This window comes from Falco rusticolus, chromosome 3, assembly GCF_015220075.1.
Source record: "Falco rusticolus isolate bFalRus1 chromosome 3, bFalRus1.pri, whole genome shotgun sequence".
Lineage (NCBI taxonomy): Eukaryota > Metazoa > Chordata > Aves > Falconiformes > Falconidae > Falco > Falco rusticolus.
The window spans coordinates 33376127-33520305 of record NC_051189.1 but is presented as its reverse complement, the minus strand read 5'-3'; positions in this window follow the sequence as shown (position 1 = coordinate 33520305).

Sequence of the window (144179 nt, the reverse complement as noted above, 5' to 3'; positions counted from 1 at the left end):
TTTGGCTTAGCTTGAAAAAAATTTCTACCCCAGTTTGTAGAGTATAATGCTACAAAATAGAGCTGCTCTACTCAGCAGACTGTGGATCTTACATGTACAGAAAACAGTCATGACTTTAATTGTGTAATTAAATTTCAAGAAAGAGCCCGTTACAAGTGAGAAACAAATATTTCTAACACCCAGACTGTCACTGCTGCTAGCAGCTTTTTTTGTTTGCCTATTAGTGACAGCTTCCAAATGTCGATTCTTGCGCTCACTGACTTATCCCTGTTTACCCACTCTCTCACCTTTCCCATCTTTCACATATCAAGTATTTTACTTTCTAATGAAAAGGAGATGAAACAATTGCAATACAGAGGTAAGATCATTGCCAGGCAGTTTGTTGTGTGTGTTTATTTTATGAATGGCATGCATGGTTACTGTGTAGAGGCTACTATTGATTCTCTGGCTTCCTCCTTGTTATTCTTTCTGCTCTGATTTTTTCCTGCTATTGGTAGCCACATGTCTTCCAGTTTTGTCAGATTTATAGTTAAGTGTTGATGACACTTGGAGCAAACTGCTGTGAGAAGAAAGGAGGTGCAATACACCTTTGTAGGAGTTGCCAGCACACTGTTTTGACAGCTAGAATAACCGTATCCTGAGGAATGTCTCTTGGCTATCTGTGTGACCCTAGTTTCAACCATGTGCAGTTGGTGCTAACCTCACGCCTGCCAAGGCACACTGTGACTGACTGTCATACTTAACCTGAGGTGTTTTGGAAAGGGAAGTGCAAACCTTGCTCCACAAACCTGACTACAGTCAGACAGGAAGAAATGCAAGGCCATTTTTGAAATCTGCTATCCTTGTACATGGGCAAGGTGAAGGAAACCCAAAGTCTAATTCAGTATAATTTTTGTAGATGAAAAATTGGGCATGAGCTGACAATGTGTGCTTGTAGCCTGGAAAGCCAACCATATCCTGGGCTGCATCAAAGGAAGTGGGGCCAGCAGGTCAAGGGAGGTGATTCTCCTCCTCTACTCTGCTCTTATGAGACCTACCTGGTATGCTGCCTCCAGCTCTGGGGTCCCCAGTACAGTAAAGGCATTGACTTGTCAGATTGGGTCCAGAGGAGGGCCACAGGTCAGAAGGCTGAACATCTCTCCTGTGAGGAAAGGCTGAGAGAGTTGGGTTGTTCAGTCTGGAGAAGAGAAGGCTCCTGGGAACGCCTTATTGTGGGGTTTCAGTACTTGAAGGGGGCTGGTAGGAAAGACTGGAACATACTTTTTAGTAGTGCCTGTTGTGATAGGAAAAGGAGTAATGATTTTAAACTAAAAAAGGGTTGATTCAGACTAGATATAAGGAAGATTGTTTTTTCGAGAGTGGTGAAACATTAGAACACGTTTCCTGGAGAGGTGGTAGATGCCCCATCCCTGGAAGTGTTCAAGATTACATTGGACAGGGCTCTGAGAAACCTGATCTAGCTGAGGATGTCCCTGCTCATTGCAGGGGGGTTGGACTACATTACCTTTAAAGGTCCCTTCCAACCTAAGCCATTTTGTGTTTCTTCTATGATTCTAATTAAATTGGCAAGGTTTGCTATTTGTCCGTCTGAATTGCTCCCATCCAGACTCTCCAAATTAAAATGCTGTTTTTCATCCAGCCACCCTTTTCAAAAAATTCGTGCCAATCAGTTGTGGAGCAGCAGCACTACCATGTGATATAGACAAAACCATTCTTCTAAGAATTAAATGCAACTCTGTATTACTTCATGTTTTCCTTGATGTCCTGGTTTCAGCTGGGATAGAGTTAATTTTCTTCTTAGTAGATAGTACAGTGCTGTGTTTTGGATTTGGTGTGAGAACAATGCTGACAGCACGTGGATGGGTTTGGTTGTTGCTGGATGATGTTTATACCAAGTCAAGGACTTTTCAGTTTCTTGGGCCCTGCCAGCGAGAGGGCTGGAGGGGCATGGGGCACTGGGAAGGGACACAGCTGGGACAGGTGACCTAAACTAGCCAAAGAGATATTCCATGCCATGGGACGTCACGCTGAATATATAAGCTGGGGGGGCAAGAAGGAACTGGTGAACATGCAGCATTATGGTGTTTGTCTTCCCAAGTAACTGTTATGCATGATGGAGCCTGGCTTTCCTGGGGATGGCTGAACACCTGTCCGCTGAAGGGAAGCAGTGAATGAATTCCTTGTTTTGCTTTGCTTGTGGGCACGGCTTTTGCTTTACTTATTAAATTGTTCTTATCTCAACCCTGGAGTTTTACATTCCTTTCTGATTCTCCTCCCCATCCCTCTGGGTGAGGGGGAGTGGGGGATCATCTGCGTGGTGCTTGGTTACCAGCTGGGGTTAAACCACGACACGTGATGTGAACAAATCATATGTATTCTGCCAGTTTTGTAATGTGTGCACACAAACTACCTTTTTCTGAACAATGTGCCATTTTTTTAAGAAGTCTGTCCATTGACAACTTAAAACCAGAAGTATGATTTGAATTTAATGAATGTATATTGCTAGAAATACTCAGGGCTACTACCTCACCACTGTCTCACTTCTTTATTGATACCGTTTATTATTATTATTACTATGTTTTCAGCTCCTGTTTTCTTCAGTGTCTTTGACTACAGTAATGAAATAAAGATTTCATAACTGTTTAACATAGTCACACAGATTGCATTAATCTTTTGAATATCTCAAAACTTCCTTATACAGATGCAAGAAAGACTAGTACTCTATAGTAGGAGAATCTCATTTGAATCCGATTGTACTAAATAGTTTGGTAGATGGCATTGTCAGAACTTTTTCCATATGTACAAAATGCATTGCAAAGCAATTATAACTCTGTACTAACAATATAACTAAACTAGTTTCTATTGAAAAAGAGCACTGATTTCTGCTATACTTTAAACATTATTTTTGGAATTATTTGGTAATTTTGGAGCAATTTGAAAATTGGAGTCTAAGAAAAAATAAGGTGTTGTAAAACCAAAATAAGTGTTGACATGGGAAGCGTATTGCTATATTTGTATAAGTACTATTGGCAGATATTTTCTTATTAAGAATCACAAATCTCTGATGAGGAAGCTATATTGAAGGCTAAATTAAATCCTGATATGGTTATAACATCAATAGATGAAAACTTCCCTATCATCAATGACTTTGTGTCATGTTCTAATTTAACCGGTATCTTAAAAATAGTGAAGACTCTTCTTGGGGCTTGTATAACTTCTGTTCAGCCTGCTGCAATCTTTTTTCCCCGTGTAGTTATTTCATTTGTCATGTATGTGCAAATAGCTTGCTCTGGTGTATCTATATCAAGTGAAACTCAAATTGTACTGGCACCACTGGGCTTAATTAATCTTCTTTCTTCTCTTTTAAAGAAGATGAAGAGCAGTAATATGGGAAATAAATATTGTGGAAGCAGATTTATTTCCCAAGTGAGAGAAAATAGACTAGCTATCTCTAAGGGAGGAGTTAAGTCTGTGGTCTGTAAAACTTGCAAGCGAGGTGATGGCCATGGACAAAATAAAAACAAGGTACAGGAGGAAAAATAGAAAAGCCAGGCTCAGTATAAAAATACTTAATTATACTTCTTTACTCCTGCCTAGTCAGAGCCTCTTTTTATAGTCATCAGTTTAATACAGGATGCAGAAGTGACAGTTATGCCAAGCAAGCAGAAAAAAGCAGAAAGGGGTGGAATCTTAACAAAATCCACATAGGTTGGATTGACTGAAGGGAAACCTGAAATGTGCTTTAGAATGTTACACTGTCCTAGGCAGCCTGTAGGAACTAGTAAGAGGAAAAACAATAGATAAAAGTTGCACCATGGTCACTGCAGGGCTTGAATGAGAATCCATCACTTTGGGGTCATAGTGTCTTGCTTGTTTGGCATTCTGCTAGCCAGAACTTTATCATTTTAATCTATTCTAAACTAGTAGAGAAAGGAACTTCTCTGCAAACTTCTATATGATAGTTTTAGATTGTCTTGGGTTTGTATTTTAGATTTAATCAGAAGTCCACATTTTATAATAACTTCCTTATGTCTGTTGCTCTAATTTGCTGTTTCCTATGGGCAAGTGAAAAAACCATAGTTTTAATTTCCCTCTTTTAAAAATTAAGATTTAATGAAGCATATATTGTTAGTACTATAAAACTATACATGATGAAATTTTATTAGCTCATATGGTAATGCCCAGATTTTTTACCTTTTTTATAGAAAAGTATATATTTTTATGTATGTTGAAGGTTATACACTGGGTTAAAGGAGGAAGTGAAAGGTTGTTTCAAACAAAAAGGAAACATTTAGGTATTATGTATTTTGTGTGTAGGAGAATGGTAAAATGTGCTGGTAACACTTGAAAAGAATGAAATTCACATGTCATTATATCATCCAATGGATTCTAATGACAACAGAAAATGCACTCGTTGTGGGTTAACCCCAGCAGGGAGCCAAACCTCACCCAGCTGCTTGCTCAACACCACTGCAAACAGCAGCATGGGGGTGTGAATCGGAAGGGTGAAAGTGTGAAAACTCATAGGTTGAGAAAAAAGACACTTTAATAGGGAAAGAAAAAGCTCTGTGCACAAGCAAAGCAAAATAAGGAATTCATTCACTACTTCCCATGGGCAAGCAGGTGTTCAGCCATTTCCAGGAAAGCAGGGCTCCATCATGGGTAGCTTTTACTTGGGAAGACAAATGCTGTAACTCCAAATGTCCTGCCTACCTTTTTCTTCCCTGTGGCTTTTATTGTTGAGCATGATGTCATATGGTGTGGGATGTCCCTTAGGTCAGTTGTGTTCAGCTGTCCCAGCTGTGTCAACTTCCAGCTTCTTGTGTACCCCCAGCCTCCACACACCCCACTACTACTGGTGGGGTGGGGTGAGAAGCGGGAGGGCTTTGATGGTGTGCAAGCACTGCTCAGCTGTAACTAGAACATCAGTGTGTTAACAACACTGTTTTGGTTGTAAATCCAAAACAAAGCACCACACTATGAAGAAAACTAATGCTGTTCCAGCCAAACACACTACAACACTTCTGTGTATTTTTCTTTTCACAGTTCTGGCAAATGTTATGCATTCAGGTCTTCAAGCTACATACCCTGCGCTTTGATAGTGCACTGAAAATGGATCCTAAATGAGACCTTTAGGCCTCACCTAAATATGGGTATTGAATAGCAGTGATAAATTATAAAACTGAGGAGCCCACTTTGATTTGCAGGCAGTTATTAATACTTGTATGTAAATAGGAAAAGAACAAAAATCTGAGGAACAAAGCTTCTGTCGTCTGGAGGATCTGGTATGCCCAAGAACTTTTCATGGATGTGATTTGTTGAGTAGCCACAGACAATTACAACCACAAAGGACTTGGCTCAAAGTCATTTTATGTAAATGTGGGTGGGTGGGTGCTGAGGCTGGGGTTTTTTCTCTTTTTTTTCCCCTAGAGGCTTCTATCATCAGTTGCACAGTGCAAACTGGATGAAGGATGCTGCCCTGGGGACACGCTGCACTAAGTTTGTCCAGCACAGTAACCAGGGTGATGTAGAATCAGACCTGCATACCTCAATGAGCAGAGTCTAAATCTGAAGATTAATGAACTTTGGCATTTACTATGGAAGCTTACAACTTTTCTCTGCTTCCTGTAATAGGCTGAATTAGAAGTGTGTATCCATGTAGCTAGAAGTGTTAGGGAAATTTCATTTCAGACCTGAATTTTACAGTTAAGTGTTATCCGTAATGTATGTGTCACAAGGTTCTCAGTGTCCAGTAAGCCCACATGTTCATAAATCTTCAGAACAATTCAGAACTGATCCCTTTTAGCCATCTTTGCTTTAATGAATCCTTAGGCTGTGAAATTCACCTAAATTGTGAGGACTAAGTTTATTTAAGAAGCTTTTTTAGTTTCTCCCCAGCAAACAAAATGTGATTAAAGTTTTTTAAAAGCTTTCCAAGACACTTCTCTAAGGGGCACATAGGAGAAGAAAAAAAAAATACCAAAAGTGAACTAAGTACACACTTGAAGTATTTTAGTGCCTAAAAATATATAAAATGGATATACTGTTCTCCACCAAGAATGGTTTTCAGGCTGCCTGATTGGTGGACTGTTCTGGTAGTGGAAATGGTTGATGTCTTGTATTCAGGATGCCTGAAGGGATATCTTGAAATTAGAGCTGATGCAGCCCTGAATAGCCAAGGATCTGTGAGGTCCACTGTGAAGCAAGACATATGATCCAAATATAGCTTAAAGCCAAGTCTATTATTTTACCACACAGTGTCAAAAGGAAAAAAAATAAAACCACAAAGAAAATGATCGTAGTCATGTAAAAATTAAAACAGATGTATCGTTTTGTTCTAGTGACCCAAGGAGAGTACTAATGAGGCAAACTCTGAATAAGAATCACCAATAAAAACCTTTTTATAAGGTGATTGATTTAATTTGCCTATAGAACTTAGCTAGTAACCACACTATTAACACTTGAAATTCAAATTGTTCAACAAAATTTTTAAGCCCATACATGAGCTGCATGGCATTCTGAGGGACAAAGCTTGCCTGTAAGCTGCTTCTGGAATAGAAAAAGGTGAAAGCAGTTTTGGGCAAATATTGAATGGTTTTGTTCCATTGCTATTCTCACTGAAGAGAGAATCTTTGCTTGAATTCCAAGTTGCTGGTTAGTTAAAAAAATATGATTTCTTCCCAAATTCAGACAACATTTTTAAGTATACAGCTTTTTCTTTCACTAATGATATTTTCATTTTTTTTACTATTAGAATTACTTACACATTTTAAATAGTTAAAGAGGACCTTTAGCAGCCTAAATTGTGTACAGCTGTATTATTTTAGGTGCATGAGACACATGTCTTATAAAACTGTCTCTTATGTCTTAGGGCACCAAAATAGTCTGGTCAACTAGTACATGTAAATTTATGATATAGGTACTTACCTTAAGAAGATCAGAGATGTTGAAAAGCTGAAAATGAGCCTATTTAGGAAAAGGACCATATGAACATCTTAATAAGAATACTCAATAAACTGTAAGTATTATGATGAATATTAATTTTTGCCATTGATATTAAAGGGAGAAAAAGAACTTTAAATGGATTTAAGGGGAAATTCCAAATGAAAGAAAAACATACTAGTAAAGTGTGGAATATGACCTGTAATCTTCAGTGGTCATCCACATTGCTTTCCTTTTTGACAGTCCTTCCTCTTGCTTCTGCTTTGTTTTTATGCTGCAAACTCTTTAGAAAGAGGAATCTTAAGTTCACACCTGTCTCTATTTCTGCCACTGTATTTAAACAAAAAAAAAAAAAAAGAAAAGAAAAAGGAAAAACTGATATTAAGTTGCAATGCAAGTATGTATTTTATTATCTGAAGTGATTACTACCTTTAGAAGAAGGACTTATGTTACTAGAGAAACCAAAAGTTTAAGGCTGATTTTTTTTGAAGACAACATTATTGAATTTCTCTGTGCTGAGGAACTGATCCATTAATCACTACTGTTAGTACATCATCTTTTTTTATAATAGTAATTCTACTGACTCAAATTAAGTATTTTGGGTATGCTGTTCTTGTACTGGAAACTTAGAGTGAGCCTGTTCCTTTATTTATCTGTTTATTGTCCCCCTTGCAGTGGACCAAAATTTTTCTAGACTGTGTAGGCATAAGACATTTGCTACCCTACTGTAGTGGGAAATTTAACTGGCGATTCTATCAGTTTAAGTAGGTATTACATTTGAAATATTCTTCCTTTAAATAACCAAATTATTCCAATTTTCATGCTTATAGTCATGTTGTACTGTTTGATTTCAAGATGTTAATTAATCTGTCAGAAATGTCAGACAGTGCTGCTGCCACCATTGTTTGCCAGCCTGTGTCTGTGCTGGGCTGCACGAATGCATGATTTGTAAGGAGGTGGGAGTTGTGGGGGAAGGTAGCGTGACTGCTTTGTGCATTGTGAATGGGACTTGTAATTTGTAATGTCAACTAATTTAATATTTGTAGATTTGACTCAGCAACTGATGAGGAGAGTGACTTGAAAGACAAATAATGGTGTTTACGTTCTTGTAGCTTCAACATTGCCGTCAGAGTCCCATGAGTTCAAACGTATAGGATTATCTAACCTCAGAAGCTGGACTTCTTAACTATGTCAGTAAAAAAGAAGCGGTACAACCTCTCATTCATTTAAGAAGTGTTTAAAAAGGTGTTTTGTGTTTGCACAGCTTTGGTAATACAAGTTACCTTCAGGATAAATGAATGATTCTGTTGGAACTAAAAGCAAATGGGATCAAAGATGCCCTTTGCCTGCTTCCTCTTGCCATTTCTGTAACTCTTGCGGGGGTTTCTATTCCCACACTTCTGCTGATGTATCTACATATTGCATTGCTTATTGAAATGAATTTGTGAAATGAAATGATATGTGTAGAAAGCAACAAGTATTTAGGTGGGGTTTTTTTAAACAGTTTTTGTTTCCCTTAACCTAGATCATTTCACAGATCTGGCTTAGGGAAGGGTTATACAGTTGTGTCAGTGTAACTGGCAGGAGAGAAGTGCAGGAACAAACAGTTGACAGTGGGTGAGAGGTGGTAATGATTTAAACCAGACCTGCTGCTGAGAAGTCTCTAATGTAAGTCCTTGATGTAACCAGACTGCTGTATTCCAAAGAAGGGAAAATAAAAAATTTTGGAGATGATGTCAGTATTCAATAAAACTAGAATTTCATATTTATACAAGCTCAGTAGCAAACTGAGTTTAGTTAGCCTGAAATCCACTGAAGTCAATTGTATGGAGTAGTCAATAGATACTTTCTGCCTTTTTAGTATCAGATACTACATTATACCTTATGTGGTGTAAATGTGAACTGTGTTAAAGGACACTACCTCCCTTCTTCCACTCCTGCCTTTTGGCTGCATCTGCATGTCCATGTATTTCCCTTGAGTCAGATTCAGTTACAGAAATCTAGCCCACCACTAAAAGTATAAACCCAAACCAAAAAAACCCTACTTTTCCATTAGACTGAGTTGCTCAAGTGACTCATCCTGCAGCTGTGGATTATTATGGATGTTACATCTGATGCAAGGGACTGAAACAGCATCTGAGGCTGGGAAAGAGACCACCCTGGTCAGTGACAGCTCATGGTTTCTCCAAACTTGTCATGTTCTCCAAGAAGCCGTCTCACTCTCCTGCCCACTTCCCTCCCCTCCTGTCAGCATGAACATCTCTGCATGGCAATAATGTGGAGCTAAAGAACTGACCAGTGGTATTACTAGCCTGGATCAAGTTTACTAAATAGTGATTCAAACCCAGATATTGCCATAAGGGAAAGAATAGTGCAAAACAGGGTTTAGTGGCCAGGACTAAAGTGAGACTGCTTTTAACAACAGGGATGTTTGCTTAAAGTACGTGCAAAGCTTTGCATTTAGGATATGCTCTAAGGCATCTTAATCTAATCTCAAACACGCCTTGTGTACTCATGCTGCATCTTCCATTTCTGTCCTTTACATCTGGGGCATTATTCTTGTCATGTGATGATGGCAATCAAGTTCAGAGAAGTACTTGGTCAAAAACTAAATCCATGTTAAAAATGTCTTTTTTTGACCATATGACTTCTCAAATCACCTTGTTGCTTGATCAGGTGAATAGCAATGGAAACAGAAGAAACTCTGGTTGTGGTAGCCCTGATTTTAGACAGCTACTGTATTTCATCCTTAAACGTAGCTACCGTGGGCTGATGCAAGTAAGAAGCAATGCAAATCTGGTGCTTCCCTGATGTCCCAAGTGAGAACAACCCTATGATGTTAGTACTTTCATTAGGGAGAGAAAGAAAGTCTTGACTAGTTTTTTCCCTTTTAGTATTTCTCTTTTTTAGACACAATTTTAGTCCTGTATTGCTGATAGGTGATAATAAAACTGGAACAATGTTAATCATCCTTGTGCTATTTCCAAGACTAACACGGTGGAAAAAAATCAGTGATCAGAATCTACATTAGTGGAAGAAATATTTTTTCTTCCTGGTATGATTTCTTTCTGCAGCCAAGGATAGGGCATAGAAATGGGTTTCCTGATAACAAAGACGATCAAAAGAATGATTCTATTGTAATTGCAGCTGTGAAAAGCTAGTTGTCTATTACAAAAAGGAGGCTTTGTGTTTCTTAATTGTTTGAATTATTTCTGGATAAATTTGTGCAACTCATTTTGGAGGGTAGATGAACTTGTAAATTGGCTGTGAAAATATTCAGTTTGAGCTTGCAGCATGCCACGTGCTTATAAATTCTCCTGCCTTTTCGATCTGCCAAAAAGTTTCAGACCCTCTGAGAGAAAAAAAAATGCATATATATAAAAATATAATTCCTTTTACTACCACCAATTAAAGACTTTTTGTATCAGGACAATGAATCTGAAGATCCTTACCTTTCTGTATCATGATGATGCAAGGCTTTTTCAAGGAAAAGCCTCCAAAGAATGAGGAGTTCAGACTCTGGGCCTGGCGGCCACAGCCAAAAGGATAGTTCATACTCTGGTTCAGAAATTCTTGGTGGCTGAGAAAGATGGTAGTGTGTTGTCTTTGGTGGAATATATGACTGTGGCTGGTAGGTGTTGCTAACAGTCCCAGAGGGCTGAGGAAGGCTTCCCCTTAGCCAGCAGATCATCATTTTGCTGTCTGTAGGCTGATGCATTTCATTGCCTTTCCTTTTCTCTCTCTTAATGCTTCTCCTGAGATTTTCCTGTCCTATTTTTACAGAAGGCAGAAATACACAACCGAGTTTGGTGAGAATGGACCATGTGCATGTTGCAGTTCGAAGGCTGAGGTGGCATTGCAGATTGGATTCAGGGTCAAGGGCAAATTAGAAGTAGAAAAGAGCTCCCTATTTAAGAAAATACCATTTACCCCCAGAGCTCCAAGGCAAGGCTGTTTTAACAGTGCTAGGGACCCTGACAGGGATCAGTTTTTCCCACGACATGTACCTTGACGTGTCCTGCACTGGTCTAGCTGCACACTGACTGATCGGCCTGGGCAATACTTTCAAACCTGGGGTTAGAGAGTGTGAATGTTTTTTTTCAGAGAAACATCAAAAATAACAAGTTGTATTTAAAAACCTCTACTTGAAATTCTTCCTTTGATCCAAACTGACACATTTTGTTTTGTAGGTATAAGATCGCATTTTAACCTGTATTTTAAATTTCTTTCCTATTTTAAACAAAAATGACTCTTTGAAGCAAAACATGTAAGAATGTGTTTTTATTTGAAATTGCACTCATTCAGAAAATTTTGATAGTAAAAATGTTATACCTATATTTAATTTTTTCCCCCACTGAAACTGTTGCCTAAAATAAATCCAAGTTAATGATTAATTTGAGGTCTCTGAAGCTCTGTTTTTTCAGCAAAATTCATGATTTTCTGCAATTCTCTATACTGTTCCTTAGGTAATTCATGTAGCACAAATATGTAATTGTAGAAAAGCAGGCTGGTCTCCAGTGTGTTTCATCCTTGTTCCAGGAAGAAATGTTTGTGTAGGCATTTGTGGGAATGTAGCTGGGAAACTTCTCCCCCGGTTTCTTTCCTAAGTGATCTTGTGACCGGTTTTTCTTTATGGAGTGGTGAAAATAGGTTTTGTATGTGCAATCGTTAAAATAACAAAACTAAAACTTTCTTCTATGATTTGATGAATTGATTCACAATCAGTATAATGTGCAAGTAAAAATGTATTATGCTGATCTATCTTATAAGTTTATACATTTCTCTCACTGAGAGTTCTAGTCTTCATATTTTACTTTCTTCTGTTATAATCTAAACCAAACATTTTCAAAATATGAAAAATCTCCAATGCCTTTTTGGTGCTCTTTTAGTTACAGAATTGAATTGCATACTAATTTTACTGTCTGCTCCTGGACCTTCACTCAACAAACTCTGGTATCGCATTCCCAAATCTAGGATGTGAATAGATCTATTGAAGTTAATGGCAAGGAGTTTTTCAGAGTTGTTCGTTGTTGACCTGCCTTTGCTCCTGTACTAATTTCAGCTGAAGCAAAGTGAAACTATGCTAAGCATTTTTGGCAATCCTTCCTCTCAGAGGAAGCAAATAGGTAGGTTGAGATAGTAGTGTTTTCATAAAATTGCACATTAAAAAAAAAAAAAAACCCTCATCTGCAAATTCTACTGAATATTTGGTTTTGTGACTCACCTGAATGGAAGGATGAATAATAACTTCAGGATTTCGCCCTGTGTATTTTTTTTCTTTGATCTTACATTATTACATTCTGGTGATATTTATCCTTTTTTATTTTGGCTTCCTTTGGTAAATGAATATATCTGGAGCTTTTAAAAATTGCTTCAGTGGAGCTAGTAGAAAGGGAATTACACAAAACCATTCTCTCTCCCAAATAACAAACCCCATGAAAGAGCTAATTATTGTCATGATTGTGGGCATCCTCTGCATTAAGACTTTTCTGAACTCCCACGGTTCTAGACTGTCTTGGTTTCGGACCTCCCAAGTAAAAAATCTAGTGGAAATGCAATGTCAAAACACTTTTCCTTGATCTTTCTGAAAAGGACCTTTCTTGTTATAGTTTCAAGTTCCTCAATTGCAAATCTATTAATTACAAAACAGATAATTAGGTCTATATAAAAGCTACTAAAAAACCCAGACTTTGAAATCACCTCAAAACAGCAACAGACACTAGATCTCTTTGTATATTCACTAATGCTAGTAAAGAATTGTTACAAAGTATTCAAGCATAGTATTTATTTTTATCTGGAAAATAAAAAAAAGTATAATTCTATATATTGTCTTTTGGACACTTCGTAGTGGCAGAAAGAATTTCTTTTTCTTTTTCTTTTTCTTTTTCTTTTTCTTTTTCTTTTTCTTTTTCTTTTTCTTTTTCTTTTTCTTTTTCTTTTTCTTTTTCTTTTTCTTTTTCTTTTTCTTTTTCTTTTTCTTTTTCTTTTTCTTTTTCTTTTTCTTTTTGGGGAGGGGGTTGTTGTCTAAAATTGTAAGGACAGATTTTAAAAATTCCCAGAATGGCTGAAAATACCGCTGAAAAGAGGCTGCCTCTGTCTGTTGTACACCCTTCCCTTCAGGTGTTTGTACACATAGATGAGATCTGCCCTGAACCTTCTGCTCTCAGCTCTAAGCTTTCTCAGTCTTTTCTCACAGGACAGATACGCAATCATCTTCATGGCCCTTTGTGGGACTCCCTCCAGTATGTCCATGTCTCTCATACTGGGGAGCCCAGAACTGGACACAGGACTTCCAATGTGGCCTCACCATCTCCCTTCACCTGCTGCTGATACTTTGGTTAATGCAGCCCAGGACATCACTTGCCTTTTCTGCCACAGGGGATAATTGGTGGCTCACGTTCAACTTGGTGTCCACCAGGACTCCCAGGTCCTTTTCTCCAAGCTGCTTTCCAGATGGGTGGCCCTCTGCACACATTGGTACACAAGGTTGTTCCCCCCAAAAGAGTAAGACTTTGCGCTTCTCCTTGTTGAAATTAATGAGGTTCCTGTCAGCCCATTTCTCCAGAAGTTAAGGTCATCCAGCTTTGCATGGCTAATATGATCATTTTGCTCCTCCTCACCTAGTATAATATAAATGATGAGATTATGTTTGCTTCTCTTGAAGCCTGTCTCCAAATCAGAGTATATTTGTTCAGTCAGGATGAGTCTATTGGTCTGTAACCATGTATTTCTTTTTCTTAAGTCAGCTGTGGATATTTAAAGTAAAAAGTAGGTCTTGAGTTCTAATCCTTCTAATTCTAGGATATTTTGTATATTTATTGAAACTACGTATATATAACAGTTTGCAAAGGCAAATTGGCCTACTTTTGCTATGTCTAATATCTTTCTGTCTAATACATTCAATGTCATTAAATGTAAAACTCCATAAGAATAAGCAATAATGATTTTAAACAATCTCTTTCTGGGCAAATACTGGACTAATATCTAAATGATTGTATTCTAGATTACCATAAAGCCATGTGTGTCAGAACAAAGATAAAACCCTATTTCTGTTTTAAAATGGGAACAGTTTATCAGTGTTATGTGATAAATATTATAAGCCTCATTTATTGTATTTCCATGGCTCAACAAATTACATTACTTTTCTTATCCTGTTTTAACAGTCATTTTGAGAATAGGTGTAGTCATTTGCAGAACTAATAAAGGAATTAATTTTTCTGAAAGGCTTTGGTAAGAGTGTCTATTTCAAAACCTTGTATGGGGCTGTTTTGAAAATGTTCCTTCAATAATTTTATTCTGAAACGAAGTCCTAGACTTCTAAATTCACCTTAGTAATTGTGATAAAATAGTACTAAGCGGGCTTTTTAACCTTTGCTTCTAAGGTACATGAAATGCTGGCTTATGGTTGAACATAAATAATGTTATTAGGAATTTATAGTAGTTACCACTGCTGGTGATACTGAAGTGAAAGTTTTTTTAACGCTGCAGTCTTTAACATGGCTAGACCACCACGACCCTCTGACCCCTCCTGTACAATCTTTAACCTTGCCAGAGGCCTAATATACTCAATAAAATTCCAAATAATGTAAGGAAAATGAAGTAATGAAAGTCTTTTCAATGGCTATCAACTCCTCTGTTCTTCTGTCTTACTCAGAGTTCACCTGTGTTAGTTTTTCCCCTGAACCCTGTTCCCAGACACTGTCAGGTGCTTCACTCCCTGTAAGAATCCTGTCTTATACATTACAACATGGAGAATAATTCTTCAGTACATCAACACAGATAGATTATTTTTCCTCCTCTTCCCCCCCCCCCTTTTTTTTTGTTTTTGTCTTAAATGGATGTGATTTTCTACAGGATTTTGATTTTTGACTAACATTTCTGCCCATATTTCCAAGCTTTTATACCCATGAATCTGTATGTATAGTCACTGAGTTATTAATATCTATTTTTCTAAAACGTTGGAAAATAGCTATTTTCTCTCTAAAAAAACCAAACAACCCACCCCAAAAAACAACACCCAAACCCCCAAACCCCCAAAAATCGGGGCGGGGGGGGGGGGACACACACGCGGACGGATGGGGACACGAACGACGACACACAACCCAGCTTCTTTATGAGTAGAGCAAAAACCGATATTTTGAATTGTTATTCTGGATGAGCTTAATAGCTTGAGACACCAGAATGTTCAGTATGGAGTTGTTCTGAAGAGTGCCATCCAAGAATCACAGCCGTTCCCACAGCCCAGGCGGTAGTCAGCTGTTCCCACAGGGTGTATTAGCAAAACCTTTCCATGGCAGGGACGTCTGTAGATCAGATTTCAGTCCTCCAAAAGTTATCTGACACCATGGCTGCAAAACATCTTACATAACTGAGAGTGCATTTGCACGTATAGGGCTGTAATTTGTGTTTTCAGGAAAAGTACATAAAATCTCAATGCACAAAAACAACACACAGTGGCAAAAAAAATAGATGTATCTGAAAGGGGAACACCTTCCTGTGGCTTTCCTCTATCAAAATAAGGCTAAATCTAAACCGACCATGCAAAGATATGTAGTGTTTATGTGAGGATCCAGAATATCAGTTGGTGCAGTTCTCACGGGTATGTACTGGCACCACAAGAACTGAAGGGTGGCTGGGGGGAGGATGAAGGCACTCTGGGCTATCTAAGAAAAAAGTTCTGGAAATAACACCAACACCTTCTCCTCCAGTTTTATATCAAACTTGCTGATCACAACTTATATCCTGTAGAATTTTAAAAAAGCTTTTCCTTGTTCAAATCTGGCTTCTTAACAATGCGTGATGTGTGACTCCAGTGACTATGACAAGCCAATTTCTGAATGGAGGTGAAAGGTAGTCATCTATCTGCTTTTGTAATGTACTTGTGTTGCCTAAACTCCTGAATTATTGAACTCTGATTTAGTGTTTAACTATATGTTAAACAAGCATGTGCACAAAGTTTAGGTCAAGCTGACACACCTTCCCAATTCATCAAAACTGGTGAATGAAAGGACTTCCAATCAAGGGACTCAACACTGGGAAACTGGCAATGAAAAGAAACACCCTTATCTAAACTATGCAGAAAGAAGCTTCCAAGTAAGAAAGTTCTGACCATAAGAGGAGACAAGCTGATAAGGTGTTGCAATCCACAGAAAATTAGTTGAAAGTAGGACAAAGTTAATTGTGGTAATGGGAGATCATGACCTCCAACTCAAACAGCCTCTGCCCTGAAAGAGGGCAAAACCCCTCTCGGGGAGCATGTGTACCTAGTAAAAATCTTCAGTAGTGCTGTCTGAGGATGAGCACTAATTTGCATTGAAAGTGAGAAACTTGTAACCAATTCTGTGTGTGAATGAAAATGAGTATGTAATGTATTATGAATATGCAGGTACTCTGCTGTAAATAACGCACCTCAAGTAGCTGGGTGTACATGTTAGGAGGAAAGATCCCCCATGCACACAACACTGCAAGAAACCAATGTTGGCTTTCTAAACTGTCAGTTGTTAAATTTATTAATTTCTCAGAATTTATACACAAATTAGGTATGCTGTTTGTTTTTTTTTTATCTAATGTAAGTCAAAGGAAGTCCATCAAATTAAACTAAAGTCTTACTTTTTTAAAGACTAAAGCCTTTATTAAAGTGAAGGCTTACTTATTTATCTTCACAGTCCTGTCCAAAATATATATTGCCTCCTGCATGCTTAGCTCATTAAAAAAAAAAAAAGTATTAAGTAAAATTTATAACACATTACTAGACAAATTCTGTATCATGTCTGCATATTCTGCAGAATGCAGTATGAATTTGTCTTTATTTGTAAATGAGTTTCCACTCTGATATTACCTAAGTTCTCGGGGAATTTGTGTCACCTTGTAACTTGCCATTCCTTGTATCACATTGGTTTTTTTACTGCTGTTTGTTTTTCATTTTCAGTTTAAACATCACTTATGGTAGGGAAGTGAAATGAAACATTCAGATCTGATAATTCAACAGACTTTGGGTCTGGATATATTAGGCTTGACACAAACCTAAAGCTTTATGTATTCCATAGTATGTCTAGGTCTGCCTTTGTTGTAAATGCCTGTCTGTAGAAGAATGAAGCTGTGTTAATTAGCATTGATAACATACAGCTGTGGTTGGCTTCAGAGGCAGCAGGTTGGCCAATGTAGATAAGGTGCAGGTGTGGCTGGTTCTGTTAAGGGGTTGAGAGCCAGTGAAGGGAGAGCAGCCGAGGAAGAAGAGGTGAGAGAGCAAGAAAAGGGAGAGTGTGCCCTGAATGAGGCGAGATGAGGAGAAGGCAGCAGAGGGGCTGGTATGAAGAGTATGTTGGTATGAGATGGGAAAAGAACTTGTTGCAGCTTGATAGTTTGGAGAGTGCTGTGACACCTGTCTTCCAGACATTTAATAATTTTGGACTGCAAGTGCTCTTCTGAAAATACAAAACAGTGAAAATGAAAATATGAACCACCATTACTACAGCAGTAGTAATTTGCAAAAAAATACACTGAAACAGTAAGTGTGAGTGGTATCCATTTCTGTATTGTGCTGTTGTTCTGAAACTTTGCAACAGCAAGAGAAATGTCCATCTTGCTTACAGTTTCTGTTCCAAATGTTTGAGCAGAAGATTCCAGCTAGCATGCTTATCTATCAGTTGCAAGCTGTTTTCCCTGCTTTTTCAGGTGCCAAAATTTCCAGCTGCCCAATATCCTATGGTGAAAATCTTCAACTTCCCCTGGCAGCTTTTATGAAACGGCGAACATTATCGTTATAAAAACCTTATAGCAGATCTTAAGCTGAAAATGCTGGAGACAATCTAAATCAACTGAATAAAAACTTAGGGGATGGCTGCTGGTTTGAGTATTCATGTTCTTTCTCATTTAAGGAGAATTCTTTTTTTTCCTTAAAAGATCTGTGGTGGGTTTTTGGTTTTTTTTTCCAGAGTTGGTAGAATTGCGAAGCCTCAATTGCACTGAGGATGTTTCACTTCAACGGCCCCAGGCTTGGCTGTAAGTATTTGTCTTTAGGAAAAGCGACAACAGAACCCAATGTGGTGTTGTTGGCTTCAGGAATGTTAGGAATTGGGGAATTTACCAAATTTCTCAACTCTAATAATAATAATGTAAACAACACCTGTAAAGACAAGGATACAAAATATGCATGGAGGGGTTGTTTGTTTCCTGTTTGGTTGGTTTCTGTTATTTCTAGGCTGCTTGCACAGGGGATTTCTCTCCAGTGGCTGAGCTCATCAGGTTTCTATGCACACAGAACTCCAATTCTGAGTCATTTATGAGCTATTTGAACTAAATAGAAATTGTTTTTTATTACTGACCAAGCAGAACTGTTTCCATTGTCAAATATGCAACATCTAATTGCAGAAAAGCTCTTTGTACTATGCTGTTTATGTGCTTAAACCCCGGCATTTTATTTTATTCTCTGTTACTCACTCTCTCACTTTGATTCTCAAATAACATTTTGAAACACATGAACTTTGGACATATGATGGCACTGTTGTGCCTAAACTAACTCTGATGATTACATGCCCCTTGCCACGTGTGGTTTTAAGAAAACCCCAAAAAGGAGTCTTTATAGATTTTTAAAGACAAGTTTTCCCAATAGTTCTTCTATTTTCACATCATCGATGACTTCCAACCTCATTTATCAACAAATGGCTTGATCTCTTAATTTTTTAATATTTTCATTCATTTCAGGCACTGCTTTTTCTTATCTGTGTTTTCGAAAGTGTAGGATGAAGTATTTGATATATTTTTTCTTGTTTTTAATTGTTTGCTCTCAGCATAACTTATTTCTGATGACTCATGGAGGCCGATTCCAAAGCCAATATTCCTAAATTTGTTTTAGCAGAACTGTGGGCCTGCAAGTTTGTGTGTACAACCCAGTGAGTCTTTTGTAGCCCCTGGGGGCCCATAAAATTTTCAGTCCATCACTCAAGAACGATAATAGAGGTATATCCTGCAGGAAGCCAGATAGAAGGTTTCCTGCCTCCTATACCGGATCAGTAAATGGGATGCAAAAGGTCAGGGGATCTGGGAAGGACAAGCGAAAGGAAGCTGTGCCTTTTCATTTTCTAGCTAGCTGAAGCTGGAAGAGTTTGAATGGATTGTTTTTGCTTCACAGTCCTTGTTTGAAAATAAAAGCCAGCTTAAAATAAAAAAGTTTGAGGATTAATGGCTCTCAGAAACTTTTGCTCGGTTCTTTGAGTCAGTTCATATGACTTCTGGTTTGCAGAGTCAATGGCAGTAACAGGCAGAGATGACTCAGTTTGCAGCAGTTTGCTGTTTGTTTTGCTCCGGAGAAACAAGAGGCAAGTATAAATAGTGCTTCTTTCCTCTTTAGTTCCTCATTAACTTCATGTAAAACTCTTTTTTTTATATTATTATTTTTCTACTCATGGAATACCCATCATCCTCTAGAAGCTTATCCTAGTGTTTTAGACATCTATAACTTTCCTGTGTTCCTCCTGTCCCTCCCTCATCACATGTAAAATTGCAGTATATGCCTACCTGGTAGGTTGTTGTGGAAAGTCCAGATCACTAGGATAATTTATATCTGTAACCACTGGAGTGTCATTGTCTGGCCAATGTGTTTTATCTGGTATCACATTGCTTGGCTGTAATATGACACAAACGATTACTCTTATAAAACTATCATGGAATTACAGAATGAGCCAGATATGAGTAACAGCTTCTCAGGAAGCAGTTAAAGTTACAGAGGACTACAAAGCAAACAAGAGTCAGCAATCTCATGATTCTGAAAGATGCCAGAGAACAGGAAGCATAAGTAGAAAAATGGCTTATAAGTGATCCTTCCACTCTTCCGAGCCAAGATACTGTGTCCATGTTTGAGAGCTGTGGTTAAAGGAAGGGAGACCAGCTGCAGGGTATCTAGATAAAAGGCACAGAAGTGATCACAGAGGAGGGATCACTTGTATTGAGTACAAAACAAAAATCTTTGCAGTTGTTTAGCAAAGGCTTACAGAAAAATATAAAAAACCCCAGATTCTAGAAAAAGGAAAAGCTCTACATGTTTGGTTTCTGTGGTAGATTATAAACCAATTGGAAATATGGCACTCCCCTCTTGTCACCTGTAGTTTTTTGGTTGTGTCTGTATTCAGCCACTGCTGCCTGCTTGGCCCTCCAATTCTGGTTTCAACCAGGAATGACTGAAGTAGCTGTACATGTGTGATTCTCTGAGAAAAAGACCTGAAATGGAGGGAAAATTGCGTATCACCATCTTAACAACTGTGTCAACAATTCTCAATGAAGAACAAGGACTGATGCTTTTCAGAAACTGTTGTGACGAAAGACAGACAGTCCCCAACACACAATCCATTCAAGCAGGAGCTTGTGCTGGTCACTTTTATTCTGCAGCTGAGTGAAAAGAAGCAAAGGCAGCACACCTCAGTTGTTCCATCTGGAACATGGTGGAAAGTTCAGTTCCATCAAGTATAGTAATTCTTCCTATGTGTGAATCCATTTTCCACTTTCTTTCATTTTCTGTTTTACTTTTTCTTTTTATCCTCTAATATAGTGCAGTGTTTTAGGTAACCATGACCTTTATTAAAAGAGTAGTGTGGCCTCTGTATGGCAGAGATCTGCTTTAATCTTTACTCCCTGAAATATTTTATTACAACAATGACTTCTATTTTGGATAGGAAATTCCCACCCTACAAAACAAAAACACAAAACACCTGTTGTTGAATTACACCACTTTCCTTGAGAATTTTTTTCTTTGTCATCTGTACATGTGCTGTTTCAGTGTGGTGTTAGATTTGCATATCTGTATTGTGGACAGGTTGTAGTCTTTATTTTAAGACTGTGTCTAAGCAGGGTGCACTAGATTCGTTTCTCAGAGATGTGCTGGCAACATTCCTAAATGCATTTCATTTGATATTTAATCTCCTGCAGTTCCTGTGAAATTGAAAGATTTTTGCTCTCTCCACTTATTTTCTTAGTGATATGAGTACCTTTTTCAATATGCTTCAAGCTTTTAGATTTCACTACGTGCAAAGAAGCTATTTTAGTATCCTGTTTAACCTCCTCTATGGAGGATAGCCCTTGCTTCTTAACACAGCCATATCGGTTTTAAGAGCAGCTTTTCTCACTTCTCCAGTTTTGCTTCAATTAACAAGCAATTTAATGGTGCAGAAATGGAAAAGTTAACTCTTCATTAAAGTTAACGCTCATCAAGTGAATTTCTTTTCCTAGGCTTCCCAGCCATGTCAGGTCAAGAGCTCCTCTGTAATACTTATTTTGATTTGACTTGTTTCCTTGTATTGTGTCTGAGCTCTGAGTAAGGCTTCAAAGTCACATTCACAGTATTTCTTTCCATTCAGGTTAAGCTCTGTGATAATCATTCTTAAATGTGTGGAAATGTAACTTTATCTCTCTGCAATGTTTTCTACTTACATGGTGAAAAAGAACACTAACGAGTTTCCTGTAGCTTTCAGAGATTAGTTATCATCTCAAAGCTTATCACTGGATACAAAGTGCCCAAACAATCTTGGCACAGTAGCCTCTATCTCTTTTTCTCAACAACCCAGAATTTCACAAAAAATGTAGTAGTGCAGTAAGAATTGTGAGGCTTTGGCCAAACAATATGAAAAAAAGGCCTTTTCTAATTCTTCCTAAACACGCTGGGATGCCAAGCCAGTATGGAACTGCTCAGTTCATTAAAAAGTCTGAAGGAAAATATACCTGTAAGTATCAAGTTATTAAATCTTGTAGCCAAATATTTTTTTCCATTTGGGACCATCACATTGTACTATAACTGAGCTGTGTGGTTTTATTTTCAGCCTGGTTTCCCAAAGAACCAGTGCTTACGGGAATGAACTCTGTGCCTTTTGGTTCTTCATGCTAAGTTTTAAATCTGTTGGCCAATCTTAGGTAATTTATTAGGCAGGTAGTGAGAAAGACATGACATTTCTGCATTGCTATTTTTCGTCTCTGGTACCCCCTTTGGTTGCCATAACACATATCAGAAAATGCAATTTTTTTTATTTTTTTTTTTTTTGGTGGTGGGGGGAAGTATCTGTTCATTTATTTGGTATACTACCTGATCTTTTGCTCACTTGACAGAGAAATAATGACTACAATGTTCTATAATGACCATAACATTCCAAAGATAAGATTTTAGGCAAACAATGAGTTATTTTGGGGTGTCTGCACTAAAACAGACTTTTGAAAATCACAGTGTTCAGAGGGAACTGAATATCAGCCTTCTGATAGCCAGTCCTCAATAAATGTAACATTTAGAATTGCTAGAAACAATCTAAAAGTCTTAGCCAATGTTTGTAGAATATAATGCTGTAGAAATGTATAGAATTGATCCTTGTAACATTTTGCAAGCCTTTTTATAAAACAAGACTTCAGTGTTTTCAGTATTGCCAGAGCTGTTACCAGGCAGGAGTTCTCTCAGGCTTATTCTATACCTTTCCTGTTTGCACTGTTAAATTGCTGACCCCGAGATATGAATGATTACAAAATTTTAGGATGGGTTTTGATTATTAATTTTAAGGACCTGTTCTGTCTTAAGTATCTTTCGTGAATGTTTTAGGCAATGCAAATAAGAGCAATAGGATTTAACATTGACTTACCTCTTACTACTTGACGATAGGAAATACTAGGGAATTATTCACAGCAGAATTAGCTCTTTAAAATTCCTAATTAGAGCCTTCTGAGTAAATTTGTAGTCTTTTTATATCTGATCAGTATCCATAATTTTATTCTGTAATTGTGAGGCTAGTTCTAAGATATACATTTTTAATGCAACTACTCTCCTTGTGCTAGATACTTAGTTAAATGTTTTACAAAGACTCAGAAAGGTGACTGGTTTTGATAATTTTTTTCAGGTTTTATACCTATAGTATTTTTTTCTAAATGCTATTTTTCTAGGTTTGTATAATGTAAAGAAATGAGTAGAAATCTCATGCATATTGCAAATTCTAATTTAAAAAGTGTCTTTTAACGAGTTTTGTAATCAGAGAGATAAAAGAAGAACCTCAAAATGCCATATTAATGTATTGCTCAGTAGTAGTCTTGCCTGTTTCAGTAAAAGAATAAAAATACTGCCTATTTTTCAATTAAGAGTGATTAGCTAAATAATATTAAAAGAATGGCTTAAATAATGGACAAAATGAATAATTTCTGCTGAAGTAGCTGAAGCTTGAATAAAAAGTCAGGCTAGTTGCAGTAGAGGACTTCTGACTAACATCTTGGTATTGTATCTGACACTTGCACGTAATTATCCTGGAAACTCAACAATGTCACTGCACTAAATGAAATTTATAAACTGCAGAGTAGATATAGGTCTATGATCTGATAAGTTCATGGAGGTTTGGGGATTTAGTCTTTAAGGGACACCCAAAAAAGTATTGTGAAAACAACAATGAAACAAAGTGCAAGGCACTCTTAATGTTCAGTTAGAGATGCAGTCTGATGATAAATCTGACAGCTCCTGAAAGATGTGGAAGTATAATGGTTTAGTTTTGAGAGCTGAAATGACCGGAATGTGGTATTTAATAATGTTTCCTTAAAATTTGGCTCAAGCAATAAAAAAATTCTTTCCTATTAAACATTTGTTTGTTTTTTGGTTTTGTTTTCTTTTTTTAATTTATGTTAATGTCATGTTCTAGAGCTTTGAGAACTTTGATCCACAGCACTGCTCTCTTTACCTCCACATTACTAGTCAGTCCTCCTCTTTGGATGGCATATCCAAGTCTGTAGTTTGAAGGCTACTTGTTTTGTCTTAGTATGATACTTTTTTGATTTTGTATTAGTAGTGTTCTCCAACTCTACTTCTTCCATGACTTGGCGAATGTCTTTATTGGCACTGTACACTCAGGGATTTTTTTTCTTAATATTGTTCATGTTGTGTTTTTCATATATTTCTCTATGCATGACATTTTTGCATTTTAATTATGAACTTGAGTGTTGAATGTTTTTTCTTGACTTACATTTTCAAATAATCTACTTAAATAGTACAGAACACACATTTTGTAAAAAACCAGACAAAATCCCAAACAACATTTTATTTTTCTTTTTGAAGTAAAATATGCTACTACATTGTTACAGATCTGCTAATAAGTTGGGATTAACTTCATTTGATTTTATAAAATCATTTTAATAGACATATAGAGGAATAAGAAATATATTTTAATGAAACTAGTAGTTGCACGACAAAAGCTGCAATGAAATCCTCTATACAGCCCTGCATCAAGGCTAAAAGAATAGGTCAGGATCACCTAGTAGGAATAATTAGAACTTGGACAATAGACTCAAGATTCAAGATAATTGGATACAGTATTTACAGGTAGACTGGGAGACGACATTGAAATGTCAGAATGTAGAATTAATGGGAACTGGGGAGAGTCAACTGGAACAACTTATAGTTACCTGCCAAGAAACCGTGAACTTTAGTAAAAGGTAATTCCGGCAGGGGGAGATTGCGACCACCGACTCATATACCACCTACCCAAATTGTACCCCAGACCCATTTATAGACTTTTCTAACCTTTACTGCACAGAATCGGATATGGGAGGAGGATATGTTAATGATTTTCGGGGAATATTATTATTATGCATGAATATTTAATGAATATGAATAAGTTCTATATATGGTATATGATTTTGAAGCTTGGTGTGCGTTGATCGTGAGAGGACTCACTCTCGCACCCGGCCGTCAATAAAGAAGTGTCTGCTTATCTGCATCACATTGGTGTCGATAAGTTCTTCATTCCGAGATTTCGGTAACAACATTACATAGTGTGAACTACTGAAAACACATTTAAACCTAATTTTTGGCTTAGTCCTTTCTTAATAAGCAAAACTAACAGACATCTTCCAGTAAATTAATCCAGCCTCCCTAAACCAGGGTCCCTGCTTCAGCAGAATTCTCAAGTGTCTGCCTAATTCTAAGTGCTGACAATTCACATGTCCTCAGTTATACATCTTGTTATAGACCTACCTGGGTGAGGGGCCAGCTGAGGTCTTGCTGTCGAGTTTTGTCTAGTCTGTTAAAGGCAACAGAAGGGACTACAGTATATGGTTTCTTGAGAAGGAAAAATTCAAGTACCGGCTTGTTCCCCATACAGCATTGGCCAATTTACAGGCTTATGCATCAGAAAGATTTCTGCTTAGTCTTCTGCTTTGGATGATATGATATAAATATGCATTTTTAAATAAGCTGATAACAGTAATTTTGTGACTGAAGTGAACTGAAAAAAATTATGTTTACTTGGTTTAAGGTAATTTTGTAATTGATTATTATATGTTAAAATATTGTATTCCACTCTGCCACATTCACAAATTCTGTCGTTAAAACCTCTTGCAATTATTTATGCAAATATTTTAATAAAAAAAGTAAATTTTGTTAGTCAAATTGTTATTCAAGAACCACATTACCATTTTAACAATCATTTGTTACAGTCATGAATAACAAGCAGTTTAATCATATGGTGAGTTGGAATACTTACCTACTGTCTTACTTAGTGAACGTGTTTTGTTAGTGTTACTTGATATCTGATACTCCTCAGAAAAAATCAAAGCAAATCAAACTTCTGATTCTATTCTTTGTAAATTATTTGCCTTTCTGCTTCAAGCTAGCTAGCTCTATTCTTAATCTCAGAGTAACTACTGCATAAAAAAAAATAAACCACGAGGAGTCAATATGCTTTGTTGCATATTTGTGGTCACTCTCAAAATAATTTCTTGCAGAAGCATAACCATAATGAAATCCTACGCAATTGCTTACTAATGACTTCCCAGTAAAAACTTCTGGGAAGATCATAAGTGTAAAGGTTATTTCCAGCAAGTATTTCTTTATTTAAAGTTGACATAAGAGACTATTTTTCTTGTTTCCATCCTGCCTTTTTGGTGCATTTTGTTTGTTTGTTTTAACATGTTCTCTGGCTAAGAAAAAATGTTATAATTTTACAGACTGCAAGAAATTCATTTCAATGTGTAAAAGGGCCAGAAGGCCTACTATATATGTCTTAAGCCACACTTTTGTCTTCCTGTGAGTGATTAATGAGGCAGTGAGAGGTAGACTTTCTGCCCTAGCTCCTATGTACAGTGTATTCACCATTAGCAGGTGATTCTATGTAAACAAATCAATGGTTGTTGCAGTATTTACCTAGTCTTGTCCCTAAGCAGTTGAAAAGAGGGCTGAGCATGTAGTTTCTGTTGTTTTCTGTGTTAGCCTGTTTCAGAATGATAGAAAAGTAAGCCAGGGAAGGACATTAAGAGGTCATGTAGTTCATGCCAGATGGCAGGATTAAGTATACTTAGGTCATACCACAGTATGTATAACCTTTTGCTAAAAAACTCAAAGAGAGATTTCGTAGTGCCTCTAGAATACCTATTGCTACATTTCAGGGAGGGAAAAATTCTCCATGCTATCTAACATAAATCTTTTTTATTAATAATTATGCTGATTCCTTCTCATTCTACTTCCAGGTACTTGGAAAACAATTGATTGTCCTTCTCTTAATGACAGCCACTTAGAAGATTGTTATCAATGTCCTTCCTTCCTCAGTCTTTTCTTTGATAGACTAAACAAAGTCCTTCAACTTCCTTAGAGGTCATTTTTCTAAAAGTCTAACTGTTCTTCTAATGTCTTCCATGGAATCTTTCCAATTTGCTCTTCTTTGTATTAAAATCCCAAATCTGGAATATAGACCTCAGTTGTTCTCTATAGCCCTATTACTTTACTACCAATTCTCAATTTTATTTTTGTCTGGTTTATTTCTTCTTATTTTTAAGTAAACAGAATTACTTAATTTCAATCAATTTGTGAATTTCATATTCTAAAAGATTAGTATTATTCTATTAGCATACTTCCAGACTCTAAACTTGTTCCTCAAAGTGTTCTCTTTCTTTTGGTTTAGTAATCTCTTGACTTTGTTAGAACTGCAGCCGCGATTGACTACTAATTTTAAGACAAAATCTCCACTCTGTCTATGTGTATTTTTTAGTGAAGAAAGAAAAGGGAGAGAGTTACAGCTCTCTGAACTGCACAAAGTTGAACGTGGTGAACATCAAAGCAGCTGATAAGCTTTGTATGTCATGTTTGGAGGGTAAAGAGAGCAAAGATCTGTTTTGTAATTTTACTTTTGTGCTTCTGGTGTGTTAATAGTATTTAACTCATCCCATTTTCAATCCTAAGAGGAGTCTTGAGAAATGAAGATCGGGGTCCACAATATTCATATCTTCCATAATTTTATAAAGAATTTATTTTTATTTGGTTTTGCCAATATGAGTCTGAAAGCATAATTTTCAATATGTAAAGCATCCAGACCGAAAATTTTGACTTGAAAGATGAAAACTCATCTTTGTTCCATATTTAAATGACAGTGTAGGGCTGTGTTAAGTTTGGGGTTTTTGCTGCTTGGTATATACTTTTTCCTGCTTTTTAAAAGTTTTAATGTTTGTACACTTATCTTTCAGAGCACTGCTTTTGTTCACTAATTTTTTTGCTCTTAGTACTCATGGTGCAAAAGGTTAGACTATCAGAGCACACTGTTATACAAATTCTGGTGTCTAACTATAAAATCTAATATTATTTAATTAACTTAAAATCAGAGTACTGAAATAATTTTCTCATGATCTGATCTCTGAGACTGATGAAGTACCATCATATTTGCATGAGATGTCACAGTTATCTTATGCAGCAGAGCTTTGTGGTATTTTACTTTCCTAACGTGGACTTTTCTGTGTCCTTCTCTGCCATATTGGCATATAGTAAACAAGTCAAGATCTGCTGAATGTATGTTCCCCTTTTTATTGGTAGATTTTCCATTACATTTATATTTCATATTTGGATTAATTTATTGTACTTAATGTTAGTTGCTTAGTGCTCACATCTGCATGTGAGCTAGTCCCTCCGGGCTAGATTTATAGTATCTGTAGAGAGTGGAGTGTTTGGCTGAGTCGAAGTAATTTGTCTAATCCTAAAGCAAATACCCAGAATGGGTTAAATGTCCAAACCTTAAAACTGCCCATCTTTCAAAATTAAGTGGGGTGAACCCTAACCATTTTTGGGTTTTGTATCTCTGGATTCACGTCATGTCATCTAATAGCTTATTTGTTGCATAGTCAGTGAATATATGTTCAGATTTCTCATTACAAGGGAAGAAATAACATGAGCCATATTCTGAAAACTAGTCCAAGGAAGGATTGTCACTATACCTGTCAAAGAGAAGGAACTCCCCTTTATCTTGTTGCTTTAAGGGGAATAGGAGAAGAAAGGGAAAGGGTAACAGGGAGATAAGCCTTAGTGAAAATCCCTTTACATTTTGACCCTGTTTTCCTCAGGCAAGGAAATATTGAAATTTGCATTTATACTGATTAATCAAATTATTCCACGTAAATCCCTGTTTAACCTCAAAGAATCCGTAGTGCTCTAAAGAAGTGCTGACACAAGCTGATTATAAGTAGTTTCTCAATATGTTGTCAAAGTAATTTTTGTATAGATATATCATCAAGACAATTTTTCCCAGCTTCCTTGCAACATCAGACAAATGTTTTTAAAATCATAGAATCATAAAATCATTTAGGTTGGAAAAGACCTTTGAGATCATCAAGCCCAACCATTAACCCAGCACTGCCAAGTCCATCGCTAAACCATGTCTTTAAGCACCACATCTATGTGTTTTTTAAACACCTCCAGGGATGGTGATTAAAGGCAAGGTAATCCTGCCTTGTTAGCATGTATCTTGCCTTGATAAAAGGGGTCCTGATAAACACTAGATATGTGATCACAACTATTTCTTCCATAAAGATTAGGTTTGTTTAATATGATTGTTCTTGGCAAATCAGTGGTTTTTGTTGTTCATCTCTTTTTAAAATTAATATGTTTAGGGGAATATGAGGCATACATTAGGGAATCTGGTTTTCTGGAATTGTTGTCAAGATTTGCATTATCATTCATTAGGCAGGCACTTGTTTACAGAGGCCTATAGCGAGCTGACTGCTCTACTGAATCTCCGCTCAACAATTAAAGTTTGGACTGAAGGTTCAACTGTCCAGACTGATTTCTTGTAGCAGTCTTATTGCCTAGCCCAATTGCTTCTTTTCACAGAGTAGCCAGTCATGCTGTCTTACACTGTTCAAGGAATGGGTGTTGGCTGAGCCTCTTTTTTTCTCTTCTTATTTAAATTATTCACAAGTATAATTTTTGGAATGTTAAGAGCAGAGTGAATTCTGGAGGACACCAGTTAATGGTCCTTTGTTATATGTAGATGTTGTAGAAAAACATGGTGTTAGCTTAAGTTTGACAAAGATAGCTTTTTGCATCCTGGGTGCACTCTACAGTGATCTCCAGGAGAGAAAAGCCCTTTTGGATTTCCCAGATGTTGGGAAAGCCCTGTAAACTTCAGGGTTGTATTTTGAAATATATGCTATAAGAAGAACTTTTAAATATGAAATATGTAACAATTATTCCATAATTATTATTAAAAAATATTTCCAAGATAACGCACCTGTTGCAATCTCCTTAAATCTCTTCAGTGGGGAAAAAATAGCATACGCATATTGTGGTAAAAATATATTCACTGATGTGCCTTCTACTTTACCAATAAAATAAATATCTGGAAAAAAATGAGATCCCAGAATTGATAAATTAATCAAACATAAAAACAGTATGATAAGACAAGTGTTTCAGCCATAAATTGGAGAATTCACTGGAATCCCTGTGGAAAGATGTCTTTTCTCTCAAACTTGTGCAATACAAATTTAAAACCTTTCTACTGATATTTCACCCTCTTGAAAAAACTTACTAGGGGAAGGGATGCAAGTTATTAACTGGTAAACAATAGAATATGTAAACATTCTTAGTAATTTCTAAAAGCAATAGGATTCCAGGAAGGGAACATTAGCATCTGCTATATCAGTCTTATTGGTACATTAAACAAGTGGTTTTTTGCCCTTGGCTACTTAAAGCAAAACTGCCCAATTTTGTCAACTGCAAAATGAAATTGTCTATTTTTTTATTGATTCAGAAATTTAACAAAACTATGTATGCTTTTTAAAACTATCACAGACATCACAACTGTGTATTGAAATTTCACACATTACTTTTACATGACGATCTTCAGAGTTATGATTTATGATGTTTAACTTAGATGAAGTTTGCCGTGATTATTTCAGTAACCCCACTTTGTAGTCCAGCAAACTTGTTACTCAAGCTGTACCCAAGAGAAAGATTTCCGAGCAAAATGTAAAATGCTTGGAGGATTTGCTAGTGATTTCCCCCCCTATGTGGTCAGGTACTGTTTCCCTGAGAAAAGGACACAAGTCCACTATATGGAAGGTGTTGTTCAGTTTTGATTTATTTCTGAGGAGATTTGGACCATCCTTTTGCTCAGAAGAGAGCCCATGCCGTCAGGCTACAGACTCTTTGGGGGCCGTGAAGAAAGAAGAGGCATGGAAGTGATACAAAGAATGCCTCTTGGTTTCCACAGCTGCTGTTGCTCTATTTTTATATGAATAATAAAACTCTCAGGAACATAAAATGTCATTCTCCCTGCTGAGAAAATGTTTTAACTATAAAACTGAATTGATATACTTTGTCTTAGGCTCACAATATTTAGGGAGTCTTTCCTGTAAAATAGGACTCAAAGGAAGGGAACAAAAGGAGATTTTCTTTCAGTCTAACGTCATACACCTGGTAAATGAAAGAAAATCCAAACGGTAAGTTTGAGTCAGCAGAGGATGCTTTTGAAACAGTATCTGATACTGTTATCCTAATTTCCCTGCCAGTAGAATGTGTTTTATTCAGTCTGACCTTTTCACTTTCTATGAATTTTTTGCATTTCACTGAGCTAGATATCAAAAATATGGAGACTCACTGCTTGGTATGAGGGAGCCCTGGAATCTAGTCCTGTGGTACCAACTGCTTGGTGGTTTATTCAAAGCAAAATAGAATCGTGCAGGGAAATTGATCTCCTAACAACAGTCTAAAGGCCTAATGACATGATGACTAGAGAACTCTCCTGGCATGTTGAAATTGTAGGTTTAAATGATTTGATGGACAAGTGGCACGAACACAGAAAACCAAACCTTCTTCTTGGTGAGCATCTTTCTTCTTAAGAGTGCAGAGGATCAAAATGCTGTCTCATATCGGATCAAACCATTCAGTAGGGAGAGTTCAAAATGTCAAATTCAGAACCAAACAATTTCAGAACAGGAAAATAGAACAGAAAAATATTCAGGTCTCATTACCCTGCTACAAGGCAGCACAGATTGACCTGAAGTGCACCTTGCTTTTTCATAAGACTCAGAATAGTGACAGACCCACTTTCAGTCAGTCTGACTCAATCAGCTTTATTGTAAAATATTTTTCCCAAACATGAGGACAGGTCATGGAGGAAAACAAATGAACGTTAGAGAGAGATTTGGCCTCTTTATTTTGAATGCCACATGTTGTTCTAGCATTATTAATTATTTACTTCTCTGATTATAAAACTTCCTTTCTTCATGCCCACTGACGCATCTCTCCATCCAGAAAGAAACCTGTCAGTATTTCAACAAACAAGAAATATTACATTTAAATACCTTCAGCTGTACAAGACATAGCCCAGCAGCCAGAAATAATGTATTGTTTCTATAATATACGTTACTTTTTGTGTCTTAAGGAGGAAAAATTAAGAAAGGATTATTACAGACACACTTTTCAACTCTAGTAAAAGGACCCTTTTAAGGGTTTATAAGATAACAAAAGGGAAGTAGCCTCTTCTCTGTTATTTGAAATATCTGTTACTGTTTGTTTGCTACTTAAATACTCACCCTTCCATGGAAAATTGTCCTCCTTTTCAGCAGTTTGCAGCCAGTATTCAGTCATCCAATTTCTATTAATGTCTCAAAAATGGAAATATTTTCAAGGTAGCTTTTTATACTGAATTAAAAGAATTAATACACAAATAGTATCATATAATGGTTTAGGTTGGGAAGGACCTTTGAAGATCTTTTAGTCCAACCCCCCTGGCAGAGACATCTTTCACTAGATCAGGTTGCTTAAAGCCCCATCCAATTCCAATGAAAATCTGAAAGTACTGCCTATTAGTGCATCCTAAGCCTGAGGGTGTGAGATGTTGACCACCTGCAACCTACCAGTTCTTCTGCCTTTTTCCTACCTGCTTGGGTCTGACTTCTGATCTGATAAACTATTAATAAGCAGGAACCAATCTGTTTCACTTTACTGGTGTCCACACTCTGAAACCTCTCTACTTTTGTTAATGGAAGCCTTAATTTGTTGAAAGTTGCACGGTTTTAGTGGCAATATGCTTCTCTGGGAGTTCAGAGATTGCTGTCTGGTAGTTTGAATGGGAAAGGAACCCACAGCTGCTGGCTGCTCCTTCCTGGCCTAAAGACGAGGTATGTCCCATGCATTCCTTACAAATGCACGTGGCATGACTTCCTTTCTGGGTGGAAGACAGCTCGGAAAGGATAGATACTCAATTATCACTAAAAAGGGTGTGACTGAACAAAAATTCTGATGTGCACTGAAAAAAATCCTCACTTTTCTCTCCAAACTAAATTGTGCAGTTTACTCTCTCCTTTGGGAGAGCAGCCAGAGAAAAGGGAGGTGTATCTCCCCCTCAGTCTTATCTCCCCGAAAGCCTTACCTTTTTTCACCCTTTCCCATTCCTCTTTCAGTTACTATTCCTGGCCATGGAAGAGGCAGAAGGAGAAAAGGCTTTTTGTGGGGAAGGCAAAAGATCAAGAAATAGGGAGGAGGAATATAAATCATGGGTGTAATTGTTCTGGGGATGGTGTTGAACTGTAGTGTGTGTACATTTTTTAATTCTTCCTCTCTGACCTACAACATTTTTCTTTACTGTCACCCATAAACTCAAGACAGATGTTTGAGTGTATATGCTCAAACAAGAAAATATGTACTTGATTCATTCTTATGACCTGCCCATGGACACTGATTAATATGAAATGGTATCTTATAATGAAATACAGCTGCAAAAGAAGTGTAAATAAGTAATGATAAATTAATATTTTCAATGTCTTTTTTTACTGTCTGCCTCTAAAAAAGTCAGATTCAAGACTGTAAAATGTGAACTAGTGAGTGATGAGAAAGAATGAAGAATTACTGGGAAGGCCATGCCATCAAAAGTTTCAGCTAACCAGCTTCAGAGGCAGAAATGTGTAAGAGCTGATCTCTGAAGACAATTGCATTTAATATTTGTGAAGCATATATCTAATACATATATTATGGTAATCCTTTAAAAATTGGTAATTCCATACTTATTGCAGAATGTGGATGGTATGTGTTGTAAACAACACATGGATCATCACTGAATGGTAATAAACCGAAGCGTTTCCAGCAGCATGCCTACTAGGTACTGAATGAAATGAAAGGTCCTGCGAGAAATAATGTTATACTATAAATGAAAGTCTTCAATTGCATGACATTAATTACCTTTAAGCTATGTTTTGCATAGAAAAGCTTGAATCAAGGCTGCCTGGGAAGCCTGAATTTTTGTTTTCTAATGTTTTGATGCTTGAATTGCCTTGAATATGTTGCAAGAATGCAAATACGTTTCATTACACTTACTAAAAAATTTAATCTGTAACTATGCTAACATCAGAGTTAAGGCTGTCACATGGAAATTGCTACCTCAGATTTATAAATGGGTTCTCCACGGAAGAGCGTACAAAAATAAAAGTAATTTCCAAATTAATCTTAACTCAGTGTTTTTGCTTAAGAATGGCTGTAGAAGCTACATATCTAGCTGTGTAAGTATTCTGATTACATATTAGTTTTAAATAATGTTTTGGGCTATAACTTTATAGGAAAACTAGAAGCCTGAATATTCACTGCTTATGTATGAAAAGGGGACAGGAACAGAAGCAAAGCAGCTAAAATTGGTAGTCACTGTGGTCTGTAGTCAGTGTCTCCTGTGGTGTGAATTGCCAGTACGATTTGGTTTACAGCAGAGGAAATAGGATAAGCAATGGTATTCAGTCAGAGATAGTTCTGCTATGCTAAGGTAGTGATTTGCTCACTGGGGAGAGATGAGAAGATTACAGCAGCAAGTGGAATTGGGGATTTATATTAATGTAGAATCCATACTGCACTACAAACTCAAAATTCATTGGACTGAGAATTGAGCATTTTCTCAAATTTTAGGAATTACCTCTTGTAAACAGTTTGCCTATGAAGTATTTTGATTATATTTAATGCTCTTGGTCTACTGAACCATGCCATCATATAAAATCAGTGTGACATACTGTGTAGCATCATTATAATACTGTCTAAGGCAGCTCAGATCTATCTTTGATAAAAAGCTACAATTATCATCCTGCTCAGCAACACCAGTGGTTGTAGTGGGTAATGTGAGAGCAAGAACACCTGATACTACAATTGTATTCACAAGAGTGGACCCTTGAGCAAATTGCTAACCCTGCAGTTTTTAAATCTTCACCAGAATAGATTTTACTGCATATTTGAGGCTACAACATACAAAGGGCTTGCAATCCATCTGTATACAGGCAGTACTGCAGTAAACTGCAAATATTTGTTTATTGTTATTTATTCTTAAGCTCTTTACAGCTCAGCTTCATTATAAAGTATCAGTTTGTTTGACCCGATACCCGCAGCAAGCCTATAATCTAAGCGGCACATTTTCTTTCAAAAGATTTCTTTCAAGATCTTCTAATCTAGCGTGGCAGCTTTTGGTACAGCCAGAATCCTGTGTTTAGATTGAGTATGTTTGCAGATAAAGTATTTTCTCAGCTTCTTAGTTTTCTATAATCAGGCTATTAGATGAACTCATTTGCTTAGTGTTGGAATATTAAATATTTCTACATCTGTTGTTCATATGTGCACATGAAGCCTTTTTTCTGTTATGGAAAGTAGCCATGAGTTCTCCCTTTCTCTTATGCTTTCTCTCCCTCCCCTCACTTTACATATGTTATGTATGTGAATATTTGGCAGAATGAGCCTAAAAACCATGTCAATGGAAAAAAGTGTTCCATTCCAAAGATATACAAAGTAGTACTATTATTTCGCAGGGAGGAAAACTTGAGGCTTCCTTCAGAAAAGAACCGTGAGTGCCTTACACAGCAGGAAGACTTATTTATTCTCACTGCTTTGCATTTAGAGACAGGTAATGGCTCCAGGTAAAACCTGTGACCCATCATTATAATATTTTTCCAGTTCTACAGTTGTTGCAAGGAGTTTTATTAATTCATATTATATATAAAACCATGCCTTTATCCTTGTGCCTCTCCCCTCCTTATATTTTCTATTTTGCTGGATTCTGTACATTAATTCTGCAGAAAGCCCTAGTTGTCAGTGCTTCTAGGGGCAGAGGGGCAACTGTATGATATCAGTACTTAAAAATACCCAACAAAACAAACAGAAGAACCTGTAACATTTTCAGAAACAGAGGTGGAAAGGATCCTTTGGGTGACTTGTGCTACTTAGCCAAACAGCAAACTATGGATTGAAACATGAATGTGGTCTAGATCCTAATTAGACAGTTCCTCCTATACTTGCTCTCTAGAAAATGAGCAATAAAATCAATACAGTAGTTTGAACACTATTTGTTTCTATATTACATTTGTTTTACCCCTCAAAAACAATAAATCTATCTTTCCAGCTTTTAGCATGCCACCAAGTTTTGACACAACTGAACTGAGCTGACTGGAAAGCAAACATTTTAATGCATGACAGGGGGGCTTACATAAAACTAAGATATTTGACTGCTATGCATGTGTTACTGGTTTGTTGGAGGTGATTGAAAACAGAGACTCTTTAAATGTCAAGAGTCAAAGGCTTTACATATTACAGTTAGCAGCCCAGTCAGATGACAGGGATGCTTTTCATCTGACAGGTCTCTAGACAGGAATGTTCTGTCACCCACAGTTACAAGCAGGTGAGTGCTGGAGGGTATAGATGATCTGCAGCCTTTGATACAGAAGGACTTGCTGATATGACTAGTCAGAAGCCATGAAAAATTAGCAGCAGGATACTTTATAGAAAACTCTGTTACAGAGTTTTCTGTTTCATCTATGGCCCAGGCTCTGGGCCTAAACGTGCACTTGCAAATGTGAGATCAAGTTATAGTATTACTTTTTTGCACTTGTAGGATCATGGACTGACACAAAAACTAGGAGAGTTATCTGTGGCTGGTGGTAATGGACACTATGTAGGGTAAGGATTGTAAAAGGAGCAAGTTCAGCTGTGAATGGTGTACTCAGTGCAAGTAGTTGAGGTCTCCAGTAGCAGAGGAACCTAGTCTCATTCATTGCTGCTCATATCTGCTTTTCATTCTGTACACACATCAAATAACAAAAAAAATCCCTCCTTATGTGGCAACTTATAATGCCTAGAGAACCCATTTATGTCTTGGTGACTGACTGAGATGCTCTTCAAGATGTTAGCTTTGATGTACTGTCTTTTGCAAATGAGTATTCTGGAGTGGAGTGCATGGCAGAGTCTATGAGTAATGGGGATAGGTTTTAGTGTCTCTGTGTGTCTTCTAATCCTTATTATTGTAGTACTCAAATATTTTATGATCAGGAAATGGCCTAAAATCTGTGGCCCTTCAGCCTGACAAAAGTGTTCCCTCAGAGCACGCATTCCTGCTTAGACCTGCTAGATGTCCTGCTGTGGAAGATGCTGGCTATGTCCACACCATTAAACAAAAAAGAGGACCATGAGCTAATTTCTGATGCTTATTAGCTCTTACCCTGATAACTGGTAGCTGTAGCAAAATTTTATTGGAAATTGTTGCCTGAAGTAGTCCAGAGTAGGGTCAGGGGTGGGTTAACTACTAAGCCATATGGGTGGTAAGGGGATCAGTGTCTGAGCTTGTTCCCTGAGCCTTTATCTAGAAATGTAGGTATGTCCCTGGATTCTGTCAGGGGATATTGACAAGGATACTAGAACCTGACCTGATCTGACCTGTACATGCATATGAATGCTTTTTTGTTGCTTTTGTTTTCTTTTGTTTTACCATTTTCATGTTTTTAACTTTTAATAACTCAAGCCAAATGTAGGTAGCCAGCAAGCTATTACACATTCTTTCCACTTTTTTTGCTTTTAGACACAAATGTGCTTCCAGTATGAGCTAATACATTTAAAGTTTATGTATTCCTAAAATGAATATTTTTTCAATTATAAATTTGGCAAATATTGTCTAAAATATTTTTTAAATGGTGTGTACTGCAATATTCAAAATATTCAAAAAGATGAGCAATTTTTATGTTACCAGCAACTCATTTTGTAGCAGGAATAGCCTTGGTTTTGTTTGATTTTCGCTTGGCAAATATTTGGCAAGAAAGATGCATCTGGATACAGTCAGTTTGAAATTAACCCTTAGTAGCTGTATGGCCTAAGCATATCCCTATGAAACTTCCTATGAGATCTTTCTGGATGTTGACAAAAGGTAATAAAAAATTCCTGTACTGTATGTTACCCCTAAATCTTCATAGGAATACACGACACTATGAGAAACTTAAAGATATAATTAGAATATGAAATTAGATAAGAACATTAAAAGATAAAAATTTAATACAAGAAAAAGCACAAAGGCAAAGGATTAAGAAATCTTTTCACAAGTGCCTTCATGTTTTTCCTGTCCATGAATATATGGGAAAGGTAATACTCAAGAAAATGTGATTACTCAGATAAGAGAAGTTCTCTCCTTCAGCTCTAAACGTGGGATTACTACTTCAAGTCTAGATATAAACCATACTAATAATAATGTAACTATGATCAATTTATAACACAGCTTTCCACTGAAGTTGTAAAAACAAACCCAAAAGCACTAAGAACTTTTGTCTGCTCTGCTTTGTCATTCTCAAAGTTCTAAAACTCTCAGAAATCATTTTAAATTTAAGAGTCAAAAAGATAATTTTGGCTTGTCTTTTAAAAAAAATTACTTCTGTTTCAGCACATTTTTTTGTTTATGTTGCATCTGTAATCTCTTCACTGACACTGGTGAACTGTTTTTTTGTGTTTATCCTTTTGAACTGAAAACTCAAACTCATTCACTTGCCTTCCAAGAGCTGAGCTTTTACCTATATATGGCAAAAGGTGTTAAACTATCGATGAAAGACTAAGAGTTAATAACATCTGGAAATAGAAATTTGAGTATTATCAATGCTGTTTATGAAGGTACGAAGTGGACCAAATTGGAAATTCAGAAGTCAACTCGTAAAAGTATAGAATTCCAGTATGAAACCTAATTAACTGACTTGCAGCTTGCTTCAGAAAAAAAAAAAGTCTGTATGCATGTTTGATCTTCTGGCAAGTGCTGCAGTATTAGATTGCTTTGACCACTGTATGGAACTGGGGTAGCTGCATATAGCTATGTATAGGTACAAACACACCTGTATAGAAAGCTAAATGGAAAATTATCGCATCTCCATTAAAATAAATATTGGGGTTAGTTACTTTTCATAAAGATGAAGTTGTGTTCTGACATGACATTCAGATGTTAGAAGCAAAATCCAGGTCAGCTAGATAAATGCTGGAGTGCATGCCTTTTTTTTTTGTTGTTGTTGTTGTTGTTAAAAGTTTGACTAAAACAACCAATATATTTTGGGTTTTGAAACTCAGAGAAGAACTGATTTGATTCAAAGCCTGCTGTTTTCAATAGCAATGTCTCCAGTGAGCCCTATGGCTTGAAAGATGATTTGATATAAAAGTCCAGCTGAAGGAATTTTTACCAATATCAGGATAACACACAAAAAATATTTACTATTTCTTTCCAAAGCATTTTTTTGCATGTAAGACTTGATGGTATTCTTTAGGCAAGATTTTTATAAAAATAAGGAAATTGTTGGAACTTCATCCATTGCCTTTGTAGAACTAATCTTGAAGCTTATGTTGCCTTCTGTCAAGTTAACTTAGCAATGCTAAAGGTATTTCACATGCAAGAAATACTGGAAAGCAGACTAGCAGGAATGTTCTCTCTCTCGTGAAATTTACCTGCAGAAGTTTTGTTTCCTACCTACTGTATTACAAAGTTAATCCGGGATTCATTTGTATTTAAATCAGTGTACCTAGCTCAAATCAGACAGAAAAAACAAGACCTTCCACAGCTTCTAGGCTACCTCTGAGATTTCTGTTCCATGGGTGCTGAACACAAATCCTAGATACTTGGTCTGATAGTCACAATTTACAACCAACAGGCTCTCATCTCTTCTGGTTCAAATCCAGTGTGACTTTATGGGTACAGCACCTGACCATTCATGTTCAGGAAAGCTGCTTTCTGCCACCAGCTCTGATGCTGTCTTACTTGGTGACTACAGCCAGCTGTGTGCTGTAGTATTCCCACCTATAGAAGAGAAATAAAAATACTTAATTCCAAAGTGAAATAATTTCCTGCTACTATGTTTTTAGCTAAAAATGAACAGAATATTCTTTATTTTGGAAGCTTTCTTCCATAATTACAAGCGATAATTTTCAATAGCTGATGTAGATGTACCACTTCAGTTACTGAACATCTGTTTGAAACCTACAGGATTTAGTGGTTACTGAGGGGAATGGAAAATAAATATAGACACTTGTGTATTAACAAAGCATGTGTAAAGTATTATAAAGTATATATAAATTTTTGCAGTCAAGTTTTCATTGACTCTGAACTGTTCCTCATACACATTTGGAAATGCAGGATGGTGCTTTTGAAAGTACTGAATACTCCACAGAAAAAAAATAATTTGCAGGATAGTAAATTATCATATTCACAAACTTCTTATTTCAGGAGGAAAACAGACAGTTTTCCAGAATTCTTTTGATAAAATCAAATATGCGTTTTGAAACAGGTTTTGCGTAATTTCAAATGGCCCTATGGGTAATACAGGTTAGCTATCACAAAAACATGAAAACTTCCTCTCAGTCTCCCCTTCTTCACCTTCCCTTCTTTCGCCCCTGCTTCCAAGAAGATTCACTTTCTGTGTTAGATTACAGTAAAAATTGTAGAATATGTAGAATCATAGAATGCTTTGGGTTGGAAGGGCTTTTAAAGATAATTTAGTTCCAACACCCTGCTATGGGCAGGGACACCTTCCATCATACCAGGCTCCTCAAAGGCCCATCCAGTCTGGCCTTGAACATTTTCAGGGATTGGGCATCCACAACTTCTCTGGGCACTCTGTTCCAGTGTCTCTTCACCTTCACCGTAAGGAAATTCTTCCTAATATCTAATCTAAATCTGCCCTCTTTTAGTTTAAGACCATTGTCCCTTGCCCTATCACTGCACACACTTGTAAAAAGTCCCTCTCCAGGTTTCTTGCAGACCCCCGTTATGTAGCAGGGGCTGCTGTAAGGTCTCCTCAGAGACTTCTCCAGGCTGAACAACCCCAGCTCTCTCAGTCTGTCTTCATAGGAGAGGTGCTCCAGACCTCTGATCATTTCTGAGGCCCTCCTCTGGACCCAATCTAACAGGTCCATGTGTTTATTGTACTGGGGACCCCAGAGCTGGAGACAGCATGCAAGGTGGGGTCTTACCAGAGCAGAGGGGGAGAATCACCTCCCTTGAGCTGCCAGCCACGCTTCCTCTTTTGCAGCCCAGGAGACAGTTGGCTTTCTGGGCTGCAAGCACACATTGTAGGGCCATATTGACCTTTTTGTCCACCAACACCCTGAAGTCCTTCTCCTCAGGGCTGCTTTCAATCCATTCTCTGCCCAGCCTGTATTGGGGGTTGCCCTAACGCAGGTGCAGGGCTTTGTGTTTGGCCTTGTTGAACTTTACAAGCTTTGCTCCGGCACAGCTCTCAAGCCTGTCAAGGTCCCTCTGGATGGCTTTCCTTCCCTTCAATGTGTTGACTGCACCACACAGCTTGATGTTGTCGGCAAACTTGCTGAGGGTGCACTCGATTCCCACTGTCCATGTCATCAACAAAGATGTTGAGCAGCACTGGTGCCAGTATATACATTGATCTGTTGACCACAACTCTTTGAGTGTAACCATCCAGTCATCTCCTTATCCACTAAGTGGTCCACCTGTCAAATCCATGTCTCCACTTTGGAGACATCCACAAGGATGTCATGCAGGACAGTGTCAAAAGCTTTGCACAATTCCATGTAGATGAAGTCAGTCACTCTTCCCTTATCCATCAATGCCGTAACCTCTCCATAGAAGGCCTCAAATTTTTCAGGCATGACTTGCCCTTAGTAAAGACTTGTTAACTATCACCAATCACTTATTTCCCACGTGCCTTAGCATAGTTTCCAGAGGATCTGCTCCATGATCTTGCTGGGCCCTGAGGTGAGACAGACTGACTGGCTGGTAGTTTCCTCAGTCTTCCTTTTTTCCCTTTTTAAAATGGGAGTTACTTTTCCCAAAATAAGGGTTGCACTTCCCCCATACAGAGGCTAAATGTGCATTTGTTTAACTATCTTATTTTTCCCAAGATTTAGGTTTTATCCACCAATGTGTTGACTGTGTGATGTATGGCTCTTAAAGTACAAGAGCATTATATGTTAGTATTAATGGTTTTCCTCTCAATGGAAAATACAAAGCAACTTTAGGAGCAGTAAGAACAGATGCAACACAAAAGGAAAGATTTTTAATTGTTTAAAGAGAAATTTAAATATGGTTTTAACTAAGGTTTTACATGAAGTTCTAAAAGTGTACAGGAACGTACTTTCTCATAACAGAAGGTAAATTGGTATGCCCATACCTATACCTGTAAATAGCTAGATAGCTCTTTTATTCATTTGATAGTAATGAATCTTCCATGTATGTCACAATTTTCCTTAGTGTGTTATTAGATATTTCATTAGGACAAATATTTCAACTAATTTGATTTTCTTAGAAGCAAAATTTTTGCAAGGGACTGTCACCATGTCTCAGAGTAGAGTCTATTGGATATAATTGAATGAGACCTACTTTTCTGCAAGCTTTGACAAGAACTGCCATGATATCAAATAATTATAGTCAATCACAGACACATCCATAAACTCTCTATTTGCCCCTGCTAAGCTCCAGTTCTAAGTGTACTCTTTGAGCTGAGATTATATGCAACCCCGCACTAGTATGATTCAAGACCAAGATTTTCTGCAGAAAAACTGAGAGAGTAAGCATCCAGGTTAAAAAAAAAAATATATGAAAAAAAAGCTGCTCGATGGAAAGGATGGCATTGAACAGAGCAGAATAATTTGAGACTTTACAGACTAGAAGAATAAAAGGCACTAAGTCCTAGAAAACTGGACGCCCTACAGTGTATTTCTTTTTAACTGTATGAAGATCTGAAATGCTTCTCTAAGAAGTTTGGAAAATTTCATTTTTCCTGGACTGAAACCTTGGGTGGGGAGACATATGACATGACAACGGGGCAACCTCATCTTCTTGCTCTTTTGCCCTCTACCAGTATCAGCTTCCCTTACCAGCCTTAACAGTAACAATATTTTATTATTCTAGACAAATTTCCTATCTAGGTACATCCAAATACAGATGTACATGTCTCATTTTGTTTAGTACATTAATGATCTAACTAGTGGACGAAATTCTTTAAATCCCAGTTGTCACTATATTTGCTAGAGAGACCACTGAGAACTAGTATGTTTGCGAAGTAGAACGCAAAGTAGATTTTAACAAGCCTGTGGAGGTATCAAAGCAGTCCAGTTTTTATGTCACAGAGCTCACTACAAGCTATCTTGAGCATCCACACACCACAGTGCAGACGTGCCCTTAACTAATGTTTGTATGTATAATATACTTTGTTAACACATGTTGTGCTGTATGCCATAGCTAGAGCAATTCCATTTCATAACAACATTAATATCTGTTTTCATTCCACCTTGGAACATGACCAAAACCTTTTGGAACACTGCAGTAGACACAGATTTATCTGAATCAATGTTTATGTGTCAAAATGTGGCTGTCATTAGGGAATTGGCCTGACATGGGGAAACCCAGCTTCGATTACACTGTTCCGTATGAACCAGGATAGACCGTTTTCTTGCTAGAACATGCTGGATCAGGCAGACTAAGGATCTGAACCTCTAGTTCCTTTAATAATCAGTATAATCCTCCCTCTTTCATTAAACTTGCTATTTCTTTGCAAAGCATTTTCTCTTGACTAAAAAGCTCATTTGATGAAATGTCATACAGTGAAAATGTGTTCCAGCTAAAATTACTCACCATACTCATAGCTTAGCTTGCAAATATGGCAGCTTCCACTTTACAAATACAGAAATTCATTGTCAGGTGTCAGGTGATATGCACAGAATCATGATAAAACTCGGTGACAAAAGCTGGTTTAGGACTGAGATTTGCTTGTGCTTTATATACTAGACCACAGTGTTATACGGATGAGCTATGTACTTATTCAGACCTTCTGTTTTTCCATTTTGTAAGACATTAACAATGGAATGCATGAAATATGAAAACAATCAATACAAATAATAGAAATTATTACTTTAACTTCCCATATCAGAGGTATTATCATGATCACACGGAATGGGGTTGCTCACATAAGCCAAGGAACTCAAAAGCATGTGTGCCTCTCTCCTAAAGTAAGCCCTGAATTATATTTGGCAGTAAAAGTCTTTCCTGAAGTTTGGATTCTTGGCCCAAAACCCACTCCTAGATTCAAGTGCCCAAGCTGTCCTTCTTATATAATAGACTACAATCACTCTTCAGTTGGAAAGAGAAAAAAGACAGAGTAGGGATTAGGGATTTAGTAGGGATTAGATTTGTGGCTTGAGCACTCACTGAAAAAACAAGAACACCTTTATTGTATTCAGACTGGAGAGGTCTGGACCACAGTTCCCAGATCCCCAGTAAACCCAGAAACCACCAACCTGGAAGAGATACTAGGGGAATGCTGTCTTCATTTTCTCTGTTGATTGATACTGGACCACTACAGAAAGAAAATAATTGTTATGAAAGAGTAAGCAAGGAAAATGGAAAGGATGGCTTGCTTAAGTAAGAGAGGGTAGGAATTGGCAGTGTGAAAAATCCTGGGTTCTGCCTAAGCTTCTAATCATCTTTATTTAATTATAATTTTTTTAGTGCCTTGCTGCTGCAACAGGCTGTTAACCAATACAATTAACTTTTCTTCAGGAAAAAACATTAAATAAAAGTTTAGTTGATTAAATACGCTTTCTCAATTATTGTGAAGAACAGATTTTTATTTTTTATCCCCAATACACTTTCCTGAAAAGAGTTCATCTTGCAGTGAAATATACCAGGAAGATGATCAGTTTGTTGTGCTTGGTTGCCCTACAGAGACCTCTGGGTCCTTTCAGCTGCTGTGAAAGTGCATAGTAACTGCTGGTCTTTTCTTGTTGGTATCTTCAGTCACACATAGAACCCAGCTTGGAGGAATTCTGAAATGGTACGTTGGATGATTTGCAAATGAGAACATTGACTTGCTGGTGGGGGGGAAAAAAAAAAAAAAAGAAAAGGAGTTTAATGAATGTTAGAAAACAGCTATATATTAGAAGGGTGAAATCTGCTTTGTTACGCCGGGTCAACTAGGGTCAGATATGTTACATATTTGGTAACTTTGGTCAGGACTAGATATCTCATTTAACCATTAGTGACACATTTCATCACACAAAAGCTGAGGTCTCTGATCTTTCTTAAACTGATCAAAGGGGTTCCATGTATAGGTACAAGTCTGGAAATGCATTTATTGTTGTTGATGCTTGCTTTCGTTATTTCAAAAGGAGGAACAAATTTCTTTATAAATACATATATTTATATGTATTTATAAATATATATATACACACATATAAATAAATAAAAATAGAGACTTCTGATAAATAACTCACAGCTTCCTAAAGAGTTCATTAGAGGCAGTTATTCCTTAATCTAATTGATCGCAGCTTTAAAGATGTGGCTAATTTTGCTTCAGCAGCCTCTCTAAATGTAAGAAAATCAGGCTTGGTCTTGGTTTTGTCTGAGATATTTTTCTAAGTCTATGACACAGCACTAACAAAATGACGATAACTATCAGGTAAATTCCCGTGTGCTGGAGGACTACTGCTGCATAATGCTGGGTGACAGTGGTGGTGCAGATGCAGGGGTGCTGCATCAGCAGCCAAGGGGCCATTTGTTCAACTTGCCCAAGCTTGCCTTATACACAATAGTATATATAATACTCAGTTCAGAAGTGCATGCCAGTCTTGCTGCAAATGCATGGTAAGGAGGCAGATGCCAAATGACACAATTCTGATGCTGGGGAAGGCGACTTATGTGCAAGACAAACTGGGTACGTAAAAGCCTAGAGCCAAAGGATTGAGACAACTCCTATGTGCAGTGATTTCTGAATGGGGTTCTACATGTTATTTATCAAAATCATCTGCAATGTCAGAATAAATTACCCTCATCATAAGAAAGCTTACAATCCACAAGTGAAGTGGATATAAGCTTGGAAAAGGAGGTTACCTTCCTTGGTGTGAATGAATGTGTTTATAAATGATGGTTAATGGTAGTTTTCCTCATTTACCTGCATATAGGCAGGTTTAATCGTCTGCTTCTTTGTTGTTTAGGCTTTTTGATCCCGACACTCTTTGTGTGTTTTCTTCTGGATACATACAAAAAGCTATTCTGTCCCCTGCTAATGGGCAGATAAGATTTTGGGTGGCATACCATCTTAGGCAAAAAAGGCTGGAATCTTATATGATGATTATAGTTACATTAACTACTATAATAACAATAATTACTTTACTTCAGGTGAAAATCTGTTCATGGACTTTTTGAAGATGGATTCCTTGAAAAATTGTTTGAAAACATTCTTTAAAATCGTAGTCTTCAGATTTGTTTCAATATTTTATTTTTATTTATCTTTCTTTTTCTTTTTGACAATTTATCTTTTTATTGTGTGTCTTCCATTAGTAGAATTGCAACACTGTGTTGTGTGTTGGTCTGAAAAGTCGTCCTAGGTAACATCAGCTTATTCATATTGGTGTTACATATTAATTTTTTACTACTGTCACAAATGCATTTTCTCTTAATATACGTAAATTTCCTTGTTTGGTAGAAATTTTACCCATTCACAGAATATCAGAAAGATAAAGCTTTTTCTTAGGCTATTTTCTGAACAGAATCTATAAGCATTGTTGAATTTGTTTCTTTTCATTGTTTAGTAATGAAATGGGTCTTTAATAATTCATAGGAGATTTTCAGGTACTATGTGCTGAGTAAAAATAAAAAATGTTGTGTACATACGTGTGCACAGTAATGCATGAGTTACACTCAGGTTTTTCCTTCAGAACTTAGAGAGTACACCCTGATGAGAAAGTGGAGGAAAAAAATCCATGTACTTAATGAATTTTTGAGTGAATATTTTTTAATTGTTCTTGTTTGTATTACAAATAGTTACATTTTTCAAACAGTGATTCCAAATGAGTAAGGCTTTTGATCCTTCCTCCCATGACATCCTCCTTGGCAAACTGATGAATTGTGGGCTAGACAAATCAACAGTGATGTAGAACAAAAACTGACTGAACTGCTGGGCTTAAAGTCTGAGATTTCTTGAGAGAAATCAACTCCTGCAAGTCCGCGGGATCTGATGATCTGCTTAATCTCTTTACCAGTATTCTCTAGGAGAAGGAAAGAGAATGCACACCTGTCAAAATGCAGCTGAGGCCACACTGGGGGAATGTGGCCAATACACTTGAGGGCAGGGCCACCATTCAGTGGACTGTGACGAGCTAGCAGAATGGGACAATGGTAATCTGATTAAATTCTGCAATGACAGATGAAGTCCTGTGTCCAAGAAAGACAACTTTAGCCCCAATCAAGTTTGGAATCCACTTTTGGCCTCTGCAATATACAAAAAGGATGTTGATCAACTGAATTTATAACTAATGGAAGCATTCTTTAGTGGCTTTTCCACGGACAGATACAGTTGGGGGCAAACAAAAAAAATAATATTTAGTTTTACTTATCATTAAAACACATTATAACATGAAGCTTACAGATAAAACAGAGACGTCTTAATTTATCTCAGTAGAATCCACAGTGAATAATATTAATTAATGAATTTATTAAATTCTTATGTATTTTATATATATGGAAATAATTTTCATACAGACAGTTCAAACACTTAGGTAAAGGCATCATTCCATATATCAGGACAATGGAAATGTATAGCCAGTGAATTCCTAAAAATGTTTTAATGAATCATTATCAAATATAATGAATCTTATCAAATAGGACACATTGGATCATTCTTGATCATTGAGAAACTTTCCATAGATTATTTTTACTGAAAGTCAGTTAAGTTTACAACATGACTTCCCAAATTGTTATATTGGCAAGTAAGGCAGTGAATGCTGTGACAGGTGCCAGAGCAAGTGGCTTGGGAGGAGGAGCTTCTCCTCATGTGATAACTCCTGTTCCCAGGAGCTACAAGAAAGGATCAGTTTTAGAGTACAGGATCTCAAGATCCATCTAAGCCGAGACTGAAGCCAGTTGTGTTGAATTACTCAAGCGAAGTACTTTTTCATGTCAGCCTGTCTCAGTGCATTTTCTGTTGAACGTATGATTTAGGGTTTCCTTTGGATGAATGTCCTTGGAATGATGTTTTCTCCCTAGTGGACTCAGCAAGCCTTCAAATTTAGATGACTGTGGGTGAACATACGGATATAATGGAACTGTGCCCTGTCCCAGAAAGGGACAGTTATTTCTTTGCTAAATAAGAATTTAAGTGCTTTATAATATGTAATTTCAGCACTGTTTTATAACCGTACACAGCTGAACAATAAATGTGGCCCTTTACTAACTTCAAATAAAGACCAGGCATGAAAGTAATAGATCAACCTTAGGAAAGTAGCATTTTAATCACTGACTTCTAACCGTGAGCTATGATTTAGACGTGACACCAGCTTAACCTAAGATATTAGAAGCAAGAAACATTACTTTCTTGTGAAAGGAAAGCGAAGTTTAATTTAATGGCAGTACATTTAAATTAACAATTCTCATTTAGGTGTCAAATTCCATTGTAAATATTCATTTTCTGGTGCTAGGCAATAGCAGCACTTTTATTTACTGTACACAATACTCAGTGCTGTACGATATTTAGTCTGATGTGTTTACATTCTCATAATGTGCCCCACTGATTTTCCAATAAATGGGAAATATCACCATCATGCAGCAGTCTCAGGAATAGACCTGCTCTAGAACTGACCTTCTGGATAGTCTACGTGCTGCTTAGAAGTGAATGTTTTCAGTTTTATAACTGTATTTTACTATAGCATTAGCAGGCTGTGGTAAGTATAGGTATTATCTGGATTGTTCTATTGGCTCAGCTTTGAAATGTAAATCCAATATTGTTTTGTGAGGTTTAATTTTCTTTTTCTCAATTAACTTAATTTTCCATTTTCTCTAGATGTGTTTTATTACAGAGTATTTCAATATTGTAGTAAATATACTTGCCTTTCCCTAGTGGAACTAGTAACCTTGAGACAGTTGTGTCCAGGTTAGTCAGGCTAGACTAGTCAGTTAAGTGTCTGTAAATCAACTATGGGAGGAACTTTTATTAGTGTTAGTGCTACATACTTCAGCAGCAAAGCTGGTTTAAAAAGCTCTGTCTGGGGCAATTTGTAACCTTGTGACAAGGATTGACCGTCTCCATCAGTAGGTCTGAGATACTTGGTTTGGGTGCCAGATAAACTAGATTCAGAAATGATTCAGAGGAATTGGATTTTTTAAAATATTATCAAGAGAACAGGATTTGTTTATCCTTTAGAAAAGAATACTGGAAACACACATGATAGGTCTTAAAATACATAAACCAGAACTTCATAGATGAAGGAAACAATTCTCCACAACCATAGTTCATAGAATAAGATATAATGAGCTTTAATTGTAGCAAGAGTGTATTAAATTGCACATTATGGAAAAAATTTAAACTGACAGAAGAGGAAGCACACATTGTTCTGTGGAGACTGCGGAAATTCCACCTCTGAATTTTTCAAGCAACTAGTTCAGACAAACATTTACCAAAGAAAGTTGACGTTTTGAAGAAAACTGCCTTCGGCAGAGATTTGGATTAAATGGCCTCTGTAAGATTTTCTTTAGCTTTTTTTTTGTTTGTTTGTTGTGTCCCCCCTGCCCTGCCCCTTTACAGTTCTGTGAGGATTCTGATACCGTGGTGGAGATTATTGTCACACTCAGAATTAATGTTCTGCCTCCTACCGTTTAACTGCTTTCCTAATATTTCATGAAAGCCTTTCCTGCTCAATGAATTAACATTAGGAATAACTGCATACCGATCTATTCCAAATAAATGGAATTTATTTGGATACCAACCGTATTGGTATATAGTTATACCAATACGAAAGACTAGTATACAGTTACACATATACAAAAAAGACATGACAGAATATATAATCTTGGTAATTAAAAAGCACATACTCAGAACATCTCCTTTCCTTTCCATGTCCGTCTTTTCCTATGTACTTACTATGTTTTATTTAAGATCTTTACTGAAAGCTCAGAATGAAAATTTCTTAGCTTATGAAATTTGGGGGTGGGGGAACAGTGTTGGTTTTCTGCTTTCTAAGCAGGATGAAATATCATGAAGTATAAATTAAACTTTACATGGTGTATATGAAAAAAAAATCCCACACCTCTGAAGTGTTTCAATCTGATTTATTGCTGTAGTGCTTAATAATAATGCCCAAAAGTGAAATTTACAAATGGAAGCAAAATGATTTGTGAGAACTGTAACATCCTAAATAAACTAAAATTCTTTTAATTAATATCATCCTACAACTTCAAAACTATCAATTTCCTATATTTTGCCCATCTCCTCCTCCTGGAAAGAGAAATTACTTGACACACAGACAAAGATAAGCAGTTCTTTGTCAACTTTCGCACAATGCTGTTGTGGTTTGTTAACATCAGAGGTACCTCCTTTGCCTCTTGGAGACCTCAAAACACTTTGTTAATGATGACAGTTAAATCCAGGATTGTTTATATCAGGATGATAAATTTACTCTCTATCTTTCAGAAATTATGCCTTGTCTACTACAGCTCTTACACAAAATATTCAAACATATTCTCCCTCCCTTGTATAAGAGGGAAAAGGAGCGTGATTTAGAGGAACCTTGTTTTGGGTATAACTAAAACTGTTCATATGGATTTTTCCAAATATGACTGATTTTTCAGTTCACAGAGTTTTGTTTTGTGAGATCTGGTCAAGTACTGAGTATGAACTCTGTATTGGAGACAGCTATTTTCATCAAGTGTGTGTGTATTGTTCTCTTGCTCTTTTTTAAGTAGTTGAGTTGTTTTTCCTTTCTTTTTTGTCTTTTGTACTCCTCAGTTTCAGCCTCCACTCCTTTCACTTAATCTACCTAGGTTTGGAGGCTTTTTTTAGCTACAAAAAAAGCTCAAGCTGTTGTAGCATACAGAACACACCTCATTAGCAACAAAGACTGATGTGAACACTCTACTTTGTGGCTGTGTTGGCTTCCTGCTCACTTCAAAGCAGTGTTCAAAGCCCTGATCCTAATAAAAGCACTAATGGCAAGATTGCAGAAGTGTTCAGTGCACTCAGCAAAGGCCAGTTTTTTTAACACACTCTATTCCCATTTAGGTGACAGATAAGTAGATAAATTCTCAGAGGGGCTCACTGTGTCAGCTAGTAAGCTGTTGAAAATCTGGAGATTAATGCCACTGGATCCTGAGCAATTCTGAGTACCTGACATTTATTCAGGGGTCTGTATGGGAGCTGAAACCTTGTGAAAATTGAATCCCTTCTTATAATTTTACCAGGTAATCTCTCAAGGCCCTTTCAGACCCACTTTCTATTATTTCTATGGTGTGTGGAAATCTAGTTTGGAAATGAAAATTGGTCTAAACTGATTGGAATCTGCTTGGATTTATGATTTTTTTTTTTTTGTATAAAGTATTTTCTGTTTTGTAGATGTAAATCCTTGATAATCAATTCTTTCTTGCAATTTTTGTCTATAACACAGTGGTTTATACTCAAGATTTTTCCTCCTCAGTATAATCCAAATGTTTTTCACTTCAATATTGCTACACTGATGATTATTTAGGTGAGGTCTGACTTTGACCCGTCTTGAGACATACAATATAATATACCTCTACTGTTTTCTATTACAATTGTCAAATTAAGATCCCACTGGAGATTAATCAGTGCTCCCTTCCCCAATTCTGCTCCAGATCACTTGAGCTCTAGATAAAAATGGGCTTTAGAAGATTCTACCTAAATGTAAGTGGCAAGTTATCTCCTGCATCTGCATATGTATCTTTGCTTTAATTTTGCACTTTTCATGTAACAGCTGAAAACCAAGTTTGTGATTCTCATACTTGATTGCTAGCCTTTCTGTCAGTTCTTACATGGGTGAGGAATCATCAGTGGACTGGACGTTTTTTGTAAATGAGATAATGAGAGTCAGAACAATTTTAAAATAAAAGGACAGGGAGGGCAACACTCCAGTAACCACTGTGTGAGCAATAGAAATGCGCAGCTGATCCAGGTCACTTGGCTTTGGCACAGGGCTCATTAGTTTAGTCGCTGTGCTATTGACTGTGCATGTGGTGCTTCTTGAGCAAGCACAGCTCTGGCAGGGCATTGGCAGACCTGGACTGGCTGTAGCAGTAAGTATAAGCCTTTGGGTCCTGCCAGAAAGAAGCCATAGGACAGCGCTAGGGTCTAGAACCAGTCCAAAAATAATTACCTGAACTCCAGTTGTACCATACATTTATATAGTTCCTTTTCTTGGATTTGTTATGTTGCCTAATGGAAAACTGACTTCATCTGACACATGTACATAAAAACATAGATATAATTCTTCACTGTTCAGAATTATATTCTTGAGCTCTGTGCATCAGAGCTGAAGAACAAGAGGCCACATGAGATGCAGGGTGGTGGGTCTCATTTTAGCCAGCTTGTGGCTTAGAGCTAGGCAACTAAAATCTACATTTTCTAAGAATATCAAAAGTGGCAGTCAAAGACAGGCAGATGCTTTAGCCAGTTGCCAGATGTTAGTACTGATAGCATAAATGTGTTATTAAAAATCTTTAAAATATCAGTGCCAAAACAGGACAGAACCCACATATAAATACTATACTGGAGGGAGGAAAATCCCCAAACACCCCCCACATACCCCCATAAACCTCATGAATCAAAATTATAAATCAGATGTCATTTTTTGTAGATGTGAGTTTGGAGTGTCTGCCCAGATGTTAGATTGCCCTCAAACACCTATGGGTAGGTGCCTGGATGCTATTGGGATGACTTGGAGAAATGAAAGTTGTGCAGAAGTTCCTTTACGGCATATAGGCTAGGCTAGGTGTTTCTGGCACCCATGAGACATACATAGATAATTTTGTGTGTAATATGGATTTAAGCAGTGAATTTAAGTATTCCTTCAAATAAGGGGTTACATCTTGCCATCGTCTGATGAAAAAGGACATCTTCAGAGCTGAAAAGCACTTAGACTGAGGGCTTTCTGGATCTGTGGAGATAGGCTTAAATTTTGCCTTGGTTTTTGATATCAGAAAAAGCTTTCATGATCAATCTAAAAATGCTTATGCAAGGAGATAATATTTGTACAGCCGCATACATCCACATTTATTCTGTTCAGGAACTAGCAGTGATTTTCAGTTTAGTTTTATTTTTTTGAAAATTCTTCATCAGCACTTCTTACTAATATTTTTTTTTTACTGTAAATAAAATAGCTATCTGATAATTCATTTAACAAGAGCCAAACTGTTATCTTTGCATCTCCCTATTAGCTGTATAAATAAGATACCACAGTGACACTCAAGAAAAAATTCAGTCAGTGATAAATTAAAATGGAATGGAATGGAATAAAATAGAGTAGAATAGAACAGAATAGTATATTTCAATTGGAAGGGACCTACAATGATCATAAAGTCAAACTGCCTGACCATTTCAGGGCTGACCAGAAGTTAAAGCATATTTTTAAGGCATTATCCAAATGCCTTTTAAACACCGACAGACCTGGGGCATTGATCACCTCTCTAGGAAGCCAGTTATTTACTTAAAGTAGCACTAAAGCCTGCTGTAGCAGATATTTATGTACATTGTCTAAATCCAACATTTAATTAACATAGGTAAGAATTCAGTAGTGAGTTGCTGTGTTTAAATCTTTCATTAGTTACTTAGAATTTTGTGATGCAATGTTACTGAAGAAACCTAGTCACAGGAGATCAAGAGAATACAGAACCTTTGTCAATCATGTTGAAGAAAACCACAAATAAACTGTAGTTGTTGAATAGGTCCCCCATAATGATTGTTCCTTAGAAAATATTTGTTACTCATTATTTACCAAAATATTTTATATCTTTCTAGCTATTTGGTAATTATTTCTAACATGGAATATAAGGAATTGCTTTTTCTAATCAATCTGAAAATAACTTAAGTTGATGAAATTGAAATATGTAAAGAGACATATTATGCAGTCTTGAACACAAGAATTGTTACAGGATTTTGGTGGAATAAAAATAAGAGGAGCTATCAAAGCTAAAGCATGTGTGTAAAAGCACACCATTACTGCAGTGATGAGTACAGAACTTTGTTCTGATAACAAAGTAGTATGTATTTATAAAATATTTATAGTATATAGAATATTTTTATTGATTAAAATGCCTTTAAAGTCAGACAGTGCCATGAAATCTCTGATTATTTGAAGAAAGCAGATCCCTTACGAAATAGGTACTCATCAGAGATAAAATCTGTGTAGGAAGTAAGAACACCTGGGACGAACTGAGGCTGAAAGGGGGTTTAATTTTTTACAAGGTTAACTGTAGGCATGTCGAGCTAGGTTTCAAGCCATTTCTAAAGTGGTGGAAATCATGAGAAGAAAAATATGTTGAAGTCTAGTAAGGCATAATCTCCTCATTCAAGAGTTCCCACACTGCAGTGCATGTACTAGAGTAATCATCTGCCCTAGTGATGCTCATTAAAATTTCTAAGGTGATGTGCTGAGTACTTCTGAGTGTCTCAGGGCCTGAAAATTGCTTAGCTGATTATGAATTTGTCGTGTAGTGAAGATTTTGTGAGATGTTTTTAATTTGAAATACCTCACATTTGTAAAGTGGAAGGGAAGGCGATAATTCCAAGAACAATTTGACTGCAGGGAAAAAACCAAAACCCCTAAACATCTGGGGTGTAAGTGATAGTACTGTAAACTTTAGATTCCTGTTCTAAAGCAAAGACTTCAGGAAGTCATTAGCTAGCCTTGTCCTACAGTTTAGCATGATATTTGATGAACTGTGGTAACTAGAAATATAAATTTCTTTTCTCCTCCTGTAACCAAGTTTTTTTCATAATCTTGGGAAAGTGTTTTAAATTTTCAGGTGCTGTTTTCCTATTTATAAAATAGCCTTTCTGAATAAACTTTGGACTTACAGAAGAATAATTATAAAACAATACGTAAGATTTTATTGCTGTGATTCTTTCAGAGGAAAAAGCCTTCTCCTAATAAAAAAATGTTAGAAAAAATGGTCAGATGCAGGAAATAAGATAGAAAGTTGCATAAAATAAGTTGATATTGCAATTGGTGCTTACAGTTTGAAGCAGCAAGAATACTCACAAAAGAACGATGTGGATTTTTGGAAAATCAGTTTATATAGAACTTAATATTCTTTGCTACCTTCTATCGCTGTTTCTTAACCTTAGCCTATTTATATAATTTTATTGATTTGTAGAACATTAAAAAGTTATGTAACCTACAGAACTGAAAAATATAACTATATTAAAAACACTAATACATGCTCCTCCACACAAGCAAGGAAACAAACAAAACAGAGAAAAATAAAGCTATAAAGATTAAAATTTAACCTAAGTTTTGTGTGTTTGCAAGTGAGAAGCATTATAGCAATGCTTCACAAGAGAAGCTTTCAATTGTTTGAGGATAGTAAAGTTATTTTTGATGCCTTGTCCTCATCCCCTTTCCCTGGTCTTTTCCCTTTATTCCCTTCCCCTTGTCCTCTTCCCTTTCCTTCTCCCTGAAAGAGAAGGCATTGTTTAGCTTTAAATTTATTATAGAATGGAATTCGTATGTCTATTGCCCAAGTAGATGCCTGTGAAGTTAACTTCTATGGGTACTGTGGAAGGTTTGGCCTATGAATGACAGGAAATGTTTTTGGGGTTTTTGCTGTCTAAGCCAGTTATATACTCATCAGAATGTGAAGAAGTGGGGTTTTTTTCAGGTGTTTGGACTGAATTGCTGTGTGTAGAAAGAGAGCAGAGAATTATGCGTATAGTGATAAGCTACAGATAAGGGATATCAAAATGTGAGGGCTAGAAGGATTAAATAAAAAGTTTCAAATAGGCTTGTTCTGCCTTATCTTTGGTTTGCACCACAGCAGAACTCTGGAGCTTGCAGTTATGTAAAGATGTTACTAAATCCTTCTTTAGAAAGTTGGTAGAGCCAAAGGGAGAGGGAACTGGCAGCCTGATCTGGTCCCTGGGAATTCTTCCAGGGTGGAGAGTACTTTCAGGTGATAAAGACCCTCTCAAGCCTTAGCTTACAGAGTGTGGTCAGAGGAGAGGGTTCGTGGCTGTGTTTCAACCATAGCCTGATGTTTTTTGGGGGACAGAATTAGCCATTTTGTTTTGAACAAATGGTAAGTTTTACAGCAATTTCAAGGCTGCTATAAATTACACTAGAAATCAGAGTGGAACAATATAATCACAAGAACAGCTGTGCCTTAAAAATGTTTTCAAAACAGATACAACAAAAAGGATGAACACCTGAATATTTCTGTCTAGGTAAGATACACTTTCTGAAAATGAATTGTAGCTGCAAATGTTTGGAGTGTATTAATATAGTTCCCTACCTACTTCAAGCAGAATTGCCTTCTGGACCTGTAATGTGAATGGGACTATACCCATGATCTCAGCGAACGTTTGATCAGGCCTTCATTCCCTGTAGATTCAACATTGTGACTTGATTTCTTAAATATGCATACAACTGTGACTATGTATGTAATTCCTGCTGAAGTGTGGCTGTGTTGTGTACATATTAAATGAGAGCTAAGTTTGTTTTATTTTTTTAACTTTATTTCTATATTTGCTTGTGCTCTTTCATTTTTCTTTATCAAAACAGAACTTATTCTTTGCTTCTGTCAGTGAAGCTCCTCTTATTTCTCATCTTTACTTATAACTGGATGTAACTTTTCCTTCTGTTAAACAGTTTAATGCAGATCATTCCTCTGTTTGTAATCTGAGAGGTTTGCTGCTGTTCCCACCCTTCCTCTTCCGCTCTGTAGCTGTCAAAGGATGGCTTTAAACTTAATGAATCCAAGACAGCAGGACCCAAATTTTGCTGAAGGTAACTTTCTGTCTTAATTCTAAACTGTGTTGGAAAATATTCTTATATTACCTGTTGCAAATCAGACTGATTTACAATGTGAGCAGGTCAAATCTATGTTTCAGCAATCAAAAGCAGTTATTCCCTAGTGAGCCTTTGTTGACTGTATACAAAGTAGGATTAGGTTAATTTTTATTCTTTTTTCATATGCACAAGAATAACAGAGGAGTTATCTACTGTAGTGAATACATGTTTCAGATAGAATGATTAAATTATGGAGGATAATCTACTTCCCTCTATACCTGTGGATTGAATCAAAAGTCTGTAAATGCCCATCAAGCAATGAGATTTAGAATGATCAACATTTTCAACCTGAAAATAACTGGTATGTAACTGCTGACACCGGGAACTGTCCAAGATGGGCACAGTGTGATAAGAAGACTAAGAGCCCTTGTAGCATATAGGGAAGAATCCCCAATAAAGTCTCAGAGGTAGGACACTACTCAAATGCCCGCTCGCATGTGTGCACTTGTCTCAAGGCAGGGATGTGCCAAGTATCCACAAAACTCCCTCAACTCAATGGATGTTCCAGATGTTGAGTAACTTCAGAACTTGATGTTACATGCTAACATCTGCCCACTTCAGGGAGTATGATAAGGAAAAAAATGGAGAAGTAATTAAGTGTGCATACTATTGACTGCATCCCATATGATATCATGTAATATTAAAAATTAGTTGTCAATACTTACAGAAACATCTAGAAATTTCTTTGAATTGGACACATGCTCTATCTTATAAAACAGTCATGAAATTGAAATTCCTTATTTTTTGGCTCATTACTACCGTATTATAAACATCCAAGTGAAGTCATCCTAGTTTTCATATAATTTTGACGCATAGTTGGCATATTGCAACTCTGCACTACTTTAAAGTTCCAGCTCTATCAAATGGTATACACATGAACTTGAAATGCGATTTCCTTTCCCAGCCAAAGGCACTCATATTTTAATCTTTATTATGCAGTTTTCTCACATTCCAGTATCTGGATGGATAAAAAAAATCCAAAAATCCAACATACTGTACTGCTGATTTTTTTTTAACCTCAGTTCTGGCCTCAGTTGATTTCTATTTTTATATAGCCATTTCAATTTTTTTTCCACGTTACATTTTCTAACATTTTTCCTTGAATTTTTATTATATATATACATACATATACATATGTGTTGCTGCAGACTGGCTTCCAGAGTAAGATCTCAGGGACTGTGATACCTTTAACCTAGACGTGCTGCAAACAGGGAGGTGTGCAGTTCCTTGCTGCAGTCACAGCGATAGCCCTAATTTAGTCTGGAAGCGGTGGCTATCTACCTGTTACCTGTTTATTTTTTTTTAAAGACTTGAGCAGATATTGCTGAAAGATTTTGTGTGTTCCAGGACTCATCATGAGGTTTGGCATTGTCTGATTCCTCCATGAGAAAATCCCTGTTGAGCACAAAGAAAAACAGGGGCAAGGCTCTGTTCTATTAGCAGACTTGTCCAGGCCAAACAGAGGTGCAGTTTGCTACTGAAAATCCTTTAATAATTAAATCTCTGAAGATAGAACTCGATCATATGTGTACACTTAAGCAAAGCTTAACCTTTCTGGCTCCAGGATAAAAAAAAAAAACCAACCAAAAAAACACAAAACCTGAAACAAAAACGGTGTTATCACTGCTTTGCAGCTTTGTGTAGTTTTCACTGTTTTGCATCTTCAATACTCCATATGGAATATTTTCTCCCGAAAGATGATCTTTAAGGGTCAAGGTGGTTCAGATGGATTCAGAAAATTGGGATTTATACTCTTTGCCTTCCATTCTAGCATAAAAAGGATGAGAACTACCCCTTCGGTAAAGGACTTAGAGATTGATTGATAACATGGGCTATATAAGTTACAGTATTATTGCAAAGTGCTAAGTTCTGTTCTGATCTAAAGCATAAGTTATCTTCATTTTATTTTGGTTTTAGTTGAGTCATGTGTCACAGCAGGAGCTCAGAAATTAATGTAAAATTCAAAGTGTGATTGCACTGTAATTCATAAATCAGGACTTTTCATGCCAGTCTGTTATAGTATGTGGCTTTTGAAATCTCAGAAATGGATTGACCTATTTTAATGTTCATTTCACATCGTGAAACTATTTTTCAAACATGCCATTAGGCTTTAATAGTTCTTGGATGTGGTCTGACTGTATAAAAGTCATACTTTTCACTCACACACCTTATACAGTTTTACTCAATACAGAAAGTGTGGGGTTTGAAGTTACAGTTCTTTCCTCTTCCCCAGATTTGTTGAACATTTCAGAGCAAGAAGCTACCTTCTGTAGTTCACACAGAGATTGGCATTTAATTCATCAGCCTATGAAAAATGCTTTCTGATTCTAGAGTAGTTCTATGCACTATGCTGTCATTATTTTTTCCTTATAAAATTCAGATCTCAGATGCATGCTCAAATTACTACTGTTTAACATTTTCCCTCTGTTGAGTGAAGTCATGGCATCTGTATGCAGTGTTAGCTAAGGACTGCATTCATTTCAGACTTAGTTTGCAAGAAGACAGGTTTCGATAACTCCATAGCTGTGGGCCATGTCTGTAGATTAAAGCAGTTACATCCACTCTTCTGGTGGTGGTAGTGAGCCTACTGAACTTCATGATACTTTAAGCCTCAGATAAAATGAAGACTGCTGAACTTGAACAAGTATAATTTATGATTTTTTTAATTCTGCAAATATTTTCTTGACCTTTCATCCACTAATATGAGATATGTGTTATTCTCGGTTACTAAACTTGCCAAAATACATGAGGATTTATTTTAATCTGTTGGTGTTTTTTACAATTTTCCTATTCCAGGAGGCTGTGACCCCAAGGGCAGCCCATGCTGGAGCAGCTCCTGGCAGGACCTGTGGCCCCATGGAGAGGAGCCCAGGCTGGGGCAGGTTTGCTGGCCGGGCTTGTGGCCCCATGGGAGATCCACACTGGAGCTGGCTGTGCCTGAAGGAAGGCACCTGGTGGGGGGGACCCACGCTGGGGCAGTTCATGCATAACTGTAGCCTGTGGGAAGGATCCATGATGGAAAAGCTGGTGAAGAACTGTCTCCCGTGGGAGGGACCCCAGGCTGCAGCAGGGCAGAGTGAGGGACTGACTGGACCCCCATTCCCTGTCCCCCTCTGCTGCTGTGGGTGAGGAGGCAGGGAAAATTGGGAGTTAAGTTAAACCTGGGAAGAAGTGGCGGGGGGGGGGGAGGTGCGTGGGTGGCAGGGAACTGTTTTTAAGATCTGGTTTTACTTCTCATTACCCTACTCTAATTTGATTGGTAATAAATTAAACTTACTTCTCCAAGTCAAATTTGTTTTGCCCGTGATGGTAATTGGTGAGTGAACTCCCTGTCCTTATCTAGAACCATGAGCCTTTCATTACATTTTCTCTCCCCTGTCCAGTTGAGGAGGGGAGTGAGAGAGTGGCTTTGGTGGGCACCTGGTGTCCAGCCAGGGTCAAACCACCACAAGCTCACATAATGCTTCAAGTTGTAGGTATTTAAGAAGTCACTAAGCAACCAGAGATAAAGGGCAGGTCTTACCTGAAATCTTGAAAACTGCATTCTAATGGCAAATCACGTCTCCTGTGACACCTGAAATATTTTTTCCGTGAATGCATGTGATGTCACAAGTGAGATGTGGGATAAATATTTTTCATTAATAAAAGATTATAGTTTAGTGCCATTGTCCTTGGTAATAATGTCAAGGTAAAAAAACCTCAACTGAATCAAGTATCTTTCATGAAAGCTGTCTGCAATTTCTATAAAGTAAGAGTGGAACCCGGTATTTTAAAATGTCTCTTTCAAAGGAGCTCTTTTTTTCCCCTACAGACTCTATTATACTACTAGTATTTAAATACCACATACTACTAATTTCAAAGAGAACTTAGGCTTCATGGCTGTTGACGAGGTATGGTTCAGAATCAAGGGAATTTTAGAAACCCTTTTACGTGTCAAAATGTGTACTTATTAGTTACCTGATGAACTGTGATCAGAGTCATGCTGTCTGTTACAGCCCTGGCAACTAGTCTCCTTCTCAAATAGGAGTCCAACTGGTTGCTCTGCCAGGTTTCAGTTTTAATTTTAGAGCCCTGAGCTTTTCAGCTGTCTAAGCTGGGGGTGTGCTTTGTCTTCAAAACATTTGTAGAAATTTCAGCTTTATTTAAAGTTCATTTTTTTCAGGCAGTAGCTAAGAAATACACAGACTGTGTAGTAAGGGTTTGATAATCATTTGCTATTTTACCCAGTACAAGACATTAGCAGGCCAAGACAAATTAATGCAACATACTTCAATTTTTTTTTTCTTGCTTTGATTTCCCTCAGCTTCTTAATGTGCTTTGACCTTCATATCAGGATCCCTAATGGAATCCAGGGGTCTGCCTGTTTTCCAATAAATTCTCCTTAAAATCTCGGGGCAGGCATCCATACATCTATATCTTTCTATCTTCCTTTTTAAGCTTCTAGCATGTCTGTTGAGAAACTTCTCCCTTATTATTTTCAGCTACATAATTCAAAGATTCCTTGCTCAGCTGTGTCATGTAATTGGAGTCCCACACTAGATGATGTGGGACAGCTCAGTTACCTCCTTTACAGACTTAAAAAACTGGATAGCCAATTATTTACCTTAGGAAGTCCCAGTTGATTGAAACAACATAAAAAATTAATGATTTTCCCACTGTTAATTGTGCCCAAGGTGTGAGAATTGTTCTTTTGGATTTATTTCAGTTTAGAGACCAAATTGGGTAGGGAAGGCAACCACATATTATGCTTAAGATGAAGTATACAACCTAAGTATAAGCTGTTTTTTTCCAAACAGTTCAGTGTGACTGTAAAATCTTTTGTTTGTTTGTCTGTTGTTGTAGAACTGTTGAATACCTAGCAATATTTTCACTGGGAAAAGAAAACTTTTTTTTTTTTCATTCAAGATGGTCCTTAGATAACAAACATTTTGCCTACACTTGATCCATAATGTTTCAAGCAATTCAGGTGCCTGGTCTAAATGCCCATGTCTTAGCTTATCCTTGAAAGAGAATTAAAAACTCTGGTTTTGCAGGTCAATTTCCAGTTTAGTTGTCAATATAATTTATGAAAATTAATGTCCTAATATATGCCTAATTATTTGTATTAGTCATTAATATTAACTGGCACTTTGTCAAGTAGGTACAACCTCTGAAAGTTGGGCACATTAACTACCTTACTAGATGAACAAGAAAAAGGTGTATCCCAGGAGAAAACCCTGCACGTATGAAATATAAAGTCTGATGAATGTTGAAAGGTAGAGATCCAAACTGACTTTTACAGTTAAAAAAAACCTTGTCACAGGAAAAACAGAGTTCAGTTTGTATGGAAGTTTGTAACCACATGGTATGACTGGTTTTCTTAAACCATTCCTTTATAATACACCAGATTCATGTTAAAAAAAGTGCAGTTGCAGCTCAGAGAATTTAAAAAGTAAAAAGATAAATATATACTATATGCCAAAGCCATTAAATTTAACCTAGATGCTTCTGTGCATAAGGTGAGAAGGAAATCTATTCATGAATGTATAATAGAATAACACCCTTATTATGGTACCTTTGTAAACTATTCCTTGTTCATCAATTTAAACTTAGTCATACCTCTGCTTCTCTTCAGAAAATGTCTGTGCAAGCATTTTACAGTGGCATGCAGACATTTCTGAACAGTGATTCTGGCATGTGTTAATAACTGCAGCCCATGAAGCCGTGGGCAGTCTGTATTTAAAACAGTTGTAGCCCTCCACAGTAGCACTTTTAATGCAAAACACAGATACAAGAATGGAGTTAAAATCATTTCAGCTTATTTTAGTGTGTTTCAAATGGACCCAAGCAGCAAGGTAGGGTCTTTGAAAAACAAAATTCCCAGTCTTGATAGACTTAAAGTAAGGGGAAAAAGCATACATTTTTTTCACAACTGTGGACTTCTGCCATGATCTATGAGCTGTCTTGTCCAGGGATTCCTAAAACTTGAAATTTGTTTCTGGATTTGTCCATAGAATGCCATGTATCCTTGAGGTTATACTTGGTTTTGCCTTTCTATGCCTCCAACTTTGTCTTGTTTTAGAGCAAGACCTGTCTTAAGGCTTTCTTTAACTAGGGATTTTTGATAGTGGAGTTGTGACCAAAATAATGTCCCTGATCTTGGCTACAATCTCTGATTCAAATATGCATTTAATAATAGAAAAGACTGTCAACATTTGCATAATCATATAACTGTAAGCCTTTATTTATTTTTAATATAAATTTTTTCTGTCACAGGTATTATAGAATTAAAAAAATTTGCAAAATTATATACAACGAAATTAATTTCTTAGCGGACATTTGTAGGCTTAGAGTCTAAATCACTAGATTTTTCATATATATATATATATAATCTAGGATTGTTAGAATAAATAGAAATTGTTTCATAGAATCATAGGTTGGAAGGTACCTTGAAAGATCACCTGGTCCAACCTTTCATGGAAAAGGGAGACTATATGAGGTTATCCGGCACCCTGTCCAGTCAAATCTTGAAAACCTGCAGTGATGGGGACTCTTACCACCTCTCTAGGGAGGATACAGTGAATGATTGCTCTCACTGTAAAAAATTTGTTTCTCATATTAAGATGAAATCTTTCCTGGTACAACTTGTACCCATTGCCCCTTGTCTTCTCCATGTGGCTTCTTGTGAAGAGAGTATCCACCCTCTTTGTAACTGTCCTTCAAGTATTGGAATACTGTGGTGATGTCCCCCTGAGCCTTCTATTCTCCAGGGAGAAAAAACCCTAAATCCTCAGTCTTTCCTCTTAGGGCAGCTTCTCTAGCCCTTTGATGATCCTTGTGGCCCAAATTTTAACCTTTTCCAACCTGTTTGCCCCTTCCTTGAATTGTGGGGACCAGAACTGGAGACAGAACTTGAGGTGTAGCCTGACAGGTGCTGGGTGGGATGATCATGTCTTTACCTCTGCTAGTAATGCCTCTGCAGATGCAGCCCAGGATCCGATATGCTTTGTTGCTGCAGCAGCGTGCTGCTGACTCACGTTCAGCTTGTTGTTGTCCACCAGGACCCGCAGGCCCCTTTCAGTAAGGCTACTCTACAGCCATGCAAATTCTAGCCTGTACTGGGCTCTTTGGTTATGTCGTCCCAGCTGCAGGACGGAGCACTTGTCTTTGTTAAACGTCATACTTCTTGTCAGCCCATTCTTCCAGCCTGTCCAGGTCCCTCTGTAAGATGGCTCTCCCTTCTGACATGTTTACCTCGCCACCACATTTAGTGTCATCAGCAAACAAGATGAGGGTGCTTTCAATCCCATCATCCAGTTAATTTATGAAGATACTGGACAGTGTAGGGTCCAGTATTTATACCTGGGGGACCCTACTTCTGACAGACTGCCAACCTCAATAAAAAACACTGACCACCACTCTCTGAGTATGTCCTGTCAGCCAATTTCCTGGCCATCTTGCAGACCACATGTCTAATCTTTACCTTACCAGTGTGTCTGGTTTGTCTATTTCTGCCATATGCAGTCACACCATTGAAAGTAAGGACAATGGCTTCTTCAGTTGAGACATTAGCTGTAATACAAATAAGGCAAGCCTTTTTTTTTTTTTTTCCCATATTAAAATTATCTAATATAACTTATTTTCTTGAAAACTCTGAAACCCCCCTAATAGTCACATTCCATATTTGTAGAGTTTTTAACAATGCTTTGCTTTGGGTAGCTGCCCAACACCTCATTTAGGAATTTGCAGCTTAAATATTTAGCAAATTCTTTGTATAATTTATATATTAGACCGTTAGAGTTTGATTATTAGCAACATAAAGCCTAGAAAACTGAAATCATTTCACTAGTATCTTTTGCAAATTCTGACAATTAGTTCAGACGCTTTCTGCATTAGTAGGTTTTTATCAGTTCATTGCATTCAAGTTACGAAATAGGCTGCTTGAACGCCTACTGGTTTGTTAAACTAAAAAATCTTGTTATGGGCAAGAGGAACACATTTTATAAGCAAAGCCAAGAATTTATTGCTAGCTTTATTAGAGTCTTAATAGTCTAATCAATGAATTGTTACTAGTCCAGTTATAATGATACCATCATTTACAGTTCAGTTCATACGCAGTTAAGATGATATATGAACAACATTTCTGGTATTTGTCCCTCTCGCTGGTGTTACTCAGTCTTATAAAGTTGGTGATTTCGGTCAGGCAGGGGGGTTGTGGTGTACAGGAGAATCGTCAGCCACCCAGGACCTTTGTCTGCAGCAGAGTGATGTTGATTTTTATAGCTTCTTCTTCTTCACTGAAGGACCACTTGGGGCCATTTCCATGTGTTCTACATGAAAACATAAAACATGAAAATGAAAACATGCTCTACATTTTGCTCTTTCTTCACTGGTTTGTAATGTCTTTGTTAATCAATGTGGTATGCTTTGCATATGTCTTTGGGGTTTTGTTCCTTCTAAAACTAGTTTTATCCAGTTTCCATGGTTGCATTTTTTTGATGACCAATAATTGCCCACTGGTGTATTATTAATACCCATGGGGCCCTAATATCATCTACTACATAGTCAAGGCCTCTGCTGTCATCACATGCATTTACTTCCTGGTGCAGTGTTTTATTCTAGTATCATATCAGTTCATTCTGCACAAAATAACTACTTGTTTCTACTACCTACTTGTTACAAAATCATATATATAGCAATTACCTCAAACTATTATACAACACTAAACAAAAGCTAGACCAAATCAGATATTAGTTACCTAGAGTTTAAGTTACTTCTGTTGCAAACTAAAAAAATTGCCCAGGTAAACCAAGACAGCTTCTAGGTCTCCAGGTGTAATGGCCACTGATGAACCTACCCCACGTTACTTAATGTAACTCCTCTTGGAACTCATATTTTTGCTCTCCACTCTGTTCTGTAGAGAGTAATTCCACAACTTAATTACATACTGTAAAAACAGACTCCTTTCTGTTTTGTTCCACTGTTGTGCTTTCTACATATTGACTAGTGAATAATAGTACATAAATGATCCCCAATGAATTCACTATAACATTGATTTATTTTTTTTATATATACAAATATCCTTTTGTTCAAATAAAACCCCTAGCCTACTAAATTCATTTCAGGAGCCTATTCATACCTCTGTTTGCTTTGCTTCCTTTATGCTTTATCTTTTTTTTTTTTTTTTTGATAAAACTGTACTCTGCATTCAGGATGTGGGCTTACCATGTAATATTTTCTGCCTTGTTTTCAATGATTTTTCTAATACTTTTCAGCTTCTTATTTGTGTTTTAGCCACTGCCTAGCATCCATCTGTGATTTGTAGAGAACATCTTTTCTCTTCGATTCTTTACAACTACCTCCAACTCTCTAACCAGTTTCATGCCTCTGCTGGTTTTAAAAAGGTTTTATCATGAGCAGTTATGCTTCTAATAAGCAGTCCTTAGAATTTTTCTGGCCATGAGGCTTTCAAAATCTCTTTACTGAAATTCAGTGGTTATTTCAGATGATGTTATTGTGACTGAACAGTCAGATTTATTTTTGTATTAATTATTTTCTATTTAGTGATATAGAGTTTACTCTGAGCACCTTTTATGTCATCAGCAAACTTTGCTGATTCATTTTGGACTCCTTCTCCAAGATCACTCATACATACGTTAAGCATCACAGACCCTGTATGTCCCCTTGGGTAGCCCTTTCTCTGGTTTAAATTCTAACTACCATTTCCCTGTTTCCTTACAACTGTGAATTCAAAAGGACTTTCTTTTTATTTCACCGTGATTTAATTTCCTTAAGAGCTTTCAATGAAGCAACTTCTTGAAATCTTTTTGAAAACCCAAGTATATTTCATTGATTACAACATCTTTGTACACCTGCTTTTTGAGTAAAAAGAAATATGAAGCAAGACTACCCTTTCCTTAGGGAAACAGTCCCCAGTATACTTTGTTTATACACATACCTCCTCATTCTATTCTTTATGACATTGATCTGTCTCGTATGAAGGTCAGCCTTCCCGGGCTATCATTCTTTGATCTCTCCTAGGAGATTTTTATGAGATTGTGTCACATTTGCTACCTCTTGGTATGGAGGCTGACTTAAATGATAAGCCGTACACTGCAGCAATTTCACATCTGAGTTCTTTTAGAGCTCTTGAGTGAATACCATCTGTTCCTGGCAGTTTGTCACTATTTAGCTTGTTCTAAATCCTCCTCTATTGACAAACCAGTCAGAGATGATTCCTCAGTCTCCCCTCCTGTAAAGAATGAGTCTGCTATGGAAACCTCAGGTTCAGGCCTTGCGAGGCCTTGCTTTCCTGGAATCCTTCTTTTATATTCTGCTAAGGTGATCCTTTCTATGTTGTGATTGCCAGTTAGCTTCACTGGGTATGTCTACACTGGCGAGGAGTTCAGACCAATCTATACATATACATATATGTATATGTATACATATGCAATACAGCTGCTGCTGAGGACCTGCTACTCCACTATCCATATTTCACAAGACTTTATACATATGTATGTATGTGTGTGCATATATATGCATGTATGTATTTTTTATATATATATACACACAGTGTCTACTTCTCAGCTAGTTCCATGGACTGAACACCTACCTGGCATTTATTAGGTGCACTCCCTTCCAGTTTAGTTCCATTTGAAAGTAATCTAGTTCACACACTCCAAGATTGCTGCTCAGCCTGGAACAAAGGATGGTGAAACCAGTTCATATTCACAAAGATTTCTTCATGGGGTATGTAGCTGATGTCATTGACTCAAACAGGGAAAGTTACTTCTGGTGATAAATTAAACAAAAGGAGACAGAGTGGCAGAGGGAGAGGTGGGGGAAAAGGGAAAGAGATACTCTGCTAAGTAGATGTCTGGGAAAGAAAATGATGAGGGAGTCACAAGGCAAACATACTCCCTGGGCACCCTCTCTAATGCAGCAGGGTCCCCAGTAACGCTTTGGCTATGGTAAATATGTAGTTTTTGTCAGGACTTACTCAGGCTTCCTACCATTTGGGGTGGGGTTTTTGTTTTTTGGGGGGTTTTTTTTGTTTGTTTGTTTGGGGTTTTTTTGTTTTGTTTTGGGTTTTTTTCTGCTTATAATGGTATCAGCACTGATTGGAACACATTTTTATCAGGGACAGTTTCATGCTAACTGGGTGTTAAGCTTTGTGCATGCATCTTGTTGGGTAATGTAAATTAAATGTAAACCATAATGCTGAAGCTACAACCCAAAGGGTAGAAAATAGGAGAAAGAGGTGATTCTCATGTGAGTGCCAGTTGCTTCCCCTGAGAACTAGCCATAGGAATAATATTGGGATTTATAAGTCAAAGGCCATAGCAATAACAGCATGAGAACCACAGGGAAAAATACTACCCAGAAGCACTGGAAAACAGTGCCACAACACTTTGGCTAGAAGAGTAAAGAGATGCAGGGGAAAGGCAAGCTACTGAGCTGCAACCACAAGGCCATGAAGTACAACAGCACTGAAGGCACTGCGCCCACTGGGAATGGGAATGGTACAGAGGAACTGCACTCTTGATCCAAACTGCAACCTACCAAGGCATGTCCAGCATTTCTGTCTCTAGGCAACATCCTGACCCTATTGTTTCTGAAAAAACCGTTGCAATGGAAAAATAATTTGAAACAAGACACACTCATTTTTATTTTAACTTGACATAATTAGCAGTATTTTTATTTTTCCCACTTAGAAATTAATTGGTTTTTTTATCAATGTCTTTTTACTCCTCTTAGCTTTTCACTTTTCTAATGAACGTTATTGCTTTATATTATTTTGAAATCTTTTTTTATTTCTGACATATATTTTTTGTTTTTAGTAATAATTTTGTATATAAATGTTATGTCTTTTGATCAAATACTTTTAATGCCCTTTTAACTTAGCTTTGTTTGTCTGAATTTTCCCTTTTAGAAGGTAAAGATGCATTGCTGCCCCAGGTTTCTTTCCTTTACAAGTTGGAGTACATATAATATGAGGCGACATATGGTGTAGTAGTGAGTTGTATTCAGAAAGACATACACAGAGGTACAATTAGTTTCCAGCTCCCATTTGAAAGTCAGTGATAACTGGCTGCTTCTAGCTGTTTCCTCCCCCCCCCACCCCCCCAGCTTTGGGAATCACCTACCTTGTGTTTAAGCAGCATGACACACAACCTGTGAAGCATATTATAGTCCTTCCTACCTAGACATAGGGCTAAATTAAATCACTTGGTTTCTGCTGACTGTTTTGTAATCTAATTTGCCATAAATCACACAAAGTATTTTCAGATCTGTGAGATATATTTTCCAAACAGAAAATTAGTTTATTTGTAATCACTGGGAATGAAATAGTGTGTGCTCAGAAAAGCTATTCAGAAAGAGTAATTCTTTTAAATTTTAATTATTTTCCTATAATTTTTGAAACAGAAACTAACTCATAAGGACTCGCATAAAAAAGGCCATTTCATACTTGAAAGGCTCCAAAATGTGATAGTGTCTGTTTCTGTGCCCATAAAACAGTTTAGGGTAGTGCATATCTGACATATGCATCTTTCTTGGTATCTCCCTTGGGTTTTCTGACATTAAAGGACACAGTGCCTGGTACACTTCTCACCAGCTGGAATTACTTACTGCTAATAAAGAGATGCCAAGGAAATATAGTAGTGTTCTTTAAATAAATTTGCTGAAAAGATAGAAAATAAAATGTAAGTAATGGATTTTTCTCCATTTGATGCATTCACTGCATTATATATTCATTTCTGCCTTATTTGTATGCTATTTCTATCAGACTGATAAGTAAGTTAAGTAAGAAAGCAAGAAAGACCCTTGATTTTCACTGAATAGTTTACAGACTTACTAACAAAGCAGAAGAAATGTGATAAACCTCCAAGGAAATTAGTCATCTTTTCTTTCTTCCTTTTCTTTTTCAGTTAGCCAATGCTGGTCTTCAATTGCTTGTCAATTTTTGTATTTATAAAGCAGCACAGGAGCAAACCATGAAGGCAGCACATGTTGACCCAACTGAAAAAGTGCTATGTGTCCTTGGAAGCTTTTTTTTTTTTTTTCTTAGGTAATTGAAAAAAGTAGTGCAGTTGTCCACAGAGGGGATGGATGTGGCTTTGTTGGTGTATTCCAACACAGCAGAGACAGCAAAGCTCTTTCTCTGCCTCTCAGCTACTGAAAGTTCCTTGACCTTTTTTGGTCAGTAACATTTTACAGAATGATGATGACTAGATGTTAGATTGGCATTTCATTTAGCTGAGGACTGACAAAAATTATTTGAATCTAGACCACTATAAAAATATCAATATAACTTTGCTTAAAGGTATCTGTTATAATCTTTGAGGAAGTAGAATTCTTATTTTCTGAATTTTTCCCACTTTACCTACTGACCCTACTCAGTGTTGTTACATTTGGCCTGGAGAGCTGTGTATCATATTTTACACATAAGTTCCTCCACTATTTCTTAGTGATGGTTCTAATTATGCTAGGCAAGATAGTAAATTAGTAGAACACCAGAACCAAAACAGGCAAGTTAATAAATTCAAGGATGTATTTACATTCTTTCAGTAAAAAAAAAACCTTGAAGAATTCCAATGATAAAATATGATATACATAATGACTGTTCACTGTTGCTGTTTTATACTTTTTTGCTCACTGGCATATCTCAGTACTATTTTGCATTTTTTACTCCTATGTGTTGTCTATTGTTTCCAGTAGCGACTGAACAAACATCAAGTCAATCAAAATTGATGGAAACTGATATATTTATTCACATTCAGGTGTCTCAAAGTTAAGGATGGTTTGAAAATCTCTTTAATTGCAATGATGTGTAGCTAGCATAGTATCATCTGCAATAGAAATGTAGCATTAATAAAATAAATTAATATTCTACATGGTATATCCTAAGAGTGAGCTTCAGAGCGTAATGGTGTCTGTATTACCTTATTCACAGTCTTTTTACACTGTAAGTCTGGTGGGAAATGTCACAAAAGTAAACTTAGGATTTTCAGCATTTCTAGCATTAGGCTGAAATTCTGTGCTAACAGATTTTCTTTCCTTGTGAATGTCATGAAAGGAGAAAAAGCTGGGAAGGGCAGGGAAGTATGTGTGTGTTGGGGGGAAATTTGTGAGTCAGTCTACAGTTTTCAGAAAGGCTTTCACTCAATTTGAATTTTAATTGAATGTCTGAGGTACTTCATTTTTTAGGATCAAATTGCCTCTTTAAGAAATAACATTTTTAAAACAAAGCAACACAATGTGTGTTAGAAAATGTACTTGAAATAATGTTGACGAGCTCAAAAGAGGTGAACTGCAAAGTTTCAGACCCCATTGCTAGCTTTTAGACCCTTGGGAAGAGCTGCAAAGGTTTTCAGGAGAAGCAACAAAGCAGGCCATAAACTCTGAGAGATATGGGCCCCAAAAAGAACTTGTGCACCAACATGTGATATCCACTAAGCTTTTTGATCTGTGCATTTTGAAAACTGATGGCATCTGAAACTGGATAGGAAAAACTTACATGCATTTATGTTATCAGGTGTGATTTCCAAGCAACAGGTGACAATGCTATATCCAAATGAAAAATAGATAATTTTAATCTCTAACCTACAGACTGTGAGGCATTTTCACTGCACAGCTTCAGCAGGTATCTAGGGAAGTTATAAGCTCATAAACATTCTCTGTACCTGGGCTCTGTACCTCTTCAATCATTATAAAAGGCTCTAACTGGGTAAACAGATAACTTAAGGTGTTACCACAGCTGAATTTAACCCTCGGAGAATGAACTTGAGCTGCATCCAGAATGGAAAGCTGTGGTTCTCAAGATAAGTTAGTGGGATTTGCACCCTATTTGTACTCTGAGATTGCTGAAAGTAAGTCTCTCATTACAGTTTCTCACTAGAAATCTTTTCAGGTTAATTTTGTGTCATAGGACATTTTACTTTTGCTCCTTCAGGCTTAGTAATTCATTCTTACTGAAAAAATAGTGTCTTTCTTCTTCAGGCTATTAAGACATAATAAGATTACTAGACATCTGGTATCTAAGAATTGATTGTGAATTGTCCATCTCAGAACCTAGAGCATGTGAACACATATTCTTACTGCTACAACTCAAATAGTTTTTGCCATTTTTACCTTTCCATTCAGAGAACTCAGCTGTAACTAAAATGCCATAACTATAAGTTGACAAGCATTTTTATTCTTCTTTAAATGCTACTGAAAAAGATTCCAAGTTTGAAGATTGCTTTAAAAAGGGGAAAATGCACATTCTTAGAGGTATACCAGCCCTCTTGCACTAAAACCTGTTAAGACACAGACGTTCATTTTATGGTTGAGCTCATGCATAAGTCATAGAAGAGTGCAAATCCTTTGCTTTTATACCATTTAAATAGTTTATAAATCCTTTGGAAAATGGAACATATTTTACTCAGTGCTTTTTGCTCTTATTTACTAAGAAACCTTTGCTTTGGATTCTTCTTCTCTAATGACTGCTTATGTTATTTGATTGACACTTTCTTACTCTCAGGATTTTAGAAAGATGCTGCTGTTTTCTTCTTGTAAGTGCATAAATTATGATAGTATGTTTTTTTAAAAAATGTGATTATAAATAAATATGGCATTAGAATTATGTTTAAGGATGAACAGTAAAAGGATCTACAAAGATCTGTTTTCTCCCTTGCATTTACAATTAAAATTTACCAGTTTCATATGCTATCACACCTTTCTTCCTCACTTTGTCATACATAAAGTTTGAGATTACTGTACATTTTTATTTTCACTAAGGGGAAATGACAGTACCAGAAGACTGCATTTCCAAAATGTACTTCTACCAAAACCCCAATAAAAATTGGTGCTTTGAGTATACAGTAAGCTCAGCAGACAAAAGGTTTCTCTATTGGGGCACATCTGGAATAAGTTATCCCTGTATTACACAGCTTTAGCGTTAGACACACGAATCTTGATATATATCACTCTAACAAGAAATCCTGGTTTTTAATCAGCTAGGACTTTGAAGATTTGCATTAGAAAATACACTTTCTTTCCATAAAAGCATACTATTTACAGACCTTTGCACTGAACTAAAGTTTCTGCCCTATTGCCTCCAAATGGGCCCTTTGCCATAGCAACATCCCCACATGAAGCAGTTGTGCCAAAACCACTTCCTGGAAGTAAAATAGAGGATTACATTAATTTGCTGTCCACAAACTTTACCACAAAAATGATGTTTCACAATATTAATGTCTGATCTATTCTCAAAAATTTAGTAGTGTGGCATTCTGCTCTCACCTTTCCAGGTTTTATAAGTGACTGGTTAGCTATTTCATTCATTTTATTGTTGATGGCCTTACTAATTTGAGGAAGAAGCTGTAGCTGCTAGCCAAAAGGTAAGCTGCTGAAAGGTTAAGGAAATAAAGCACATTACTCTATTTCATGGTAAAGAAAATTACTTACCTGTAATTGTTGTTCAGTGAAGAAATGAAACATTCAAGCATCTGTTCCTTAATGTTTTTTCTTGACAGTGACCTGATGTCTCAATGTTAGATAAAAGAAAACACTGGGCAGATTTTCTAATAGCTTTTGTCTCTTTGCTTAATCCAAGTGGCCTTTCAAAGTGTAGCCTGTGAAAAGAGTCTTGTGGGTCTGAGGGAACAGTTAGGAATAATCCAGTGATTAAGGAGAGAGGAATGTATGATTAGCATGCAGCTTTGGCATTTATACTTTCATCTTTATAACATTTAGGACTTAGGTTTGCCTGGCAGTATGCTGATAAACACCTGGTCCTGAGAGATCAGCAGCATTCTTTTTTTCCTCTTTTTTTATTTCCCTGCCTCCCCCCCCCCCGCCCTTTTTATTTTATTTTTTTTTGTCTGGTGCAATTCCTTTTCTGGCCATCTGATGGTCTGGAGTATAGGAACCAAAGTCAGTTTTCCATTCACTGCAATTCAGCGAGGTTTGGGTGAACTCCAGGTGGTCCTGAAGTTAGACTTCTGTGTTTAATATCTCTTCACAGTCCCCTGAGTTATTCTTCAATCCTTTCTGCAATCTGAGAATGGGCAGTTTAGAAATCAGGTGGGGCTTGCAGTCCTCGATAACCTCCAAGTCTTGTACCTTGTGTAAATTTTGCACCTGAAAGGAAGGCAGTTGTATGTGTACAAAATAGTAAGTGATCTAAGAGGCAAATTTCATTCGTTGATGCACAGTTGGCATCACATTTAATGCAAAATCATCTGTGTAGTGTGAGCACTGGGAGCGAAATGAGAAAAAGTTCTGAGTAGTTTGTGTATTCAAGTAAATCACACAGCCTGATACATCTGCTGGCACGGCCAAGGTATTAATGGGAATTTCACCACAGTCTAGAAAAGGATACACAGCATTTATTTTATCCTGTACTTTGTTATGACCCTGTTCCTTTAACAATCTGTGGACTACCTAACTCCTGCTCTGAGAGTAAAATTATGGCATATCTTCTTTCCTGACTCACTAGAGTTGTGTGTTGGAATGGGATTAAGCTAGTGTTTGCTTTCAGAGCAGGTTATATTCAAATGCTCCTAGTGCTGGCTTTAAACCTTGCTTGGGGGCTGTCCTTTGATCTCTATCCTGTATGAACCAATTCAGCCTGTGGCCTGTAATGACTTATTATGGAAACAGATAATGCAAGATTTGGGTACTTATTCTATAGTTGCATAAATCTCTGGTGTTTCTACAATTTATCATTTGACATAAGGAAAGAGTTTGCCTCACAGGTGGGGAAACCTGTGAGACTGCATAAATTTTCAGTCTTGTGTCATAAACACTGTAAAACAGTATATTCAGTTTAATTTAGTAAAAAAATCTTCAAAATACAAATATGAACACATTTGACTGCAGGAGAACTGCCTCTTTTAGGGTGACATGCACTAGCTCTTAAAGGTAGGCAGGTAGTTGCACTGTGGGAGATGGACAGCTGCTGTGAGGACCAGATTTGTCAGTGACACAGATCAGTCACTGCTGTGAATCACTTTTGAAAAATCAAAAATCCTAGATGGCTTAAACATAAAAAAAAAATGTTTTCTAGGTTCATTAAAGAGAAAGTCACAGGTCACCCTTCTTTGTGGCTAGACGCAAACCAGTTGTTTATACTATTTATATTGTTTATCTTAAAATTATCTAGTAGAAGCAGTCTGGCATGATGTCCAAAACCAGTCTGGGAAGCTCCAAGCAAATACCCTGTGTATGTGATTTTTGCATTCTACTTTAGATATTAATTTTCTAGTAATTTCTTAATCACTGTGGTTAACACAGGAGAGTGTAATTATTATTGGCAGCACAGATCACTTTAAACAAAATTACATCCCTACTTATTACCATATTACCGTATTTACACTATTATTACAGAATAATCTTTACTTGATTACTAACCAAAAGCAATTATGCCAAATTATTTGAACATTTTAATTTAGTGAAAATAGCTTACTTCCCTTTATGAACAAAAAAATGTCATCATCACCACGTAATAGGATAACTTGCATATGTCAATGTGCTCTTGATGTAGTTTGTAAAAATTCCTTAGGCCAGAATGTTCCTTCCTGTGTTCCTGCAAAACTAAATGACCAGAGTAAGGTTAATCTGAAAAAAATAAATAAATAAATAAAATCTGATTCTCTTGGCTGGCTGTTAAATCTGCACTTTATGTCATACTATAGTGATGATTACAGCAATGCATAATACTTAGTATGTCCTTAGTATGAGCTTAGTATGTAGCTTTGGCTAAGTTTTTCTTGAAGCCAGGCTAAAGACTGCAAACATTCTCTGTAGTCCTGGAGATGCACAATGTTTTGAGGTGTTTAACATCTGGGCTTTTTATACAGGATTTATCTCTAATTGCTGTACACTGCTATTTAACATGTGAAACAAATCCCAATTTCAGTTCTGTAGTGGTAAGGGTCATTTCACGAGTACCTATACATTTTGCCTATAGAAAAGGAAAAAAGTTATTTTATGCTACATTATATTATTTCAGTTTATCTAATTTTTGAGGATGTCCTAAGAATAGAACAGGATATGGTCGCGCAGCTGTAGTCAATATACAATAGTTACAAATATACAAATAGAGCTTGTTCAAAAATTTCTAAATGTTGAACAGGAAGTAGATAAGAAAAAACTGTTTTAACTTTGGGATTAAGGGAAAAGTTTAGAGAAAGCTAGGAAATGAGTTACAAAAATAACTGTATGTAAAGAAAGGCTTAAAAAGCAGTTGTGGGTTCCATATGCAGGTTCACAAGCTGCACACTTGCAGGTGTTCAGGCTTGCCACGTTGCATAACTTTACAATATTTATTCCCAGGGAAAAAGATGGAGTGGATTCAGGAGAACAATCCAGTAAAGCCAAAAAAGAGATCTAGGAGATAAAATGTCTTCTTCAATGGAAATGAAAAAGACATTTAAGCACATCTAGCTCAGAAGTGGGGAAATTTCTAAAGTATAAATGCAACTGTTTTGTAGCTCATGATAGAAGTAAGGAACTGTTACAGGTTATTTCATCTGAGCTACAAGCTCTAAACCAATAGCAAATAGAATCAAGATTGCTGTCAAACATATTTTGAGGCTGTGATCCTATGGTTTTTAATCCCTTCTGAGTACTCAGCAAGTCAGGGAAATGACAGGTAATACAGCTGAACTGTTCATACACAGTTGATTCATACTTGGCAGATGGGTCCCCAGAACAGCAGTCCTACTGCATCTAAGGAAATTGTCTGTCAATTACATGGTTTTCCTTGGTGTGGTCAGGATATATGAGATGTGTTGCATGTGCTTGCATAGACTTCAGTTGTGCAATTCAGTTATTTTACCTGCGTTGCCAGCAATTTGTGAATCTGAAGTAGGTAGTACTTGGTAGATCTCCCACCAAAGTCAATGAGACTGGCAGTTCTTCATGAGGAAGGGAGGATCATTCACTTTTTAGGGTTTTTGTTGTTGTTGTTTTGTTTGGTGGGTTTGTTTTTTTTTTTTTTTTGGGGGGGTGGTTAAGTCAAAAAAAGCAGCATTTCTAATCTGCAATAATTGCTGTGAAGTATTTAAACATTCTTTCACTGCAGCTGTCTAATTGACAGGCAGTCTGAATATAGAATGATTGACGTTCTTTAAGGTAAACATGCAGACTTAGGCAAAAGCAAGCACTGCTTTGAGATAGTGATATAACATCCAGCACTGATGCTGTATTGCATGTTATCATTTACAGGCTTACAAGTAATTTGACTGAAAACAAGGACTTCTCTAAATAAGAATATGTAAGATATCCTTGCAGGCAGTTATGGCTTCTCTGAAAGATGTCTTTCTAGACTTTTGTGTGCCAATATTAATGGGGGCAAAGAGATGGAATAAATAAAGAAAGTGGATAGGGCAAACTGGTCAGAGAGAAACAAGACAGAGGACACTAGTTTTGAGAGATGTTTCATCCAAATTTTAGTTATGGAAAATAATTCTTAAAATAATTACATGGTTTTCCAAAGAGAAACTATGTTTCTGCTACTTTATTTTTGCTTTTAGCTTTCATTACATTGTTAGTTATTTATTTCAATAAAAGATTTCTGTCACCACCACCCTTAATTCAGCATACCACAAATCTATGTCTGTCTGTCTACAATTTGATTTATTGTTACTATCTTAGAATACTTGTGTTGAAAACAATGCTTCAGGAAAATCTGGCTGGAAATGTTGTCCACGTTCTGTGCCTAGTTTACTTTTGAAGGTGAGCATCATTTAAAGCCAGACTGCAAAGTTCATTTTGATCCTTAAGCATGGGGGTTTTATGCCAGTTAAAGCAAACAGAGAAAAAAAATAATATTTCTACCTCTGCTGCCATGTAACCTAGTGAACAGATACGATGTTTCACTCCTCCAAAGCTGTGTAAGGGCCACGCTGCTCTTTCCAAGAGTATCAGAAACACCTTTGGAGTGATCAGCTGTACTGATCATAGTATTTAGGGCCCTTCAGAATAACTGGGTTGTTAGATTTTGTACTATGCTGCAGACCCCTTCTTGAAGGCATGGACCTAGTATCTCTTAAATGCCTCTACATGTTTTTCCAGTACACTTTGCTTGAACATCACACACACAAGGAAGGTCCTGAGATTAAATTAACTCTATGGACATCAGAGGAAGAGAAAATACTTGATGGTTAAGTGTGAAAAGAAGTCTTTTAGCCTTTATCTGGTCATCTCACAGCTGCACTTAAGGCAATTATACATAATGTCTCAGTCTATTTCTAATTATATCTATCGTAACATGCTATTTATGCTTATAACTGCTGTGTCATCAGATTATTCATTGGTTTCTCCTCAAAGACACAGTGTTTTCAGCCACTAAGAAGCTACCAGTGTATATAAACAGACAAAATTAATCATTTCCATGTAATTTTCCTTGCCATTGTTGGTGCATAATTTTGTCATTGTACTGGCCCACTTTATTCATTCTTTGCAATGTTAGGGCCTACAGCATTCAGCACCAAAAATAGCTCCTCATGAAGAGCCTCCTTTCCAACTTTCTTTATTCACTTCTGCTTTCAAGCCACTGTTTAAATATGTTTGACAGTCCTGATCCCCCAAATCAGTGTACTATTAAATTATTTCCATTCTGAGAATTACTCATGAGAAATCTTGTGAAACTGTTTTTGAAGCAGGATACTCTGCACTCTGAGAAAAAGCAGTGTTGCTGAATTCATAGTCTTTAATTTTATTCATTTTAACTGTTTACAATATTAATAAGCTAGTGATTTTTCAGACTGTAATATTTTTGTAAGGAACTTCTATCAATAGCTTTAAAAATGCCTGAATAAATTGTAGCTACCTGGTTTAACTTAGACCTTTTATTCTTAAATCTTTAATTACTACAAAGGTGAAATGCTAAAGCCAGAACTGAGATTTGTAATTTGTTTCTTATAGGCTAGACATCCACACAATAGTCTTATCTTACCTAGTGGCAACAAAACTATGTTTTTAAACATGAATAATTGCCTGGGTAATAGCCAGGAAAGTCCTTTTTATATCTAAACAAGCATTGCACATAGGGGAATTGGAACAATAGCTGAATACTGATTATGCTGTTCCTGAATTTTCCCACAATTTTGATACCTGGAAATAAAAGCATAGTTCTTCTAGACTCACTAAGCTATAATAACATTAGTGTAACTTTTAAAACACTCAGTTTCCTTCCTTCACATAATTTAAAAACATTGTTCTAGGTAAATATTACCTGATTAAAATAGTAGCTCTACTTTAAAATGTATGTGTTTTATATTTCCTGTATATTTGTATAAAGTACTATTTTCTCACTGCTTTAAGCAATATTACATAGGTATTATATTAAAGCGTATGAGAGTTTAAGGAAACACATTATTTGTAGTTTATGTGTTACATAGAACTACTTCTGGTGCCTAATAGAAAGTCAATGGAAATTTATTTAAAATATTACCCTGACATTCGGAACCTTATACAGTTGAAAACAAGCTGTGGCCGTGGATTTTCATGTATTCTGTTATTGACTTTCTCAAAATTAATGAACAAGCAATATACTTTAGAGCAATGATGAACATCCTGTTCATGATGCATGATTCATTCTTGCAAAGCAATACTTATTGTAAATTGCAAGCACGCATGCTAATGACAGGCAAGGCCTAAAAATGCAAAAATTAATTGTATCTGAGTGATAGAGCAAAGGTAAACAGAACATTTTCAATACTATCGTTTGCTTATGCCATTGAATTTTTAGACCTAAGTAAATCTTTACAATTGGAAGGATACTCTATTGGATGAGGTAGGTACTGGATATGAGAAGGCTATTGTATTGTGTACTTGCTGTACCATACAGCCATAAAAATCAAGGCATTAGTATTTGTTAATTCCTTAGGAACACTCAAAAGCTTTTCCATAGGCCTTAGTTCTTTAAAGACAGAAAATTTTGGTGTCTGGAACATGTTTCAGCCTACCTTGTTCTGTATAAATTTGGTTACAGAATTGACACCACCAGATAGATATTTTTTTTAAAAAAAATTTTGCTCAGGTTCTCTGACCAGAACTCATTCCTTCTCTTTCCCAGCATTCTTTAATCTACCTTTTTCCTGGGACTAATCTCACTTATTTACAGAATAACTATTTGACTAACACTAGCCTTGTTTGCTGATGCTCTTACTGTTTCCTGAAACTAAAAAGCCCATATTAGGTAACTGCAGATTCTTAATTCCAAACCTCATAAGTATTATAGAAGATGCACCATTATTTTATAGGTGGTAAAGCCACTCACTCATTCCCCTACCCAGCTGGATGGGGGAGAGAATTGGAAGGGTAAAACTGAGAAAACTTGTGTGTTGAGATAATGACAGTTTAATAATTAAAAAAAAAAAAAGCAGAAATCAAAACCAAAATCAATAACAAAAAAAAAAAAGGAAAAGAAACAAATGCATCAAAATGAAGTGATGCAACCTCCCTCTGCCCCGCAACTGCTCACCACCAATTGACTGATGCCTAGCCAGTCCCCAAGCAATGACAGCCCCAGCCAACATCCCTTCTCCCCAAAATTTTATTGCTCATCACGATGTCTCATGGTGTGGGTCACCTTGGGGTCACCTGTCCCAGCTGCGCCCTCTCCGACTTGTGCGCACCATCCTGCTCACTGACGGGACAGCATGTGAAACCAAAAAGGCCTTCATGATGATGTGTAAGTGCTGCTCAAAAATAGCTTAAACACCCCTGTGTTATCAATCTGTCATCATCTTGGCATTTGCCCTTAAGATATTTGTATACACTGGTAAGATCCCCTCTCGGTCTTCTCCAGGTTAAACAGGCCCAGGTCTCTCAGCCTTTCCCCATAAGGGAGATGCTCCAGTCACCTAACCATCTTTGTAGCCCTCTGCTGGACCTTCTCCAGTAATTCCCTGTCTCTCTTGAACTGGGGAGCCCAGCACTGGGCACAGCACTCCAGATGCAGCCTCACCAGGGCAGAGCAGAGGGGGAGGATCACCTCCCTCAACCTGATGGCCACGCTACTCTCAATGCCCCCCAGGATCCCATTGGCCTTCTGAGTCACAGGGACACACTGCTGGCTCATGGTCACCTTGTTGTCCACCAGCAGTCCCAGGTCCTTCTCCACAGAGCTGCCTTCCAGCAGGTCAGCCCCAGCCTGTGCTGGTGCATGGGGTTGTTCCTCCCCAGGTGCAGGACCCTCCACTTGCTTCTGTTGAACTTCACGAGGTTCCTCTCCACCCAACCCTCCAGCCTGCCCAGGTCCCGCTGAATGGCAGCGCAGCCTGCTGGTGTGTCAGCCACTCCTCCCAGTTCTGTACCACCAGCAACCGTGCTGAGGGTGCACTCTGGGCCTTCATCCAGGGTACTGATGGGTGAGTTGAACAGGACTGGACCCAGCACTGACCCTGGGGAACACCGCTGGCTACAGGCCTCCAGCTGGGCTCTGCACCACTGATCACAACCCTCTGAGCTCTGCCATTCAGCCAGTTCTCAATCCACCTCACTGCCCGCTCATTTAGTGCACAGTTCCTGAGCTACCTATGAGGATGTTACAGGAGACAGTGTCAAGAGCCTTGCTGAGGTCAGGGTAGACAACACCCACTGCTCTTCCCTCATCTACCCAGCCAGTCATTCCGTTATAGAAGGCCATTAGCTTGGTAAGGCATGACTTCTGCTTGGTGAATCCATGTTAACTACTACTGATAACCTTTACCTCCACATGTTTTGAGATGACCTCCAGGATGAGGTGTTCCATCACCTTTCCAGGGATGGAGGTGAGGCTGACTGGCCTGTAGTTTCCTTCTTGCCTTTTTTGAAGATGGGAGTAACGTTGGCTTTTCTCCAGTTCTCTGGCACCTCTCCTGTGCTCCATGACCTTTCAAAGATGATGGAGACCGGCTTAGCAATAACACTTACCAGCTCCCTCAGCACTCGGGAGTGCACCCCGTCAGGGCCCATGGACTTGAGGGTGTCAGGTTTGCTTCAGTGATCTCTAACCACATCCTCCTTGACCAAGGGAAAGTTTTCCTTTCTCCAGACCTCCTCTCTTGCCTCCAGGGTCTGGGAGACCTGAGGGCTGGCCTTGGCAGTGAAGACTGAAGCAATGGTGGCATTCAGTAACTCTGCCTTCTCTGCATCCTTCCTCACCAGGGCACCCACCTCGTTCAGCAGTGGGCCCATGTTTTCCCTCGTCTTCCTTTTGGTACTGATGTACTTGAAGAAGCCCTTCCTTTTGTCCTTGACATGCATTGCAAGACAATTCCAACAGGATCTTAACCTTCCTTGTCACTTCCTTACATGTTCTGACAACATTCCTAATATTCCTCCTAAGTGGCTTGTCTTCCACATCCTGTAAACTTCCTTCTTCGGTTTGAGTTTTGCCAGAAGCTCCTTGCTTATCCATGCAGGCCTCCTGCCCTCTTTGCTTGATTTATTACTCATGGGGATGTATCTATCTTGAGTTTTGAGGAAGTGATGCTTGAATTGATGCTTGAATACTAACCAGCTCCCTTGGACCCCTCTACCTTCCAGAGTCCTATCCCATGGGATTCCTCTGAGTAGGTCCTTGAAGAAGCCAAATTTAGCTCAGCTCTCCTGATGTCCAAGGTTGCAATCCTGCTTGTTACCCTGCCTTTTCCATGCAGGATCCTGAACTCCACCATCTCATGGTCACTGCAGCCAAGGCAGCCCCCAACCTTCGCATCCCCAACCAGTCCTTTTTCTTTGTTAGTACAAGGTCCCACAGCACACCTCACCTTGTTGGGTCCTCCACCATCTGCATCAAAAAAGTTATCATCAGTGCTCTGCAGGAGCCTCCTGGACTATATGAGCCTATCTGTGTTGTCTTTCCAGCAGATATCAGGGAGGCTGAAGTCCCCCATGAGAACCAGGGCCTGTGATCATGAGGCTCTCTCCAATTATCTGTAGAAGGCCTCATCGACTTCCTCTCACTCATCAGGTGGTCTGCATTAAACACTCACAACAATGTCCCCCATGTTGGTCTGTCCCTTAATCTTTACCCATAAGCTCTTTACTCATTCTTTATTTCCTTTGATTTCAATAAATAATCATTGTAACATACAGTGTTGAAAGAGTGATTTTCTAACTATATAGGAAGAAATATAGGCAGATGGGTAGAAAAACTGTAATATGATGATTATCTATGTTCAGTATATTTCAAATAAAATAAAATAGTTATGTGGGAAAACACATTTTAACTGACCACTTTTTTCTCAACCCATTAAAGACTTAATACTTTCTGAGTATTCAGAAATTGGGACAGAAATCCAATATTTATGCCACAGATGAAGGAAGGAAGAGGTTTTCAGATTTGTCTTTGTAACTTCACAGTATGGCTAATAGTTTCAGTCAGAAATAGAAATTTTCACTTGCAAAAAGCTGATACAGATGCAAGTTTAGTTTCACAATAACTTTTTAATGGGAAAATTGTGATAAAAAAATACTTTTATATTCTAAATTAAAGAGCACTTTAAGATCAATATTATTAAGTGTGCTTTTTAGCTACAATTTCCCTTTAGGTTACCAGATAATGTCTTGGGTTTTTTAAAGTAGAAAAGAGTAAAGAGCCATTAGAAAGTAAAAGAAGCAGAGACAGGAGAGAAATTTCTATTTAATGGGCAGAGGAGACATTAGTCAATAAGTACTAACACATGCAAAACCACATACTTTATGCTTGAATTCCCTAACAAAGGCAAAGTAACTAAACATTATTGCAACAGTCCACTGCTTTGTTGTTGCTGCTGGGAGTTAAATAATAATGAAAACAAATGGGTTCCTTTTTCTGTAAAGAGCCTTGATAATCTCTCTCATGGTAGACACTTAAAACATTCATTTTGAAATCTATAACCTGTGTTATACAATCTTCTCTCAAGCAAATGCCTGAGATCCTGCTCGATAGCATTAAAAACACCTGAAAGAGCTTTTCAGTTTAAATACCTTTTTTTTTTTTTTTTTTTTTAACTTCCTGGGACATTAAATATTTGTGGCTTAAAAGCACAAAAGTTTATTTCGATCATTTTTTAAAGAGGAGCACCGTTCTTTGGAGAATCCGGAAACTGCCCAAGGAGAGACTATATGATCAGTTTTATCACTGTGGAACCGCTTTAGCTGAGTGTTTCACAAAGACTAAAGCTGGCAAATCCATTAGTGAATGAAGTGACTACAAACACAAAGTTAATACTGCAAGAATGACCAGTGATTAAAACATTAGGTTTGATGGAGCAACTTTGAGATACTTTGATTACTATGCTAAATAAGCAAGCTCTGTGGCTTGTGTAACATAAGCAGGTTTGACAGTAAGTTTTGCAAAAGGCATAAATAACTGCACATATGTTTGTGACCACCACAAAAGTTGAAGTAATATTTCTTTGAAGTTGCAGTTGATTTCAGTAGAATAAATGGACTTATTAGACATCATTGTGATTAATAGTGACAAATTAAAATAAATCTGAACTCCCCAAATGGTATATGTATTCATATGTGTTAATAATGCATTTTGTAAACCTATTCAAAGAACAGCCAAAGAGTATAAGATAGCATACAAAATGATGAAACGTATTCCTGACATAAATGTAGCAATATGGCTATCACTGAAACTTTATGAGGTTACAAAACAATAATACCTTGATTTTACAGGTGCTGAAACAGTTACATTTTGTCTCTTTTGTGTATGATGTAATCAGTTAGAATGATACTTCTGTAAAAAAAAAAGGTATTATTCTCTTTCCAAAGCCAGAACTAAAGATGCTATCAAAGGTAGATTTTATATTCTTTAAGGGAAAAAAATGAATCATCATATATAAGAATTCTGGAAAAGAATGTCTTAGCAGTGTAGGTTAGACATAAAATTTAACTTCTAACTCTGTTAGACTAATAAAATAGATTTGCAAAGGTCCTTATTGTTCTTGTTCAGGGAATGTCCTCTCAGAGAATTGTTAATTCAGAAGATCAGTCAAAGACTAACAATAGGAAGTACTGCTCAGATTTCTGAATTCTGACAAGTGAAGTTTGGTGACTCACTGCTGGAGCCTCAGCTTGATAATTTTCTTTTCCTGTTCTATTTTGTGACACTGTTTCTACTCACAATTATGCTGTAAAAAGGCTTTTTATTTTTCCTCTAGAAATTTTCCTGCTAGTTTCAATGAAATTTGGAAGAGCTATCTTGGTTTATTTAATGAGATAATAATATGTTCTTAAATCACTGCAGATTAGATTGTTAGGTGGTGTGTTTATTTTTTACAAATAATGTATTTTCTTTTAAAATCATCTAAAGGTTTCACCACACCTACAATATCAAGAGAGACTTTTTCACATGGTACATGAATGACCATAATTTTGATGATGTATGAATTTAAGTGTCTCTGCCTTTATGATGAATAACACTAGGCAACATTGCTGAAGTGATGGATAACACAAAGAGGCATTGCTCTGATGATGTATTCTAGTAAGGGGACAAACCTGATATAAAATACATAATACGAACAAGTTGCTTGGGGTTTTCTGTCATCACAGCAATAATTGTCAACGCTGTATACTCTATTGATAACATTGGTCTGACAGTACATAACACAAAATGGAATCTCTTTACAGATGTGGCATGGATCATACTTATAAAATAGGGATGAAATGAGAAAAGTTAATCCCCATTTCTCATTTTTGTTTCATTTTTGAAAGCAAGTCTCTCTTGAGCAACAGAGCTGTAAAAATTGGATACCATTGGTTAATAACTCTGCTGCCTGTGTCTCCAAAATTAAGTACTGTCTGGAATTTGCAAATAAATCATGCTTAATGTAGCCATGAGGATGCCTCTGATACTGCTTGTCTAATTACAGAATATATGTCACTGTGACAATATGTAGAATAGGGCAGGTTTTCTGTTGTCATCCATGACTGCACTAGCCAGTGAATTGAATTGTAGGCCAGGGGGCTACAGCCATAGAGCTGTGTGGTTGTGATGGCACTATGGATTTACAGCTTCAGCCATGGGACCTTGTTAGATTATAAGGATGCATTTACTCTTTATATGAAATATTTTGAAAAATGTTTGCAATAATGTGTTTAAAGTTATTATACAAATCAAAATGTGAAACTCAAGATGGAGGTGCTTAGATTACAGCATTGCTATGCATTTAACAGGCAGACTGAACTAAGATGTGAGCAGTCAGGAACATATTTACATAATGATATGGTGATAATGAAAAGGACAGATGTAAAGTCATAGTTCATGACTCAAGTGACAGTCGTGAAAATCAGCTTCTTGATGCAGTATTCATATGTGAATGTGAATGGGGAATTTAGTTGAGAATTATCCTATGAATCTTGGTCACTGGGACATCCACGTTATGGTAGATGGGGTACTTTATCAATTTTTGTAATAGCTAATTCAGAACTATTAGATGGTGTAACAGGGAGGCTGCTGGTCATGAAGAAGTGTGACAGAAAAAAGTTGATTTTAATGACTTGCTATCACATTATACCTTACAGATTAAGCTTTTTTATAACCAAATGCAATAATATCCAGTTTTTAAATGAGACTAAGCAGCATTTTCAGTCTATTCTGATGCTATGACCTCAAAATAAACACTAAATTGATTTTATATTAAGTAAAATAGACTTGTCAAAAAAATACATGAGTGTGTTTTTAATCTCTAAAGATTATCTTTCAGAGGACAAGTTAAGAAACCAACACATTATTTCTCTTATACACCCCAACAACAAGGTTGTCTCCACCCTCATTTGCTTCCAGCTCCCTTTGAGACAAATACATCTGATATTTCCTAATCAGGGGATTATTTCTGTGAGCACTAAATCAAAGACAGATCTTCCATTGACCTCACTAGATAAGGTAATAAGGTCTTAGAAGACTTATGCACATACAGTGCTGTAAAAATGCCAAGAAAGATCTGTGATGAAGTGGTCAGTTATTTATGATGCACAGGGCTGATTGTAGTCTGTAGCTTCAGACCACAGATTAATAGTTTCATATGTTTATTATGTAATTGTAGATACAAAATCTAGAAACTCCCACAGAAATCTTCAGGTAATTTCAGTGAGACGATTTCAGTCAGAAGTGCTGAGAAAATAATGGAAATTTTGGAGAAAAATTAATGAATCCAGAAGCTGATGGGATTGGTTTGCATAGAAAAGTGAAGGTTTTTCATTCTTGAGAAAATTAATGAATGAGAAGGGCTAAAATCTTTTTTAAGAACTAGAATAATAAAGAGGATAAAGAAGTATGACATACAAGATCTAAACTATAGCAATGTGTGGAATTGATGTAAAGCTTCTTAAGACCATCAGCCAGATGCTAAAATGTTACTGGCACTATCCCATGCCACAGCTATAGCTATGATTTACTACCAGAGAGGCACAGTTAATTTAAGAAAAAAACAAACACCACAGGCTGGTTTACATGCACAAATCGTCTTTTCCATCATCACAGCCACTGATCAGTGCTGTTTAATAAACATAGTTGTTTAAAAAACTGAAGTGAACATCATAAGGTATCACTTTCCTTAGCAGGAGCTTCTTGTTTGATCTCTTGTATTCTGGGACTTGTTGCAGTGAAAAAAAAAGGTAGAAATCACTCCTAGAGCACATTACTGCAGTAAAGAAGATAGAGATGAGAATGAGGACTTTATATATATTGCCAGATGTAACGGTCCACATATCAGGCCATGAGATTACAAAATGGTTTCTGTTGCTGGGACAAGTTGTAGCTCTTGAAACTGTGAATGGGCAACATGGGTGATCTAAAGGATTCTTTTAAGATCATCTAAAGGATGATCTAAGATACTACCTTTCAGACTGAATTACAAAGATTTTAGAAAGTTGTTCTTCTGCCTTGAATCATTCAAAATTAATTGAAGCAGAGACCTGCAAACCTCTCTGACATGAAATGATGTTACCAAAATGATTCTGAAATCCTGGAATACTTACTACTCAGTCTGAGATTCATTACATCATAAACATTTGCAATTATGTCTGCTCAGCATTTATACGCCCAAGTAACACAGGACTGGGTACATTAGCTTTGTGATGTGACCAAGATAAAAGTAAAAACTGGTCAAATTGGTTAAAAATACTTTTAAAGTGTTCTTAAATTTTTCATGCATCCAAATTATTTATAGGTGCATTTCATACAATCTACAAGCTAAAATAAATTACCTGAACCAAACTTTTCTTAAAAAAACCCAAACAAACCAAATGTTTTTTTTCTCATTAAGTGTTTAGCTTGTAATGTCACTTTTTTTGCTTGCATTTTTGCCTATATTAGGCATTTAAACATTTAAAAAATTACATTTATCTAGATAGAAAGTATTCCAGTGATTACACTGCAGCCTATTAATTTCTGTTAAATGATTTAAGAATGCAATTTCTATAAGTAGATTTTTTTAAAATGGCATATTGACTTGACAGAAAGTCTACTATGGCTCAGCTACTATGGCTTATCAGGAAAAGATGAACTACCAGATTTTAAGCAATCATAGGATTTTGGGTGCTTTTCTTAGGGTGGTATTTATGAACTTAATTAAAAATAAGAAAAGCAAAATTTGACAGATCTTCTGCAAGGGATATTTATGCTGTAGGTAATTTTTATTTTTTATTTAAGTTCATTTAAATTTTTGTACATATTTTGTTACAAATGTCTTACATTTGAATTCTTATATTTGCTACTGTAAATATTTTTTTTTTTAAATAGCCAAGTGTAGCTACTGAGTCTGTCTGTAACAGCTTGAAAAATTAAACTCTTCTTTATTCCAGTGGTTTGAAACCAAAGTTTTTATGCAATATTTGAATTTTTTTAAAGAAAATTTTATGGAATAATGTTGGTAGAAAACTGATTCTGGTGGAGACATCTGCTCAGTCTGCTTAGGGCTTAGTAAATTATTGATACAGTCAGGTATGGATTATAAGAAAACTTGACACATTGAAGGTCAATTACTCCTTTTAATATCTTCTGTCCAATGCAAAAGTGTGAAAATATGCTAGGCTCAAACGTTGTTTAAAAAGTGACTGTGCTGCATCTGGTTAATATTTAATTGGTTTGTATGATTTCAAGTGATCCACTTAGACTGAGAACCTTCCTTTAATCTAAGATATATGGTGACATGCAGTTACATAAACACAAATATATAATAAGTATTGTTCTAATGAGTATTATGATATATCATGTTATATACAGCTGCTCCAATTGTCTGTAACATCAAAATCTGATTACCTACCAGCCTCATATAGGCTGCTTTATAAAAGTGAGGTGGAGGTCTGTGAATGCTTATCAGCCCTTCCAAACTGGAAAAACTTAGCAAAGCTTTATATAACAAAGGTACTTTAAGCTTGTATTTTTTTCAGTCATATTTAAAGAATTTTTCAATCTGTAAAATCGGACATAATACTTTGAAATCTCTGGGTACAAAATTTCAATAGAAAAGCCTTTCATTACCCTTTAAAATTAGTCCTCAAATATCTAGCTGCTGTTTCATAGCAATGGCTCCTTAAGAAGTCTTTATGTTCACTGTTACAGACACACAAATATCAGAAAGCATATTTTAATTAAAATTTGTTTTGTTATTTATTTATAGATTTTATTTTTTCTGAATTTAATTAAAACTTCTAGTGTCTTACAAGACACCTAAACTAATAATTTCAGGATTTCTGTTTTTGCATTTTCTATTTAATTTTCAATAGAAAAAAAAAAAAAGTTAATGGATATTTACTCATGTGGCTACTTTTTATAATGGGTTACATAAAGCGTGTGCCTGCATATTTAGGCTTAACCTATGTTTCTCATTTAACAAGGACTACTACTATATTGCAGCCTGTTCATTCAGAGAAATAATATGCTTTCTACTTAACCACTGGTTGAAGGCTTGTATGCACAAATATGGATGATTAGATAAGCACCCAGCAGTTACTGGGTGGGTAATACAAAAATGATTTGTTAAAACTGGAATTGCCTGTCCTTGTTGTTGTGTGGTCTGAATAGCTCTTACTGTCACATGAAGGTTTGGGAAGTTGTTTGATTTTGTGTGTGTGGATGGCCTTGTCACTTAAAGTGAGCTTACATCAACCTGTTGGAATCGATGCTGTTAAGCTTTCCCTCAAAATGTGTTAAGCATTATTGTCACTCACATATCTTGTCTCATCCACACAAACAATACATGAATTCTAAATGCCTTCAGGACTGAGTAGTGTCTCACAAAAGGGGACATTGAAATTTCTTGATCCCATCACACTAAAATAATACAGCTGACCTTGAGGAGAATGGCAAGAAGACAAGATTAATTCTCTTTTGCTTTTTATCTGTCCATTCAAAATTACATCCTCTTTGCAGATTTCAAACACTATTCCAATTATCTGTTGGAGTTTGCTCTGTAAAGCTTTTCTTTGTATGTTTGGTGACAGTCTTGATCTGACCTTTTTTCTTTTTTTTTTTTTTTTTTTCTTTTTTGTCACACAGGGTGAAATGTTGTACGATTCACCCAATCCAGCAAACTTAAATTGTATGTTACTTATTTAGCTGATGATTGCTAATTTTCAGAGCCCATTTATTTTAGGACTGATCCTTAGGCTTACCACCATTTATTCAGCAGAAACTTAATTTGACTGCTGTTAAGTACAATCAGAAACTCCTCAAATGAAAACTTTTTTTTTAAAAATAATAAATGAGATGATAGATGATGGGATGTACTAATCTCCTGCTGACAATAATGGACATTGGGTTATAGGATGGAAAAGGAACTTTTAGGTGATCTATTTCATTTCCCAGTTGACTAAGACTCTGCAACAGTCTGTTCCTGAAGGACTGTACTCCATGGAAAGGACCCATGCTGGAGCACTTTGTAAAGAGCTACAGCCCATGGTGAGGACCCATGTTCAATTGGGTCATGAAGGACTATCTACTGTGGGAGGGACCTGATGCTGGAGCAGTGGAAGAGTGTGAGAAGGAAGGAGCAGCAGAGACTAAGGGTAGCGGATTGACCACAACCCACATTCCTGATCTCCCTGCGACACTCAGGAGAAGGAGGTAGAAGATTTAGGAGTGAAGATGAGTTTGGGAAGAATGGGGGAGAGGTATGGGTGGGGGAAGGTGTTTTTAGTTTTGTTCTTATTTCTCACTCTCCTACTCTATCATTGATTGGCATGAATTTTCCCAGTTCAAGTCTCTTTTGCCTATGGCAGTAATTGGTGAGTGATCTCCTTGCCCTTATCTCAACCCATGAGCTTCTTCATCATGATCTTTTCTTTTGTCCTGTTGAGAAAGGGAAGTTTTGGTGGGTACCTGGAGGCCAGCCAAGGTCAACCCACCAGACTACGATAGTGCTTGTTTGTCTTTGTTTTACCTCAATGTCTTTATAAACTGCAAACATACCACTCTCAGCATTACTTTTTTCCTTAAACTATACTAAATGAATGGGGCTTTTCTAGAATTTTTCGTAAAACAGATTGATCACAATCCTGTCCTTCCCCATCAGATTGCTTCAAGTGGAATTGCTAGGTGAGTATAACTGTGCCATGCAGTTATACGCTGGTGGCACTAGTATTTCCGTTTCCTCATCAGAAACCTCTGTCCTGATGCAGTCCTAAGGCTGGCACTGTCTACTGTGTTTTGGTCTCAAGCAAATTCTTCTATCCATGTTATGAACTCCTTAAAATAAATGTTTGTAGCAGTAATACTTACAGATCCTTAAAGGACAACTTTCCACAGAAATACACTTGAAAAAGAAAAAAAAAAAAAGACAGCATTGATACAGAAAACAATTTGTTTTCCTTGTCATTTTCTGTATTCCTTATGCTGTTATTTAAGACACTTCATGTTTGAATGACACCTCTCTCCTTCCCACTCTCCACATCCTGCAAAGAAAGGGGAGTTCTGTTATAGTGCTTAAAAAAAAAAAGAAAAGGTGTGTGGATTCATAAGTCTACCATTATTGCTTTTTGTAGGTTTAGGAAGTGATATGATCAGCTCCTGGATGCCTTAGCTCCATTTGGCTTCAGGAACTCAGTGAGGACTGTATTTCTACTTTTCTGTAGTTTATGGCTCTGAGTTCTGCAGTGTACTTGGCCTTTCCATCAAGAGCTAGAGAAGGACAATTTATGTTTAAACAAAACCGTCACTGATAGTAAGCATGTGGCCAAGAAGGAGAAAAAAAAAAAAAAAAAGCAACAAATGCAATATATGCAATATATACACATGAACTAGAATATGAATCAGTATTGAAGGAGTTCTGATTAGATAAAAGCTGATGAGCTGTGAAGACAAATAATTTAATTTCCTTCTATTTTTAGGAATGTATTCCAAACAAACACAGTGATTTAGACAAAAGATCCTCTATACAGAGAAATGACAAATAAACAAGAGATCCACATCTACAGTTTCCTTTTGAATCTACAGAAAATTCCCTCCCACAGAAATACTGATTATTCTATGGATTATTTAAATTTATATGCCATTACTTTTATAAAATTAATATGGGAAATATAAAAATAACATAAATCTTCTCCTAGTGCTCATATGCATCATACATCTAACAATCAGAAAGAACTGTTCCTCTGCTATTTAAATTTGTTCACTTTTTCAGGGACTTTGCATCTTATTTTGGGATTAAAATATTTAACTACATACAACTAATATTTGGAATTTCTGACTGAAAATGGAGTTTGCTATTGAAGCTATTTCCAGCTGTGAGTATTTTAAAGTCGGGATATGCAATGAAGTAAATTTCATGCTTATGAAAACACATAGCTAAGTTTAAGCTATTTAACTGCTAATATTTTGGTTTTCTACTTCTTATAGTATGAAGTGCAGATAGAGATTTGGATTGTTCTTTTTCATAAATTTAAGCAATAATTCAACACAAATTAGGCAGTATGTGTGTTTATTAGACTTGGTGTCTCTTTTGACCTCTTCAGTTTGAGCAGGTTGCATGCTTCAAGCAAAATTATTGAGAAATCTAACCATGAATTTCTTCTTTCTGATGTCTGCACACTTGGCACTGGCAACACACACATACATTGTAGATAAATTTGTATTTTCACAAATACATTATAAGCTTATCTACTTGAATGAAACTGAAGTGAATGAAGGGTGATTGAGGACATAATTTTAATGCATCATCCAAGATAAACAGTAACCTGTAACTACATCTGTGTTATGGCACTGGGCTGAATGCCATAACAAGATTTATGTACCTGCTGAGCAGTTGGAAAACTATTTCCACATTACAGGGAGAAATGCATTCTGGTTTAAGGGTACAGAGAAGTCTGGACCATCAAAACCTTAGCGGTTCACCTGCTTTGTGACACACAGCACACAAGTGTGGTACCGCAAATACTCCCTGAAGTGCTGGGTCTGGGCAGAGTGAGCCACAGAAGGCCAGAGGAATCAGACAGCCAGGAAGTTAGATGGAAGAGCTGTGACATCTGCTTTAGCCTGAAGGAAGGAAAGTCTCTGTGGAGAAAAAAATTAGCTCTACACCTATGGCTTAGAGGAGGTAGTTGAGTTCTATCCCCTGGGACCGTAATAATTTCCCTGCATAAATCCCAATTTACTTCAGCTTTGAAAAAAGGAGGCACATTCCCTTCTGGATGATTTTGATGGGACATGTGTATAAGTAAGTGGGGTTTATATATAGAAATGAAGGCAACAGTATATGGACAGAGTCGATTTTATTTCTCAGCATTGGAGGATATAGGATACAAAATCATTGTTATATTATTATGAACTCTGCAGTCTTCCACTTGTGGCATTTTGTGATTTATTATGCTAATTAATTAAATGGTGGGACGAGCTCACCAGCTACATGATACATAAACATATGTTTTACAAGATAAAGCTAAATTGGGAAGAAAGGAAAAGAAAATAATTTTTGTGAAGTACAGTAAATCTGTTAGACACAGACAACTCAACAATAAAAATAAATTAATTAACTGTAGGAAAGTAGACCCTAAAGCATTATATATAAGTGGTTCTGCCATTGAGTAAGCTCTGATAACTTGAAGTTTATCTTTGTCTTGATTCTAAAGCTATGTAAAACATACACACTTACCAATGCCTGAATCTGAAGATACGATGTATTTTGTAACCTTATTCAAAAGGAAAATGGTAGCAGTGTTGCTGTGTTTTGGTTTGGTTTGGTTTTTTCCCTCCACCTTTTAAATCTGCCAAAAGATAGAGAAGTGATCCATTTGCTCCTTTTCAGCAGTAACAGTTTTTACTACTCCTCCTGCTAGATTGCAGGATGCTAAAGATAGATTTTCTTTTCATTTACATCCATAGGTGTAAAGAGCTGCATAATACCAAGATCCTGCTCTTTTATTCTACCTGTGGAGGAGAGCAGCCCTAATCTTCCCCCAAAAACAGCTGAGTAAGAACATTTTAAGAAGTGAATAACCTAAGAAATAGTTGTCTGCAGTCAATGGGTATATGATTAAACAGATATATTTTCCTATCCTCCATGCATAAGAACAAAGTAGCAGTACAAGAGTGACTGTTTAGCTGTACAACAGCCTGTGAGGGTCACTTTTCCAGGCATATTTTCCATGTCCAGTTTCTCCCACATGCCTCCCACATGGTGGAGGAGGCAGAATAGCCATCTGGATCCATTTGTTATAGGACTCCTCTATAACCTATAAAAAGTGAGCATGCGTTGTCAAATATTCTGAAAATCTGCAATTTTCCTCTGTTGTAGGGTAAACATACCCATGGAACCAAACAGACATATATTTTAAGGGAGACTGAAAGCATTAATGTATATTGAATGTTTACTGCCTTCCATTGTAAAATACAAGAAAATGTTACATTTTATTGGCATATATTAAATCTGTTCACTGATGTCCTTTACTGAAACAATAAAGGGAGAATTTCCGTTGTACATATTTAATCAATTTAAATGTATTACTACTACATCACTAAAAAATCAGTGTAGGACCCAAAACTTATGATCATCAAGTAATTTCAGTTTGAAGATTTTTCCAAACATCCTGTTTCCATCCCATCCTATTAAAAGAGAATCTTCTATTTTGCATTCTATGAGGATTCTCTTTTGTTGTGGGAAATTCTCTCATTTCTTCTTTTACACCATATTGTTGTGATATTTTACAATGCAAAAAGCAAAAATCAGCTATAGATCACCTATTTTCCTACCTACAGATCCTGAAACTACATCAGATTTAAAACAGCAGCTGTTGTTTCTTAAAAAGAAACACCTTCAATTTCTATTGTTTTCAGTGATATGTAACACATACTTCATTTTTTTCCAATATTCTGTAAAATCTTTGAGGACTTTGCATCAAATTACTTTGCAGCAGATGTTAGATTATTGTATTTGACATTTTGTATTAGAATGCTGCTCAATGGTGTTTTCTTAAGCAATAAATGAATGTACTTGATAACAAGTATGACAACTCTTTCCTTCTCATAATTGCTGCTTGTTAGTAATGTGATGCTATCATGAAGTAATACATACCTGCTGCCTGCAGTTTAGACTTTTGAGGAATGTACTCCCATTCAACAGAAATTGCAGCTGTAGCAGTCTCATTTAGTGAGAAACTGTTGAGGAAGAGAAGGCAAAGAAAACAAAGCATCAGGAATGAAGAAGAGTGATCAGTTATGGAAAACTACACCTGAACAGCATTCATTCTGAAGCCAATGGGAGCTGCCTAAACTTTGTTATTCCTATCAAAACACTTAAATCCCTGATGAAATCAGATTATGCTTGTAATGATGTGTTCAGCAGCCTCAATAGACTGCGGTATGAGTTGTGTGGTCTTCCCAAAAGAGCCATGCAATTTGCTTTTGGGATAGTAAGGGTGCTAGCTACAATTAATGAACAGTGTCTCGTGGTTTTGGACTATACTAATTTCCATAGCTGTACAATGAAAACTTTCTCATTACTTCATTCATACTACTAGTTTCTTAAATGAAGAAGAAAACCAGAAAAATCATGCTGCTAAGTCATGGTAAAATTAGTTTCTTGTGAAAAACTCACAAGTATTTGCTCTTTATGGCTTTTCTTGCCAGTAGGTTCAAAGATATGCTAGACTGGCAGGATAATATTGCAAGTGACATAGCTGTGTGCACCCACAGCTTTCATCCCACTAAGTTAAATACTAGCAGCAAAGAACCATCACTAGTGTGAAATGTATTCATTTAATTCATGTCAATACAGAACAATGCTAGGACCGCATGATGAAATGTAACCTTCTGTCTTACATACCCTTGTATAACCACACGCTTAAGAAAAACAGAGTGATCAATGTATATAGTTCCTGTATCTTGCAAAGAACATCTGGCTACATACCTAGTTTCTGTATCTTACAAAGAACATCTGGTTACACACCCTGATATGCAGGCTGAGCTGCTAACCGAATAGTGTTAAGTAAGAGAAGTTTACAGGGTGCATGCGTAAAATCTAGGGTCATCCTAAGGGTGAGCTGAGGAAGACTACTGACTTCATCCATCGACCACCAGAAAGGGGTTAAGAAGACCCTCAGAGATAGAAAGAGCATGCGCCACGAAGTACATGCCTATTCCAAGGATCCATTTACATAAACCAACCCTTTCTTAGAAATAGCTATGAATATATATTAGTTTAGGAAATATAAACCAAAAATAAATTTTCTACAGCACGTGTCTTGGTGGAGCAGAGACTCCTGGCGCACCCAGCGCTGTTTGCTTGCCTCTATTTGCTTAATAAATTGCAAACTTTGATTGTAATCCTATTTTGGGACTAAGTTATTTATCACACTAGTACAGGCTAACCTGGGAGACAAAAACTTACAAACTAAAGCAAGTTTACAAGGTCTGGGCTGCTAATCTTATCCCTTGGGTTTTTGCTTTTGATATTTTACCAAAAGGGGAAAATAACCCCTTAGCTTGAACATATCAACCCATGTTGCAGACATCGTGTAGAGCTGGCTTTTTCAAAATTGCTGATATATTTTAACCTTGCCTCCTTAGATTATTTTTGCAATCTTCCTATGCCTGTGAGCAGGAAAAGTAAGAAACATTTTCCTTGGGTAGTGGTAGGCTAAGGAGTTAACACATATGCAACTCAACTTCTATGCATTGTAACAATAATGTCTGTTTCCACCTGTTTCTTTCTTCAGGTACAGAATATACCTTTGAAAATGAAAGAATCCCATTTCAGATTTAGTAAGTTCAGTGATATAAGTATAGCTAAAAATATTTTAAAAGCTGTTACAGTATATAAAATTGTGAACCATTTATATCTGATCTGAAGCAGCAACATAGATTATAATGGCATTTCCTTGCCATTTGTTCTTATGGTCTCTGAGCCTTTAATTATACTGAATATTGTCCAGTTCCTTCAACAGCTTTGGTGAAATTAATGGCACTGCTTCCAGAACAAGGCATCATAAATACGACTGACAATAGTCTTTGTTGTGGGTCAACCTCAGTTGGCAGCCGAGCATCACACAGCCGGCCAATGCAGACTGAACAAGCAGCTGTGGTGCTCAGCTGCTGAGATTAATCCATGACAGTCAGATGGTGAGTCCTCTTTATCAAGTCACCTAAAAAAAACTTTTCACCCCCAGCAGTGAAAAACCTTTGCATGAATCAGACAGGAGATAGTTCACAAGGTAACCCTTGGGCCAGTCTGGACCAGATCAGATGTGAGAAATGTGCTCTGCACAGCAGACAGAGAGCATGGCTCTATCTGGAGCCTCTTGGCAGAAAACAGCCAGAAAGACCTGGAGTTGATATCTAGGGTTTTGGAGCTGAGGATATAGAGGATTGAAGGTCTCCTACACCCCAGATGAAAAAGAGATACTAGTGACATATCAAGGGGGTTGAACCACTTCAGAAGTAGTTGGTATGGAACTGGAGCTCCTCTTGGCACCACAATTGCCTGTGCTGTGCCTAATGTTCAAAGGAAGGGTGGCCCTTACACACCATGTAACCAACATGATGTGGTGTAAGTGGGTAGCACTGATCACAGTGGGTCTGCATGAGGAACCCCAACTGCCCTGGAATCCTGGAAAAGATCATGGACTGGCCAGAAGGCAGAGATTTCAAAGCATCATCTGAGGAGGTGACCTGTGCCGAGGAGGCCCCAGTGTAGATTATATCACCAGAGAAAGAAAAACAATATGGTCTGTTTATTGATGGGTCCATTGGAGGTAGAAAGATGCTCCAAGGTCAGGTTGGACAGAGCTCTGAGCAACCTGATGTAGTTGAAGATATTTGTGCTCACTGCAGAGGGGTTGCTCTACATGACCTTTAAAAGTCCCTTCCAACCTGAACTACTTTATGATTCTATGATTCTATGCTTTGTGGCGGCCCGCATGAGAAGTTGCTGAAAATGTCAAAGGAAAAGGTGAATCGAGCCAGTCTGTAGAAGTGCTGCTGACACTACAGACTGCCAAACAAGAAAAGTGGCCAGTACTCTGTCTCTATACTGACCCATAGATGGTGGCAAATGCCCAGTTGGGGTGGCTACATCAATGGAAATGTACTAAGTGGTAGTGCAGAGTTAAACTCATCTGGTCTGCTGCATTGTGGCAGGACATTGCTGCTGGTTATGTAAAGGTACATCATGTAGATGCTTGTGTGCCTAAGAGCTATGTCACTGAAAAGTGGCATGCCAGAATCAAAGTGGCTTAGGCAGACCTGGACTGGGAACATAAGGGCACACTATTCGTAGCTTAGTGGGCCCATACAATATTGGGACACCTAGAGAGTGATGCAACGTACATATGGACTTATGGTCAAGGGGTGGACCTGACCACCAAAGCCATTGCACAAATTATTCAAGAATGCAAAACATGCCATAATTAAGCAAGCCAAGTGACTAAAGCCAATCTGGTATTGAGGATAGTGGCTGCACATCAGCATGGGGAGGCCTGGCAGATTGATTATATACATTGCCACCATTATATAGAAACCCACCAAGACAAGCATCACATGTATATCATAGTGGAGGTGACCACTGGATGGCTGGAAACATCCTGTAGCCCGTACCACCATCCAAAACAGCATCCTGGGTCTTGAAAACTGAGTTCTGTGGTGGTATGGCACCCCAGAAAAGGTCAAGTCAACCAAAAGAACTTATTTTTGAAACAGTCTTACAAGTACCTGGGCCAAGAAACATGGCACTGATTGGATGCATCACACTTCATTACTGCACACCAGCCTTCAGAAAGATTGAATAATGTACCCTTAAAAACAGTGTTAAAATGAGGGGTGCTGTGACATACAAGCACTAGGCTGCAGATTTAGTAGAAGCTGCTTAGCTGATTCTATTAGAGGATCAAGCCCTTCCCAGGATCACTGAACCAGCCCTTACCAAGCAAACTCCTTCTGTGCTATAGGAGGAGATAAGTTCCCTGTAGTGTGTGGAGTGAAATGGCTGGGCAAGACAGCATGGCTCGCTCCTCCCTTCAGAAAAGAAAAACCCACTTGTGGGTTTTACTTCAATGGTTAATTTAAAATAACAGGAATATTCTGCAGATGTACTTCACAATAGTCATAGGTAGACATTGTCACACTGTATGAGCTCCTGGGGAAAGGGCTAGTATTGCCAATAGTGTTAAAGATGAAGGACCCTATCCTGCTTAGGGAACGAATATGAAACTAAACACAGGGGTATCTCCAGGGGACTGCGGGTGATGTCAGCACTTGATGTATGCTTTATTGAAAACACTGTTTTCAGAAGGATAATATTTTACTTTGTTTTCAGAATAACATAAAACTTTTCTACCTTATGGTTTCTAGTTCTTCCTTCTCTGAGCTCTCCTTCAGGAGCTCTGGAGGCCTGTTCTTACACTCCTTTCTAACTTGCTATAGTTGCTCCTCAGCCAGTGTGCTGGGATAACAGAACAATTACCCTTTCCCTCGCTCAAGCTGACACCTTCGAAGATCTGTCTGGTAGACCCTGGTAAAAATAAAGGGCGGGGGGTTGGGGGGGGCGGGGGGGAGGAGTGAGATGGGGTGGGCAGGAAACAGAAAAAAAAATAACATTGGAGAGGCAATACTGTATGACTCAATGAAGTTACTGTAGAAAAGAAAAGCCAGGGTACAAACTTCTGTGAGTTTTGTTAGAGAACAGTTGTTTGGCTGAGTTTATCACAGGTTGCTGGTGAAGTGACATCAGAAGAAGGACTTTCTAGAAAGCAAGGGAGCTTTTGGTCTGATTCTTGCCAGTCCAAAACCTTGAGCAAATCACATGGGGCTCACTCAGATTCATTTAGCACAGCAGGCAGGTACGACTGAGGGAGAGGTGTGGGGAGCGTGCTCACGTATTCACTGCTGGTAGTTGGGTTATTACTGTCATCCAGCTCATCTGAAATGTGGGAGGCTGGTTTCAATCCTTCTTTGGCCTCTCTTGAAGCAGAGATTGAGGTAAAGTGTTTTTGAAGTCTAACTGAAGGCAGCAGATGCTAGGATATTGGCCATTTTAAGATGCATATTTAATTTTTCTGTTTATGTGGATGGAGAATATTTAACTATAAGAAAGTATGTGGGGTCTTGAATGGAGGAAGTTTCTGCTTTGACCAGATGTGAGCATCATGGGTGCCTTATGTCCAGGCCAACAAAACAAATGCTTTTGTCCCTTGATTTTGCATTTACCTTCTAAGTAGATGTTCACCTGATTTTTTCAATATTGTCATTATTCATAGAAATTATAAGAGAAGGTAAAATGAGTTCAGTTTCTCTGTCATGAAAAAATAAAATAAAATAAAATAAAATAAAATAAAAGGGCTGTAAGATATATAACTCCTTTTTTGAAATATGTTAGGAAGAGAAAGAAGAATATAAACAGGGGTAGTTATGTCAGCCAATGGAAAATACTGTTATAATAATGTGAAATAAATAGTGGTCTATGCAAATTTAGACTAAACTTGAAGAAGGTTCCTAGTCATCAGAATTTGCACAACTGCTTTTCAGGTATAATTACTCCTTTTATGGAACAGATTACTGCATCTTGAATCCCTGTGCTTGCTGGAGTTAAATTGTCTGCATGAAGTGGCCTTTCTGTTTTCTGTACTGGAACACTGAGTAATGATTGCCTTCTCCTTCAGGATGGACTTTGATGTTAAGAGTTAGATATTTCATCTGAATATCTCTGAGAAAAACAGAGTACGTTGCAAATATGCACTAGGTTTATGCATGAGTTAAATATCAATAGGGTGCATTAACCATCAAGCAAATATGAGATAAAACAGAATAAATTCTAGCGTATTAAAAAGTGAAACCAAACCCATAAATGTTAGCAATATCTTTGAATTGGTTATTTAGCCTATAATGTGGGTCAGTAACTGAATGTTTACAATCCTAACTGGGGTCACAGTTTAACCATGATTATAAGAGTAAAAGTATACTTTTGCTTACCATTTCAGTTGGTGGAATTAACCTTTAATTAACCTCTCAGCTGATGGTTAATTTTGGTCATAAAATATTAGTTTTATTTACCCCAGCTGTTCTTTCTAATTCCTTTTTTATATATATGGTTTTCTTTCAGAGAACAGTAGATCATGTTTAAGAGGTCCTTTTGGAGCCGATGCAGCTTTCTATGTTAGAGAAGGGCCCCTCAGGGATTTTTGATATTCAGAAAGGTCTTTGAATCCTTGGAAGCTCCAAAGTGAAACAAAACCATAAGGAAATAACGGATTATTTTATGAAAAAATAAATAAAATACTAAATAGTAAACACCTTTTCTGGAAGGTGCCAAAACTGGTTTGATTAATTCACTTCAGTAAAACTCTAAACATATATATCTGCACAATAAATTATATTTTCTGAGAACCAGGCCAAAGTTCTGAAACAGAATATAAAGACCTACAAAGAAAACAGTGTAGTTTAGCTACATAAGTGAGTTATAGTGATTTTTGTAATAACGTGGTATCTATTCCAATATTTCTGCCCAGCCTGGCCACATCTTTTGCAATCCATCTGCAAAGACACAGTGGGACTGGTGCTTCAGGGAAGTAACAGACTTACTGCACATGCTCAAATTGATGGCACTGCATATGAGAGAAGAGTATATGACACAAGGACTTCTCTGAGTTGCCACAGAAAGTAAAGCACATTCCCATAGCATGAAAAATTCATACAGCCTATTCCCAGCTGCCTTCCTTCCAGAGCACAAATCAGAGAACGTGGTGAATGAATTGTAAGTTTAAATAATGATCCTGGCAGTGTAAATGGGGAAGAAACCTTTTTATTGTGGGAATGATTTTTCATTAATACTTTGTAAAGTGTTTCAGATTTTGGATTTAGTGTATGCTGTTTACTGTAAATACATAATACCCAGCATTCTACACAAAGGTTGTGCTGATCTGATCACATTATTATATTGGTATTATTCTTCTCATTTTGATTCAATAAACTTAAGCCTTATAGTCAGAAAGAAATGAAAGCTTGCAATTTTTGAGGAAAAGACACTTTGGTAATAAAGGAGCAAAAGACATGAGAAACGTGATTGTTTGGATAATGTTTATATTTCTGTTTCTCCAAAACAGTAAACTAGATAAATCAGTTTTGTGAGAAATTCATACACCAAATATATAATTCAAACCGCATTTTCTTCTGACACTGATATATAGTTAACATGTGCTCATTTACATTCCTGGCTGCAGGTTGTGTGGTCAGATTCTGTCCCATGCATGCTCAGCCTGATTCACAACATGGTAGTTAATAGGAGGTTTGCTATTGGCACTAACAGGAAAAGTGTTTCAGCTGTTATTGCTTTTATATGAGGGGTGTGAAGAAGAATTTTTGAACCATGGCCATCTGCTAAGCGTCTAAGCAGTGTTCTGTAATATCTAAAGTTTACCTATTCTTAGACAAATATCAAAATAGATGAATTTGGAATTTGCTTTTCTCAAAATTTACTGCACTATTATTTGGGCAATTGATGTGAAATAGGAAGCAAACCAGAAAGAGCTACTTTACATTCATATAATGTTGACATTTAGTACTAAATTCATAGGATGGAAATATTACTTCTGTCTCTACATAAGTTACTACTTCAGAAGCATTATCTATTTCAGAAAAAGATTTTTTAAAGTTCTGATTAAAAATTTAGGTTAGCTGATTTTAGATATATTAAAATGTAATTTAAATTCAAGATGATTTTCAGCCATGTTGTTTTGAAATTATTTTAAAATTTATAATATAATTAAAATAAATATAAAATATTTTCATATTTTTAAATGAAATAAAATGAAAATAGATAAATATAAAAATATTAGACATTTAAAAAAAATTCAAATAAAAATACCCTTTTTGTTTTAAGGTTTACTTGCATTAAAAAAGCAAAAGGAGAGAAAGCAGAAAAAGTCATTATTCATTTAGTTATGTTTTTTAATATTTAATCGATTTTGATACCATCATACTTAAAGGAATATGCAATTGTTGCAGTTTATTGTGAAAGTATCATTTAAAACAGAATCTTTGGTTTTAGAGAAAATATTGAATACTGCTTGCTGAAATTGTTACTTGAACATTTTTGTTGATAATAGAGCAAATAGAATGAGGGCATAATGAGATCAGTAATTCAAAACCAGCTTATTACACTTACTTCAGAGCAATGTAAGAACATTGACAGTACTGACATTTGCAATTCCTGGAATCATGAATATATGATGAGGTGCTGTCTCATTTTATTAACACTACAAAGAATGCTACTTAGAAAAAATTGTAAACATTTTAAGAGAAGTTGTCTCTGTTACACTGCAGTGTTACAATTGCTTGTAAAGGTTAATCTTAAAAAGGATTATGTACAAGAGCATCTCCTTGACATGAAAAGAACATTACAAGTCTAACCAAGATAGACGGAGATTCCTACCCTTGTCAGGGCTGAGCTTTCCTAAAAAAGTTTTGCTAGTGTCCTGAAAATTACAGAATCGGTAGACATAGAATTGGATAAGATTTGTAGAGTACAGTTAATTGGTATATTTACCTCAGAAATTTCAGGACACATGTTACTGTACCTTATTATGGCCAACTATGTAAGAGCACATAGTGCAATCCAATCAGTACAGCTGAAAATCCAGCACCTATATTATGTAGATTTTAGGGCATTATTGTGGACTATCTCTGCTAGGTCTGATGAACAGGTGTGCATTAGTGGTTTTAATTAAAAGGATGAAAGTTTATCCCCCAAGACTCCTCTGCAGTAAGAACTGACCTGTAGTAGGTGGGGAAGGACAGGAGAATATCTTTGACAGCATGTTTCTCATCTGAGTGAGAACTGTAAGGGAGACACACCTTATTAAGTATCATTCAAGAAGAATCAGATGAAGTAAGTTAGAATATTTTGCAGCACTGTTTTTGAACATTTGCTGCCTCATTATTTGCTGCCTCATTCTGGGTCTGTACTTGTTCTCGTTTATTTGTTATTTAAACAGAAATGGCAGTTATTACTTTCCTTTGGCTACTTCAGTGCAGATACATTTAATAGACAATGCTCACAAAGTGACTTTCCATCATTTATCAGCAGTCCTGACTAACAAGGGAGGTCCCAGCTGACTGGAGGTTAGCCAGCGTGGTGCAAGAAGGGTGGGAAAGGGGGATCCTGAAAACAACAGGCCTGTCAGCCTGACCTCAGTGCTGGGGAAGGTTATGGGGCAGATCAACTTGAGTGCCACATGCAGGACAATTAGGTGATTAGGCCCAGTCAATATGGGTTTATGAAAGGCAGGTCCTGTTTGACAAACCTGACTCCTTCTATGACAAGGTGACCTGCTTAGTGTATGAAGGAAAGGCCATGGGTGTTATCTACCTAGACTTTATTAAAACCTTTCCCACAGCATTCCCCTGGAGAAACTGGCTACTCATAGCTTTGACAGGTATATCTTTGCTGGGTAAAAAACTAGCTGGGTGGCCAAGCCCAAAGAGTTGTGGTGAATGGAGCTAAATCCAGCTGGTGGCTGGTCACAAGTGCTGATCCCCAGGGCTCAGTATTGGGGCCGGTTCTGTTTAATATCTTTATCAATGATCTGGACAAGGGGATTGAGTGCACCCTCAGTAAGTTTGTGATGACACCAAGCTGGCCAGGAGTGTTGCTCTGCTGTTGGGCAGGAGGCTCTGCAGAGGGATCTGGGCAGGCTGGACCGATGGGCCGAGCCCAGTTGTAGGAGGTTCAACCAGGCTCAGTGCCGGGCCCTGCCCTTGGGTCACAGCAGCCCCAGGCAGCGCTGCAGGCTGGGGCAGAGCGGCTGGGAAGCTGCCTGGGGGAAAAGGGCCTGGGGGAGCTGGCTGACGGCCGGCTGGGCATCAGCCAGCAGTGTGCCCGGGGGGGCAAGGGGGCCCACAGCATCCTGGCCTGTATCAGAAACTGTGTGGCCAGCAGGAACAGGGCGGTGACCATCCCCCTGTACTTGGCACTGGTGAGGCCACATCTCAAATATTGTGTTCAGTTTTGGGCCCCTCACTTCAAGAAAGACACTGAGGTGCTGGAGCATGTCCAGAGAAGGGCAATGGAGCTGGTGAAAGGTCTAGAGAACAGGTCTTGTGAGGAGCGGCTGAGGGAACTGGGGTTGTTCAGCCTGGAGAAAAGGAGGCTCAGGGGGGACCTTATTGCTCTCTATGACTACCTGAAAGGAGGTTGTAGCAAGGTGGGTGTCAGTCTCTTGTCCCAAGTAACAAATGATAGGGCAAGAGGAAATAGCCTCAAGCTGTGCCAAGGGAGGTTTAGATTGGATATTAGGAAAAATTTCTTCACTGAAAGGGTGATCAAGCATTGGAACAGGCTGTCCAGGGAAGTAGTTGAGTCATCATCCCTGGATGTATTTAAAAGGCATGTAAATGTGTATTTATGGACATGTTTTAAAGGTGGACTTGATATTGTTACATTAATGGTGGGACTTGATTATCTTAAGCATCTTTTCCAAAATTAATGGTTCTATGATTCTGTTTAAACTGACAAAATTCTCTAATTTACATTTTCCTTGGTTTTAACGCATTATCTCTGGTGTCTTTGATAAAGTCTATCTTCCATTAATACTTTCATATAATCTTCCAACAATGAACGTCTATTAAACAGAAGAGACAATCAAAAGATTTGCTAGGTGATTCTGCACAGAGGTTGTTTATCAGACACTGTTTCAAAGTGAACTTCATTATCATACTATTCTGATATAATTTCTCCATCTTTAATTGCCACATGATTACATGTTTAATGCATAAAATATGCATAATTGCAAAGGAGCATAACTTGGCTGTGTTTTACAAAATTAATATACATCAAGACTTAGCATAGACAACTGCACCAAAATATTTGGCTGCATAAAAAATTCTCAATGGAAGTGGCTGCACAAAAAAGAACCTATTAACCTATCTTATAAAGAAGTAGAGAAATTACCTGTGTTATTTACAGTTTTATTTGTTTATTTCTGGTGGCTTGTCAAAGCAAGCTGTTTTGGAGTTCTGGGAATGCTCCCATCAAAAATAGAGTATCCAGTTATCAGTCACTACAGAAGAAAACTGCAAAATTCTTAAAATTCCTTGCTCAAATTATCAGACAGTGAAAGAGATAAACTGCAATAATACTATGACTTTAGGGCCTTTTAATAACTTTAAAAAAATATAATTATAGTTTACCTGTAAGTTAAATATCTGTCATGTGAATTAATTTTTATTTTTTTAATTTTTCCACCTGTAGTCTCAGATTTAACACACCCACCTTAAACACGTAAATAATGTTGCTTTTAGTTACATTTAGACTGTATGCTAAACCTAGTTCAAAATCTGAAGTTTCAGTCATAAACTTCCTTCTTCGTAATGTTAAAACACTAAATCCAGTTTTAAACTGCTGTATCCAGATCTCTAAAATCCATCATCCACTCTGAGATGTATCCTCATCCATGAGTTATTACAGGTTTTTTCTGCTGTGAATTTGTTCTGCTTCCCTGCCAAGCACATTAACAAGACAACACCTAGTTCTCAACCTCATCAGTACTCACCTGACACCTCACAAATTGTCAAATGCCAGCTCAAGCACTAAAAACCAGAGGTCTCTGTGGAGTTTTAACCTAAGCTGAAAATTAGCAGTAATGTGCCTACCTGTGGCTAATCAAAAGACATGAAAAATTAATGTTTTATTGAGTGCTAGGAAAGGTTGGCTGAAAGGTTCGCTAGTTCCTCATTCCCCAGCTAAACTTGAACTTGTGAACTTTCTGGTTTAGGATATAGTTCCATGCACCTTTTCACTGGCAACAAAGTTAGACAGAGACCCTTCCCCTTCTTTCTTCTAATGTTTATCCCTTTCTCCTTTTCTCCTTTTTTTGTCCCAATTGACCTGGGTATCTACATGGTCCTATAAAATTTGTGCTGGAAAAAGTGTAAGAAGGTGAATATGACGTAAAATTGCAGTAAAGCAGGAAGGGCTAGAGGAAAGCAGGAATTTCTAAAATGGGGTACCAGAGAAAAAGTATCCAGGACAAATTATGTCCAGGAATTTCAGATATATTTATAATTACATTTTATTTGAGGTTTAATGTGGTATGCCCCAATACAGAATGTAAGTTCCAGGCTCTCTGTTCAAGGTTCAAAAACCTTCAGACTTCTTACAGTTGAAGGCCCTTTGGGAAATAAAATTTAAAAGCCACTAAAACTACCAAAAACATCTATGTGTAATAGTAGCCCTTTAAATTATTCATATTGAACAGAAGTATATACCTCTTAACAATAAGTAACTAGTCACATATTTTTTTTCAAGATGAATTATTGCACATTCCAAATGTTTCCCATGTCCAAGTATGAGATAAGACCAATAACCAGAAAATACCAATGGCTCATGTGGGAAATTGTGTTCAAGTACACATTATATATCTTGGTTTTATGTGCACAAATATGTTATTCTCCACTAGGCTGTGTCAGTAAGATACCTGAAAATGTGGCATCTCAGAAAAAGAGACACCTTCAGTCAGTCTCTGATAAGTGATATCCCACAAGAGATACGTCTAAGATAGTGGCTATGCAAGTTGCGTGCCTAAAAGCTGGAAGCACAATCACTGAAAGTCTTTTAGCTGCACTTGCTGCTGAGGCTAAGTTGAGGTGTTCTATGTTCTGACCAGGTTCCTGAGGGACTTTCTCTGGTGAGTCCCAGGAAAGTGTGAAGGATGACCTCTCAAGGTTGCACCAAGGTAATATTCCAGGAGTTGGCTTTACCTTATTATTTTGTAATTCTGTATATACAAAGGGTGACTATGGTCATCTAAAAGTTTGGAAACCTAAGAAAAGACACCATAGTTTCCTAATGATGACTGTTATTGAATAAAGTGCACAGTGTGGTGTTTTGAGTTTGGCAGCAATTGGATAGGTTAAAAATTCAGTCAGCATATTTTGAACAAGCAGTGATCTACTCTTCTAAAGGAACGTATGGTATTTGTAATAGATTAATTTCTAAAGAAGGAAAGCTTAAACTCAGAAGTTGCTAGCTTTCCAAATTACATGGAAATTAATTTTATATTGATGATTAGAACTGATGGGCTGAAGAAATACTTTCTTTCAGATGAACCTCATGCTTTTGAAATCATCGTGGTTTTCCCATTCTTTCTTTCTACACGTTCTACTAAACATTTTTGGACAGTTGTGGGTTTTTTGTGTCTTTCAACTAAGGAAAGTTGTTATGTGCTAAAAAATAAGCTAATGACTGATGGAGACAGATTAAATGACAAAGTTCTTTTCATACCATTTTGTATCATCCTATAACTAATATACGTTGTATAATATAACACTGTATTCTATGACTCACTTTTCTTCATACTAGACAGTAAAATTTCTCACACTTCGTGAAGCCATGTGTAGTGATAGGTGACTCTGGGGTATCATAAATCATATTGCTGTTTTTGAAGATCTCAGTATTAGACTACTGATTAAATCAGCATCTCACCAGCTGTGGTAAGATATCATTTAGAAAGCACAGAAATACATCTTGAATAGGATACCTCTTTCAAGTATCATTTTGTTGCTTTATAGGTCAGCTGTTTTTGATTTGCTAAACAGAACCTTAATACCTAAAAGCTCAGCACCTCTATGCTCAAAATGACAAAACTGACTTTTGTGTTTAATTTCTGCAACAGAAAAAAGATTTTAGATTATGCTTTTATTCACTAAGAAAAAAGTCCCTAAAGCATTTCACAATTAGGAAAATGAATTCCAAATCAGCATTTCTCAGGTTATAATTACTAACAGTAGATTTGTCTATGTTCTTGTAAAACCTTTTAATGATAAACTTCATGCTTCTGAAAACTTGCTTTGTTTCACAGAGTTTTAATAAGTAAATGTTGCATTTTCTTCTTCTTTTTTTTTAATCCAAGCTCTTTTCTGTTTCTTTTACATATTGTCTAATATTATTTTTTCAACATATTTCAGGAAGTTGCTAAGCATGAAGGAGTTGCTGAGGAAGAATTAATTCAGCATTGCTCATGTTATCAGGGCCAACCACAGCTGTATATATTCCAGTTAGCACCTCATTTGCAATGGAGACAGTTTCCTCAAGCCATGGTTAGTTAGTCTCATTCTGTTTTTTGGTTAAGCTGTAAATTCACAAAACAAAGTCAGTTTTGTGTGCACCTAGAGTAAAATAATAGATTATGCATAATTAAAGAAGTATTCCTGTAAGTGTTTGTTCTGTGTTCTGTTACACTAGTTTTTCAATTATTTCTCATTCTGACCCTGTTTAAAGAGTGCAATATAGATGCAATTAAGTAAGACTGTCATTTATTCAGTTCATACGAAAACTGAGAGAAGCTTTTAATCAGCTAGCTAATGCTGGAATGAATTATACCTATAATCTACACTGAAATGAAACAGCAGCAATTTTATCACAAAATTTTGATTAATTGGCTGTTAAAAATGCCTATTATCCTATGCAGAACATTAAATATTGCCCATTATGGTTTATCAAGTTCTCTATCTCTGTGTACCTTCAGACTCTGAATGATTAGGTGAGAATAGATGTTTTAATAAACGTCTTATAAATTTTATACAGGATATGCAATGTAAGCTCAGTAAAAATCTTCAGCTTTTCCTGCCTAATTTGATCTGTATAATTACATTATTGGGTGATCTCATTGTGGTAATGTTTTAGAAAGGCTTCCAGTAGTTTTGGGACATGCAAGTGCCTGATAAGCCAGTAAAGCTCAGCTAGATGTAGATATCGCTGATCAGGATCATTGATCAAAGAGAACTTGTTTACATTACAGATATAGGATTTCCTCCCTCACACACACACTATTTATATTGCAGCAAAGTAAGCTCTGCAAAGGATGTCTTTGGTTATTTGCCAGACTCAGCTGCATGTAACTTTTAGGAATGAAGAACATTCATAATAACATTAATGTTTTAGTCTTGTTTATCAGGTACTTTTTTATAGTGGAAAAAAACCTTATTAATTTTGGTTTGTGGTTACAATCAGTTATAAATTATCAATAATCATGGTGAAAAAATAGAATAAAATTTTATTTGGAAGCAAGCTGGAGAAAACCACATTACTCCAATAATCCTTGCTTGTTCCCCTAGTTCTCCACAAATCTCAAGGCTTTCTCAAGCTTCTTTCAATATTACACCCTCTTGTCTACCCAAGGATGATGCAGGACAATTCTATGATGCATCCCACATCAGTCATAGATACTCATGCACATATTCTGCCCAGACTTATAGCTGCTTTGACACCTGACTCCTAGGCTACTTGTCCTACTCAATGGCTAGTCTGGATGGATATGTACTAGCAATCACACACTGACATGCATGCCATCACAAAGATAGGACAAGACGCATTGACCAGGCATGGAACATGAGCAGACAAGCTTACTGACCAGCAACCTATTTATACACCACCAAGTCCTTTTATGCCCTTATCTCTCTATTTTACAATTCTTGTGCCTCTCCAAACCATCTTTAATCCCTCCCTGTCCCATAAACATCCTGTAATAACTTTTATCTAATCCCACAATGCTCTTCCTGACCTCTCTTAATATGTCCTATGCACTCTAGGCAGTAACAACCTTGGTCTGTAAGATGCTCCAGCTACCTGTTTGTGTTTTCCTGTGGTGCTGTGTGTGACCTCCAGTTCAGGGGGCTGATGACCTGGCAACAGCTGAGGCAAGGTGTTATTTCACTGAGTGGGTAACTGGAGTTTCCCCTGCATGCCATTTTGCCTTCTCTGGAATCCTTACTATGTGTGAAGCAAGACTTTTATCACATAATCTAACAATGTGCAAGGTGAAGTAAAAGCATAACATCATGTTACAGTGAGCAGCTTTGCAAGAATGAAGATGGGCTGAAACAGTGATTTAAAGAACCAAGACATAGTTTAGCAGATAAAGTAGCTCCTTTGTATGCATATATGTATAATACTTTTTCAGTTTGCATGTATGCTTTTAGCAGTCCACATCAGCATTCCCAAAGGCCTTCCAAGTAAGCAGGATGGGCACTGATTTCAACCAAACCTCTCTGGTGCAACAAAATCTTGGTCAAAGTGTGCCTTCTGGCTTCCAGTACAAGTTGTTTCCTACCACTAGGGCTCAGCAGTGCTGCAACAATAGTCTTAACCCCAGGCATCCCATCTTGTTATGATTTCAGATCTTCCTATTAACACAGTAATAATCTTTTCCTCTGAAAACATACAATGTAAAATTGTATCGAGGAGGAGTTGTGACTGAAGCACTTGGCCTTTTCTATTAGATGATTACCTTTAACAGTATGTGAGCAATAGGATCTATTTCCTGCTAGAAGCTCAGCAAGCAGCATATAAAATCATTAGTTCATCTCAGGTGCAAGTAAAAATACCCTTTACACATGTCAAACATCAGCTTGAAAATGAAAACATACTCCCTATTTTCATAATAAAAAGTAAATTTTTCTGTAAGAAAGTGAATAACTGGTGAGGAATGCTTGCACATATTAGAGAACACGTACTTCAAAATCATGAGCTTCTTATAAAACACAAATCACTTGACATTGTTTACAAAGAACAGAGCATAGGAAAATACAGTTTAAATGTGTTGGTTTTATTTAGGTTACAGAATTCTACATTCACCTTGCCTTGTTCTTTTACTAACCTAATTTCCAGCTCTACCTGCTGTCTTTGTGCATCTGCCTCTCAATTAAACATCACACCTGCAGCTGTTTAGCTTTACTGACCACAGCCATTAACCCTTTCCAATACAGCTGAGTTCATCAAGTTCTTGTTTAACTCAAAAACAAAGAGGGGGGAAAAAAAAGGAAAAAGAAATGGGGTGATTCTTTTGTTATATATATTCCTGGTAGACAACATGCTTTGTTGACAAAACAATTTCTCAAATACCTTTACTATTTAAAAATTCAATAACAAGATAGAAAACATCATTTTGTGTGATGACACACCCTTAAAAATATGACTGTCATTGTTATCCCACTTTATAAAGACATAGGGAGATAATGTGAGCACACACATCACAGAACGGTCAGGGTTGGAAGGGACCTCTGGAGATCATCTAGTCCAACCCCCTGCTAAAGCAGGCTTACCTACAGCAGGTTGCACAGAATTGCATCCAGGTGAGTTCTGAATGTCTCCAGAGAAGGAGACCCAACAGCCTCTCTGAGCAGCCTCTTCCAGAACTCTATCACCTTCAAAGTAAAGCAGTTCTTCCTCACACTCAGGTGGAACTTCCTGAGCTGCAGTTTGTGCCTGTTGCCCCCTGTTCTGTCACTGGACACCACTGTAAAAGAGCCTGGCCCCATCCTCTTGGCACTTGCCCCTAAAATATTTTTGTGCATTGATAAGATCCCCTCTCAGCCTTTTTTTCTCCAGGCTAACCAGACCCAGCTCTCTCAGGCTTTCCTCACTTTTCTTGAGAACCAGATCCTAAAATTTACTACCTTCGATTGAGCAAATAGGAAAAGCCCCAATGTTTAACACAGAAAAGGTAGAAGGGGATATATTTTTTGCAAAGATGGTCTTTTTGAGGAATTTTAATGAAACTGTACACAGAGTGCAGCCAGAACAGCTTTGGATTCTGTTGGAGAAGATGTGTAACTAGTTTAAACAACAGGTTGAAAATATTTAGTGTCCCTTCAAATTTGAGTCAGACAGTTTGGCTTTCATCTTCACTGTAGGCAGTCTACACTGTACTCAGACAAAAGAAACATCGTTATGGCTAAAACACTGAGGCTACTGAAGAGCATTGATATCAATATCATTCTGGAGTTGTGTTGTTTTTCTACAAAATTTGAAATAATTCTGTTAAATGTTGTAAAATTAGGACTTCTCCTGGTGTTATTGTGAAAAGTTTCCTGCTGTGCAGTAGAACTACTTGACAGTTAGCTGCTGCCCTTTTTCAGAGGGGCCTGCTGTGATTTAACACTGCTCTCACAGCCTAATTGGTCAAATGCCAAATGTAAGGTGCTATATAAATGTAAAATATTATTGCAGTATACTCCACTTAATTGGGATAGGTTTTTTACTGAATACCTGCCTGGTAACTAATTTAACCCAGTGATAGTAGATTGTAAGACTTCTCTATAATTGGTTGATATTAGCATATCTTCTGCAGAGCAGCTATATGTACATATGTAGCTAATGCCAAGTAGTTAAATACTACTTTGACATAAATGAACTTTAAAGAAATAAGGTAGAATCATGTACCCTTTAAACAAGTGTTGAATCATGCTGCCTGGACCAAGATTGTACCCATAATTTCTAAGCACCTCAATTTTCTTAAATTAAAAAAGAAAAATTTTTTATAGGGCATACAGGAATCTGTTTTCTGGAGAAGTCAAATGAAAGTTCATAGAATTTACATACTACAATTTCAGGTCTGCTTATCAGCATAAGATAAAGAAGTGTTCTTTTCTGTTTAAAATTCACCATACATCCCAGGTTTATTGACTCCAATAACACTTCCACCCTTAACATGCCTGTTACAATACCTCCTCAGGTAGATCTTTAGCGTTAAGCTGCTAAGCATTAATAAACTGTTCAAAAAGATGAGTCACAGCTGAGATTCTTGGTGGGCTAGTTGGATGACAAAGCTGATTTAAAAAGCTCTTGCCACATGCTGCATTTCATTGTTTGCTCAGTTGTGTTAGTGTAATTGTGTATGGACCCCATCATAAGCAAGGTTACTGAAATGAAGTTAAAAGAAATTTACAAAAGCAATTTATTTTTTAATAGAGATCAAGTCAGTCATCACCCCTGGAGTCCCATAAGCAGTGGCATTGACACAGCTGGTCTGATGATGAATCCCAGTTCAGGCATGAGAAGTTTTGGACAGCTTTGTTGTCAAAGCCAGCCTATCATGGATCAATAGCCTGAAGGACAATGTAGTAAACTGCTCCCGAGTGCTCCTAGATGCTAGTTATCGGTTTATGGATGAGATAAGAATCAATTACTTAATGGAAGGTGACAGACATCCATAAATGCTATGATGACTGTTAATTGGTGCTGCTTTTTAGGAGAGGAAAAACATGTTGCTGTAATCTGGGCTCTGGATTCAGCTGGGAATCAGGAGTTACTGGTGTTTGCTGCTTAGCTCAGAGCAGGACTAGCTGAAGTTTTCTTCCCCAATTCCATCTAAGTGAGAGTGAGCAGCATGCACTTTCAACTGGAAGCAGAATCTGACTGGCTCTCAGAAATGCTTGGTAAGAAGGATAAGACTCCGAAGGTGGAGTTAGTGTTAGCTTTAGGGATGTTAACTACCATGTCCTATGTGAGACATGCCTCTTCGGTTGCATGACTGGGAAATCAGTAGTCTTAGTGAGTCAAATTTTAGGTTTAAACCCAGTCTGAGTAAAGCATGGACTTAAACCCAAGCTGTCAATTGCAGTGTCCAAAATTATTGTAATTAGCTAGTATAAGCATCCTCCGCAGCCTGCTCTTTCCTCAGTTTTCATCTACTCAACAGGCGAATGCCTCAGGGCAACGAATGCCATCCCTTCTGTGGAAGAATGAGCACATTGTGACTATGGCTATGAGCAAAGGAATGTGTGTTTTTTTTCAAAAATCACAGCTCGCACAGGGAACTCCTAGCTGGGAGAGAGCACAAGGAAGTGTTGGAGATGGATTTATCTAAAAAGGTGGCTGCATATTTGGCAGCTAAATGACAAATATCAGACCTGAACTTTTTCAAAAAGCATCCTGATTCATAAACAGACAATATTTATTTGGTGCTTTTCCTGTGATGTTACCTTCGATGGAAATGCATGATGGCATCGTGTTTCCCGTAATTAACACAGTAAATCATATATACAAGAATTTCTTCTTAATTTCTATTTACAAATGCATGTACTTCTTCAGGCATGTTCTGTTTTCCTTTTTTACATGCTGACTGAGATTCATAATACAGATAGAGATAACCAAGAAAAGCCTCAAGTCAGCAGTTTTGAAGTACTGAGTGTTTTGGTTTGAGATTATCTCCACTGCAAAATGACTGCAGCTAAGATGAAATTTAAATACTGAAAGGCCCGATAATAATAGTTTTCTAAATGAAAATAGTCTTATAAAAAATGTAAAATAGAACTGTATTCATTACTCTTGGGACGGTTTTACCACCACCTTGTTTTTACTGGATACATATTTCTCTGTCCTATTGAGCCAGCTCAGAACACATAGCTTACAAAATTCCTGTGTTGTTTAAAAGACATATATAGCCATAGTCTAATCTTGTTGTTAATTACGTTTCCACTTTTCTGATCAGGAAATAATTTGATTTCTGATTCTATACAGAAATGATAACCTCACACTTTTATGTGCAGTACAGTCAAAGTTGAATCTTATCTATCAGATGTTTTTCCTTACTCTCTATTTTAAGTAACTATTAGTGGATTTCGTGGTCTTAAGAAAGTCTAGGTATTTGTGCATACAAAGTTAGAAGACAGATATTTAGTAAAATACATATTACAAACATTGCCAAATATGTAGATTTTTGTGGGACCTTGATCAGTGAGAAATCTGTAGATTTTGTTTGAATATCAACTCTGTTCTACACAGGCTGAAACTTCCTTTTCCTGCAGTTGTCTGTTTTACTGGCAATAAATAATATTTTTGGTGCCAGCAATAATTTAGCTCAGTATAAAGGATGGGATTGGTCTTCTTGACAGTGAGTACTGCAAATTATTCTCTCTCTGTAAAAAGAGTATGTTTATCCATATTAGTCTCTGCATTTTTCTGATTTTTTTTTTTTTTTCCATTTCTTGTTGCTTTTTTTACTTTTCTTTATGGGCAATTTTACCAATGTCAGTGTGAGTGGAGGTGATCCCTAGGGAGGCATCCGTAAAGTGATTGTTTGTGTCTTCTTTCAAGCTTTTGTATCAACACTTGGTACCATGAAACAAAACAGGGTTTCTGATAATTTCAAACCAAGAGCTAGCAGCTGAGGAAATAGTTACTGTCACTCTGCTTATTTGCAGAATAATTTTTCCTGTAACTTTCTTTGTCCTTGATTTTAGAAAGGATCAGAAGTGTATGAACTTCTCTACCTTCATGTTCCCATGCCAACCTTCATGTTCCCATACCAGAACTGAATAAAAATGATGCATTAATCAAGTGAAGAAAGCAAAAAAGCTGGAAGCAGAAGCAGATGAATTGTAATGATTAATATAATGATTAATAAAATAATTCTTCCCCCCTCCCTTCCTTTTTAAAGACTGACAATGATTGACAAAACACCACATCAAGGGAAACTATGCTTCTCACTGCTTATTCTTCCTATCCAAGTCTGAAGACTTTTATTCTGGAACTATACTGTAATTCAATGTACTTTGTCAGGCTCAGGAGTAGCTGGATGGAATTAAAAGGCCTTGTTCACATAAGCGATCAGCTGGGCAATGACAGTGGTGAATGCTGAAAGAAAGCAACTGCAATGGTATTTAATGTGGAATGAAGTCAACCCACTGTGGTTTGAGGTTGTCTACTGAATTTAAGCTTCTCAAGGTAGATGAAAGGGAATGATAATTTTGTAGATATTGAAGGGGTTTAGGGTTGAAACTTGCATTTAATTTCACTGTGATGTTAAAGCTAAAAAACAACTATAGATGTCTGGGAGTGCAAATTTAAAAACCAAAGCCTTAATGGATTTTTGGTAACCTCAGTCCTAAGTATGTAAGGGTTTTTGAGTCTCTGTTTTGGACTGGGTTGTTTTCATTTGCCTTGAAGCCTCAGTAAGAGAGATGTGTCTCTTTTTTGCTCAGCTTATAGCTTCACAGGAAGAACAGAATGGAATCTCTTTCCCTAAATTTTCTACTATCTAGTTTGTTATGTATGTGACTTAGTATACCCTAACTTCTCTGTAAGAGTGCATGTGGCCAGGGCACTACTAATGCAATTCTAATTCAGTTTAATTTTATTGAGTTTTCCTGTGGGCAGCCATTTGAAATGTCAGGTGTTTTTTTTTCCTGTTTCATCTCAATAATGTTGGAAACTATAATGTAATGTACCTCTCTTGCTATGAGAAAAAAGTTTAAAGAACATTTTAGCAGTCCCAATATTTCACCTATTTTCTGTTCTTTTCTGAACTGACTTTTCTTTAAACAGCTTTTCTACCTTTAATACTCTGATAGGTTACCTTATTATATTAATAACTGTGAAGGGATCCTCACTCATGTTTTTCAAGAAAAGAACCCCTGGGATATGTAGCAGCACACATGGAATCTCTACCATCTAAATACCTAAAAAAAAAGAATAATTTTCCTTAGCAGTGTTTTTATCATGCAAATGTTCTCATTACAATAATACTTCCTTTTTTGTTGATTTTATTTGACTATTAAGATACAATATAAGAAGTATATGTACAACACATTGGAACATACAAGGACGGATATGAAAATTTGGGTGGTCTTGATGCATCAGATGATTGCATAAATACAACTATTCTACTGAATTTGGTCTTCAATCACAAATGGTTGCAAAATTTTATTATGCTTTTTGACTATTTTGTCTTTTTTTAAGAATATATATGTAAGCTTGTTACAGGTTATGTATGTGAAATCTGATATTTCTTTAGTCAATATTCAAAAGAGAATAGGCGTACTGGACCACAGAAGATAGTTTTGGCAATTTAAATATTCTGGTCAGTTTAATGCCTTGTATAGCTCTATTCATTTCAGGTAGGATGAACCTCACCTGATTAATCCACCTCAGTGTGATTAATTGGTGAAGAATAGCAAAAAAGATCATCAGAGACCTGATCCTGCATATTTACCATATGAACTGTAATTTATAAGTTTACCTGGAGTATTGCTAGTTTCCATGAGACTATATAGCACAATTACTTACATATGTGGACCCATTTATGGAAGCAAAAGCCAGAGTGGTTTGTTCCATGAATAACGATAGAAATACTAAGGTAAATGTGGTGATCTACTTTTCCAATAGAATATTTGTGGGCAAATATTAACCATGGAAACTGCAACTACAAGTAACTTCTGTTTGAGAGCTACTTAAGCCTTTTGAGTGTGTTTGGCTTGACTCCTTATGTAAAACAGTCAGCATTTTCTTCTAGTATTCCAGCATCAAGGCCAAGAACAAGTGGTTGCCCAAACATACTTTTTTAGTAAAAAGATTTCAGTCTTCCTCTAAAGTGATAAGTCACTTATCTTACCCTTTGACAAGTTTGTTTCAGTGGTGATTGGTCTCCCTATTTTAATTAAATTTAAAAAGTCACATATATAAGTTCATCTTCCTGTAGTTTCAGCTAAGCCATTGCCTCGTAGATCCATATTCAAATAATTTCCATTGCTTTGAAACAGAATGTTAGTGTATTGCTCATGAAGGTAGTAGAGAGTAGGAATATACTTGTAATAATATATCTGTTTGTGGTTGCCAGAGAAATCAAACAAATGGCAACATAGGTTTCAGCTGGTTGTCACAAAAACTGAAAAATGGCCAGTGTTAGAATTTTGCATTCTCTTCTTTCTAAAACTTAAAAACCCCTTCTGTCAGTAGTGATCTAGTCAGTGCATCGCTGCTTTTTGTTACAGACCTTAAAAATCTGACTAATGATGCTCCCATGAAATAATAAGCAAGGATTAAAAACACATTCTTTCCCTTTTATCTTTTTAATACTGACATTCAGTGTTAAGCCAAACAAAAAGTATATTTAATCTTCTAAATACATGTAATGCAATGAATTTTAGAAAACAACAGCAATGTAGAACCACTGATTATTGCTTTACTTATACGTATGTACTGTATATGCAGAATATCTACTATATTTGCTTTTAGATTGATTAATTCCACCTTTATTGAAAACTAGATGTTTTTCAGATAAAACTTTTACTTATTTCCTGTGGAAGGGCTGATGCTTACACTATTATTATTTTTGTATTGTTTTTCTCTTGTTACCTTTTCTTGCTAGACTGCTGTAAATGACCTGGAAACATCAGAGCTTTTGTCCTGCTGTCTTTAGAAACAAGCTAATTTGCATGGCAGGCTATCACAGCCTTCAAATGGCACATATAAGAAAAATACAAGCTTCCCCTCTACATCAATATGATGTATTCCAGTCTTAAAACTTATAATTTTTTAAGCTTCAATTCAATGGCTACAAGGTTTTGGATTTTTTCTTTTTTTAGATGATCACTTGAGATTTGGCAGGTCTAATGCAATGAATTATAAAGATTCAGACAAGTTCATGGACAAACACAAACACAGTGAAAATGTATTTATTTCATCAAATATAAGTAAACAAATTGTCTCACTGCCTAAGAAAATATCTGTAGAACAAATGAGACCAGAGGTCTTATGACTGATAAAAGTCTGCTGAAGATGGGTTCTGCTTTTCTTGACATGAAAAAATGGAGATGCTGAGATGAAATGAACTGTTATTAGGGTCACAGTCACCCTTCACAGGCACTGCATTTGTGTACTTCACCTTCACCAATCCCTAGATGCAACTTTTTGTTTTTACAATGCATCAGCTGTGTATAGTGGTTAATTAAGTCAAGAATGACTGAAAACTTTGTTCTCTTCTTATGTTTATTTGGACCACTTTTTTTGGTCATTGACTAAGCAATGTCTGTCTGATTTCTGCTTTAGAAAAAAATATTTAAGCCTTAGAACACCTTAACTTTCAGCAGAATTACACAGATTATGCTATACAGCCCTAAAAAGAAGGTCTTTTACAAAGACACAGCCAATATTGGTTTTTTATGTATGTTCTTAATATGATAGTTAATTGGCAGAACACAACAGACATGGGACAGTCCCACATTCAATCCCCTTTTCTGCCTCAGAACTGAAAATTGACTCTGTGAGGCCATGAAAGACCTTAACCCACTTTGGGTCTGTTGGGTGTTTTGTGGGGTGGAGGTACCCAGTATTTCTCTTTAAATTACCCACTTTGGATAGCATACTTGAATGCTCATTACAGTTTAGTCAGGTGTCAAGAGTCAGAGTGAAACCGTAAATAGGTCCTGATGGTGTCTTGGCTGTCGGTGCCGCGGCGCTGGCAGGGGCCTGCATGGTGGCTGCCTGAGGAGAGGCCGGGGCTGCCCCATGCCGGGCACGGCCGGTTCCAGCTGGCTCCAGCCAGCGCCAGCGGGGTCCCGCAGGGCACAGCCCAGCCCCTCAGCCCAGCGAGTGGTGCCTCTGTGATAATGTGATTTAGAAAGGCTAAAACACTGCACAAGCAGTGAGGAATATGGAAAAAAGTGAGAAACAGCCCTGCGAGCACCAAGGCCAGAGGAACAGCAGGGGGAGGAGGCTGGCCCAGCACCTGAGCAGAGATTCCCCCTGCAGCCCATGGAGGCCCCACAGTGGGGCAGATACCCGCACTGCAGCCCATGGAGACCCCACGGTGGGACAGATACCCGCACTGCAGCCTGAGGAGACCTCATGGTGGGGCAGATACCCACATTGCATCCTGTGGCAGCACCCACATGGCCAGGTGGGTATTTCTTGCAGGGACTGAGGCCCATGGAGAGCTCACACTAGAGCAGGTTTATCCTGATGGACTGGAGCCCATGCTAGAGCAGGGGAAAAGTGTGAGGAAGAAGGAGCAGCAGAGAATTGTTATGGACTGACTCGGTTATCCCCCTCCCTCCAGACAGAGTTAGGGAGCTGGAAAAGCAGGAATGAAGTTGAGTCTGGAAAGAAGGTGAGGGATGGGGACTGGAGGAAAGCTATTTTAGGGCTTTTTTTTGGTTTTCACCACCAACGTCTATTTTTAATTGGCAGTAAGTTAATTTTTCCTTGAGTCAAGTCTGTTTTGCCCGTGACGTTAGTCAGTGGTAAATAAGCTCCTTGTCTTTATCTCAATTAATGAAATAAAAAGAAAAATAAATCTAGGGGTCTAGGTATGCTGACTTTTTCTATGCTGTTAAAAATTTTTGCGAAGTATAAATTTTTCTGGACCTTACTAGGCTGTGCTCTGCGGCAGTTCTCATTCACCTGGTCTTGTGTGAAAGTTTTCTGAGTATAAATTGTTTGAGACAGAATATTACATGTTAGGTAAACTGGAATTTTCCAGTGAAACTTTGGTTGATCTCCAGTGCTTATATAACTACCTTAACCCCAATCTTGCCATGGACTTGACATGTTTACCCATATTAAGTTCATTTATATGGATAATGCTCGCACACCACTGAAACAGTAGACAGTAACTGGCTGTTGAGAGACACAGGGGATGAATGGCTTGAACAGATTTTTGAACTGCTTCTCAGCTGTTTCCTGGCTTTGAGCACTTACAGTCCATTTCATAGCAAAATTAAACATTAGTTCAAACCGTCACTAGAGGTACTTTGAGACAACATGCTTGACTTTGCTTTGAAATAGTCACTTACAGCTAAGAGGGATCTTGTTGCCTCTCAGCTGCTAGCTGGTGCTGGGTAATTGAGACAGTTTCAATTGTGTGAGTTCCTTTCCTCCACTCTGTATCGGTATAAATCACCTCTTTCTCATTCCAATCCAAGCTCTTTCAGAGGAAGAGCATCCCTGTGACTGGACATCTATCCCCAGTGACATTCAGTAGGCACCAGCAGCTGCAGCTCTGTAGAGCTCCTCACCTTTGTGGCTCAAATCAGTGGTGAAAAAAGTCAGAGGATGCTCACATAGACACTGATCTGCACAGAGGGGTCACAAATTAAAAGTGGTGGTTTCCTTCGGACTGAAGTTGATGGCAAATGGTGCTAACACTCCTCCCAGAGGCTCTGCAGTTGGTTTGTCCTGAAGCTGCTCAGAGCAGTACCATTATCACAGCCTGTTACTGTCTGATCCTCACTTGAGAGGCAGTAACTAACAGCTGAGAAATAACAACTTCCTAAATGCTTCTCAGCTGAAGTTGCTGGTGTACAGCCTTGTTTCACTTTTGCATTTGTGGGTACACACAAAGAACAAGGATGACAAGCTCTGTCATGAGGTCTGAGTACTGATGTGATTTTCCTCACTGTCTACTTAACCTACAGCCTACAGCTACTATGAGCTAGTGCATTTGCTGCTTTGATATTTGGAACATTGAATCTCAAGTGTGGGTAAGTGTGTGGATTTTATTCTAGATGATATTCCCAGTGAGATCTAGAGTTGTATGTCTAACTGCTGAATACACACTGGACAGGGGCTGAAGACACGTGATTTGTACCTTAGAAAAAAATACTTTATCAAAGATAACTATCAGAGGAAAAGCCACATCCCATGTCTTTCTCCTTTTCAGTAACACACTTTTCTGCATTGAGGTGCCCCATTATTATGAAAGCAGCCTACAGACTCCTGAAAGTGAGATAACCCTTCTTGTGACACATAAATTTTCCATTCCATTGTTCCATAAAAATGTTCTTACCTGTTTATATTACCAGTGAGGGACACAGCCAAACCATGAGATCTGGCAGCAGGAGAATAAACTGGTGCATTTCCATGAGAGTTTGAACTGCATGAGCTTTGCAGAGTATGGCCCTCTCTAGCAGACAAGCTGGAAGTTAAGTTCATACAAAACGGCTGCAGGCATACCAATTCCATAGTGAATTACTTTGAGCATTGTGACCACACTTTTTAGAAAAAATTAAGAGGGCAAAAATAATTAGAGATGATGGATATGCGGGATTAGGCCACAGATTATATTTATATTTGTCTGCCTTTTCATGGTTAGATTCAGCTGATTTTCTCTGGACAGAAGAGAAAGGTGAAAATAAATGTTATGTGATAATCCCCTTTTAAGCATTGGGAGATCTGTGCCATGCACATTAAAATACCAAAAGAAAACTTGTGCATATGCCAGGAGTTTCAAAATATAATGTTTATTCTAGAAAATAATTAAATCTATAAGCACAGACGTACAGATGAAATTCTAGTTGTGAGTGTCTGGATAGTGGAAGATAGGAACATTGGCTATGTCTTTTTGTGTGAATCTGTACATCTTGCAACATTTTCCATTACTGTTGTTGCTTTATTTGACAACACACTGCTGATGGTCTTCCTTTGATAGCAGGCCATGGCAACATTATCTACATTTTTGGGGAGGATTTTATGACACATCCCCTAACGAGTACTTATAAAGGTTTCCTTACAGCTCAGAATGTGCACCTTTGCTCAGTTAGAAGGTTAATTCTCTGCTGTCCTTTGGAGAGAAGTTTGATTTTCAGATGCATGTTACACAATGAATGGGACTGCAGGGAATAAATAATACCAGTGAGTCCTGGATTGGGGTCAATATCTCAGAAGTAAAGGTGCTTGGTAGAAAGTAAGTTTTGTCCTATTGTTCTTATATCAAGAAGATATTGATGTTATATTTCTCACTTTAAACAGTAAGAAAAGGAGTTTGATTTTAGTTGTGCTTGGCATATTCATCTTGTGTCTGTTTTGGCTCTGGTTCTTATCACCAGAGTTCTAAGCTTTGGTAAGTTTTCTTGTAAATTTTTGATGACATATTGTGGTAGGTTGACTCTGGCTGGAGGCCAGGTACCCACAGAGCTGCCCTATCACGCTCCTTTCCCAACTGAACAATAGAGAGAAAACATAATGAAAGGCTCATGGATCAAAATAAGAACAGGGAGACGTCCCTCGCTGATTACTGACACAGGCAAAACAGACCTGACTTCGGGAGATGAGTTTAATTTATTACCAATCATATCAGAGTAGCGTAATGAGAAATAAAACCAAATCTTAAAAAAATACCTTGCTCCCACCCCTCTCTTCTTCCTGGGCAGGACTTTACTCCCAGTTTTTCTACCTCCTCCTACTGAGTGGCTCAGGGGGACCAGGAATGGGTGTTGCAGTCAGTTCATCATGTTTTTTCTGCTGCTGTTTCCTCCTCAGAGGGAGGGCCCCTCACACTCTTCCCTTGTTCCAGCATGGGGTCCCTCCCACGGGAGAGTCCTCCACCAGCTTCTCCAATGTGGGTCCTTCCCACAGGCTGCAGTTCTTCATAAATTGCTGCAATGTGGGTCCCTTCCACGGGGCACAGTCCTTCAGGCACAGCCAGCTCCAGCATGGATCCCCTGCAGGGTCACAAGCCCTGCCAGAAAAACTGCCCCAGACTGGGCTCCTCTCCACGGGGGCACAGGTACTGCCAGAAACTGCTCCATGGGGTCACAGCCTCCTTTGGGCATCCCTCTGCTCTGGCGTGGGGTCCTCCACAGGCTGCAGGTGGGGATCTGCCCCACCGTGGACATCCATGGGCTGCAGGAGGACAGCCTGCCTCACCATGGACTTCACCATGGGCTGCAGGAGAACCTCTGCTCCAGTTCCTGGAGCACCTCCTGCCTCTCCTGCACTGACCTGGGTGTCTGCAGGGCTGTTGCTTTCATGTAGTCTCTCTCCTGTATATTGTTGCTGCTGTTAGGCAGTTTTTTTCCCTGGCCTTCTTAAATAAGTTACCCCAGAGGTGCTACCACTGTTGATGATGGGCTTTACTGTGGTCAGTGGTGGCTCCATCTTGGAGCCAGCTGGCATTGGCTTTATTGGATAAAGGGGAAGCTTCCTACAGAAGCCACCCCTGTAGCCCCCCTGCTACAATACACATATTAACCAAAAGTAAGTTGCTTTTGACTAACTGAACTAATAAATAAATAAATAAATAAATTTTAAAAATTTGCAAAATAGACCATTTAGGTTGTATTTTTCAGACTTCGTATTTCAATGAAAGGATACTCACATCACAAGGAAACTTAAATTCTGGCTAGTCATAATGTGAACATTTAAAATAACCTCACATAACATTCACAGCCAGAGAAATTAAATAATTGCAATGAGTTCATCTTTCTATTCAGTTTGATCTATAACACGAAAAACCTTTCTAGAGTCTCAAAATTTCTTAGAATAGAGACCTGATTTTCAGTGTGTTCTCCTTGGAATGTCTTAAACTGAGATTTTAAGTTTTTATATTTTCAAAACTTAAATATTTGTTTTAATTTTCCTTGTAACTTTTTGTGTGTGTCATTTAAAGCATCCTCTCTAGCTCTTATTTAAGACTGAAGGGAACAATAATAAAAGCGGAGGTTAAATACATTGAAAATATGACACCTTTTGGGGTAGTATTTAAAAATAAGGAACTCAAAACCAATAGAAAAGTTAAGCTTATTTTGTATATCATGTACTGAAATAGGCTAGGTTAAGTCACTAAATAGTACACCTAGGTCTGGAATACATTTCTGGGACATCAACATAGTAATACCTTTTTCAGTACATAAAAAGACAAAATGCAGTAGAAATGCGGCCTGATTTAACAAAATAGACCCATTGCAAGATTCAGCTTCTCGTGAATCAAAATAAAATACATTCTCTAAGGCTGCAGTGCCCTCCTAAGAAAACAGCAGCCAAATGAAGTCACATTTAAAAAAATAATATTTTGGTTCAACATACTTACCTTTTTGGTGGCTGTTCTTTGTGCATATTTATTTGTGTTTCAATTTATTTCAATGGCCTATACAAAGAAATAATACACAGGCAGTTTTTTTCCTCCCTGACTCCTTCCCTTATCCCCAGCGGCACCCAGCCAGCCTCCTGCAGCAAAGCTCCCATTCATGCTGTTCTCTGCCATCAGCATCCTTGGGAACACAGAGCCACAGAGGTTTGAGTGTTTATCTGGCAGCCACAGAGAAGGTGCTGCTGAAGCAGTATTTCAGAAACTTGCTACCTTATGTTATATAGCAATTTACAGGAATTTGAAAAAATTCCCAGCATAACATAGCTTATATAAATACTTTGATTGAAAACTTTCAGAACCAATTTCATTCTGAGGAAACGTCTGTTCTCTCTTGCCTCTTACGTGTTCTTTAATAGTTCTCTTCCAAAACTTTTGACAGAGCATAAGATTATTTTCTGAAAAAGCTGGAAAATATTTACAGATAATTGAAACCAGCGATCAAATCTGAAAGGCTTGGGGAGGCTTGAAACAATTGCACCCTCCCTGTGATAAGAAAGGGATGAACTTTAAATATTACCAGTGAATGTGGAAATAAATAGTGAAGCAATTTAAAGGAAATACTCTTTTAAAGCATCCCGCAAGAGCAACAAAACATATTTTGGGGGAGTGGAAGCAAGCTTTTGATCTTTCTCAGCTAAGAGGCTGATTTTAGAGGAAGGGTTGTTTGCCCTGCAATGAACATAGAGCAACCCTTCAATATATTAGTAGCAGGATCCAGGAACTTCCATGCTCCATAACCTCTACCATGGAATCTAAAGGATCCTGTACATTTAAGGGTGAACTGAAACACATCCTAAACCTGCTGCCTGGGAAAAACAGCCAGTAGCTATCCTCTTTTGACCAGCTGCTCTCAGTAGTTACATGTATTCCATGCAATACATTTTTTGACATCTGACAAAGGTGTATTTGTGTTTTAGTTAGCAGGTTTTCAAATATTGTTGTTTGTCTGGATAATACCTAGTTTCTAGTATTTTAAGAACAAAAGAGTAGTCATCATCATCATGAGCTAATTCTTTTAATAAACATTAAATTTATTCAAGTCTTGTTTCTAACACAATACGCAGAATTCAAGGATGTAACAAACAAGGCTATGATAACTTTTTCATAATTGAAAACTTAATCTGTTGCAAAATTAATCATATATTTGATTACCCAAAAGAACAAATACATTGTCACATATTCTGGGGGAGGGGGGGAAAGTAATTAAGACAACATCTCTTTTAATGCTTACCTGGTAAATATCTGATCATTCATTTGTAAAAGGTCCTTACAATTAATGATAATGTACCATGTAGTACAATGTAGCTATAGGCAACTTCATTTAATTTTTCAATACCCTACTATACTGGAAATCATGATACCTTTAAACTATATGAAAACACAGACATCTAATCATGGGAGAAAAAAATGATAAAGATGAGGCCTGAAAGTTGTCCAGGTCTTAAGATAACAAAATAGTATATTATCACTGATCTTGATGGGCAGCTGAGAAGATCAGTAAGAAACTTTATTAATATCAGCTGCAGAAGCAAACAAAGCTTGGACTTTTATTAATTCAAAGCCCAGAATAGTTTTGACTAGACTTTCATCTACTCTGATTTGGCTGTTTGCTCTAATCTTCAATGTAATTCAGAATTTCTTTTACACATTTGCCCTTTTACCCTTTTTTCATTGCTCTAACTTCCCTTAATTTCCTTTTTCCTCCTCTTTCAGTCTAGTTTCAACTAGCTCTAAGTACCCTTCTCCCTTTTAAAAATGTGAATTAAAACATTGTTGCCAGCCATCAGATAATTTATTTTGTCTGCTTTTTTACATGCCTTCCTGTGTTTGAATTGTTTTAGCTCACAGCTCTTTCAGGAAAAGACCTGTGTATTTCTCCAAGTAAAGGACCTAACATATTGGGGCTCTGTGCTATGTTTATCCTTAGTTACAACCCTAAGAAGCACAATTAGCATCCACAATAATACTTGTCAGCTTGGATTAAGTACACTGCAGTCTGTGTTTGATATATGCTCACTTTATGTGTCCACAGGAGTTGTATTTACTTTAAAGAGAATATTATCACATCGGTACTAGAAAGCTGATATGTTAATAATTGAAAATTACTTCTCTCAAAACTAACAGTTATTGTCTCCTACATACAGCACAGAGCATGATTTTTTGATTCCATGCTAAGAACTGCCTTTGTATATCTGCATACATAAATGATACCTATATTTGAAAGTATAATTTCAGTACAGACTAGATCACAAATTACATTCTCAAGACCTTTCAATACTAGAAGTTGACTTCATATCTGCCAGGTATTCTGAACATGTATTTTGTTTTATAAACATGGGCAGGTAACTAACTAGATTAGATAAAAGCTAAATCTGTTAGGAGTCCACCATCCAGCAATTCACTAAGGATATGGACACAATCCCACTGAAATGCATGGGAACTTCACTGCAGGCTTTCAATTGATGTGATGCTGTAAGTAATGAGATATTTCTGGGTTATACACATTTCATTAGAAAATTCATATTATGCTGTCCTTTTATGAAGATGGCATTGTACATATTATGATTCAGATTGAAAAAGCATGTCATTATTTGAGACATAATAAAAACAACCAGCAAAGTATGTCTGCTTTGCATTTCTTTATCATAAAGCATTGGGGATAAAAGAACTTCCCATCTAATGTAGGTGTTTCAGTGGTCACCATCCTTGGAATGGCTGAGCACAGCATTAATTTACAGATTTAGGCTGTGTGTTATTATATGGCATAACAAGAACTGTGTTTGAGCAAATATGAGCCATTGTCTGGGAATGCCTGTAAGAAGAGCAGGATACAGACAGAACAAGGCAGGAAATTTGGGTTTCATTATAGCTTCCTTGGAGAGGTTTCCCCTGGGTTCTAATACCAATGATATCCCGAGTATGTTAATTCAGTTTAATATTATATCATTATTGGTGGAGGTAAAATAATGATGCATTAAATTCAGGCTGAACTATAATGGAAATCCTATATTCATTATATGTGTATTAAAACCAAGTAAGTTCATTATATCACTAAATAAATCCAAAAGAAATTCAGGGAACAATTGTTAAACTGCTATTTTAAAGTGTCATCAGTTGAGTCAGCCTCTGTAACTACAGATTGTCCTTGATCTCTTTCCAAAAGTGACCAGTCCTTTAACTCCTAAAACCACTTCAGCATAAAGAAGTAAGCCTCCTCCCCTTTCAAAATAAAAGTGCATTTAATATATTAAGTTTTTTTTTAGTTTGGGGTTTTTTTTGGTTAGTTGTTTTTTTGTTTGGTTTTTTTTTTTTTTCTGTGAGGATGACTGAGCACTGGCATATGTTGCCCTGAGTGGTTGTAGAGTTTCCATCCTTGGAGATATTTGAGAGCTGTCCGAACATGGTCCTGGGCATCCTGCTCTAAAATGATCCTTCTTCCACATGTGTGGTAGACAAAATGACCTCCAGAGGCCCCTTCTAATCTCACCCATTTTTTAATTAAATAAGTTACATTTTCTTGTTGGTATCAGCTTCCTATTTCCTTTCAAAATTCTCAGACAATATATCTACGGGTCATTATGCAATGGCAAGAAATCCATAGCTGTAGATGATGATGAGGAGAAAGGATCTGGGGACATACCAGCTGCTGGTAACATCCAAGCTGGAGTCACTACTTATGCTTCAGAAAATGCTTTCTGCTAATAGAGACTGGGAGAATTACTATGTTACTTGAAAGAAGATCTGCTGTAGGTTTCTTAGAAAGATGCCAATAACCATAAATAAGGATGTTTTACTGTGGCTTCATTCAGGTAAACATGCTTAGCGTGAGAAAATTTAATTTTTACCATAGATTATTCTTCTAATATGTTAAGATATTAAACTATTTATCAATTTTATCTTCTGTTATTTATATATGAGGATACAGGAAAAACTATGAAATAGAGTGTGGGAGTTCTTTCTGTATATGGTTTTATACAACAATCAGTCTGAACTTCTTACATATAAGCTCCTGTGGTATCTGACATTTATTGGGTCAAATCTCCACTTTGTTATCCAAGAGAAACAGGTATTATAAAGAATTCTGTGTTAAAATCTATTTTGCATATACCAGTTTCTTTTTAAAAAGTTATTTCTCGATAAATCAAAGCTTCTTCACTGGCATATTGAAAAGCAGCTCTCTAAGCAGCATGTCTCTGCCAGATTTCAGCTTGCTAGCCCTAGCTACTTCTCTGCTAGATCTGTTCACAAAAAGTAGCAGTGAAATATATGATGCTGAAAGTATTTTGCTCAATACATGTAATTTCATGCAGTCTGAACTCTTTCAACTCCACCTTTTCAAGTCCACAAAATTTTCCTTAAACAGAAAGCAGCTCTTGATATTTGGATAGGAGACAGTGAAAGACTAAGAAAGGATTAGTGGAGGAAATGTCAGGCAACCTTTACTTTTCCAGATATATTTTCACTGGAAATATCTGGTATAAAATAAATGCAATGTCCATGGTGCTTCCTTTCCCAAAATGAGGACTTGGTACTATAGCCACCTTTTCCTCCCCATGGAAGGATAACACAGTCTCTTTACAAGCATCTCAGCTCATTCATAAATACACATATAAAGTCCTTAGTAGCTCACCGGTGATCTACTTTCTTCCCCAATGCACACAACTTCTCAGAGGTCTCTGCATTCCCAAGTAAACAAGGTCTTGCTCTGCTTGGAAAAGTGACAGGAGACACCTATGGTCTTTATGTCTATACCTAAACTAGTGGGATATGCTGTGTTTCTGGATCTAGGTGAGTGCTGTGGTCGGTACTGGAGCTGATTTCATCTAGGTGTGCACTAGCCTCTTCACACTCCTTGAGAGACAAAGAACCAAAGGCAATAGTATGAGAAGACAATGCACTGCACTCTAGGCATGAGTTATATCTTGAGAAACAGGGCACTGGAATCCTGGAGAGCTGCACCAAGAGCAAGCTCTGGCAGAGCATCTCTGTGACTTAGCCTGACCAGTGGGAAAAGTCTGCTGCTGTAAGCATAGGAAACTTTTTGTATGCAGAAGTGTTACCACGACTGTTATTTCATCCTCCAAACCACACCCTAACTCAAGTTAGCTTTATTTTTGCTTTGTTTCCTTTTGTTTTAAAAACCGATTGGTCTGAAAAACTTGAAAAAGATTGGTCACTGTGCTCCATTATTTGAATTTCAACACCTAGCTTATTTTAGCTCAGAATATGTTATAATGTGAGAAGGACTGACTGATATCCAGACAATAATGAAAAAACCCACTCTGACTACTTAAATGTCACTGGTAATGAAGCTTGGGGACTGCTATATGCTGTTTCTGCTACGTGGACAAGAGCTACCAAATCAGGATCCAATCAGTTATATAAAGCAAATGAACTTTTCGTATGGTCAGATTGCAAGTTGCTGGATTGGGTAAACTTTTGTCTTTTTTTTTTTTGTTTTGTTTTGTTTTGTTTTGTTTTTTAATAGGTACTCTATCATTTTCCCATTTCAGAGTGTGGTGCGTTAGTTGTTATGGAAAAATTTGTCATTGGCATGAGTCAAACTTAGTCATAACCACATGGGCAAAACAAAACTGGCTTATATACTAGTTGAACATTTATGTAAAGGTTTGGGAGCTAATGAAGATTTTTAGGATGTTTGTGGCTGTGCATATGTGTGTATGCACATAAATACTTGTATACAACTCATGAAGTTGTGATACCCAGTTTATCTGCATAGACTTGAAGGGAAGTTAAGTTATATGAGGTGCCCTAAGAGATACTCCAGTAAAAATATTTGTCACATGACCCTATTTTATATTCTGTATTTCATATGTTTTGAAGTGAGTTCTTTCTGGAGGTGTTCTAGGGCTGTCTTAAAATCTACCAGTTATGTAAGAAATACATAGTAATAATTATTTATACTTCGTTTCCCAAATTGTCCTCTTTCTGGTGTTTTTTTACTGTCTTTAAGGACAGTGAATCCCTTGGTCACATTTCTTCATACCGCTCATTCCTTCTACAACTGTAGAGCTACATGCTAGTTTGAATGAAAATAAAATCTGTACTATGGGAAGATCTGTGGTACAGCTAGGCAGAAGACCTTTTGCACCATTTTCATACTACATAAAGTTGTTTCATATGAGCTTAGGATAGCTACACCATAGGTGAAATATAAAATAGCTATAGATTACACATATTTAATGTTAAATACATGTAGTCTATGATTTTTTTTCTTTTAAAATAGCCTTTAAAAGCCGATGAAAATTCCTTGATTAAAACTGAATAAACACCCAGGAAAAGAGTGGCATGTATAATTAACCAGAAAGAGCTATAAATGGTAATATTTGTATTTTTGATCACCTAGAAGATAAAACACATATGCAAATACAACAAAAAAGATATACTTATTTGTAGATGAAATGGATTTGCACATTTGCCAAGAGATATTGGCATAATTCCTTCAAGCATGTAATACAAATAGAATGTTCTTTTTTTCTCCTTTTTTTCCCCAAGAATTGACATTTAGGATAACTAGTTACTTCTTGTTTTAGAAATCTTCACCTGAGATTCAACTCTGTTCCATTCTGAATTGGACAAAATTTAAGACAGGTTAAACTGGGAATTTCTGTATAAAGCATCTTTGTAAATAAAAAATAATAGAACTAGGAGTATGATGACTTACTAATGGCAGTATCTGCTTAACATCCAAATTATTTTAAAACATGTTTTTGAATTGTAGCTCTGGCCACGAAGTTCCATTCCCTCTTTCCAACTGCCTAATTGTCTGATTTCTAAAATGCCATACCTGGAGGAGCTGATCTAAATTTCTTGAAAGTAACAAGTTTGGAAAGGGGTTAGACTAATTTCACCTACCCTTAGCCAACTAAAAGTACATTTTCAACACTAGCATAGCTGTGTAGACCATCATTATTGCTATGAGGCAGCAGAGTGGAGGGCTTCTTCCAAGTTACCTGGTTATGGATGGAATGAATTAATCATTTCCTTGCAGTGCTGATCTCTATACTTTGACTGTAAGTGGAGCTTAAACAATTAATGTAAACTAGCTACATTAACTATTAGAATCTTACATTAAGTGAAACTTACTTTACTTTTTTAGAAATTTCTGGTTTTTGAGACACTTCCTCAGCAGGAGATCAAAGCATAATGTCTTCCTCTGAATGAATGAATTCTGACTGCTGTATCAAACATTGTTTTCTACCTTACATCAGTGTGTTTGTTTGCTTTTTCATTCAAGACTTATGAAATGTAAACTTGATGTACTTGAGGTCTCCATCATATCACACTTTTGCTTTAATTTGTGTATTGCATCATTTCACAAACGTGTCATGCTTCATTCTTCTACATGGTCTTTTTTTCTGACAGTTTATATTTTCTTGACTGTTTCTTTTCTTAAGTTTTATATCTTTCCCAACTGCTTGTAGTCTCTTGATGGTTCCTCTGATGCCTAGGAGTGTTTTCTCTGCTGCTTACATGATTCTCAAAATGATTCCTTTTAATTGGTACATCAGTTTTAGTTGAGCATGAATTTTCTCTGTAACAGTTGCAGGAATGTCATTTGGATCCTCAATGGAGATTAAAGGTAGGGTTTTCAGACTTGCTAAGCCTTGCTTTGTCTCTTCTCACATTAATGACAATGATAAAGTCTACCTACTAAAGACTTTCATTCCATGAAAAGCAATTACCGTGTTTGGGTTTTTTCTTTACTCTTCCAAGATTTTTTAGAAAAGGTGCCATCCAAAATACCTCTGATCCTCTGAAACTTGTGGACTTAGGTAGCAGTTTATTGCTTATTCTTATTTTCTATTCTGTGAGAGGCAGAGGCAAAGCCATCTTGGCTGTAGAAAAAGCATACTAACCCTGGGTTAGCTGGCAATTTGAATTAGATTAACAGTTGCTTTACCTCAGTGAATAGCAAAACTATACCAGTGATTCATTTTGATCCGTGTCTAATTATGATTGTTTCACGAAATTTAGGATACAACTAGTGTAGGTTAGCATAGCTTCATTGAAGCATTGCCTAGTTTCGTGACTTTAGGGTCTGAATTAGAGAGACTGGAATAACATAATGCATTCCCAGCTATTTACGTGGCTCTTCAACCAGTTTTATTAGTACTGGCCTAATAAACATTGTAGTTGTGGTAGCTTTGTTTGAACAGTAAAATAAATAAGTAAACAAAAAAACAGTTGCAAGGACTTCCAGCAGAATTATGAAATAATTCTTTTTCCAATGACATAAAAATGGGATGGAATAAACCAGAATCATATCAGTAAGAAAATGTTTATAAAAAGGGCGGTTAAAATGTCTTGTAAGTATTGGATTAGGTCCTTTTCTGTCACAGGTTTAAATTAACTTGAAATTAATTAAGCAAGTTTACTTCAATTTAAAGCTCTGACTTGTTTTTGGGATTGGAATAGCCTTACTGCTTTTCTTTGTCATCATGGTCATTAACAGTTGTGGTGGGAAGGAAGAAAAGAATTTGGAAAACTTTAGAATTCAAGACTTGTATATTCTTAATAAAATCACCTTGCCTTCAAGAGAAAAATACTCAGTACTGTTGGAAAACTTTTTTTTTATAGGAACATCAGTTTGCCTTGTTTAGAAGAGGCTTTTAGTTAAGTGTATCATAATTTCATAGAAGCTGATTTATATTTATGTGCATCATTGTTATAGCTTTACTAAAGTAACAACTCTAAGTATAATTATGTTAAAGTTATGATCCTATACCCCAAATTAACAGTATCTGAAAGGATCCCCATAGATATCCTGGAGCTTTCCAGCTGTTGACAGTATAGCTGGATGGGGTTTAACAGTGAATTAATGATTTGACTTAAGTCTATATATGAAACATACTTTCACAATGTATTATAAGCTTTCTTTATAATTTTTTTATTCAAGAGAACTTATTGCAATATGCTTTTTTGTGTGTGTTGGGTTTTTTTGCTGCAAAGCAAGTAAAACTACATGAAATAAGTGCATTTGTAAGATTTATTAGTTCTGGATTCTGTAATATTTGCAGAGAAGTCAAAGTACTTGTGGAGATACCACTGGGAAAAGGTAAATTCAATAACATTTTGAAAAATCAGCATTTTTCTTGGGATTTTTTTTTAGTACTCTTGTCAGAAATTTCCTGGTGAGTTTACGCAGGGATTTATTGTCTCTCCATTAAGAAAAAAATGTACATTCTTGCCAAAATTTTGAGATGACATATATTGAAGCAATAATTAACAGTGCAGGGGATAAATTAATAGTACAAACCAGTCTGGATTGTGCATTGAGGTAAATTTATATGTTTTATAATCCCCAAATGGAAGACAATGTGTCTGCTGTAAGGGGCATAGCTTTGTGGACATGAAATGGAAAAGTATATCCCTATAAGTAACAAGTGTAGAAAGGATTTGAGAATGACAGACAATTGGCTAAATATCAGGTCCCAGCATAATCAGCAGGTGTCCTAATCTGGTCTTTGAATGTATGATGGAAATAATAGTCACAGAAATAGCTAAAATACATTAAAATTACCAAAAAATAAATAAATTGATGCATCCTTTTGTGTTCATTTGGGGAATCTGCAGTTTCAAAAGGTTGTCAATAGATTAGAAAGAACAGTGAAATCTGGAAAAGTTTTTTTACAAAATTTATAAAAAAATAATCTGTTTGCTTAGTCAGCATTGCAAACACTTAAACATTCTGACCCGTAGGCCTTAAATTGTGAGTAAGGAATTTCTATTTACTCAGTTTATCCAAATATCAAGCCACCTGACCAATGCATGGGGAACAGATTTCTAACTGAATATAATTCCTTAATGTGTCAGAAAGAAAACACCATTCAGGAAGACTAGATGCCAAGATTGAAAGTTGAAAATAAAAAATGTGGACAAAATGAAACACAGGCTTTTTAAGTAAAAAGGTAACTAAATTGGAACAATTTACTCAGAGATCTGGTGTATCTCATGCTATGTAAGAACTTCATATCAAGACTGTATAGTTTTATGAAAGGTGTGCTATAGAGCAAACAGAAGTTGAGGGCTTGATATAGTAAGGTTCACTACCCTTATGCATGCAAGATGTGCTGGTTTCAGTTTCCAGTATTTGAAATTCTAATCATGGTATTTATTAGGAATGTGCTATTTGCAAGAGAAATATGGCCCATACGAATAGCCAGAGTGCTGTTTTGGCACCTGTAGCACTTCTCATAAAACAAATAAGGCCTGAAAAGACAGCAGCAACAATGGAAACCAAAAGATTTCCACCTTCATAACAACCAAAAAACCCAAAAAATATATGTCCAAAAAGATGGGCACAGTTGTGTGGCTGGACACAGCATGGAGGTAGGAGGGAAAGCTGGGCAGAAAAGCTGAATGTTGTTTGCTTCACAGTGGCTGGGCTAGTTTGGAGGATCTCCCTGTGGATATCAGAAATGCCACACGAACACAGTGAGTAGTTTAAGAGCTTGGCTGAGCTGGAGGCAGTCTACGATAGCTGAATTCCTCCAATGTATCAGCTCATCTGGAAATATCCAAGCATGAGTGATAAGGGTGGGTAGGAGAGTCAGGTTGCTTCTGAAGAGCGATGTGCTTTTAAGACCATTATTACAGCTAACCAAATGTCATCATTTCTGTGAAAAAGTGGTTCTGTTTTGGAACAATATAATAGGGATTTATAAAAAAAAAAGAAAAAAAAAAAGAAAAAAAAAAAAGAAAAAAAGAAAAGACCACTGTAGGGAAATAAAATTAATTTTAAAGTATTTTGAAAAAAAGAAAATAGTTTAGGAATGCCTAAATGTCATACTGTCCTTGTTGTCTTTCACTTTTTACAGAGGACCCCAGGTTTTCTTGCCTCTTTATTGTCTGCCATGTGACCTTGCTACAAACAAATGGTGCAAGGTATATGGCCCTTGAGGCAACACAGTCAGATAGAATTCTGGGGTTCCTATGTATTCTGGATATATATGTACATGTATAACAGAGGGAATTCTGAAAAATAGCCATACATTCCCCCTTTCCTTTCTTACTGGCTCAATCAGTATAGATTACCCAGAGCCAGCTTTTAGGATACACTAGTTGCAAAGAAAATTACTGGTAAATTGAATTTCAACCTAAGCCTATAGGCTACTTTTGCTCTATAATTTAGATGTGAAATTTAAGATTTGTGATGCTCTACGCAGTGCCCAGGTCAGATTCTATAACACTAATTGCAGAATAGGAATAGTACTCTGCTTGGAGGTAATGCCACAGATCTTTTTCAGCTGCTATGCTGCCTTCTGTGCAGTTGCAAGTACCCATTTTAAAATTTTCTTGCTTTTCTGCTTTGTTCCTACAAACAAAATGTGGATCAGCACATGGAGGAAATTGTCAGCGAATGGAGATGGGGGCACAGGACTGCAACATGCCACTTTGTTTTAAAACAGTAACTTTTCTAAAAATTGCACTTCATTGCACTTACATGAACTAAGGGAGGAGGTACGTTTTTAGTAAGTTGACTTCTGTCTTCTGAGTTCGTTACATCAGAGGTGAACCCAAATATTGCTAGCTACCATAAATGAAGTTAAAGTTGTTTATCCCCCCAAAAAAGCACTGTAGCAATATCCCACAGTTTTCAGAAGATCAAATTACACAATCTTCTTTCAGTCATTAGTTCTGTCACTTCAGTAATTTTAATAAGACTTAACCATCAAGTAAAGTAATGCTTAAGTCAAATGGGAAAATACATCAAGGTTTACTGCATGGCTGGTGGCCTTTTTGAACATACCAAATCAAATTTTCAAGAAAAAAATTAAAAAAATTAATTACTTGTAGTCAAAATTTTGAGGTAAATTAGTGTTTGAGTATTCTTAGGCAGTAAAATTGAAGGTTATGACCCATTTTCTCATGGAACAGCAACATTTGGAGAAGTGAAATAATCTCAAATAAAATGTCTGAAGTCCCTAAAGTATACATTTTTTGTGTGTGTATGCATGCGCATGAATACAAATACTAACCTTTTACAGTGGATTAATTTTGCACAGCTATAGTGTTCTGCTAAACATAGAAACCTTTGTTTCTCAACCAGGTTTGAAGAATGAGGAAGTCTGCTGTAGGCCAGCTTCACAGGATCATATGAAGCTGGTGTTCTTCAGATTCTTTCCTCACTCACAAGTGCCACTGCAACAGCTGTCAAAATGAGCACTGTTGGTGCTGATGACACGCTAAGTATGCAGTAAGGCTTTCATTCTTGGCATGCCCCTTCATTCACACAGATGGGAGAAGCTTAAGAGATGTGATTTTTTTCAGTCCACATAACTGACTTTAATCAAACTGTTTAACCTAGTTCTTCCTCTTCCCAAGATTATGGGAGGCTGGGGGGGGGTAGAAAGAAAAAAAGACAGGCAAGTCTTCCTTTGCATGCTTCTCTTTGATACAGTCTTGGTGGTGTATTAGATATTCTGAGTTTTAGGCTGCAAGTGTTTTCTCTGCAATGTAGGAAATTTCAGATTTGTTTGGAGTCCTGGAATGAGATCTCAGAGCAGCGGTGGATGAGAAACAGGCCAGCATTTCTGAAGATGGTTAGGCCTTTACCTTGCAAGCTTTTCTCATGTCAAATAGTTTTAAGTGGACTTTATCCATGTTACATGACATTCACCCGTCACCGTGCTGCATATTAACCCAAGGCCTGTGTGACACTGAGGTTTTACTTTGAACATTTTCAGATAAAGATTGACTGGAAAGAAGAGCTCAGGGTGGAAAGAGAACTTTCTCTCCTCTCCTGTTCATTGCTGGCTGATATCATATATGCACCATCTCATGTGACATGGATCAGGCTGTACAGTCGGCTGATATTCCCCACTGCATTGAGACTTTCATTTACCTCTGAATTTAAAAGATATAAATAGTGTGTAACAGCCCTTGCCGCATGTTTAATTGCAGTCACAGAAAATATACAAGATTAGCCTTTTTTAATACTGTGTTTCTGTTCACTGTAAACAATTCATTTTAGGATTCATTACGTTAGTCATACCCCTGACATCATATTGTCATCATCACACAACAATGATGAAGCTTCATTATGGAAAGACAATAAATCAAGTAATAAAATTTTTGCTGCTGCTGGTTTCACAGAAAGAGAAGAATATTTGAATGCCATTGCAATTTATAGACTATTGTCTTTTGTTTACCATTGCATTGATAGCTTTATCATACAGTTGTTTCTCCATGCTAATTAGGTTAACTGAAGCAAGACAAATACACGCCGGTCTTTTTTTTGTAGAAAATTAACATCTCACACATGAAGGTGCTTTTTATAAACGTATCTTCTACACCATCTGGCAGATTCCTTCACCTAATGTGCTTTATAAGGATTTTAGACCTGTTTAGATTTCAAATTTCAAGTTCTGTTAGGCTCACCCTTTTCTATAAGTATGCTGTCATAAAATGGCATACTTAATAAAACAGATCCTGAGAAAGGAATAATTCTTAGGCTTGATTTTGTGTTTTATCACAACATGATATAAATACAGTTTCTTTCAACTTCATTATGCCCTGCGAGCAGCATGTTCAGAGAGGAAGGAGGAGGAAGAGCTCCAAGTGCTGGAGCAGAAATTCCCCTGCAGCCCCTGGAAGAGCCTATGGGGGTGCAGGTATTTCCCTGCAGCCTGTGGATGGGACCATGCTGGAGCTGCTGGATATTATCTGAAGGATCTATGGCAGTTGGAGGATGCACACTAGGACTGGTTTATTCTGAAGGATTGCCACCCTTGGAGAGGACCCACACTAGAGCAGGGGAAAAGTGTGAGGAGGAAGGAGTGGCAAAGGGACTGTTATGGAATGGTTGCAAACCCCATTCTCCATTCTCCTGTGCCACTGATGATGCAGGGCAGTGGGCAGAGGAGTCAGGAATGAAGGAATGAAATCAAGGCTTTTTTGCCCATGATGGTAACCAGTAAGAAATCTCACTGTATCTCTTTCCACAAGCTTTTCCATCTTATTTTCTCCTGGGTCCGGTTCAGGAGGGGGAGTGAGAGAGAAGCTGGGTGGGCATCTGCCTGCTGGCCAAGGTTGACCTACCACACACTAAAAGGCTGATCAGACTCTCTTGCATAAGGACGTATTTTTTCCTGAAATGTGTTGGGTTTTTGATAGGTGGGTGGTTAGTATATTATGACTGTTGATTTTACATGAAGTCCTATAATCTCACTTCTAACTTATGTTTCCTATTTGCTACCTATATCTTTCTGTAAAGTGGGATACTTCACACGCTCTCTGGAGTTGGGTCTTTTTATACTGATTTATTCAGAATTTAGATGTTAGAATCAAATCTTGCTTTTGAACACATCTAGACTTCATGTATTAGATTTTATTAGAAACTCCGTATATAACATAGTAAGAAAATTTTACTATAAAATATCTTATTTTTCACATTGGTTCTTTCAATCACCATTCCTTTCTCTTTTTTGAATTAAAAATCAGAATTCATAGCAAAGTGCACCAGCAATCTTATTTTGATGTGACATTAGCAATGGGTTGTTGATTATTATTCTAATTTTTTTTGTTAGCAGGTCAGTTGGGGTTGTGATTTTTTAGATAAACAATATCCAATCCTTTTCAGAGCTTTTGTATTTTTTTTCTTTTATTTTCTTCTTAGCTGTAGCTTGGGAGGGGCAGAAACAGTATGATAACACAAAGAAATAGACTCAGGTTTTGTAATCTCCATTTTTTCTCTGCAAATGTTTTTACTGTAAGCAGAGAACAAAAAAATGCCCATGATTTTTTGAAACAGCTTAATAAAAAGCCACTACACAGCTGAAATGTGGCAGCTGACTACATAAGCACTTCTGCTTGTATAAAATGAGAGATAAAAAAGGTTTATTTAAGGTCGTGAAATTCACTAATCACAAAAAATCATCAGACTGTACCTTTATAGTTCACCTTTAGATTTAAGGGACAAAATATTCAGCAATAAATTTTGATTACCACAATCCCCTTGCTTTCAAACTGTTTTTTATGTTCATTTTCATATCTAATATGTCTTATTATAAGCATCATTTAGAAACTACCTTTTAATGAAATACTATATTGATGATTTGCATGAGTCATGTAAGTGCTTTGCCTTCATTGAATTAACCAAATAAAACTGCCCATAATTTTTTGTTAACCCAATGACTGTAAATGAGTAAATACTAGTTGTTGGAAAGTCATAAATTCCCTCAATATGAACAAGCACAACAATGTCTTTCTATGGTATGGAAATAAAGGCTATAGTATGCTGAGGTTGTAGAGCCTGTGTTTGAATATTTCATTAGTTTTTAATTTCAGACAGAATACTTTGCTGCCGTGTTCTTTAATGCCATGAGAACATAATCCTGCACCTATGGTAATAAAGCCAAATCAAAATGGTGTGAAAGTGACCCTCTAAAATGACAATATGAGGTGCCAAAGATGTATCTAGACACGACAGTGTCACTTACAGTCAAAAGAAGGAAAGTTTCCTGATGGTTGGAGCAGAAAAGATTAATCTGGGCAGTTTTTTCATGATGATGTACTTATCCCATAGGGTCTGGAAACATACTAGGAACATAGTCCAGTTCCTACCTCTGCACCTAAAACTTACAGCACATCAGAGGACAAGGTGCGCTGTTCTGAGTGCATACCATGAAGCTGGTCGTGCTTCTCAGCAATCCCCAATCTCTCTGTCAAAGCTGTTCCTGATGCAGCTCTGCACTAACACATCTTAGGACTGTGCCTAAACAGTGGGTGATACGTTGCAGATTTATGCTGGTATCAGTGTTGGCTTTATGACTGACATAAAACCACCTGGTGTAGTTCTCTGAAAAACTAGGTTTTCTCAGATAATAACAAATCTAAATCTGATCAGCATCTTACTTGAATGAAGACCTAATTCCAATGTAACTAAATTCTCTGGTTTTCTTTCAGAGGAGCTGTAGACTGTCAAAGCATTACGACCTGATTCTATAGGTATCTTGCTCCTACTGTCCTTTGGGAGCATGACCAGTTCTGTAATGAGTTTTGCTGAAAAGATTGTAAAGATTTGCTCAGTGTCTGTACTTTTTACTACTTGCAAGTTCTTGTAGGCCTATCAGCTGCTGTAATTTCTGTCATACATGGAAAGTTTGGCCATGTTCTGCTTGCTATGTGTAAGGATTATACTTAGTTGCCAAATCTAAACCGCTGCAGCCCCTTCTGTTATATTTTGGGTTGCGGTTGGGTGGAGGAATCTTATGTCCCCTGAAATCAGTATCTGTTAAGTATGGTAGAACAGGAAAACTTTTATGGTCAACCCCCTCTTCCCAAGGAGTTCCAGTGCTTAAACAAATCTTCATCCTCTTCATTCTTGTAACTGACTGATAGTTAGAAAATGTATTTTTTTTTCCTGTGGCCCAGAAATTTTCAGTATCTCAATGCAAACTTCACCACAAAGGGGGATGTGAAAATGCAACATTGAACTTCCTGAACTACCAGGTTGCTTCTGAATTTTGAAAAGGAGATAATAATCTCAAACTGAGACTCAATGCTTCTGAAGTCCCCAGTTCCAAAACTCTGAAATCCCCAGTTCCAAAACATATGTCATGGAGCAGTCATCTCAGATTCATAGATCCTTAGAATCTCTGCTTTCCTGCACTGGGCAATTTGGCAAGAACACTAGGCAAACTTTTATTGGATACTTGTCTGTGTTTTGGCAAACATTAGTTGAAACAGATGTTTATATACAACATTTTTATTGCTGAGATATGCTTCATCTTAAAACTGAGTTGTTTTATTGCCCTTCTTACTCCTATTGGAAAGCTGTTAGAGAATATTCTGGCTCTGATGATTACAACTTCTAATTTCTAGCTCAAAGGTATTTATGGCCCATCTAGAAATATTTTCATTAGGTCAATGTTGTTGTTTATTTTAAATAGCTTTTCTTCTTCTCTTGTGTTTACCTCTAACCACTCCATTTATTTATGTAGAACAATCATATCACATCTCAGTTCATCACACACTAAACCAAACAAGAGAAGACCTTTTTGTCTTACTTCATATGGCTTGCAGTACTCTGGGATCCTCATTGCATACATCCTAGAATTGCATTTGTTATTTGATGGATGTGTCACATTATTGTCAACAATAACCCAGCAACATCACGCATTGTTTCTTCTCTTCCAACTGTTTAGAGCAAAACTTACTCATGTTCCTCCTCAAGTTTATCAGCTTGCTGTAATGTTGTTTATCGCCATATTCCTAAAGTTACTTGCGTATCATGCTGTGGTTCGCTTCACATTGTGTCACAAAAACATTTTATCAGCTAACCTTTACTTTTTATGGCTGCATGAAATGTAAGGTAATGAAAATATTAAACAAGATCTGTACTATGATAATCTTTGTCTAACTCTGTTAGTAATCGATCTCAGCTTGATTATTACCTTCTCAGATCTGTCAGTCACCAGATGTTTTTCAGTCAGTTCACTATCCACCGCACAATTCTTTCACCAGCTCTCATGTTCTCCCACTTGTTAATTCCCGTAAGTAATCTATCAGATGTTTTACCATATGTCTGATGTTATTTCCCTATTTATATTATAGGCTATAGATATGAGGCTAATCTAATTCAATGATTCTTGGATAACTTATTTTGGGTTTTATCCCATTTCCATAGGTCCTGTATTAGTTGCGTAAATAAATGTATTATTTACTTTAAAATAACTTGGCTTTAACCTGTAATTTATGAAACCATTACCTTCAGTTAAAGAACAGGTTTATGTAGAGTAGAGAATTCTACAGGGCCTGTGGGAGACATATGCTGGAATTCTTTTTTTCTGTCAGGATAAAGACTTGAACTATGTTTTCTTAACTCAAATCTGTCAGTTTCTTACGCAGGACATGCTAAACAGTGGATCGCCCATTTCCATCCTTCTGAATCTTCAGCCTTTCAGATAAAGTACTTAAATAGTCACTGAAATACAGAATGAGAAAATGAGAATGAGTCCTGAGTCCAGGCTGATGCTCTTTGTAAACAGGAGGTACCTATCCTCCATTGTTAACTGTAATGAATACTGAATTATTTATACAAGATAGAACAGACTAGACAGTAGAGATTAAGGAGACTTCCTCTTCTGGTTTCCCAATGTATTTTTAATCTGTTGGACCTCTTGGGAAGTGAGAGCTGGAGTTTGAACACTCAGAGGAAGAGAAAATAATTGAAATTGAGTGCTTTTACCAGTAAGAAGTTGATAAAAAAGAAGTGTAAAATAACTTTTCATGCTTTTCTGCCAGCTTTGTGAGTATGGTCTTATATTTTTCTCTAAATTTCTCAGAAAACTGAAAAGAAACATACTGTTGTAGACCGAAAAGAGTTGACTGTTTCACTTCATTTATATTTGTTTAATCATGAGGGGTTGTGACAGTGAATTGAAGGTTTGTTTCTTTTGGCAAAAGATTTATAAATAAAAGTGCCTCATTTTCCACAACTGAGAGTAAAGGGGGATGTTTTTATTTTGGCTTGTTCGCCAAATGGAAAATCAGTTCATTCATGGCTACAAACAACTTATTTCTGTTTCTTTGTCCAGCTTCTGTGTCTTTGTAGAAATAACTAACATATTGAATTGGATTAAATATTTCTTAAACTAAATATCTAGGAAAATACAGAAAAGGTGTTTCAGGATTCTCATTGATGCATTCATATCTGTCAAGTGCTGCATGCACCTATGAATTTATTATATATATTACTTACTCTATTTCACTTACAAGAGTTGTATTTCAGTCATCATTATATTCTTTTTAATGTCTAGGATCACCAAAAACCTTTTAAGGACAAAATCTGGTTGTATTCATGAATATAATTTATATGGGCTAAGTTTTCTACATAATTTGATATTCCTGAATTTAAAACAGGAAATGTTTTCAAAAATAGCTAGGCAACAGTATTCTATGTGTATTGCATGTATATTACAAATTTAATTTTTCTATTTATTCACAATAACACTTCTGATGTAAAAATTCTTTACCATGTGTTAATTTACATGCTGAGAATGCTCCCAAACTGTACAGTTTTATTTCAATATTTAATTACCACTCTTTGGGTAAAACATTAAATATAAATAAAGACAATAAT